The sequence below is a fragment of the Peromyscus leucopus genome, chromosome 5, assembly GCF_004664715.2.
Source record: "Peromyscus leucopus breed LL Stock chromosome 5, UCI_PerLeu_2.1, whole genome shotgun sequence".
In the NCBI taxonomy this organism is placed as follows: domain Eukaryota; kingdom Metazoa; phylum Chordata; class Mammalia; order Rodentia; family Cricetidae; genus Peromyscus; species Peromyscus leucopus.
In genome coordinates, this window is record NC_051067.1 from 56,154,269 (window position 1) to 56,268,114 (window position 113,846).

Sequence of the window (113,846 nt, forward strand, 5' to 3'; positions counted from 1 at the left end):
GAGAAAAGTGAATTTTTTAAGCACTTGTGTTGACCGTTTTCCTGACTCAACACCCTTTGCTGTGTCTCTCTAGACAGGGGGTTCACTTGATGGATGACCTTGTCGTTCAGAAGATTGCCAAGAAGCATCGGAAGTCTTGTGCTCAGGTACGTGGAAAGAGCTGTCATGTGCTGAGATCACAGGTCTCCATTACCTCCCTCACAGTCCTGGGCCTTGTCAGTTTCTAGAAAGGGCTCAGTTTACCCTGGATGAGTTGGCTCACCAGAACTTCCTGATTTGGAGCTGTACATTGGTTGCTTCCATGTTCCCATCCAGTCAAGCCATATGGCCCGCGTCCCTCAACAGTCAGCACTCAGGATGCCCTCCAGTGTCACTTCTGCCCCACCAACTGCGTGGACAACCAGTGTGAGAGAGAATAGTCATTAAAGTCAGCCTCATCCAAACATCCTGATCACTGGAGGAACTGGGCCCATGCTGAGGGATTCTAGTGAAGGTGTGGGTGGGTCCTCTGAACTTTTCCTTGGGCTGATGGCATTCACTACAGATATATTAATTAACAAAGCAATTCAGTTTGATTTCTAAAGGCCTTTGAGATGACCAAGACTTTTAAGCTCTTACTGTATGATGAAACTGAACTATCGTAATGCCTCAGCCTTGGTTCCATTTGTTTTATTTCTGTGTGAAACTTTCTTTCCTATAGATTTTGATCCGATTTCAGATCCAAAGGAACGTGATAGTGATTCCCAAATCTGTCACTCCAAGCCGGATTAGGGAGAATATCCAGGTGGGCATTTTCTGATTTTAGAATGCTTCATATCATGACTTAAGAGAGTGGAGTGCTGGCTAACTTCAAATAACAAATAAACAACTCTCTATGGCCTTCACCCGACAGAGGTGTATTCTTCTATGAGCTAACTGTGTTGATGGTCAGCCTTTCACATAGTGAGTCAGGACAGCTCTTATTATGCCCCACCCCACCTCTGCACCCGCCAAAGCTGGATATCTTCTCCATTCAACCCAAGATGGGGAAAGAGGTAAGAGGAGCTCATGGGGAAGCATATAAGAGACCACTTTTGAGAATGAGCACCTCCCTCCCATTCAATCATTCTGCCACACTGGCCCTCAGCAGAAGCTGGATATGCCCAGTGTGTGCTCAGGGGGAAGGAATACAGGGTTAGTGAGCATCTAGCCAGTCTGGACCAGATAGGCTCTGTCCACTAGTCCGATGCTGCTGGTGTTATGTTTTTCACTTTTGCCTAGTGACATTTAAGAGTCAGTGAAAACTAATCCACTAGACATTTTCATTATCTACAACATGTACAAAATTCTGATTGAGAGCAGACTTTTGAAGACAGTCTTTTAAAATTTAACGAGGAATCACAGCAGAAATGGGACCTGATGCTGAGGACAGAGAATGGTATCAGTTTATGAGAGGCTCAAGAGAAAGTGCCAGGAGTTGTGTACACTAGCTTAACTAGAAGAAGAAAATCAAGGACAGTAGACTGTGGGCTTGTCCTCTGAGCTAGCCAAAAGCTTTTAATACGCTCTGTATGACAGCTCAGAGTTCCCATTTACTATCTTTTCTGGTACTGTTTACATCTCTCCTTGGTCCCAATGACTCCAGCACTAAGGCTGCCTCCCTGCAATTCCCATATATACTGTGTGGCTGGTTTGGCCAAACCTGAGGACAGCCATCTTCCGAGGGTAGAGGCTGAGGTCCAACAGCTCCCCTCCCTTAGGGCAGGGTGAAGCCACTGGATGTCCTTCTGTTCATTCTTCTTGGATTCAGACCCTCAGCTGCAGTGAATTGTGGTCACCATGAGATACAGTTATTGCTGAATTTGATCATAGCCCTCAAGTGGGTTAGAGGGGGAAAGGCAGGAGAGGTAAGATTACTATTTGAAAATGAAGTCACTCAAAAAGTTCTTGTGTGATTTGATGCTAAAGTCAGTACCAACTGGCTTCCTAGTTGATGAGGTCAGAGGGAGCAATGGTTTTTCCTTTTGAAAGGAGGAGGTAGGTCGTTGACAAAATTACTTTGCTTTTTTAAAACTCTTCCTGTGTTCCTCACCCCCATAACGTAAAAACAATATATAGCTCATCTTTCCAAGGTTTCTTAAATGTAAGTGAGGCTAAGCCCGTGCCCATCAAGTGATGAAAATCCAAGTGTATTTTGGGAGGCTCAGCTGTATGTCAGGGGAAGTTCTAGATGTCTAAGGAATTTTTGTCCCATCTCCTGTTCATTGTAAGGAACACACATGACAGTTAAATGGGATTTAATATGAATCCGCTATGATCATCTGATTTTGGTTCCAGGTGTTTGATTTTAAATTAACAGAAAAAGAAATGGAGGAACTCCTCAGCCTGAACAAGAACCTCCGGTTGGCCACATTCCCCTCGTAAGTCCATCTCCTTTACTTCCTTTTAACGATAAAGGGAGCTACACATGAGCAGGGTGACTGGTTCTTGAATAAATACTTACTGTTATATTCAAGGTCAATTAAACCATACTGTAACTCTTCCCTGTTTAAGGTTGGGCCAGTGAATAAAGACAATGACTAATCTGTATACTAGAGAATTAGAAAAGAACAACTCTGTCACTTAAGACGCTGCCTTTAAGATTGCCTGTTCTTTATTTCTGTTTTGAATTTGTGATTCTGTGTTTCAGGACCGAAAATCACAAGGACTACCCTTTCCACATACAGTACTGAAGACAGCTGCACTCGCCCTCCTTTGTTCTCAGATCACCAGGGCTGGCAGCATGGATCCACCTCTGCAGAGGCTGTGTGGTCTCAGCCAGGAACGACACGGCAGAATTAGAAGCAAGGAAATCCTGCCTAGAGCAGAGGACCAGTTCTTAGAGCAACATAAAGATCTAGGGATGAGAAAGGAAGTACCGTGAGGGCTGTGGCTGTTACCAAGTTGTTAGGGATAGCCAAGCACACAGAGCAGTGTAATTTATGTAGGTTAGTCCTTGTGGCTTCTATCCTCTGAAATGAGATGTTGATGGCTCATGAATCAAAATTTCCTGCACATTTTAAGAAAACCTGATTGACAGAGGTGTTTGAATAACTTGTAATATTTGAGAAGTTAGTATAATAAATATCCACAAGTTGGCTTCAGTAGCCATCAGCCTGAGGCCAGTTGTGTTTTCCTTCACACTACTCTGTGCCCTCCTGGAGTTTTCTAGATTATTTTCAAGCAAAATCTACCTGCACTTAAGAAAAGGAAAGTCGTTAAACTGAGGCTCTATCTCAAACAAAATTTTATTTTTATTATTCTTATTTTAAAAATATATGTGTGTGTGCATCTTTGTAAATGTGTGCAGGTGCACATGAGTGCATGCATATGGAGTGCTCACTTCTCTCATAGTCCTAGAGCGAAGTGAAAGAATCTCCTTGGTCTGGGTCCCAAAGAGAGATTTGTTGCAGAAAGACGTTTGCTGCTGATGCAAGAACCTCATCTTTGGCTCTTCAGAGTGGTGTGAGTGGAAGTGAAGTCAGAGGTCCTATTAGAGTGTCTACAAAGGCCTCCAAAAACTCCTACCACCTGCATTTCATTAAGCCGACCCTGACTGACTCCTCCTCAGCCTCACTGCCATGGGCCTTCATTTTTTCCATACTCATAACTACCTACCACTTATTAATTTTATGACTCTATGCAAGTTTGTTAGCTCCTAAACTGAATTTTTTCTTAAGTATCAACCTAAGGGCATGATAATGAAATTGTACCATACACATAAAGCACTGGACGCAGTCATTAGCGAGTAAAATCCTCTTGTGTGGGCACACATGAGTGCACCAGGAGGTTATATATTGTCTTATCTTCAAGCCTCTAATCATGACAAATCTAACCATGATATTTTGCATATCTCAGAATGCTTATACATAAACCACTGCCAATTTGGAATTTTTTTCCTAAACATGATTCGTATCAAGGTGATTCTTGTGGGTTGTATGGATTTGATGAGGGTCAAAGATTATTACTTTCTACCCAGCTGCAATGGGATTGAGGAAGGAATTCCACATTAGCAGTGGTCCAGAACTTGTTCCTGTTTGTATAATGAGAATATAAGATCTCACCACTCTCCCCTAGCCAACCTCTGGTTGGATTAAAGAAGACATGGGAGCTCCAGACCCTCATTTAAGACTGATAATCCCTTGAGAACGTTTTTCAAACTAACTGGAATTTAACAAGAATAAATATTAAATTCAGGCCACAGCCATGTCTTCCCCAAGAATATCTAATCAGCCCCCTCTTTGCTAAGGAAGCATGTAGAGTCTCCTCTTACGTCAAAGATTTGGCATCCAGCTGTCTGCCAATACCTGGAGAACCTAAACTTTCTAACTGAGTTTCAAGAAGCAAATTTGAAAATCTCTTCTGTTCCTTGTGTGGGAGCAGAAATGGAGATCATTTTGCTTTGGGAGGGCAGTGTTCATTCTTAAGAGTGTCCCACACTATATGTACCTCAGCCTATCCTTATGAACCCTCAAGAAAGGTATGGTTTTTTCAAAACAGGCACTATTTTCTGTTTTTAACAGGAAAGACTGATGTTTGCCAGGCTGCCCAGCTGATCAATGGGGGAACTTGATTAGAGGCTCAAACTGGCAATGCTTCCCACCAGACTGGAATTGCTTTTGTATATAAAACTGAATTTTATCCAAGGCTTCAGAATGTCAGAAATGGATTCATGGGATATAATCCCTTCTAATTAGTTTTAATTTTTGTCAACTTGACACAACCTAGAATCACCTAAAGAGTCTTAACGAATTATATATGGCAGGAAGTATAGGCGGGACGAGGAGAGAGGAGAATTAGGGAAACAGGAAGTAATGGGGAGAGACACTGCAGCCACCGCCAGGACAAGCAGCATGTAAAGACGCCGGTAAGCTACCAGCCATGTGGCAAGGTATAGATTTATAGAAATGGGTTAATTTAAGATATAAGAACAGTTAACAAGAAGCCTGCCACAGCCATAGTTTGTAAGCAATATAAGTCTCTGTGTTTACTTGGTTGGGTCTGAGCGGCTGTGGGACTGGTGGGTGACAAAGATTTGTCCTGACTGTGAGCAAGGCAAGAAAACTCTAGCTACATAGGAAGACTCACCTCATTATGGACGGTACCATTCCCCAGTAGTAGATGTGAGTTATATTACACAGAGGAAACTAGATGAAAACTAGGAAGCCGCTATTAGTGTAGATGCACTTGTTTCTCTCTGCTCTTGACACGAAGTTATGTGAGAGCTATATGAGTTCCTGCATGGGGATCCCATGTCACAGTAACAGAATAAACTAGAACATAGCCAAAGAGCTGAAACAAGGAGTCATCTGGATGTGAAAAGCTAACTGCTCTGTGAAGGTTTTTTAATGGTCATGAAAGCACATGCATTTGGATTTCAGGGTTTTTCCAGTATGGAATCCCTGAAGGAGGAGTTTCAAGGGTTTCCTGAGCCTACATGAAAGGTGCTCAGTCTGCCACAAGGTGCTGCATGGAGAACAATTAGTTTTTGTTTTTTTCCCTGTTATGGAAAGTAGATTTTATTTTATTACATAATATATTCTGATTATGTTAATCGCCTCCCTATACTCCCCCTAGTTCTTCCCTACCTCCCCTCCAATCCAGATCTACTCCTTTTCTGTCTCATTAGAAAACAAATGGGCTTCCAAGGGATACTAATAAAATAAAATACAACAAAGCAAATCTAACACAGAATAGGACAAAAAAAAAAGGAAGGAAGGAAGAAAGCCCAAGAGAAGACATAGGAACACAGATCCATTCATTTGCACACTCAGGAATCCCATAAAAACACTAAACTGGGGCTGGAGAGATGGCTCAATGGTTAAGAGCACCGACTGCTCTTCCAGAGGTCCTGAGTTCAATTCCCAGCAATCGCATGGTGGCTCACAACCATCTGTAATGAGATCTGGTGCCCTCTTCTGGCCTGCAGGGACACATGCAGGCAGAATACTGTATACATAATAAATTTAAAAAAAAAAAAAAAAAACACTAAACTGAGAGCCATAATATATACACAAAGAGCCAATAGGGTAAAAAGAGAGAAAAAAGGTGTGTGTGTGTGTGTGTGTGTGTGTGTGTGTGTGTGTGTGTGTGTGTGGTAAATTATTTTAAAAAAAGAAAGTTAATGACCTGACACTATGAGACAAGGACCCTCCAAAGAAGCCCTTGAGTTTCTGTTGGCCATCTATTGCTGGACATGCATCCTACTCTTAAGAGTTGGCGCCAGTGAGACTCCTTTGGAGGAAATGATATTTTCATTAGCAAGTGCCTATCCATTGGAAATTGCTTGTGTGTTTGGAATGGTAGCATGTGTCCATTTCTCCTTTCAGCTCTGGGAACTCATCTGGTACAGAACTGTGAGGGGCCCCTGTACATTCTGCCTCAGTCTCTGTGACTTCATGTGTGTCAATCCTATTGATTTCGAGGGCCTTGTTTTCTTAGTGTCTTTCATCCCCTCTGGCTCTTACACTCTTTCTGCTTCTTCTTAGGTAAGGCACCCTGAGATTTACTGGAGACATCTCATTTAGGGCTGAGTGTTTCAAAGCCTCTGAGAGTCTGCATAATGTCTGGATTTGTTTGATCCCATCTGCTGCAGGATGAAGATTCTCTGATTGTGGTAAAATAAGGCACCGATCTATGAGTATATCAGAATATCATTAGAAGTCATTTTGCTGTAACTAATCTTTTTTTGTAGCAGGAATCTTAAAAGTTCTTATTAATAAAATCAAACCCGAGGTCAGTTATTGGGGTCCATGCTGGTAGATCAGAGAGACAGAACAAGCCACAGCTATCTCACCTTGCCAATTCCTCAGCTGGTCTTGTCTCCTCAGACTGGAGGCCTCTGAGTCCTCATCTGGAATGGGTCTCAGCTGAATTACTGCTCAAAAAGCCTGAATGCTTAACCAGCCAAAAGCCTCTAGTTTCTGGTCCTCACGCCTTATATATCTTTTTGCTTTCTACCACCACTCCCTGGGATTAAAGGCTGGCTTTCTGGGATTAAAGGCGTGTCACCATGCTTGGCTATTTCCAATGTGGCCTTGAACTCACAGAGATCCAGAGGGATTTCTATCTCTGGAATGCTAGGATTAAAGGTGTGAGTGCCACCATTTCTAGCCTTTGTATCTAGTGGCTGTCTGTTCTCTGACCCCAGATAAATTTATTAGAGTACACAATATTTTGGAGAACACAATACCACCACATTTTTTTTTTTGGAACATTAGTATTAAGTTTTACCTAGGTCCCTAGGCTACCTATTCTTAGGTTCTTGGTCACCCAAGCAGTGTTGAACATGGGTTCTATCTGGTGGAGCGGGTCTTAAGTCAAATCAAATATTGGTTGTTTACTCCAGTGAACTTTGTGCCACCATTGGACTAGCATATCTTGCAAGCAGGACATCATTGTAGGTGAAAGTGTTTGTAGCTCGTTTTTTGCTTACATTTCTCTTTTGGTAGCTGCAGAGTACCTTTTTTGTTTGTTTGTTTGTTTGTTTGTTGAGACAGGGTTTCTCTGTGTAGTTTTGGTGCCTGTTATGGATCTTGCTCTGTACATCAGGGTGGCCTCAAACTCACAGAGATCGGCCTGGCTCTGCCTCCCAAGTGCTGGGGTTAAAGACATGTACTGCCAGCACCCAGCTCAGAGTACCTTCTTGTATCAAAGGTGATAGCACATAGGGGTGAAGGCTCTATGTAGGCACCAACTTGACTTTTCCATGTTCAATGAGTTGTGTGGGTGTTGTCTTCAGCAATGAGATCTTACTATCAGTTTGTGGAGACCAACCCATAGTCTTGACAATAGCCTGAGTTGTTTAAGAGTTCCTATGGGACCCATTTGGACAATAATTTAATTAGATGCAACCCAATCTCAGCACTGGAAGCCTCATTTGGTGACAAGATATGGTAAGTTGGGGCTCTGTCTCCCTCATTACTTGGTGAGTTTATTTACATCACTTTCATATATGTACATATTTTAGGAAACTTCTACTGCATTAGATTTCTTTTCTACCCTTCAAATGGCCCTTAATTTTAGCTGTCTCTCCTCTAGTCCCTCTTCACTCTCTCCCTTCCAAGCCACCCATCCATCCATAGCTAGTTCCTTTTCCTAGGGAAATCAAATTGACCCCCTTACTCTATATCTAACCTCGATGGTTCTACAGATTATAGCTTACTTATCATTGACTTAATAGCTACTATCCACACTTAAAGAAAATACATACCATATTTGTCTGATTCTGGGTTACCTCACTCAGGATGAATTTTTCTACACTCATCCATTTACATGAAAATTTCATGACTTTATTTTTTGTAATTGCTGATTAATATTCCATTCTGTAAATATACCACATTTTATTCATTCATCTATTGAGGGGACATCTAGGTTTAATGTGATAAAATCACTACCAATCCACAGAAATAGCTTAATGATTATAGGAATTTATTGGGGAGTTAACTCACCGTATAGGAAACTCACAATACAGGAGATGGAGATTGTAGCAGGATCCTGGAAGGTGAGGCACGGTCCAACTCAGTTCTCTGGAGAGCTCTGTCTTTATCCAAAATCACCAGTATCCAAAACCACGAGGTAGCAAAGAGAGGAGAACACATATTAGTGCATCCCAGGTCTTAAAGGTTGCTGTCCAGACCATGCCCAAGGGGCAGGTACCTAGCAGCTATCTGCTGCCTCTCTAGGTGTGGTGCTTCAGGGCATGGCCCAGACAGCCACCCACTACATAGGTTGTCCTTTAATTTCTGGCTTTTATGAATAGAGCAGCAATGAACATGGTTGAGCAAATGTCTTTGTGGTAGATGAAACAACCTTTGGATATTCCCAAGAGCAATATACCTAGATCTGGAGGTAGATCAATTCCCATCTTCCCAAGGGACCACCATAGTAATTTTCATAGTGTGGCTGTACAAGTTTGCACTCCCACCAACAGAGAATGAGTGTTGGCCTTATTTCTACATCCTCATCAGCATGTCACTTGTTTTATTGATCTTAGCCATTCTGATGAATGTAAAATGAAATTTCAAAGTAGTATTGATATGCATTTCCCTGATAAAGGATATTGAACATTTCTTTAAGTGTTTCTTAGCCATTTGTGTTTCCTCTAAAGAGAATTCTCTGTTAAAATCTGCACCCCATTTTTTAATTGGATTGTTTTCTTGATATCTAGGGGTTTTTTTAGTTCTTTATATATTTTGAGTATTAGTTCTCTATTGGATATTTGGTTTGTAAAAATCTTCTCCCATTCTGTAGGCTGCTACTCTGTCCAAATGATGGTGTCCTTTGCTGTATAGAAATTTTCAGTTTCATGAGGTCCCATTTATTACTCATTGATCTTCCTACCTGTGCCAACAGTATTCTGTTCAGAAAGTCTTTTTCTGTGCCAATGGGGAAACAATTATTGCCTCTTCCTATTTGCAGTTCTGAGAGGAGGTAGCAATCCATGGTGCTGTTTGATTTTAAGGTTTTTTCTTTTATTAAATCTGTTTTTGACAGTTTTATTCATATGTACAGTGCTCAGCTATTGCTGCCATGTCGTCTTCTGTTACTTCCCTTCCATCCCATTACTTCCATCTTTTCCTACCCTCCCCAATACCCTACATGTCCCATCCATGTCTTCTTCTTTACAATTTCTTACACTATAAAATTGCCAGAGAAAAAAGCAAAGAACAAAAGAAAGTGAATGTTGGGGGAATCATCAGGTTTACATTTTGTGGAAAATAGAGTTTCACTCCTGATTATGTTTTAGGTTCACTTTATGATGGAAATTTAGTGCTCTGATCTTCGTTCTGATGTTGAATCACAAAACTGCCCTCTCCTTTGGTTTCTTCAAGTGCCATAATTTCTATATCATTTCCTTTTCCTTGCTATGGACTAGTAACATCTGCTTCCATGGAAGAAAGCTTCACACCATATTCTTTAAGGGACTTACTATGGCAACTGGCTTTTCTTCTGGACATGCTGGACCTGGGCAGCTCATGACCACCTGTGAGCACTACAGAAGGAGTCCTATGCATAATGAAAGACATTACCAAAAAGAATGCACTTCATGAGGAGAATAGATAAAATAGATCGAGGAAGGAATCTACCATGCTCAACACAGTAAACCAGCAAATACATGATATATTTGGGAGGAAGAATAAAGAATAAAAGTAATCCAACCAAGTAAAAATCAACAAATGACAGGAATTGGTAAACATCTTTCAACAACAACTTTAAGTGCAAATGGCCTTGGTTCTGTAATATAGAGATGCGACTAGCTAATTCAATCATCAAACTACCCATTGTTGCCAAAGGACACCTCACTGTCAAAGCTACCCAAACACAGAAAGAAAGGATGGAAGTCATATCATTTAAATCAAAACCATATACAAGTAAGTGTAACTACTCTTATATATAATAAAGTAGACTTCAAACACAAATTAATCAGAAAGAGAAAACAAGTCACCACATATCAATAACAAATTCATACTTTAACAGTTGTAAATATATTTGCATTGACTGTTGGCACTCCCAACCCGATTTCTTTGTATCTTGACTTTAATTTTTTTTTAAGGAAATAATAGAGAAAATAAAATGGATCAATGTTAAGTTGGGGGTGGGAAATTGGTCACAAGAAAGACCAGAGTTTAGCCGGGCGGTGGTGGCGCATGCCTTTAATCCCAGCACTCGGGAGGCAGAGGCAGGCGGATCTCTGTGAGTTCGAGGCCAGCCTGGGCTACCAAGTGAGTTCCAGGAAAGGCGCAAAGCTACACAGAAAACCCTGTCTCGAAAAACCAAAAAAAAAAAAAACCAGAGTTCAGAATGTAAACAAGATCAAGACTTTAGGCTCCTGACTACATCTTCCTATGAGCTGTATTGCTCCTAGGCAACACTCCTCACAGGTCAGAGTCTGGTGCCTGTTGGTCTCCCAGGCAAGGATTGCTTACTACAAGATCTATGGTTCTGGAAGTCCTGGTTAGGCCTGCCTACTGTAGCTCTAGTAGATATGTAGTAGTCTCCTGGGCAATTCTTATTCTTGGAGGTCAAACACAATATACCTAAATGGAAAGCTTTACATTTATGTGTCTATAACCCTAGTATCCAAACTATAAACATCAATTTCAGTCATTCTATACCTCTGCAACTCATGAACTATCCAGTCTCACAGATTTTATACCTTGTATATATTAATAGTTTTCTGCTTTCCTTTATTTCTGTCACAAATGCCACTTTCTTTATTCTGGTCTTGATTTGGACTTGTAGTATTTCAGAAAGAAAATAATGCTAATTTTTTGCATTTCTATTTGCTATTCTTGCATCACCCACACTAGAAGGAACTAGATAAGACTCACTCTTTCACATCTCAGCTTTTCTTTGCATTTCAACACTTCTTCTTCTTCTTCTTCTTCTTCTTCTTCTTCTTCTTCTTCTTCTTCTTCTTCTTCTCCTTCTTCCTCCTCCTCCTCCTTCTCTTCTACCTCTTTTCCTCCTCCTCCTCCTTTCTGATAAATAAATTAACAACAGAAGTTGCAGTTGAGTCAAACTTCTTTGAGTTTTGGTTGATGTATAGAGAATATGTCCAGAAGGAGAAGCTACCTATCTGGTTCATTTCATTTTTCTTAGCCAGAGTTCCTGCATTATGATAAAGCCCTCTTATACCAGTATTATTCTCCAAAATGGGAAGGGATATTCTAAACACATTAACCTTCAGACATTTTTGTATTTACTATGTTGTTGACTATTATTTTTATATTCTAAATAGTGGTCATAGAATGACCAATCAAAAGCCACATTATGGTTGTGACCATGTGTAAAATGAAGGTCTCTTGTATCAAGTTCAAAATTTTGAGAACCAGTTTACAAAAAGGTCATTGAATCCAACTTCTATGTCTCACAAGATGGAACAGCTTATGGCTACTTGTTTACTTGACTAATTGCTAAGTTTTTCTTGTCCTCATATTCTGTCCCCTAGAAGCTGCTGGTCAGATTTTTGGGCAGTGCAGTCTCCACATCATCTTGTTTTAAAGGAGCCTCTTTATCCCTTTGCTATCACTCTCTAATTCAAATGATTTGGGGCTCAGTTTCTTTGGGCGTTTGCATTTTATTTGTGACTTGCCAAATGATATTTTAAAAATTGTCCTACATAGCCCTGAATCTAATAATAAAATTATCATTCCCTAGTATGCTTGTTTTGTTTGCCTGAATAATCAGCATAGGTAGGAAATGGTTTTAGATACATTTTTTAAATTTTTTTATTAAGAAAAATTTTTTTATTAAGAAAAATTTTCCATTAATTTTACACACCAAAGATCCCCCTCTTCCCCCCCCCCCCCCCCCAGGCTCCCCATCCCAACCCACTCCCTACTCCCCATCCCACAAGAAGGCAAGGCCTCCCATGAGGAGGCACATTCAGTAAAGGCAAGTCCAAGCCCCTCCCACTGCCTCAAGGCTGCCAGAGGTGTTCCATCAGAGGTAGTGTTTTCCAAAAAGCCCTCTCATGCACCAGGCTAGATTCTCATCCTACCACCAGGGGACCCACAAAGCAGATCAAGCTACACAACTGTCTTGCCATGCAGAAGGCCCTGCCCAGTCCCATGCAGGCTCCACAGTTCTTGATCCAACTTATGTGAGTTCTCACTAGTTTGGTTTGGTCATCTCTGCAGGTTTCCCCATTATGATCGTGATACACTTGCTCATAGAATTCCTCTTCTCTCTCCCTGGCTGGACTCCTGGAGCTCTGCCTGGTACTTGGCTGTGGATCTATGTACCTGCTTCCATCAGTCGCTGGAGAAAAGCTCTGTGATGACAGTTAGGGTATTCACCGATCTGATCTCTGGGGCAAGCCTATTCAGTTCAGGCACTCTTTTTACTATTTCTAGTAGTCCAAGTTGGGGTCATCCCTGGGGATTCCTGGCAACTTCCCTAGCACTAAGTTTGTCTCTATCCCTATGATGTGTCCCTCTATTGTGTTACCTATTTCATTGCTTTCCCACTCCATCCTTGTTCCAGCTCAACCATCCCATTCCCTTATGGTCTCATCCTCCATTTCCTACCCTCCATCGCGCAACCCTCATCCACAATTTACTCATGGAGATCTCATCTATTTCCCCTTCCCAGGGTGGTCCATGCATCCCTCTTTGGGATTTCCTAGTTAGCTAACTTCTCTGGAGTTGTAGGTTGCAGCCTGATTATCCATTGCTTTACATCTAGTATCCACTTATGAATGAGTACATACCATGTTTGTCCTTCTGAGTCTGGGTTAGCACACTCAGGATGATATTTTCTAGTTCCATCCATTTGCCTGTAATTTCATGATTGTTTTTCACTGCTGAGTACTCCATTGTGTATATATACCACATTTTCTTCATCCATTCTTCAGTTGAGGGACATCTAGGTTGTTTCCAGGTTCTGGATATTACAAATATTGCTTCTTTGAACATAGTTGAGCATGTGTCCTTCTGGTATGATTGAGCACTCCTTGGGTATGTGCCCAAGAATGGTATAGCTGGGTCTTGAGAATAAAGACCATTTACAATTGGGCACCATCTAACAGTCTATTGAATATGGAAGCCAGAAAGTATTTACCATAAGATTTTATACAAGATGAGAGTGCCCATATTCATCATTTTAATCAACAGAGTAATGAAATACTAATGAGAACAACTAGGCAAGAGTAAGAAATATGGGACATGCAAATGAAAAAGAAACAAATATACCATGTTTTCAGAAGAGATGGCTTTATAGAAACTTCTAAAACTTCATCTAAAATTCTTAGAACTAAAAAATAAATGTAGTCAAGTTTCAGGATGCAAAAGCCAACAGAGAAAACTCAGTAGCAATGTCAAAAGACAATAGTGAATATATGAAATGGAAATCAAGAAATGAATACCATATAATAGTTGCAAAAATATAAAATACAAAGAAATAAGTATAACATATGATGTGAAACACCTTTAGAAATAACAATTAGGAATTATCTATACAAATTATCCTATTGAATGCACCGAACTATCTGTTCTTGAGAGAGTTCAATGTTTGTGTTTTTAACAAACATGTAAGGAAAAGGACCTGAGGAATTGGTACTATTAAAGACATTTAAATGGAAATTCATGTTATAGTCATACTCAGAAAACAAATAGCTGGACATATTTTTACTAAGATTGCTTTCATGACATTATTGCAGTATTGTAAATTTCTATTCAGGACAACAAGGATTTTCATGTCTTTTTTAGCCAGTTAGAACTCAAGATCCTGTTATCAAAATAGATTTTTTTTTATTATACTTGGATTAGATTTTTGCCATTTTGGAAATTTCAAATTAATAAAATCAGATGCTAAAACAGTAATATTAAAAGCATCTCAACTATGTCTAAAGGGTATTAATGCCACCAAGGAAAGCACTGAATTGAATAATGAATACCAGGTGAAAAATCAATAGAAATGTTCCCAAATGTAATACATTGCAGCTGATTAACAGGTAGAGAGGAGATTTCAAAGAAAACCAAATATCAGGCAATTCTGAAACTTTCCTGAGAATATCATGGAATTTGAAGAGCCAGAGAACTCTACAAATATTTTTTTAAAAAACATAATCCAATGAATTTCATAAACACAATTAATTTCTATATCCTATCAATGAATAATTATAACACGAGAAATGCCATTTTGGCAGAATCAGAAAGAGGAATTTCTAAATAGTGTTGATAGCATGTTCAAAGGAGGAAGGAATTGCTTTGAAGAGGATCTCACCAAACCAATTTTGGCCCATTTAGTCATTGGAAGAATGACGCTGTTAACTTATTGAAACAAGTGGTTCCAAAAGCCTTAACAGTAGAATGAAATATTGACAGAAATTAAGAAAAAAAGGAAAATATATTGATGATGTGACAACTACTATCTCTGTATAGGAAATATTCATAACACAATTCATGAAAGTGTCTTGCTCATTTGAAAATTCTCAATACCAAAAGAAAAGCATAAACAAAAACCTACCAATTTTATCATTTTTCTATAATATATAGTTTATTAATCAATTAAGATATTATAATTACTGATACAATAAAGGGATACCTAAATAACTAGACATTGATATTGTCTGTATTAGTTTGAGTTTCTATTGCTGTGAAGGGACACCATGACCACAGCAAGTCTTATAAAAGAAAACATTTAACTGGGACTGGCTAACATTTTCTGGAGTTTAGTCCTTTTTTATCATGGTAGGACAACATAGTGGCATTCAGGTAGATATAGTATCAGAGAAGTAGCTGAGAGTTCTACATCTTGATCCACAAGCAGCAGGGTGAGACTGTCACACTGGGCATGCTTTTAGCATATCTGAGACCTCAAAGCCCACCTGGACAGAGACACATTTCCTCCAAAAAGGCCACACCTCCCAATAGTACCAATTCCTATGGGCCAAGCATTCAAACTATGAGTCCATGGAGGGCCATAGCTATTCAAGCCACCACATTGTCTTAGTCACTGTTGGATTGCTGTGAAGAGACATCATGACCAAGGCAACTCTTACAACAGAAAGAATTAATTGGGGGTTTACCTGCAGATTCAGAAGTTTAGCCCATTATCTAAAGGGCTGGGAGCATGGCAGCAGGCAAGCAAGTGCTGGAACAATAGCTGAGAGCTCCTTCCTGACCCATAGGCAGAGAGAGAAGCTCTGGGTTTGTCATAGGTTTTGAAACCTCAAAGCCCACTCCCAGTGACACACTTCCTCCCATAAGGCCATACCTCCTAATCATTCTAATCCTTTCAACTAGTGCCATTCCTTGGTGACTAAGTATAAAAATACATGAATCTTCGGGGGCCTTTCTTATTCAAACCACTACAGATATCTCAAGACAATGTCTGGAAAAACTCCGTGTTGTCAAATCATAATCATGTCTAAACCTGAACCCTAACCTTTAATCCTAACCCTAAAATCAACCTAATCATAATACTAATTTATAATCCTAACCATACTACTTAACCTTAATCCTAACTGTTGGTTAAACGGTGCACTGCATGTGGCTGGCTGCTGCTGGCTTTTTTCCTCAGAGTGAGGATATCTCTACCTTTTGTGGGAAATGTTTTTTTTTTTTTTCCTTAATAGTGGGAATAACACATTATCAATGGTCCCTTCATGGGAGAAAGAGAAATTTTAAACAAGCCCAACTTCTAGTAAAAAACAATTGTGGTCAGGGCATAAAATACTATGTCAATGCTGTTTGAATTGCCAGAGATATTAGTCGTTCATTATATAAAAGATGTTCTCTTCTCCTGGTTGTCTAATTAAAGTTTAAATGAATGTTTAAATTTTATAGTAAATGAACTAAAAGAACAAAATTCATGATTTTAAACTATATATTGGGCATGGTCTTGTCTGTTTATCATTACTAAGAATTTGGCTCTGCTCTTTAAGTTGCTTTCTAAAAATTCTTTGTTAAATTCTTTAAAAATGTAATACCTGAAACAGAGTGGGTTGTAAACTTATTAGATAATGTGGCTACTAAGGGAAAAGCTCATAAAAATGATTTCTTACTGATAAAAAGCCTACACTAATTTTTTGCAATGATTAACTTTAGCAGTGCATAAAGCAGTAGCTGATCCTGATGTTGGAAAGATTTTAATTGAGTCCTTGGCTTTTGAGAATGCTAATACAGAATGCCAAAAGGTTATAAGGTCCTTGAAGGCTCAAGGAGCTCCTTTAGAGAAATGGATTAAAACTACTGCTGATATTGGATCCACAGAATACAATGCTAATATAATTGGGTGAGCTTTAGCTAAAGGTCTTAGATCTCAGAATACAAAATGTTTTAACTGTGGAAAATTGGGACTTTAAGGAAAGATTGTTACTGTAGGATGATGCTTTTGTACACTGGTTTAATAAAATGCTGATTGGTGAGTAGCCAGGCCGGAAGTATAGGTAGGATAAGCAGACAAGGAAAATTCTGGGAAGAGGAAGGCTGAATCAGGAGACACCAGCCTGCTGTCCAGGAAGCAGTATGTAATGACACACAGGTAAAGTCACAGACCATGTGGCAACACATAGATTAACAGAAATGGGCTGAGTTTAAGTGTAAGAGCAAGTCAGTAGTAAGCCTGAGCTAATGGCTGGGCAGTTTTAATTAATATAAGCCTCTGTGTGTTCACTTGGGTCTAAGTGGCTGTGGACCGGGTGGGATACAGGAAAACTTCAGCTACAGCTTGTTATTATTCTGTTACTAAAAGGGGATACTATATAATCCTACAGGACAAACAACTGTCAAAAGATCTAATCACACTCTAAAGGAGATGATTGTTAAACATAGGGGGATATAAGGATCCCCAGGGATAAATTGCATAATGCCTTACTCACTAAAATTTTTAAACACTAATGAAACAGAAACAACAGCTGCTGAAAGACATTGGATATGGAAAGAACTGCTTAATTGAGTCAGCCCAAGTATTATAGATGATTTAACACCAAAATAGTCCAGGGAAAGTGTTAAGTTAAGGTTGAGGATATGCTTATGTTTCTGCAGGAGACCAGAAGTTGTGGATACTATCAAAATTAATAAAACTTAGACATGAACAAGAAAAAATACCCCAGATGCTTTGGCTGCTAAGATGCCTATGTGAAGGAAAAACCACAAAAGGTCTTTGGAGCATACTGTTAATCTTCCCACCTGGGGACAGCTTAAGAATTTGTGTGACAAAAGGGAGGCAATAATTCGTATGACTCAGAAATCTCTGAATGATATACATTTATTTCTTGCCATGTTATCTATCTGTGGTAATTGTGCAGGTAAGAGGGTCTGCCCATAATTACTGGGCCTTTACTCCTAATCCCCCAATTAATTTAGCAGTAAAGTGGGGAGATACAGATATTCCTGTGGTGGTTAATGAATCTTCTTCATGACCTGACCTTATGACAACCAATGCTCAGCAAATCATGGAGAGTAAAAAGGAAAAAAATCATACTGTGGGAGTATAAGCAATTCCTATTTGTATGGGAAATGGAATTCAATATCTAAATATAACCTTTCAAGTATGGCTATCCATAGTCAATACTACCCAAGATTATTATAATAAATTTTATATGCTTCATGAATCTGGTTTTAAAGGACGAGAGATTAATGCTACTAGTTCCATAAACCTATCGTTCTGTGAGATGAGAGTTTCCAACAAGGAATCTGACTAGGTGCATTGGTAAAAATATGAGTGGAAACCTCGAGTATTAATTAGTATCTCCCATGGAGATTTCATTGATTGGAGCCCTTATGGCTCCCCTCAAGGAAAATATTCTTACTCAGAGTTAAGATGGAAGCGGTATAGTTTAAATGAAACTGTAGAAATAAGTTCTTCTGTTAATGAACCCATCCAATGGAATGGAGTTGAAATGTCAAGTCCTCTCCTGAAATTTGGCAATTCAATTCAGACTAATTTGTGGAAATTGGCAAGTGCCTTCCACCCTTTTAAATCATGAGAAGGAAAGTTAAACATTAAGGATGATAAATACATGTTGTCTTTTAGAAAAATCAAAGTCATCCTTTTATAGCATATGTACATTACCTTACTTGCTAGTAAAAGGGCCTGTATAATGGCACCCTAATAATTACAACATCATTTGTGCACACCGTACCCTTTTATACCTGTGTTAATTCTAGTGTGTCTTTAAACTTAATCTTTGAACGTTTATACATTTTTAGAGCAAGGCCAGCAATCTGGATACTGGTGAAGTTACTGAGGTCATGGCAAGACTCACCAGTGATGATTCTGATACAGAAGTTCACTGCAAGAATATTAAGAAGAACATGTTGAATGGTTGAACTGATTATTGCAGTTATTATGGGAATTACTGCATTGATTGCTACTGCTCCAACAGCCGAGTGGTGATTCATAAAAAAATTCAAATTGCTGAGTTTGTTAGAGACTGGCATAAGTATTCTACAGAACTTTGGACCGAACAAATAAAATAGATAATGAGATCGTTAATGAGTTAGCTGATTTGAGACAAGCTGTTATATTATTGGGAGATCAGTTAGAAATATTGAAGGAGCAAATAAAATTAAAATGTGATTGGAATGTTACATCTTATTGTATTACATCTTTAAAAGTTTCATAAAAGCAAGCATAATTGGGAAAAGGTTAAGATGCATTTGATGGGTTGTCCTAATTCTTCTCAAATGATTTATGATTTACAGCAAGAAATTAAGAACTATTCCACAAAAAAAGTTACCTGATACGATGGGAATGGATGTTATGGAATGCCTTGCAGATACGATAGTCTCATTCAACCTTGTGATTCACTTTAATAGATTTCCTGTTTTAGCAAGTGTTACTCTTGTTCTAGCAATAGTAACCTTATTGAATTTAATATGTGTTTTGGGTTACTTACATAAGATTGTAAGACAAAAAGATAGAGAAAAGGGTATATTTGCTGTAAAGCTACATAATCTCCAAAATGATTGTTGCATATGAAAAAGGGGGATATAGTGGGAGAATTCCTGCAAAGCTACCACTGGTTTGATTCCAGAGTATTATTACTTAGCTTTCATCTGCCTTTTGTGATTGCTACTGTGGTGGTATTGTGTTCCCCAAACTATTGTGCACTCTAATAAACTTATCTGGGGTCAGAGAACAGAACAGCCACAATATTAAACACAGAGGTTAGGCAGTGGTAGCCCATGCCTTTAATCCTAGCATTCCAGAGGCAGAGATCTGCCTGGATCTCTGTGAGTTCTGGAATGCTAAGATTAAAGGCGTGTGCTACACTGGAAACAGCCACACATGGTGACTCACACCTTTAATCCCAGGAAGTAATGGCAGGAGGCAGAAAGGTATTTAAGGCATGAGGACAGAGGAAGTATAGCTGATTAAGTTTTTAGGCCATTGAGCAGCAGTTCAGCTGAGATTTATTTGGATGAGAACTCGGAGGCTTCCAGTCTGAGGAAACAGGATCAGCTGAGGAATTGGTGAGGTGAGGAAGCTGTGGCTTATTCTGCTTCTCTGATCTTCCAGCATTCACCCCAATAACTGGCACTGTTTTTTTATTTATTTATCAATAAGACCATTACATCTAAAATAGTACTGTGGATATCACTCTGTATAAATAAAATGCTGATTGGCTAGTAGCCAGGCAGGAAGTATAGGCAGAACAAGCAGAGAAGAGAATTCTGGGAACAGGAAGGCTGAATCAGGAGACACTGCCAGCTGCCATCATGAGTACCAACATGTAAGATACTGGTAAGCTATGAACCATGTGGCAAGGTATAGATTCATAGAAATGTGTTAATTTAAGATATAAGAACAGATAGCAAGAAGCCTGAGTCATTAGGCCAAACAGTTTAAGTAATAAGTCTCTGTGTGTTTACTTGGTTGGGTCCAAGGGGCTGCAGGACTGGCAGGTAAGAGAGATTTGTCCTGACCGTGGGCCAGGCAGGACCAGGAAAACTCCAGCTACAGCTACCTCCTCTCTCCTGTACCTTCTGTTTGGAGTCTTATCTGTGTTTCCTAGGGGTTCAAAGCCTATGCAAACTTGGTTTAGGAACAACCCAGAAAACTGTTATTCATTTACTGAGAAGTTGCATTTGGCATTGTCTCTTTGGGGGGCTCAGATAAGAGGTTTGGGTATATGGAATTGACTTGCTAAATATGTGAATTATAATTATTGTTATATATTTTATAACAACAAAAGAGCCCTTTGCTAAGCTACAGTGATTCAGTCCAGAGAGATGAATCCCTCCTCCAGCACCTCCTTGAGGTGTCTCTGTGTCTTGATTCTGTGGACCCACCTGAACACTCATACCCAATATTCAACAGTTGAGTCTCCATTGTCACAGCACATCTTGTAGACAGGACGGGTCTGAGTCTAAGATTTTATATCTGGGTTAGTGTCCCAGTCTCACCACTGGAAACCTTGCCTGATTAAAGAAAATGGCCAAGTCAAGCTCCATATCCCTCATTACCAGGAGTCTTCACTAGGGTCACCCTCATAGATTCCAGGAGGTTTGTAGCAGGAATCTTAAAAGTTCTTATTAATAAAATCAAACCCGAGGCGAGTTATTGGGGTCCATGCTGGTAGATCAGAGAGACAGAACAAGTCACAGCTAACCTCACCTGGCCAACTTCTCAGCTGGTCTTGTTTCCTCAGACTGGAAGCTTCTGTGTCCTCATCCCAATGGCTCTCAGCTGAACTGCTGCTGGAAAGCCTGAAGCTTAACCAGCCACATGCTTAACCAGCCAAATGCCTCTAGTTTCTGATCCTCACGCCTTATATACCTTTCTGCTTTCTACCATCACTCCCTGGGATTAAAATCTGGCTTTCTGGGATTAAAGGTGTGTGTCACCATACTTGGCTTTTTCCAATGTGGCCTTGAACTCACAGAGATCCTGAGGGATTTCTATCTCTGGAATGCTAGGATTAAAGGTGTGTGCTATCACTGCCTAACTAGTGGCTTTTCTATTCTCTGACCCCAGATAAGTTTATTAAGGTACACGATATTTTGGGGAATACAATACCACTACAGAGGTTACAGCACTAGGTTTCCACATTGCCCCATAAATGGCCCCCCAATTCCAGTTGACCATCCCTGTACACTCTGCATCCATCCCTCCATACTCTACCTGATTTCTCCTGTTCCCACTTCCACCTGTCCCCAGTTCACCTGCAAAATCTGTTTTCTTTCACCTTCCAAGGGTAATCCATGTGTCTCTCCTAGAGCCCTCCTTGTTACCTAGCCTTCCTGTGTCTGTGATTGTAGCATGATTATCCTACACTTAATAGCTAATATCCACTTATAAGTGAGTACATATCGTGTTTGTCTTTCTGGGTCTGCCTTGCCTGGCTCAGGATGATTTTTTTCTAGTTCTATCAATTTGCCTGCAAGTTCCATGAAGTCATTTTTTTCTAACAGATAAGTAATACTCCATTGTGTAAATATACCACATTTTCTTTATCTATTATTTGGGTGAGGGACATTGAGCTGGCTTCCATTGTCTGGCTATTATGAATAAAGCCACTATGAACATATTTGAGCAAGTGTCCTTGTGGTAAGATGAAGATCTTTTAGGTATATGCCTAAGAATGGTATAGCTGGGTCTTGAAGTATATCAGTTCCCAATTTTCTGAGGAACTGCCATATTGATTTCCAAAGTGATTGTGTAAGTTTGTACTATCATCAGAATGGAGGAGTGTTCCCCTTGATCCACATTTTTGCCATCATGAGCAGTCACTATGTTGTTTATCTTAGTCATTCTGACAAATGTAAGATGGAATCTCAGTTATTTTGATTTTCATTTCCCTGATGGCTAAGGATATTGAACAATTGCATTGATTAACATGTTTGTTTTGATGCCAGTATCATGATGTTTTATTACTATATTCTGTTGTACAGATTGAAATCAGGGACAGTGATACCTCTAGAAGTTCTTTTATTGTTCAGGATTGGTTTAGCTATCCTGTGTTTTCAAGGTCTGTAAAGAATGGTGTTGGAATTTTGATGAGGATTTTGTTGAATCTGTAGATAGCTTTAGTGAGATGGACATGTTTACTATGTTACCCTGCTGATCCATGAGCACAGGAGATCTTGCCATCTTCTGATGTCTTCAATTTCTCTCTTCAAAGACTTGAAATTTTTGTCATACAAGTCTTTCACTTGCTTGGTTAGGGTTAATGAAAGATATTTTATGCTATTTGAGGCTATTGTAAAAGGTGTTGATTCCCTAATTTCTTTCTCAGTCTATCCGACATTTATTTATAGAAGGGCTTATTGTGATATTTTACTTGTACTGAAATGTGATTTTATTTGTATGTTAATAAATAAGTTACCCGGGGGTCGGAGCTATTAGCAAGCCATAGCAAAAGCTGGGTGGTGGTGGTGCATGCCTTTAATCCCAGCACTTGGTAGGCAGAGCTAGGTAGATCTCTGAATGTTCAAGGATACAGCCAGCATTGGAGACGCATACCTTTAATCTCAATACCAACCATAGAAGACCTGGAGGTCTGTACAGACAGGCAGTGACTAGGAGGCCATGTGGTTGGGTTTACAACCAATGAGAAGGCAGAACAGAAACTCTATAAAAAAAGACAGACACAGGAAGTAGGTCTCTTTCAGAGAGGTACAGCGACAGTGAAGGGTAAGGTTTTTAGCTCTTAGCTATTGCTCTGACCTCTTGGCTTTCATCTCTGTATTGGCTCGGTGTTTCTTATTTAATAAGATGGTTGGTTATATCTACAAGGGCTACTGATTTTTCTGAGTTAATATTGTAACCAGCCAAATCCCTGAAGGTATTTACCAACTATAGGAATTCCCTGGTAGAATTTTTTGGGTCCTTTATGTACACTATCATCTCATCTGCAAATAATGATACTTGGACTTTTTGCTTTCAAATTTGTATCCTGTTGATCTGCTTCAGTTGTCTTATTGGTTTGGCTAAGATGTAAAGTACTATATTGAATAGATATGGAGAGAGTGTACACCCTACTCTTGTTACAGATTTTAGTGGAATTGCTTAGAGTTTCTCCCCCATTTAAATGTGATGTTGGCTGGCTATATGCTTGCTGTAATTGTCTTTGTTATATTTAGGTATGTACCTTGTATTCCTAATTTCTCCATGACTTTTATCACAAAGGTTGTTGGATTTTTCAAATACTTTTTCTGCATCTAATGTGATGATCATGTGGGGTTTTTTTCAGTTTATTTATATGACAGATTACATTAACTGAGTTTCATATATTAAACCATCCCTGCATCTCTGGAATGAAGGCTACTTGATCATGGTGGATGGTATTTTTGATATGTTCCTGGATGTGGTTTGTGAGTATTTTATTGAGTATTTTTGCATCAATGGTCATGAGGGAAATTGGTCTGTAATTTTCCTCTTTGTGTGGTTTAGATTATCAGAGTGACTGTGGACTCATAAAAATGAATAGGTCAATGTTCTCCCTGTTTCTGTTTCATGGAATAATTTGAGAAGTATTAGTGTTCACTCTTCTTTGAAAGTCTGTTAGAATTCTGAACTAAAGCTATCTGGCCCTGGGCTTTTTTTGGTTGAGAGGCTTTTATTGACAGCTTCTATTTCCTTAGGGGTTATAGGTCTATTTAAGCTGCTTATCTGATCTTGATTTAACAATAGTAAATGGTATCTCTGGAGAAAATTCTCCATTTCTTTTAGGTTTTTCAGTTTTATAAAAGATGGGATTTTTAAATCTGACCTAATGATTCTTTGGATTTCCTTGGTGTGCTTTTATATTCACCTTTTCATTTCTGATTTTGATAGTTTGGATATTCTCTCTGTCTTTTACTGAGTTTGGATAAAGTTTAATATATCTTGTTGATTTTTCTCAAATATACAACTCTGTTTCATTAATTTTCAGCTTCTATTTTATTAATTTCAGCCCTCAGTTTATTTCATGCCATATCTTCCTCTTGTGTGTGTTTGCTTCATTTTGATCTAGGGCCTTCAGATGTGCTATTAAACTGTTAGTATGAAATTTCTCCAGCTTTTTTATTTAGGCATTTGGTGCTATGAATTTTTCTCTTAGCACTGTTTTCATTGTGCCCCATAAATTTAAGTATATTGTGTATTCATTTTCATTGAATTCTAAGAAGTGTTTAATTTTTTCCTTATTTCTGTCTTGACCCAGTAGTCCCTCAGTGGAAAGTTGTTCAATTTCCATTAGTTTGTAGGCTTTCTGTTAGTTTTGTTGTTGTTGAAATCAGCTACAATCTATGCTGGTCTGATAGGATGCAAGGAGTCATTTCAATCTTTTTGTATCTTTTGAGACTTGGTTTATGACTATGTAGTCAATTATGGAGAATGCTGCATGAGGTGCTGAGGTATATTCCTTTGTGTTTGGGTAAAATGTTCTGTAGATACCTGTTAGTCCACTTTGTTTATAATGTCTGTTAGCTCAGTATTTCTCTGTTTAGTTTTTTTCTGAATGACCTGTCTGTTGATGAGAGTGGTGTATTTGAGTCGGTCACTATCAATGTGTGAGGGTTGATGTGTAATTTAAGCTTTAGTAGTATTTCTTTTACAAAAATAGGTGTCCTTGTGTTGGAGGCATAGCTCCTAAGAATTGAAATGTCATCTTGGTGGAATTTTCATTTGATAAGTATGCAGTGTCCTTCCCCATCTCTATTGATCAATTTTGGTTTGAAATCTATTAGGTTTGATGTTAGAATAGCTACACCAACTTGCTTCTTAGGTCCATTTTCTTTGAAAATATTTTTCTAACATTTTACTCTGAGGCATTACTTATCTTGGATGATTTTTGTGTGTTTCTTGTAGGCAACAGAAGATTGGGTATTGTTTTTGCATCCATTTTGTAAGCCTATGTCTTTTTATTAGAAAATTGAGTCTATAGATGTTCAGAGATATCAATGACCAATGTTGTTTAATTCCTGTTGGTGGTAGTGTGTGTGTGTGTGTGTGTGTGTGTGTGTGTGTGTGTGTGTGTGTTTGCTTCCCTTTTTTGTTTTGCTGGTATAAGATTATTAATTTCCAGTATTTTCTTGGGCATAGTTAATCTCCTTGGGTTGCAGTTTTCCTTCTAATTCTGTCTATAGAGTTAGATTTGTAGATAGACACTGTGTAGCTGGAGAATTTCTCTCCAGCTCCCACCAAGTCCCACCAGTCCTGGAGCCCACTTATAAAATAAACACACAGACTCTTATATTATTTAAACTGCTCAGCCATTAGCTCAGGCCTACTAACATTGTCTAGCTCTTACTCTTAAATTAACCCATTTCTATAAATCTATTCCTTGCCACGTGGCTTGTGGCTTACCGGCATCTTTACATGCTGCTTGTCATGGCGGGGCTGGCAGTGTCTCCCTCTCTGCCTTCCTGTTCCCTCAATTCTCCTCTCTGTTAGTCCCGCCTATACTTCCTGTCTGGCTACTGGCGAATCAGTGTTTTATTTATACAGAGCAATATCCACAGCAACAGTGTTCAGGTTTGATTTTATTATGGAATACCTTGTTTTCTTCTTCTGTGATGATTGAGAGTTTTTCTGAGTATAGTAGTCAGGGCTGGCATCTGTGGTATCTTATAGTCTGCAAGAAATCTGTCCAGGCCCCTCTAGTTTTTAGAGTCTCCATTGAGAAATCATGTGTAATTATAATAAGTTTGTCTTTATATGTTACTTGGCCTTTTTCCCTTGCAGTTTTTATGTATTATTTCTTGGTTCTATATGTTTAATGGTTTGATTAATATGTGGCAAGGGGACTTTCTTTTCTGTTCCAGTCGATTTGGTATTCTATAAGGTTCTTATACATTTATAGGCAAGTCCTTCTTCAGGTTAGGAAAATTTTCTTCTGTGATTTTGTTGAAAATATTTTCTGGGTTTTTGAACTGGGATTCTTCTCCTTCATCTATTCTTATTATTGTTAGTTTCTGTCTTTATGTAATGCTTCAGATTTCCAGGATGTTTTGTGGTTTTTAGATTTTAGAAATTTTTGATTTTCAATATTTTCTTTGACTAATGTATCTACTTCTTCTATCACATCTTCAACACCTGAGATTTGCTTCTTCTCCTCTTATATTCTGTTGGTGATGCTTGATTCTATAGTTCCTGGTCACTTACCTAGATTTTTCATTTCCACTGTTCCTTCAGTGTTTCTTTTTTTTTTTTTTTTTTTTTTTGGCTTCTATTTCCATTTATAGGTCTTGAACAGTTTTATTTATTTCCTTCAACTGTTTGCTTGTTGTTTTTTTTTTTTTCTGGCTTTCATTAAGAGATTTATTTATTTCCTCTTTTTTGTTTGTCTTTCCCTCTAATTCTTAAGGGACTTACTTATTTCCTTTTTAAAGACCTCTATCATCTCCATAATGTTGGTATTAAGGTCATTTACTTGCGCTTCAGCTGTCTTGAAATATTCAGGGCTTGCTGTAATAAGAGAGCTAGGCTCTGGTGATGACTTATTGCTCTGGCTGTTGTTGACTGGATTTTTACACTGGCATCTGGGTTTGGAGTGATTATAGGCCTAGGTGCTGAATCCTGAGTTTGTCTTTGTTCAATGAGTGTTTTGTTCCCTGGTTTCTGTTGTTTTTCAGTGGGCTTTGTGACTGAACCTGAATCTACTGATATGTTAACTACTGTTTGGGGCCCCAATGTCTCTACTCAGACCACAGCCTGATGGGATTTTCAGGCAACCCTTCTCCCTGGCTCTGCTGCCACCACCAAATATAGCTTTTAACTAAGTCTCTATCATTTTATTTACCAATAATAACCTGCGAGTCAGATGTTGGGATGAAAACCTGTTAGCTCAGAGAGGCAGAAGAACAACCAGCTGACCTTTCTTTTTGGTCAGAGACCCAGCAAGAGAGTGTTTCTCCAGCCATCCCTAACCAAAAAGACCATGAAACTCCAAGTCCCTCCCTACTTCTTCCAGTGAGTCTCTCTTTGTGGCATGAAACTTAAAGAGTCTTTATTAATAAAACTAACCTGGAGCCAAGTATTGGGGTGAACACTGGAAGATCAGAGAGACAGAATAAGCCACAGCTAACCTCACCTGACCAACTTCTCAGCTGATCTTGTTTCCTCAGACTGGAAGCCTCTGTGTCCTCATATCTGAATGGCTCTCAGCTGAACTGTGCTGCTCAAAACCTAAAAGCTTAACCAGCCAAATGCTTTTAGTTCCTGATCTTTACGCCTTATATACCTTTCTGCTTTCTGCCTCACTCCCTGGGATTAAAGGCTCACTTTCTGGGATTAAAGGCATGTGTCACCATGCCTGGCTGTTCCCAGTGTGGCCATGAACTCACAGAGATACAGAGGGATTTCTGCCTCTGGCATGCTAGCATTAAAGGTGTGAGTGCCACCATTTTCTAGCCTTTGTATCTAGTGGCTGTTCTGTCTCTGACCCCAGATAAGTTTATTAGGGTGCACAATATTTTGGGGAACACAATACCACCACACTCTGTCTTCCTGGCTCCTCCACACGTTTTATAGCTAATTCCTGTCAACCAGTTGCTGGATCTGTCCCCTGATTCAAGGCTGATCTTTATTAACACAGAGATTTCACAGTGCAAACAAATATCTCACAACCGTTTTCTGTTCCCTCTCTGGTCTTCTGGCTAGAGTGGCCTGTAGTTTAGCAGAGAGTCTCTCTACTCAAGTTGAGGACTGGGCTTCTTATGGCTGTTGTGGCTTCTGGTTAAGCCAAGGTCTCTACCCTCAGGACTTGGGACACAGTGATGAGGAGGGGTGGGGGAATTGGAGTGGGGGAGTTGAGAGGGTGAGGGGAGTCCCTGGGCATTCAGTTTCCCGGGAGTTTTGGCAGATGGCATGGTCACTGATCAAGCAGGGAGCATGTTTGTCTTTCTTGATGAATACTAGTTTGACATGTTAAGTCCTGGTTCTATCATTTTTCAAATTATGTGTACATCTGTGTATCCATGTTTAAAGATGTGCATGAATGTTTGTGAGTACCCACAGCATTCTGAAAAGAGTATCCTGGATATTGGGCTCTGAAAATTATTGTCATTTTCATGCTCAACTAGAAGTGAAATTGCCACCCACCCACCAAAAAAAGAAGTAAATAGTTTTCTAAATGGGTTTATAAACACTTATTGTAATAGTAATTAAATCTACAGGGGCTGGAGAGATGACTCAATGGTTAAGAGCACCGGCTGCTCCTCCAGAGGAACCAGGTTCAATTCTCAGCACCCATATGACAGGTCACAAGTGTCTGCAACTCAGTTCCAGAAAATGCAACACAACCACTCAGGCATACATGCAGCCAAAACACAAATGCACATAAAATGAAAATAAATTAAATCTATAACAAATTTAAATTTCATAGTTAAAAAAATTATCCCCAGGAATGTTTTGTTTGTAATTGGAGGCTGATTCATTTCTCACCCCACTCTGACAGCCCTCATGTCATAAATCCCATTCTGAAAGCCTTGGCATTTCTAATCCCATAGTGCTTCATGTAGCTCTGGGTTTATTGTTCACCCTTCTCAATTATGTCTCCCTTCCTAGCCACATGACATACATTTTCCATCTGGGAGCTAGACAAACATAGATTAATAAATGCCTGCTAACTGTTACTCCTCAAAGGATGAAAACACTACCTATTCTCATGGAAGAACTGTCTATAAAACGACTGTTTTCATCTACCACACACTGTACACAGACCTGTAGGCAGCATAATTTGGGGACATCATGAATCATAGGAAAGTAAAGCTTTAAAGTAATACAATGACCCTGAAAATTGGTGGAGAATGTGTCTTTTACTTGGTTTAAGAATGGGGCAATTTTTTATTTTTATTTTTTCTGTCTTAGCTGAAATGCAGCTCCAGGAGATTCTGAATTGCTATAGAGTAGAAGTTACAAGATAAGACATTAGCACCTGAGCAGTCTCCTGCCAGTAAACCTTCTGTCAGACATCCTTACATGTTAGTATTCATCAGAAAATGGATAATTAGGGTGGCCAGCAAACCTGCAGAGACAAAGAAAATGTGTAATGAATTTGATCATTCTGTTTCTACAAGGAATTATTTCTATAAAGCTGATTTTAGCTTGGAAGTATAAAATTTTCTTTTCTTAATGCATATAATCTTCTTTTCTTACTTTCAAAACTATTGCTTTCTGCTTGTAAAGAAAATAATAGATGAATGATTCAGATTATCCTGCTTTCCCTAGTACTCAACATATAAAAATGAAGAATCAAATGTTCAAACATGTATCTATCAACAAAAGCAAAGAAGCACTGGAGAGATGACTCAGCCACTGAAAACATTGCCTGCTCTTCCAAAGGACCTAGGTTCTATTTACAACACCTACATGGTAGCTCACAACCACCTGTAACTCCAATTCCAGAAATCCTGTGCCTTCCTCTGGTTTATATGGCTCTAGGAAAGCATGTGGTGCACAGTTATACATGTAGTCAAAATGCATACGTTTAAGAAAAATTAGATAACAAATAAGAAAGAATATATTTTTTAAGTAAGAAGGTACCTAGCCATTTATATTAAAAACTCTCAAGGATATGCTGCAGGTATCATTCCACAGGACCAATCCCTTCATTAGTTCCAGCAGGTCCTAGAGGGGATAGATGTTAGGGTGGGCCAACCCAAGGTCCAGCTGTGTGGATCTGGATGGTAGCTGAGCTAGTCAGTTCAGGTCACTGGGGCCATGCAGGATCTCCATGACTCAGGGTGGCCACAGGATATCCCAGAGGAGTTTTGGTGAGGATTGTGTGCCAGAAACCAAAGGCCTTGAACCAAACCAATGACTCATTGCAGTAAACATTTCCTAGTAAAGCTGATTAGACAAAAGGGTATACTATGTGACACACTGCTCTCCATGCCACCAGGACAAATGAAAGGGTGTTGGAGAGTGTGGTAGTTTGAATGTAACTGGCCCCTATAATCTCAAAGGGAGTGGCACTACTAGGAGGTATGGCATTGTTGGGATGGGTAAGGCCTCGTTGGAAGATATGTGTCACTGTGGGGTCAGGCTTTGAGGTTTTCTATGCTCTGGATATTGCACGGTGTCACAGTTGACTTCCTTTTGCCTGCAAGATGTAGCACTATCAGCTACTTCTGTTTCATTTCAGCTTAGTATTTTTATGGAATTTCAGATTATGTGAATGAATGGGTCTCTGATTCTTGTGCCTGCACTTGGACTCTTTTCCTTCTGTTGGATTGCCTTGTCCAGCCTTGATGTAATGTTTTTTTGCTTTATCTTGTCATATTTTATTTTGTCGTATTTGGTTGTTATCTCTTAAAATTGTGTTCTTTTCTAATGAAAGACAGAAATGGAGTACATGCAGAGGGCAGGGGAGGTGAGGAGGAACTTGGAGGAATAGAGGGAGGGGAAATTATAATCAGGATATAGTGTATGAGAAAAGACTCTATTTTCAATAACAGGAAAACAAATGAGAATAACTTTTTTTAATTAAATAAAAATATGAAGTCCATTTTCATTGGAATACCGTATGATCAAACATTCCCAATATAAAATTTTCTAAATAATTATGATATAGGAAAATTAGATGCAAAAATAGCATATATATATATATGTATATTATGCCAGTATTTTGGGATATGCATTATCCAATTTAAATGTATTGAGTGGATTTGTAACAATATTTCATTTTCAGAAATATTGGCTTAAATGTAATGTTTAGTACACTGACATTTAATTTTGATTTAAAAATTGATCAAGCATTCATTAACTGCCTTCCAAATAAATTATAGTGTTTTTTATTTGGTAATAAGAACAATATTTGTCCAAGACAAAAACCTCATATCCAAGAAGATAACCATAGATTACCATAACAAAATAGGCACACAAGTCATAAAGAGTTAAAAGATTACTCATTGAAGATAATAATATGAATAATAGTTCTCTCTCTATGTAATATGTACTACTTTATTAATTTTCAGGATATTATTAATATTAAATTGTATCTAGAAATTTTTATTACAAGCAATTTTGCATTATGTTTGTAATTTTCACACAATATCATATTTTTTATTTTGAAGTAATTTTCCCATGAGGAATGAGAATACATTTTCCTTACTTTCCTTCATTTGTAATGCATCTTGTCTCAAACTCAAATTCTCTAGCCTTATATATAGAAAGAAAAATATGACATCTTGGGGCTATAAATTCTCTACAGCAATGGAAATGTTTCTATATACTATTTAATGTTGTTTAATGCATATGTGTATCCATGTATATGTGTGTGCAGCTTCATTTGTGATTGTAGATGCACATGTGTGTATACAAGTATGCACATGAATGTAGGAGACATAGGAAACCCTTAGATGTAATCCTCAAGAATGCATTCACCTCTTTTGAGGCAGGGTCTCTCATTGACCTTATACTCACTAGTTAGCATAGGATGGCTGGCTTGCAAACCCCAGGGATTTTTTGTTTTTTCCTCCAGATCACTTGAATTACAAGAGCACACTACTGCTCTCAGATTTTAATCATGGTTTCTGATGTCAAACTCAGGTCTTCACACTTTCAAGGAAGTGCTTTACTCACTAAGCCATCTTTCAGTATTCCCTTCGGCCTTAAATGTTTTCTCTATAATTTCTACATTTCTCTATAAGTTCTCTACATTGACCTCTGTACATTTCAGAATTCAAACCAACTGTGCTATTACATCAAGAAAGCAGTTCTCAAACTAGAACACTGAGGTCCTAAACAAAAGTACATTAGAAAAAAAGTAAAGGTTTTCCCACTATTAAAAATCAGTTAATTTCCTGAATATAGTAAACAATTGCACATAAAGGTGATGATATAAAATACATTTAGTAAGATCTGGAATTAAGCAAGTGCTGGAGAAAATGACATGATGGCATGATATTGATATTAGAAATGATTCAATGGGCTCCTTGAAATGTTCTCAGTGCATATCTACAGGGCATACAGATTTTTATCACCACAGGGAAGATGGAGATTCAGCAGTGATTCAGGCTGACATGCATACTCCTTGAAACAGTGCAGACTTTCAGGTACAACAGATTAAGGTGACTTTGGGTCTGCTTACACTGCTGCTGTGAAAAAGGTCAGAACTCTGAATAGACTAGAAAGAATTCTAGAAGTTCTTTTTCTGAATTCTAGGCTCCAATTGCCTCTGCCTTCTTTATATTTATTGAGATAACTTTAAAAGCATTCACCCTGAAAATAAATGGAGTAAAGTATGTCGCCAAAGTTACTTACATTGGTGTCTTCACGTATCGCAAATTTCTGTTCAGTCCATCGAGGACTTTCATATCCTCTGAACTCAACTGGAATTCAAAAACCTACTAGGCAGATAAGAACTATTTTTAGAAATTTAGATTGCATGTTTGCCAATGGCACATTATAAATACAACAGACTGAACTGTGATGACAAAAATGTTGAACAATCTCAGATCTTACAAAATACAAGGGTATTCAGCAAAACACCCAAGTGAGAAACACATATCAGGGACAGCATGATTCAAATCCATCTACATATTGAATTCATCCATAGCACAGGCAAGAGAGATTTGAATGGAATGTGAGAAGGAAAGAAACCTGATGTGATTCAAGGAAGAAAACATCATTGCTTAGATGATATAAATTAGGAGTGCAATTTTCTTAATGTGAAACACAATTTAGAAATCATTTATATAGTTTTATTTCCACATCTGAAAGGAAAACAATCAAATATAAGCATATTGTTTTAAACATAACTTAAATAGGCATTCTACTAATAATAATGGTGTTTTATAAATGATTAAGAACTTGCTTCTCACAAATAATATAAAATATCTTAGGGCAACTCTAACTAAGCAAGTAAAAGACCTGTATAATAAAAACTTTAAGTCTCTGAAGGAAGAAATAGAAGAAGATATCAGAAAATGGAAAGATCTCCCATGATCATGAATAGGTAGAATTAACATAGTAAAAATAGCAATCTTACCAAAAGCAGTCTATAGATTCAATGCAATCCCCATAAAAATCCCAACACAATTCTTCCCATACCTGGCAAGAACAATACTCAACTTATATGGGAAAAAAAAAAACAGGATAGCTAAAAGAATCCTGTACAATAAAACAACCTCTAGAGGCATCACCATCCCTGATTTCAAGCTTTACTATGGAGCTACAGTAATAAAAACAGCTTAGTATTGACATAAAAACCCAAATGTGGACCAATGGAATCAAATTGAAGATGCTGACATTAATCTGCACAACTATGAACATATGATTTTCAACAAAGAAGGCAAAATTGTACATTGGAAAAAAGAAAGCATCTTAAACAAATGGTGCTGGCATAACTAGATGTTAAATTGCAGAAGATTGCAAATAGATCCATATCTGTCACCATGCCAAAAACTCAAGTCCAAGTGGATCAAAGACCTAAACATAAATCCAGTTACATTGAACTTGCTAGGAGAGAAAGTAGGGAGTAGTCTTGAATGCATAGGCTCAAGAGAACACTTCCTAAATATATCACTAGTTGCATAGACACTGAGAGCAACAAATAATAAATGGGACCTCCTGAAACTGAGAAGCCTTTGTAGAGCAAAGGACATGGTCAATAAGACAAAAGAGCCTACAGAATGGGAAAAGATCTTCACCAACCCCACATCTGACAGAAGGCTGATCTCCAAAATATGTAAAGAACTCCAAAATCCAGACTTCAAAATACTGAACAATCCAATTGAAAAATGGGCTACACAAATTAAAAGTGAATTCTCAACAGCAGAATCTCAGATGGCTGAAAGACATTTAAGGAACTGCTCAACATCCTTAGTCATCAGGCAAATGCAAATCAAAACAACTCTGAGATACCATCTTACATCTGTCTGAATGGCTAAGATCAAAAACACAGAAGACAGATTATGTTGGAGAGGATGTGGATAAAGGGGAACACTCCTCCACTGTTGGTGGGAATGCAAACTTGTATAGCCACTCTGGAAATCAGTATGGCGGTTTCTCAGAAAATTGGGAATATGTCTTCCTCAAGATCCAGCTATATCACTCCTGGGCATATATTCAAGGAATGCTCAATCTTACCACAAGGACACTTGCTCAACTATGTTCATATCAGCATTATTTGTAATAGCAAGAACCTGGAAACAACCTAAATGACCTTCAACTGAAGAATGGATTAAGAAAATGTGGCACATATACACAATGGAGTACTACTCAGCAGTAAAAAACAATGATATCATGAAATTTTCAGGCAAATGGACGGAACTAGAAAATATCATCCTGAGTAAGGTAACCCAGATGCAGAGGGACAAACATGATATGTACTCACCCATAAGTGGATACTAGATGTAGGGCAAGAGATGGCCAGATTGCAGCCCATGGCATCTTAGAGGCTATCTGACAGGGAGGGACCCTGGGCAGGACACACAGATAGTCCAGTGAAGTAGAAGTGGATGGGATCTGCATGAGCAAGCTGGGAGTAGGGGGTGGTGAAAGACAAGGAATGGGGGGTGAGAACATAGGTAAATGGGAGGGGTGAGCTGGAACGGGGACGGAGTGGGAGAGCAGGGAAGGACATACTATGATAGATGAAGACATCATGGGAGTGGGAACAGGCAGGGTGCTGGGAAGCTCTCAGAAATCCACAAGGATTCCCTCACCCTGGACTGCTGGCAGTGATTGAGGGGTTGCCTGGACTGGTCTACTCTGGTGACTGGTCTAGTGAGTACCCTAACTGTCATCATAGAGCCTTCATCCAGTGACTGATGGAGGTGGATGCAGGGATCCACAGCTGGGTGCCAGGCTGAGCTCCAGGAATCCAATTGATTGGAGAGAGGAGGGATTCTGTGGGTGGAGGATGTCAGACCGTGATAGGAAGACATGCAGAGATGACCAGCCACACTGGTGGAGACCCATGAACTGTGGACTAATGGCTGTGGAACCCCCATGGGACTAGACTAGGCCCTCTGAATACCAGACACAGCTGTTTAGCTTGAACTGTTTGGAGGATAGGGATCCATTCCTGGTACATGCGCAGGCTTTTGGAAGCATGGTGCCTGTGGTGTGGCACCTTGTGCAGTCTTGGTGCAGTGGGAAGGGGCTTGGACCAGCCTCAGCTTGGTGTGCCAGGCTCTGCCGACTCCCCATGGAAGAACCTTGAATGGGAGGATGTGGGGATCAGGGTTGCCCTTGATTTGGAGGATGTGGGGATCAGGGGTGGCTTGGAAGGGAAGACTGGAGGGTGGGAGGAAGGAGGAGGGAGGATCTGTGGGTGAGCAGAAATTTCTTAATAATAAATAAAAAAGCTGGCTTCCAAGAGGTCATATTTAATACAGTTTGGGCAGTTTAATTAACAAGATCATCTATAATTATTAACATTGAAACAAATCACTGGTCTTAATCTGAAAATAAATACCAAAAAAGAATGACAGAATAAGAATATAGATTATACAACCACTTACTCATTTAAATGACAGATGCAAAATCACCTGAATATTTAAAAGTTATTAAAACAAAAAAAGGATATTAAGAAAAAATCACAAAATTAAGTGGTTTCTATGAATAAATGAGACAGAATAGAATCAGATTATTTATTATGAAAATTATGAAAGTTTAGGTAGTATGTAAAATATTATCTACATAACAGAAAATTCCAATAAAATGATCATGGGTTGGACATCACAGTACTGTCAAAAACCCACAGTCTTCAAAATAATGAACAGACATGATATCAAAGGCAGACTTAAACACTTTTGTTGGAAGTTAGCAAGTGGATTCCAAACCTTTTGTTTCAGAAAAAAAAGTGTAAATAACCAAAGCAAGCCAGGTGTGATGACACACATCTATAATCCCACCACTTAGTTTGTGAAAGGCAGAACTAAGTTTAGAAGTTCCTGGTCATCTTCACCTACATTGCCAGCTTAAGGCCAGCCCACTTTAAAATTGACAACCTCAAAGTAAACCACCATCAGAAAATACAAAACCATCCACAAAAACAAACTCAACCCAAAACTCCAGAAAAATCCCTGGACCTAAAAAGCACAAGAAACTTAACTGCTCAAGATATTTCAAGTTCCCGTTTTTTTTCTCTCACTTCTTGGTAACACCTCAGCAATGGAACAGCACTAGCCTGTGAAAAAGTGGTTGCATAGCTGGACTCTCTTGTGCATGATGTATGCAGGCATTTATTGCAATTTTTTAAAAAATTTCCACAGAAAATATGAAAATGTAAAATAACAGACACCAAATATCATCAAGCTATGTTTAAATAAGAGCAAAAGTGAGAAGCATCGTCATTTGGGAGAGCCAACCTCGTTTCCAGATAATTAATGCATTAGGTAAAATATGTTGACTGACCACAAGAGTGAGGAGAGATGCATAATCATGGAATGGTGAATTTTGTTAGCCATTATCAAATTGAAAGTATGCTTTGACTGACACTTGAAATCATAAACGAGTAATTCTGGCAGAACAAAAAAAATGAGGTGGAAAGAACAGAGGATAACATTTTCAAAATAAGAGAGAAGAATATGGGTGTGTTGCACACAGGAATGCTTAATGCCAGTCAACCACAAAAGAAAGTCATGAAGAATATGAGTCTACAAAGAAGGAATTCCTGTTCATGTTAATACATAACAAAAATTAGAAAAGTAGAGCTTTTTTTAGAAAAAGCTTCAAAATTCACTTAAGAAGATGAAACCAATGAATTTCCAGAGTACAACAGCATAGTTAATGGATTGACAATAAGCATATAGTAATTCCAGAGGAAGAGTTAGTCTCTCCCAAGGATCATTCTCTTAATTGGTTGCCCAATACAAAGGGGTCAGCCTTGAAGCCATATAAGCACCATTAACAAAAATGGACTCAGCATGTTTAATTTATGCAATGTTAAATACTATCACTTATATACAGATATTTGTAACAAAAATAATTGAGAAATAAGGGCCTATCAATTTGACAGTGGAGGGGTATGGGAGAAGTTAGAGGTAGGGAACTGGAAAGGGGATGGAGAAAGGAAAAAGGAGGAGGAATGTAGTGTAATTATATTTTAATAAAATATATAAAAATTGTAAAAGATTATAAGAATGTCTACTACATGTCTTGCAGTGTCCACTCTATTTTGTGAATATGTAGCCATTTGAATTAGAATACTTGATACTTCCCTGGTTGTAGTACACTGTGCCAGTAGAATATGCCAGAAGTAATGGTATTCCTGATCTAGATTAGAACATAATCATACATGAAAGCCCTTTCCAAGAACTCAGAAACTAATTTGAAATTGTGCAAAGTAGTGAAGTAAAGCCAAAGCTGCTTGGAAGAAGCATTGAGAACTATGAAGACAAGAGCTGGAGAGGCCAAGGAACTACATGGAGATGAAGCAGGCTCTACTGCAAACAGTGCTCTACTATGTCCTGGAGCAGACATGACAGAACCCATCCAAGAGGAGAAAACCTCTCTGAGGTCAGATGAGACAGGAAAAATTCTAACCACAGAACAAATAGTAGCACAAACGTTTTTATATATGGAATCCCTACAAAGAACAATTGCATAAATGTTTTTTATAGAGAGCCCATGCACGGAATTGGGTAGTACCTTGAACTCATACAACTATTCATGATAAAAATAAATGACCTCCTCTTTGAAAAGAAAGTTACTTTCTACCAGATTTGAAGATACTTGACAGAAAATTAAATTTAAAGACGTTAAATACCTGGGTGTTAAAATAAATGTATATGCAGGAAAATATGAACCAGAACACAAATAATTTGCAGACCTAAGATTATCTAGTTTGGGTGCCTCATTTCAGCTGACAAAGGGTCATTTCATTCACTTAAGGTTACTAGGTGCATTGCCAATGTGATGCTGAGACAAGAAATCTATCTTCAACCTAATTCTAGTTCTATATTACAACAAAAGCTATGATGCTATTACAGAACAGGATAAAACCCTTCAAATGTATATAAAGGACAAAAGCCTGGGAAAGCAAGGTAGAAGGACAAGGCTAACATAGGTTCCTGAGTTTCTAAAGAAGTACAAATAATGAATCAGTATGAACAATTTTGAAGCCCACAGCCTCATTATCACCTTTGTGTTCTCTTTGACCCGCTTTTCATTGAGAGTGCTGTTGAGGGCCACAATCCCACGCTGCAACTGGTAGCGCAGGGCAATCAAGGCTGGAGTTTGATTGTATTTTTTTGCCATGGAACAAAGAACTGGTTCATCCAAGAGTACAGGGGAGTTCTGGTCCACCCTGGAATGAGATACAAGGGGGCTAAATTCCAAATATATAGCATGTAAAGAATTAGAAATACAAATGAAGATGGCCATAGACAATGGGTTTTCCCAAGTGTGTTCCTGGACTGGTGCCACCAATATCATCTTTCATTCTCTCCTATCTGTGCTTCCAGATTACAGAGTATGAACTTAGAACTGCAGGACTATAGGTATGTCAACAGCAGTTGTTAACTTATGTTTAATTTTATTTATTTATTTTTTTTGGTTTATTGCTTTTTTGAGACAGGGTTTCTCCGTGTAGTTTTGGTGCCTTTCCTGGATCTGGCTCTGTAGACCAGGCTGGCCTCTCATCTCACAGAGATCTGCCTGGTTCTGCCTCCCCAGTGCTGGGATTAAAGGTGTGCTCCACCTCTGCCTGGCTTTTATGTTTAATTTTTAATAACCTCATTACCATCCTGTATATCGTTGTGTTCCCAGGACACCATAGGCAACCAGTACAATGTCATTTGACTTGCAGAAATCTAGAAGTTTCATTTGGTTGAGATAAGGATGACATTCTACCTGCAGAGGAATGAATAAACATTACATGATTATTCACATTGATTTAAAGAAAAATGTTAAAAAACAATAAGCTGAATTAGGACAACTGTGTAACAAAGTGTGCATGACTATAACAACATCAAGACTTAAGCAAATAACCCCCAACTCATTCTTTATTCAAGAAACTTTGATTAATTACAGTGGGTCATTTTTAAAAAGTTATAAATAGAGGTTTCTTGGAAGTAGAAGGGTTTTGTGTGTGGGTAGAGAAGGGAAAAATAAAGGATAATTGGGGGATTTAAACAAGGAACATATATAAATTTTTAAAAGAACACATACATTTTTAAAAAATATTTGAAAGAAAATACTGGGTTTGTTCATAGCTCTAACTCCAGAATTTAGGAGACGTGTGTGTGTGTGTGTGTGTGTGTGTGTGTGTGTGTGTGTGTGTGTGTACATATGCGTGCACATGTACCACAGACTTGTGTGAGTCAGTTCTTTCCTTCCATCATGGGAAGGATCACACACAGGTTTTCTATCTTGGCAGTAAATGGATTTACTCACTCTTCTGTCTCACTGGCCCCATGCTATATATGTTTTATCGATACATTTATTGTACTGATGGGCTTCATAAAGACATGTTTATATAATTACATTTTGTACTTTGATCCTATTCACTCTCACCCCCCCATTACTACCCACAATTTCCATTCAATTCTCCATATTTTAATTTAAAAAATTATAATGTCTAATGTATCTAGGAACAGTTAAAAAACAACCATTTTGAGTTCAATCAAACTTTGCACAAAATTCTAGGTGTAAATATTCATTTTATCTAGGCAGAATCATGACAGAGCCTAGATGCAGAAATGGGAACAGAATTACTAACTTTTGACTATTAAAAAGTATGACAAAGCATGAACTATAAAGTCTATAGGTTGAAAAAGCCAGTTGGGTAGAAACCTCAAATATGGCAGATTCTAGCAAGAACTGAAAACTAAAAGTTAATCCAAATTAGTGATGTAATTCAAAATCAATACTTTCATAAGAATCTGCACACAAAAAGGAGGTAATTAGACATAGAAAAAAAGACTCCAGGTCATTATCAATTGTACTTACTAAAGCAACTCCTTTTTCAGAACATTGATAACTAAAGGTATAAATTTTACCAATAGCTATAGTGGAACCAAACTTGCTATATGAATTTTCTTTCATATACAATAAAACAACAAGTAACGATAAACCTGAAAGGAAGAATTAGTATTGTCAAACTGAAGCAAAATAATTGACGCAGGCAAATATCTTTGATGGATTCACAAATATTATGTGACAGTTCATCATAAAGTATGAATTCCTTCTTCTAAATCATCGTGCACATGTCACAGTATCTACAATGGAGGAAAAAATGTTGAAAAAGAAGAGATCTGCCTGAGACTATTAGCATTACCACACTGTCAATGGAACATCATGAACAGCAAGACATTGTATCAGTACATGATACTTTATCGACTCCCGTGTGAACATCAGAACATTGGGAGGATGTTTCCTTGGCAAAAAAAAATTAACATTATGTGTAATAGGCCATTCATACTCAATCCCTTATTATACAAGCATGCAGGGACAGAAAAATTATCTTTCATTAAAAAATATATATCTGAATCAATCCAGTATTTTAAGTATTCTTCCTATATGTCATTTGGAAAAACACTGGTCTACATGAAAGTATAAAAAACTGGGAAAATATTTGGGAAAGATGTATGAATACCAATTTTACTTTGATGAGAGTAAAACTACCTAAGGTAATTTGGGGAACAGGGAAATTTTACTGTGAACTGATAATTCATAACAGCATGAGAGCTAGAGAGATGGCTCCGTAGTTAAAGCAATTGCTACACAAGGAAGGGGGCCTGGAATTCAGACTCCAAGAACCTACATTTATTTGAGATGGGCAGACTACTCTGCCCATATTTCTCTAGTTTGAGGGTATAGACAAATGATCCAAGAAGAATCTCAGTTAGCAAGACTAGACTTATTCAAAATGGGTTTGAATGAGAAAGCATGTTTCAAAGAATGAGCTGTAGAGAAAGACTTCTAACATCAGCCTTAGGCCTCCACTTATATATTTGCACACACTGTATGTACACCATAAGCACATATACAAGAGAAGAAAACATATAGAAAGAAATGTTATAAACTCAGTTCGCATAATATAAATCTAATAATAAAATAATATGTCTTCATTCCTAGAAAAAGTTTTATAAGATAATTAGAGGTTGATAGTGATATGTGAATCTAACTTTGAAAGATTTGGCAACATATTACACACATATATTAATGTTTAATCATATATATGTTACTATAATTTGCAGACTTTCAAAATGTCAACAATTTTGGACATAGACAAAGAAATATAAAAGATTTGTACCATCCATCCAAATTTCTAAAGTGCTTTAAAGTTATCATAAAATTACATAAAAACTATTGTCACATTATTTTTCTTATTTTAATATTTGAATATCTAGTGATTTGATTCTTATATGCCAAGAACATAAATAGCATACACCCTCATTTCTTATATGTGACCTTATCTTGTCTCCTGCAAGTTGTTATAAATACAAGAGAGAATGGAGCCACAGATACAAGGAAGTTATTTCACACTTTATTTGATGCCACAAACCAGGAGAAGAAATTGAAATATGCTCAGAAACCAAGTCAGCTGAAGTATTGTTCAAAGTTCTGAGTATTAATTTTACAAACCCAATTAATATCGCCAAACAATAAAGTTCTTCCCTCTAACCTAGATGAGAATTGTAGTCTACTGTAATTCTTAATGTAGCTAAGTCTTGGTTCATAATCAACAAAGTATTTGAACCCTACAGAAACCCAGACCAGCATCATTTGTTAATTTCACAGCATCCTTGTTTTCTGGACATCTCAAGCTTTCTCAGTCTTATCTAAGCACAGTTCCTTACAGCTTTTCCCTGTTAATAATCGTTCATTCTTAACATATCAGGTATAAGTTCACCTTTCCTTAGGAGTGTGATGAATGACTGTAGTCTACATTGATCATCCATACCTCTCTAAAATACAAGAAAAGGATCTGCCAATGTTTTCGACTAAGAATTCACAGAGTGAAACACAATCTACTATTGTAAATATCCTATACATAAATACTGTGCTGTTAGCTTGTCTGTTCCCCATCTAAGATGAATGCTAAAAGAGTACCTATCGACCAGTGGCAAGAAGGGAAACAAAGGAATGAACAACAAGGAGAAGAGGCTGAGGATCCCCACCTGATTGCACACAGGCTTGTACTTGAGCCCTGGCTTGTTCAGGATTGTCTCCAGCTGCCTGCGGTTAAAGTTGGACACCCCGATGGACTTGGTCAGTCCTGCCTCCTTACACCTCTCCATTACCTAAAGAAGAAACGATGGTCACAAAATATTTTATGTGGTTGCATAACTCCTTTGTTTCTATTACATTAAAGTCATGCATGCTACCCCAGCTCTTAAACAAAACAGCCCTTGAAAATAACCTCCAATACAGAAGATGCACCCCATTTTCATGTATGAAATTGTGGTCTGACTTTTTCTCTCCCTGCACATCCCCCCAGTGCTCCTTAATCCCAGTACTCACTTCCCAGGTTACATGGAGATCCACTGTGTCAAATATTAGTTTTCCATGTTCATCTACTGGGTACTCATCTTCTCCTGGCTGGAATAGAAGCAAATGTTAAAGTAACCTCTCAACAAACACATTTTTCCAAAACCAGTAGTAATGATTCTAGGGAAAGGGATTGCTGAGAACTAAACCTCCATAAGATAGATGGGTCATATTTAATATAATTATATTTGTCATGTAGTTTGAATTTTGAGTTATATGAAATTCTCTTGCATGGTAGGATTCTATTTCTCTTATACCTATTATATGTATTCATAAATATTGCATCTCTGGGTCATTATGGAGTATCCCAGTTGATTTTTATCATTCTTTAGGGCTTTCCAGTAGGTGGATAACCAATTTGGCATCTCTTCCCTGGAGAATATTATTTCTCTTGCTCCAATTTCTTATTGCCTCTAGTTCTTTTTGGGGTGTTGAGGCCTCATGTGACTTTCCTCTTCCATATTAACATGACTACTGGTCCTTCCTCAGGTTTTCTTTAGTCAGCATGTTTGTGAGACTTCATGAGTATAGCTTCTCTGATATCTCTAGAAGATGCCATCTCACAGAAAACTCTCTACTCCTCTGAATCTTACAAGCATTCTGTCCTTTTCTCTACTGTGAACGCTGTGCCTTAGCAGGAGTTGTATTTTAGATGCATCGAACCTATGGTTGCTGCATTACTAAACCATCATAAATACAAACTACTCTAAATGAAATACTTCTGGAGATTCAAACAACATACTTTCAGGGCCACTGGGTAATGTATGAGATACAGGTCCACATAATCCAGCTGAACTTTCTTCAGTGACTGCTCCAAAGAAGACCTCACTAGTTCTGGGCGAAGACAATTACACCAAACCTATAGTAGAGGGTGGAATTCAGGTTGAATTAATAAATTGTGATAATTTGTTCATTTACTTTACCTGATACAGAGACATTTTTCTACTGATTTGAAATTGATGTGCACATGAGGAATATTCCACTTCTTCCCAAATGTCCTTTAATCTGATTTAGCCATACACATCTTTATGTTTATTATAAATTAATCTTGGAAATTACTCAATACTCAAAGTTTTAATCAAGCAATAATAATTCTCATCATCCATTTAACTGAATTTAAAATGCACAGTAGGAGTCTAATACTCTTACCCAGGCAACTTAATATGAAATAGTTAGTGGTGGGGGTATCTGCATATGTGTGTGCTGTTTTGCTTATTTAGTATGCACATATGGACGGATGTCAATCTTGGGTGCCTATCTCTGTCACTCTCTATGTAATTTTTAATATATGTAATTGTAGGGAAAAATAGTTACAACATTTTATTTAATGCTATATTAGTTACATCTTGCTTAACATCCAAAATCTAATCTTATTTTCTCTCATTGAAAAAAGTATCTAAAATTTTGAGAGTAATGATAACTGTTAGAAAGATATCCAGGAGATCAGCAAGGCTACCGACTCTCTTCCATAGTCCAGTTTACATCATATTCCTATGTACTTAGATGTCGGAATCAGAGGCATCAAATCAAATTAAATTCATGAATCTAAATACAGCAATAATGAAAAAAACTATTCTCTGTCAATCAACACTGTATCCAATATGCAAATTTATGCAAGTAAAATATAAACCAGTAAGTACTGTTCACTATCAATTACTGATCTAATCCTATGAACATCAGATATCATGGTTCATTCACAGGTACATTATGTAAACAGTACCTTTGTTGTGTAAAATACATCTTCTCTCCTCACAGTGCCATCAGCAATCTTGCTTCGGATGACCTCTCCCACATAACCTTCAGTTTTATAAACAGAAGCAGAATCAAAATGACGGAAGCCAGCATCTATAGCTATTTTGGTGAGCTCCTTAATCTTACTCCTGGGAACCTGAGGAGAAACAAAAGGTTTATAGACAGATATTCATGATTCAGAATGTATTCCGGCACAAAACATGACCTGATCTGGTATTAATTTTCCCCCACATCTTTTGAGGCAAAGGCTACATGTATGTTTACTGTGACATTTGTCGATGTGGTATCAAGAGTGAGGCAATCTGGGAACCTCATCTGTTCTTGCCAAGCACAGGTTGAACATTGCCAAATGAGGGCTCAGCTAGCACCTAGGATCCAGGATTTGCTACAGAGAATTGTAAGATTGGGATTGCCCAGTAGACATTCCCTGTGTGGCCAAGTCGCAGATCATCTGCCATCCTGCCAAACTAGAGACAAAACCATTAAATTGTAATATCAAAATGTAAAAAAAAAAAACAGTAAACAAAATTTGCACTGGAAAATATCCTCCAAATAACATAAAAATTAAATGCTGTGTAAGGGAATTCCACCCACCCCAAAGCCAAGGCCATAAAATTGTGTCAAAGTTCCAGGAAGTCAGCTATTTGGTGATTTCAGAAGAAAAACAGCTGACTTTTCCCTTATATAACTGATGATTGCAAAAAGATAACAGACCCTGTAGTTTCAAGAAAAACAGCTAATTTAAGAAAAAAAAGACTAACTTCTCTAATCTGTTGCTAATGATCCTTCCTTTCCTCTTTCATATCCTTAGCTACAAAAATGCAGCTTAGGCCGGGCGTTGGTGGCGCACGCCTTTAATCCCAGCACTCGGGAGGCAGAGACAGGCGGATCTCTGTGAGTTCGAGGCCAGCCTGGGCTACCAAGTGAGTTCCAGGAAAGGCGCAAAGCTACACAGAGGAAACCCTGTCTCGAAAAACAAAAAACAAAACAAAAAAAAAATGCAGCTTAAAAGACAGCATCTGTGTTTCCCTCGTACTCTGGTCATTGAGTGACTAGGTCCTGTGCTATGATCACAGTGTAGCCAGAACTTGATAGTCCCTTCCCTGGCATAAAGTAAATCTTTCTCTAGCTGTTTGAGATAGTTTAAATGTTCATTTGGTTTCTTCCTATAAACTTAATTTTTACATATTCTTGTACTGTAGATCTTCCATGAGGTTTATTCCAGGAAAAGAAGTCAGAACTCATCAAATTCCCTAAACACTGACTTCACAAAGGGTGTTCTGGTGTTTAAATGGATACTGTTTAGAGCATCCATTCAAAGATCTTCATTTTCATTTTGTTACATAAACACTTGACTTACCACATCCCCAAGTCTGTCTCCAAATCAAAGTTTGTTTATGAGAGCCCCAGTGCTTGTCCAGGCAGTAAATTGCCACACATATTATGAAATCAGTGTTCTTAGTTCTATCAATAAAATTACAACACACAATAATACACCTGCTTTCTTCTCTAGATACCACCTTTTGCTTCTTTTGATTCCTTAAGTGCTCCCAATCTTCTCCTACCCTTTATTCTACTTTCCTCCACAAATTTAAGCAATTCATGTCATTGTTGATCATTGTCCTTTGGACACTTTAAAAAAAAAACATCTTAGTCCATTGAGATGACTCAACAGGTTAAGAACTTATCAACAGTCCTGATGACTCTTTTTTCAATCCCTAGACCCAAATGGTGGAAGAGAAATGACCTAAGACTGTTGTTCTCTGTCCTGCACACAATGGTACCACAGCAAGTACACACACACCTACATACATACAGAGAGCAGGGCTGGGAGGGGGAACAATGCGAGAAAAGAAGAGAAGAGGAGATATGAAAGGGAACAAACAAAATTAAAAGGAATAAATTTATAGAACAAAAAAAAGTGAATTCAAAGTTCTAGATCTCTTCCATAGACACACTTTTGTGGTCAGAATAATCACTTTACTGGAAAAGAGCTTTCATTACAGGCAAGTAAACTCTCCAGGTCTACACTTTCATTTCAAAGAATTGTTTGTACTGTTGTGCATTAAGTCCAACACATTGAACACAGATCAATTATGTCTAAATTCCATTACTAATTCCCTGTTTCTGCTAAGTTATTGTCCCATTTTTATTTCTAGTTGTTTCTTTTGCACCAAGAACAGTTAATGGAGTTAGTTCTGCAACCAAAGTCTGTAATAACAGCACTGGAAAGGTCCAGGGGACTAAAGCTTCAAGACCAGCCTGTTTGCAGAATGATACTTCTGGGAAACATCAACAGCCACAAAAATAAGACATGGGGACATCTAATTGGCCTATATCATATACAGAAAATGAGATAATAAGCCAAACTCGAAGCAGAGCACCAAAGTTAAATGACTCACATATCTTATCTTGAAACATTATTGTACTAATATCTTTGACTTTATAAAAGTGTAAAATATCTTCAACAAAAAAATAAGTATAAAAACCTCTCTGGTTACAATAAACTTGCAATTGAGGAAATTGACAGCTAGTTTTCTTTTTTACTCCTTTTGTATATAATTTAAGTAGACAGATTTGCAACTTAATAACAAAAGAGTATGAGAATGTATGAAACATTGGACATCAACATGCTTCTGATCTTTGAAACTAGAATCTTCTCAAAATTCTGTTTCAGTTAATATGTATTAATTTCATATACTAATCATGTTCAGTGACCATGTACACTGAATATATAGGGACAGTCCACATTTGACATGACTTATAATTTCCTTACATTTTCCTTCCTTATTTTCTTCCAATCTAGATACTGAGAAATACATGTTAAGTTATTGCAAACCACAGTCTTCCTCCAAACTGGGAGACACAAAAACTTACTATTTCTAGTCAACTGCTTTTTCATACCTGGTACATAAACTCTCTTGATCATTGTTCATCTCGTATCATTTCCAGCCTCAGCATCTAGTAATGTTTATTATTCAAGTTAACTTGTTATAGTGTCCTATTCTGAGACAGAGTAAGTAACTCTTTGTTTCCCTTTGGCAGGCAATCATAGGAATGTATACAACAGTTGGATCTATGTCACTACAAATGAAAGAATACCATTTTCTTTTATAAATGAAAAATTCACAATGAATAGATAAAATGTTTTATCTATGCTTTAAAATATTTTATTGTGTATATCTACTGCATATGGTACCACGTTACATAGTAACATTTTCATGCAAGCATATAATGTTGAGCGAATGCCCCATTCAACACTGTGTTCCTTCCCTTCCCCCTTTTCTTTTCCTCCACATTAATCTCCTTCATTAACTTAAACAATTTCACTTTATGACAGACATATCTACACACATGATCTTGTAACCTATATAAAATCAAGGAACTGTAAATTAGAGGAAACATGATATTTGTTCTTTTGAGACTGGATTTCTTTGCTTTATATGATTACTTTCACTTTTATTCATTTTCTTAAAAACAACAGAACCTTGGTCATCTTTGTGCTTAAATGAATATATATATATATGCATATATGCATATATGTATGTATACATATATTTTATATTTGTTCTGTTGTTGGAGACCTAGGTTGGATTCATAACTTATCTGTGAATTGTGCTACAATAAAGACTAATGAGCAAATATTTCCATAATATGTTCACCTGATGTCCTTGGATATTTAGCCAGGAGTGACATAGTACATTTTCTTTATCTATTTACTGAATGATGGGCACATAAACTGGTTCCATGTATCACTTATAATAAAAAGTGCTACAACAGACAAAGATAATTAGATAACAGCTTCTATGTGGGCAATACCTTTTAAAATATGTCTCTCAAAGCATATGAAGCAACAGAAGAAATATAAAAATACAATCATAATAAATTTTGAGATTTTTACACCACAAACCCCTACCCTGAAATTAAAAAGTATCAGTCACTCAAGAATAGTTAAAATCTATAGAACATGAAGAACCATTCTTCTTACAAAACACTAGTCTAGAATACAAAACTAACAAAAAACACATAATCCATTTTTTGAATCGGTAGCCTATCTGAACAGACTTTTCTCAAAAGGAAAATTACACTGTAAGCAAACATTTAAAGCCTCTGTAATATTCATTTTCAGGAAGTTAAGCAAAAGGAAATGGATTTAAACAAAAGAAAACATGGCTCCAAGATAATTAACAGGAAGCTAATGACCATACTCTATCTCTAAACAGTCTCTGTTACAGGACCTAGCCCGAGGAAAGAGAGAATCCAGGAAGCCCAGAGTCACCAGGAAGTGAGTGACTTTGCAAGTCATATAGATTTACATTTATTCTGGTTCTATTTCTTCAGAATTTTCAAACCACTCATCACGGTTTTTACCTCTGAACTTAGAGCAGTACCAAAGCCCAGCACAGGAATGAAGTGCCCATCATTCAGTTCCACACGTTGACACTTGGAGTTCATCTTCTGTTGCTCTTCAGGATAAGTTGTCTCTGCTTGATGTTCTCCTTCATAGGTCATTTAAATAATGGTCGCTCTTCCTCTGCTTTCTAAGCTAAAGAATAGTTCATGACATGTAGGAGGAGTTAAGCTGCTTTCCACAAGTGAGGATAAAATGAGAGCCAGTTAACTTATTTATAAAAGAGAGAATTCTTTCCTCCCTTTCATTGAAAAAAATATTTCTATACAATTAATCCTGATAATCCCTTCCCCTCCCTCTGCCCCTTCCTAACTCCTTTCCCATCCAGATCCACCCCTTCTGTCTCTCATTAGAAAACAAACAGGCTCCTAAAGGAATATGGTTGATATGATATGATATGATAAGTAACATCACATAATATAAAACAAAAACTAATACACTGGAATAGGTCAAAAGAAAGAAACATAAAGGAGAAGAGCCCCAAAAGGCACAAAAAAGATATAGATTCAGAATCCCACTCACTTGCACATTCAGGAATCCCATAAAAACTTTAAACTGGAAGCCATAATATATATGCAAAGGAACTGTAGGGTAAAAAGGTGTGTGTGTGTGTGTGTGTGTGTGTGTGTGTGTGTGTGTGTGTGTATGTGTTTGTGTGTATGTGTGTGTGTGTTAAAAAAAATCTAAAATTAAAAAAAAAGAAAAGCCCTGACATGACATTATGAAACAAGGAACCACAAAGTTGCCAATGGAAGATGGCCTTTTAGCCATCTACTGTTGGGCAAAATGTCTAACATGGTGGGTCCAGGAATACAGAAATATAAAATTATAAGCTTAAGAGATGGAAACTGGTGGTGGCGCACGCCTTTAATCCCAGCACTCGGGAGGTAGAGGCAAGCGAATCTCTGTGAGTTCAAGGCCAGCCTGGACTACCAAGTGAGTTCCAGGAAAGGCGCAAAGCTACACAGAGAAACCCTGTCTCGAAAAACCAAAAAAAAAAAAAAAAAAAGAGATGGAAACTGACAGTCATCAGCTCTAAAGGTTAAGTTCTAACAAGACTCTCTGCTTACAGTCAGCTCCTCTGTAAACAGCCAGGGACTAAACATTAATGCCCTGACCCCTTATAGTCAACAACTGCCTGGACCAAAGTTAATTTTTAACAGTTGTTTCAGTGTGACTCCTAGCATGAACTCCATGCGTGATACTCTCCCCCTTACTATAAAAAGGGGACCAGAATCTGCCTGCATTGCCACAGCCTCAGAATCCCGAACACTGGCTGTGGTCTCGGCCAGCTTTTGTGCCCTGTAGTGCTTTGAGGTTTTTTTTTTTTTTTTGCTCATATAATCCCTCTTCCCTCTCTTTAACTGGACTCCCAGAGTTCTGCCTGGTGCTTGGCTGTGGATCTCTGCACCTGCTTCCATCAGTTCCTGGATGACGTCTCTATGATGATACTTAGGGTATTCACCATACTGATTACCAGGGTAGGCCTGTCCAGAAACCCTCTTCACTATTGCTAGTAGTCTAATCTGGGGTCATCCTTGCTGTGGGATGTCTTTCTGTACACTGTGAATATATATTGCTCTGATTGGTTGATAAATAAAGCTGTTTGGCCAATGGTGAGACAGAATGAGGTTAGGCATACAAACTGAAGATAGGAAGAAAGGTGGGGTCAGAGATGCCAGCCCACCACCCAAGGAGCAACAAGATGCCAGCAGACTGGTAAAACCACAGCCATGTGGCAACATATAGATTAGTAGAAATGGGTTGAGTTAAGTTATACGAACTAGCTAACAAGGCCATACAGTTTGTAAATAATATAAGCCTCTGTGTATTTTCTTGGAACCAAGCAGCTGTATGGGAGAGATTCTTCCTGACTGCTGGGCCAGACAGGATCAGAGAAACTTCCGGCTATATGTCATTGTGGATTCCTGGGAATTTCCATAGCACCAGGTTTCTCCCTTACCCCATAATGTCTCCCTCTATGAAGATATGTCTTTCATTGTTCTCCTACTCCATCCCTCCCCCAGCTTGACCATCCTATTCCCTCATGTTCTCATCCCCCATCTCCTCCTCTCTCACGCCCACTCCCTTAGTTTACACATGCCAATTTTCTCTGTTTCCCCTTCTTTACAATAAAGCAACTTCTGGAGGCATCACCACCCCTGACTTCAAGCCCTACTATAGAGCTATAGTAATAAAAACAGCTTAGTATTGACATCGAAACCAACATGTGGAGCAATGGAATCTAACAGAGGAGCCTGACATTAATCCACATACATTTGAACACCGGATTTTTGACAAAAGAGCCAAAACTGTAAAATGGGGGAAAAAGCATCTTCAACTAATGGTGCTGGCATAACTGGATGTCAACATGTAGAAGATTGTAAATTGATCCATATCTATCACCATTCACAAAACTCGAATCTAAGTGGATCAAACATCTCAACATAAATCCAGCTATACTAAACCTGATAGAGGAGAAAGTAGGAAGTATCCTAGAATGCACATGAGACCACTTCCTAAATATAACACCAGTAGCACAGACACTAAGAACAGCAATTAATGAATGGTACCTCCTGAAACTGAGAAGCTTCTGTAAGGCAAAGGACAAACTAAATAAGACAAAATGACAGCCTTCAGAATGGGAAAAGATCTTCACCAACCCCATATCTGACAGAGAGCTGATCTCCAAAATATATAAAAACTCAACAAACCAGACATCAAAATACCAAACAATTCAATTAAAAAATGGGCTACAGAGCTTAACAGAGAATTCTCAACAGCAGAATATCAAATGGCAGAAAGACATTTAACGAACTTCTCAACATCCTTAGTCATCAGGGAAATGCAAATCAAAATGACTTTAGATACCACCTAAACTTGTCAGAATGACTAAGGTCAAAAACACTGATAACAGCTTGTGTTGGAGAGGATGTCAAGCAAAGGGAACACTCAAAGCTTAAAAGCCTCTAGTTCCTGGCCCTCACAACTTACATACTTTTCTGCTTCCTGCCATCACTTTTTAGTATTAAAGGCATGTGTCTTTCCCAAGCAAGACATGAGATCTTAAGTCTTGGGATTAAAGGTGTGTGCCAGAATGCCTGGCTCTGTTTTCAGTGTGGTCTTGAAGTCACAGAGATCCAGATGAATCTCTGCCTCCAGAGTGATAGGAATAAAGGTGTGTGTCACCATTTTCTGGTTTCTATGTATATCTCGTGGCTGTTCTGTTCTCTGACCCCAGATAAGTTTATTAGGGTACACAATATATTGGGGAACACAATATCACCATAATAAGCAGATACATACCTTATTTGTCTTTTAGGACTTGGTTACCTCAATCATGATGGTTTTTTCTAGTTCCATCCTTCACCTGCTAATTTCATGATTGAATTTTCAACAGCTGAGTAATATTTCATTGTGTACCTATACCACATTTTCTTTATACATTCATCTGCTGAAGGACATTAGGTTGTTTCCAATTTCTAGCTAATATGAATAAAGCATCAAAGAACACATTTGAGCAAGTGTCTCTGTGGTAGGATGAAGTATCCTTTTGGTACATTCTAAGACTGGTGAATTAGTCAGTGTTCTCTAGAGAAACAGACATTCCAGAATGTGTGTGTGTGTGTGTGTGTGTGTGTGTGTGTGTGTGTGTGTGTGTGTATGGGACGATGGTTCACCTAATCCAAATATGGCTGTCTACCAATGTGAGAGATCCAAGAATCAAGTAGTTATTCATTCCACGAGGCTGGATATCTCAGTCAGAATCCCAAAGAAGTGGGTATTGATGCCAGTGAAAGAATGGACTTGCCAATGAGAGCAAGCAAGCAAAGAGAATAAAATTCTTTCTTCCGTGTTCTTTATATAGACTGGCAGAAGAAGGTGTGGCTCAGACTAAAGTGGATCTTCCTACTTCAAAAGATCTGTTTTAGAGGTGTATCTTTCTACCTCAAAAGATCCATATTGAAAGTGAGTGTTCCCACTTCAAAAGACTTAATTAGGAAAAAAATCTCTCAAATGTATACCCAGACACTAGTTATACATTAATTAATTCCAGATATATTCAAGCTGAAAACTGAGAACATCCATCACAGATGGTGTAGCTGGATCCTGAAGTAGATCAATTCCCATCTTCCAGAGTAACTGCCACACTGATTTCCATAGTGGCTGATCAAATTTGCACTCCCACCAGTAGTGGATGAGTTTTCCCCTTAATCCACACCCTCAGTTTCATGAAGTCTCATTTATTAATTGTCAGTCTTAGTGCCTGTGCTAATGGTGTTCTGTTCAGAAATTCTTCTCCTGTGTCAATGGGTTCAAGGCTATTCTCCACTTTCTTCTCTAGCATGTTCAGTGTATTTGGTTTTGTTTGTTGTATTTGATCCATTTTCAGTTTGACTTGGGGCAGGGTGAGAAGTATGAATCTATTCAGGCTCTTCTACACTCACCCTCCAGTTTGACCAGCACCATTTTTTGAGGAAGCTGTCTTTATTCCATTTCTGGCTTCTTGATCAAAAACTCAGCTGTCCATAGTTGTATGGATTTATATCTGGATTGTCAATTTGGTACCCTTGATCTATGCGCCTGTTTTTGTGCCAATATCATGCTGTTTTTATTATTATCGCTCTGTGATATAACTTGAAATCAGGAATGTAGATACCTCTAGAATTTTTTTATTATTCAGCATTGTTTTAGCTATCCTGGTTTTTTGTGTTTCCATATGAAGCCAAAAATGTTCTTTAAAGATCTGTGAATAATTGTGTCAAAATTTTGATGTGGATTGCATTGAATCTGTAGATTTCTTTTTGTAGGATGGCCATTTTTACTATATTAATTCTACAGATCCAAGAACATGGGAAATTAGAAAGATAGTTCTTAAGAAAATCAGAAGCTAAAGTTTTTTCTTAAAAACATCCTTTAGAGTTATTCACATATTATTTTGAATTACTAGAGACATTGATTAATAATTGATCATTTTATAATAATAAAAAATATATTTCACTATTTTTATGGTGAAGTCAATCAGTATATAGTATTGGAATTCATAAATTATCATATTAGAATGTTAAGTGGAAAACAAAGAAAAAAGACTATACAGCATTTTCAAATTTTGACTTTCAATAAAGAGCCAAACTTCTTTAATTAAAGAAAACTTAGTGTTTTAAATTTATTAATTAAAGAAAACTTGGCATTTTACATTTTTCTATTGACAAAATATACTTGTTAAACTGTCTTCTTTATTCCTGAAATTTTATACCATGTATACAATAAAATAAGTTTATATGTGCCACCAATTTCTCCCATATATCCCCCAATATTCTCCCTCTTGAATTTCATGTCTTTATTTTTTAAATCTTATTACCTACAAGATTGTGAAGGATAGTATCAAGTGCATTAAAAGTTAGTGTTTGTTCTGGTTGGGTTTTTTTTAAATTTTGTTTTTTGTTTTTGTTTTTGTTTTTCAGTTTGACACAAACCAGAATCACCAAGAAAGAGGGAAACTCAATTAAGGGATTGCCTCTATTAGATTTGCTTGTGGACATACCTGAATATTATTTACATGATTACTGAAATATATTAAAGATCTCAGCCCATGGTAGACAGTGCCATCCCTTGGCAAGTGGCCATAGGTTGTTTAAAGAAGGTAGCTGAGCAATCCATGGAAGCCAGTCAGTAAGCAACAATCCACCATGGGTGACCCCTGCTTCAGTAGCCTCTAGGAGAGACTATATCTCATAAGCAAAATAAGTCCTTTTTCCCCCTAAATTGCAACAGTAAAATAAACTACGACAGTGCTATTTATTTTATCTCATTCCAAGTTTTTGAAGATGCTCCATAAAAACTCTAGCCAACTGAATAGGAATACCAAGGAGAGTGGCAAAGATTGTAATAGAAACCTTTCCAATACAGAGAATTACTTGGCCAATTTATTTTCTGGTGGATTTTAACAAACATTTACATCAGAGTAAGCACGATACTTTCCATGTTCATCTAAAACCCCAGAGTTATTAAAGTCCTCAATACATTCCCCCAAAGTGGAATCTTATGTAACTTCTGGATTGTAAAGAATAAAGCTCAACAAGCCAACAAATTAGCTACCTTTGCTGGCTTCTCCCATACAAAATATATTATAAAAGTGGCAGTTGACAATAGACAGAGTAGGCCCTCAGGCAAGATTGACATTGCTGTGACAAGAGAAAACAGTCTGTGATTCAGAGGTCCTTTATACATCATGAGCTTTTGCAGTTGTTAGAAATTTATTCAGAAAACTTAATTACATAAAAACATTGTGTGAAGTGTAGGAGGTAGAAAGACACTGATGCTAAATAGGTAGTACCATGAGGGAAAAAATGATAAATGTGCAATACAGCACATTGTCTCTTTGGCTTTTGTACAATGAGATGACCAGACCAACGTTAGTGATAAGTTTTCTTTAAATTGTACAAAACAAAATGAGCTACCAATGAACATGATTTGGAATGAGCTTATTTATGTTGCAAGGTAGAAGACACAGGGGTAGATTGATTGTGCATATTGACAGAGCTTTTGTTTTTACATAGTCATATATTAAAACTAGAATAAAAACAAATGGTCTTTTCACCATGAAAGAGTTCCAGTTTATGACTTTAAACTCACCCATTTATCTTAAATGACTCCCTTAACAGTATGATTAACCACAAACTGCAGATTGTCCTACACTAGACAAAATGTCATAATGCATTTAGCCAGAATGGACAACAGAAGCCTGTTTGCTAGTTTCTATGCGCCTGGATGCTCACTTGTGTGAAAATGTACACATGTATAGGTGTGTGTGTATGTGTGTGTGTGTGTGTGTGTGTGTGTGTGTGTGTGTGTGCATGTATACACCTGCAACTGCAAGAGCACGCATTGGAAGCTAGAGTACAATCTTTTGTGTTCCTACTTAGTTGTCATCCATCTTTCTCTTTGCATGAGACAGTCTCTCATTGGCTTGGACTGTTCCATGTAGCCTAGGAAAGATGACCAATGGACTCCAAGGAGCTACCCTTTTTGCTGCCAGCACTAAGATTGCAAGTGTGAGCCACCATATCCAGCATTTTAGAATATGTGTTTGGGGATAGAATTCATGTCTTCATGTTCTAAGGCAGATACTCTACCAAATAAGATCTCCCAGCTCCCATGTTAACATTTGAAATGGTAAACTATGGAATCTGCCCTTAACGTCTTAACTCTGTCATCAACTTTTCTGTTAATCTTACACATGTATATTAATATTGTGTTCTTCTGACATTTTTACCTATTCCAGTCATTTGTTTATTAGATACTTTGGTGTTTGGGTGTTTAAGTTTTGTAGTCCTTGAGCTGGAGAGATTAATGATGTGCTTGCTTCCAGTCTGATCACCTGAGTTTCATCCTTGGACATGTTGGGAGCATAGAGGTCCTTGTACTCCCAGAGAAACACTAAAAGAATCAGGAATGTTAATCATGCAGAGGTATCTCCACAATAAAGAGACAAAAATCAAATACCTTCATTGCATCCAGAAAGCTGAGAATGGAGGTTCTTAACAAGCTGGTGACCTTTTTGCTATCTGAAGGGACAGACCTCACCCTAATTCCCCAGAATGATTATCTCAGACTCTTCTCTCTCTAGACCAATACTTACCTTTAGGGTAGATGTCACAAGTACTTCATGGCCTGCTGACCTCTATGCCATCAGCCATAGACCACACTAGGTTCTAGGCCTTTTAGCTATAGAACCCACCCTTATGGTCATGTATACTTTGTAAAAGAGTCTCTATGTATTCACATCTTAAGCTTTATTGCACATCTGGAATTGGACTGATTGCGTTGATTGCTGCCTAGAAACCTTTTCCCAAAATGTACTGTGTTTCAAATATACTGACAATGAACCATCTGGTATTAGACTCCCTGAAGTCTGATCCAGGTTGATAAAGTCAATCTGCAGCACCTCCCCCCGCCCACACACACAGAACACATGTGATGGAAGGAGAAAAGGGACTCTCCCAAGTTGTCTACTGATTTTCACAGGACAGCCATGGCAGATAAGTGCATACAGATACTCTGTGTTAGTAAGTGTTTTCTCAGTTTGATGCAACCTTGGGTCATCTGGGAAGAGGGAATCTTAATTGAGAAAATGCTTCCATTGGATTGGCCTGTAGGCAAGTCTGTGTACATTTTCTTGATTAGTGATTGATACAGGGAAGTGCAGTCCACTTTGGGTAGAACCATCCATGGGCAGTTAGTCCGGAATTCTATAAGAAAGCAGACCAAGCAAACAATGGGAAGCAGGCTAGTAAGCAACCTTTCTTGCCTGTGGCCATTTCAGAGGAGCAGCAGGTGGCAGTTAACTTCAGGGTGTAGGTCCACCAGGAGTAGAATCCCTGATGGGTGACTCTTGAGTAGGCAAGGATCAAGACCACATACTCTAGAATGTCTTTTCCTTCTGCTGAACCTTTACATATTTGCTACTGCCATCTATCTCTAGTATTTGCCATGGTGTGAATGGGAGTAGGGAGATCCCCACTGCCTGTATTTCTGTGTGTTTATGTCATGGACACATCGCATTCTACTAGGCATTATTACCTATGGATTATGATGAAGATGATTTCTTCCTAAGCCATACTGTCTAGTTGATGATGATAATGTTAGTTTAAGTTTTAATGATCAAAACTAAAACAAGGAAGTGTCACACAGCTAGAGCACATTAGTTTCTATTGAGAAGCCATATATACTGTGGCTTAGGTTAATGATTAAGGAAAACAATTGAGTTCCAGTAGTCCAACTCATTTAAATTTTTTAAATCTTAATGTTAGAAGATGTGTTTACAGGTTTCAGAATGCATCATAGGTGAAACAAAGCTTTAAAAATAACTTAAATTTAGACTAAGATGTTTTTGTCAAATAGGTTTGAAGAGAAAAGCCCAAGAAGACAATCTAAAGTTTTAGAATGGCATAGTTGAATGAGGACTCATTAAGATCAGGGAACAAGAACAAAGCAGCCCAATTATTACTAGCTGATGTGACTTACTTACTAGGATTGGTTGATGACCAAAGATGATGATAAATTCCTTTTACCCATTTCTGCCCTCAGTCTCCTGGTATAAAAACTAATGATGAGTGGGTCCGCACCCTAAAGACTTAAAGTAGAGCTGACTGATTGTTTTTCATGTATAAAAGTTTAGGTTTGCGATTCCTTTGAGATTCCTTATAAGACTACTTTTCAAGATAAACAATAAAATAATTGGTCCTTTTTTGTAACCATAAAACACAGCCTGCCAGTAAAAGAACTGACTAAGAAGAATATCTTGCTTTCTGATACTCTTTTAATCCATAACAAGTTGCTTGGGTATAAATGTACATGGGTTCCTGGGGATAATTTTTTTCACCAGTAATATGCAAAATGTTTAACCATGTAAGAGATAAGGAGAACATGCTGTTTCTTACTTGTGTTTATTGTAATCATTCACTTGAAAAAAGAGTGTAAGCATATCATAATTCCTATATTGCTTGACTTTGTTGGGATATATAAACTGTAGAGAGAGAATACAGAAGGAGAAAATTACAGAGAGAACGAATACAGAAAAAAATTAGGAAGGAAACCATCAAGAGACAGTGTGAGTGTCTTTTTCTGTTATACCCCAACTTCCAGATAAAAAATTCTAGTAGACCAACTCTGTGAAATCCTTTGGAACCCTACATTGCTGCAGACTGGCTCCATAGGCTGCAAAACTTTCTCCACCATCTCTGCTTGTCCAGTTTGCTGCCTGCAGGTTCCTGTTCAGACTTTCCTTCATGGTACACTATAAGCTGAAAGTTGAAATAAAACCATTCTTTGCAAGTTGCATTTGGTCATGGTGCTTATCACAGCAATAGAAAGCAAAGACACACACACACACACACACACACACATCACTTAAAATCATTAGTTGGTTGTTTAATTTTACTGTTCTTCATATATGCTAGGTACGAATCCTCTATAATAAAGAGCCTATATGGTATGTATTTTGCATTTTTCCTATTCTATTGACTATCTCTTCAACCTAAAGCTTATTTTCTGTGCTGTGCAGAATTTTTTAAATTCATGTAGTCCCCTATGTCAATTCTTGGGATTCTCTCTCTTTTTTTCTTTTCTGTCTTTTTTTCCCCTTTCGTTTTTTTCTAGACAGGTTTCTCCATGTAGCCCTGACTGTCCTGGAACTTCCTCTGTAGACAAGGCTGACCTACCTCAGACTCACAAAGATTCACCTACCATTGCCTCCTAGTACTGGAATTAAAGGCATGTGTCACTACAGCCCTGCAAGGATTATTTCTTATGTTATTGGATTAGTTTTCAGATCCTTATCTATGCTGATACCCCTACTGATATTTTGACATATTTTCCCAATGATTTCTTTCCAGCAGTATTGGAGAAATTATTTTGGCCACTCCACGAAGTTAAAAGGATATTTATTTAATGGCGTAACTCACAAATTAAGTGAAAGGTAGGTCGCAGGGTCTGGGGAAGGTGTATCGAAGTCCAGCAGTGTTTTCCGGAGCTCTGCACAGTTCAGCGTCCCAGCACAGAGAGAGCACACAGAGAGAGCACTGGCCCATCCAGCTCTCGGGTCTCCAGGCGCCTCCCCTCGCCCCGCCTCATAGGCGTGACAGTTGCCAGAGTCTCAATGGGGGTTGGAACTTCGAGATCCAAGCTGGAATGGCTACCCATTACACAGCAGTTCCAAAAATTTTGCCTCATATTAAAGTTGATGAATCATTTTGAAATGATATCTTTGTATTGAGACATAGGAATTCAGTTTGATTCTTTTACATACAAAAATACAGTTTTCTTAGAAACATTTGTTAAACTATCTTTTCTGCAATGTTTGTTTTTGATATATTTATAATAATCAGGTGGTGATGAATGTATGGGTATAAGTTTTGAGTCCCCTCAAAGATTCCACTTGTCTAGCTGCCTGATTTATTGAGTTACTATCATGCAGTATATATAACTATAACTCTGCAATGTATTTTGATACCAAGTCTTATGATATTGTCAGCATAGTTCTTTGTGTGAGGATTTGCTTTATCATTGAGAGTTGTTTGTGGTTCCATATGAATTTAAAGATTATTTTTTTCTAATTCTGAGAACAACACCATTAAAATTTTGATGGAGATTGTATTGAATATGTACATTTCCTTCTGTACAACAAATATTTCCCAATGTTAATTCTGACAAACCATGGGCACAGGATGTCTTCCTATCTTCTATAATTCAGGATTTTGCTGCATTTTTTGTGTGTGTATCCTGAAGCTTATTATGGTAGTTTTTGTTTGTTTGATTGTTTGTTTTAAATGATTATAAATTGATTTTTTCCAACATAATCCTCTTTAATTTCTCTATTTGTATATATAAAAGCTACTAGTTTTTGCATGTTCGTTTTATATAGGGCACTCTGCTAAAACTGAATGAAGTCTAAGAGTTTTCTGATAGAGGCCTTAAAGACTTTGACACATGCAATCATATAATCTCCAAATGGCTATTGTTTTTTCCTTTTAAATTTTACTCCTTTAATATTTGACTTGTCTTGTTATTCGAGGTAAAATGTTGAACACTATATTGATAACGAGTTGAAAGATTATACACCTTTACCCTATTCTATATTTTAAAGGAAATGCTCTCAAACTTTTCTACTTATTATGTTGGCTATGAGTTGTTGTATGTGGCTTTTATTATTCTGAAGCATATTCTTTCTATTCTTGTTTTCTTTGGTGCTTTTATAACTAAGACATGTTGGTTTTATCTAAAGATGTCGTTATCGGTTGATATGTAATTTCTCTTCTTAAGTGTATTTATGTACTAAATTACACTTATTTATTTGCATATGATGAACCAATCAATCATTTCTAGAAATAAACCAGCTCCTTCAAAGTGTATATTCTTTGTAATGTGCATTAAGGTTTTGTTACCAAGAATTTTTGAGGTACTTAGCATAGATGTTCATCAGGAAAATAGGTCTCTAGATCTATTTTTTTGTTGTATCTTCATTTAGTTTTGGCATCAGGGTAATACTGGAATCATAGAATGAGTCTTATCATCTTCATTCTATGTCTATTTTATAGAACAGTTTGAGGGATATAGATATTACTTCTTCATTAAATGTTTAGTAGATCTGCCCTTTGATCTGTGGTGTAGAATCTCTTAGGTTTCTTTGGTAACTTTTAGTTTAGTTGATTTGTATAGAGATGACCATGGTACACAGAAATCATCAGCATTACTGAATCAGGACCTATCTAATATATCACCTGTCAGTGTTTGTTTTGTGAAATTGGATGTCACAATATTTGACACATTATAATTTACATTTATATATGGGAATGTGCCATGCATGGCACAGTGTAGAGGTCAGAGAACAACTTGCAGGATTCAATTCTTCCCTTTTACCATGTGCATTCCAGGGAAGGAGCATAGCTCTTCAGGTTTGGCTGTTGGTATCTTTGCCCAATGAGCCATCTCATCTTCCCGTGTTCAATCTTCTTGATGATTTGTTCTCTCTACTGTTATGAAATAACATGTTATTTCATGTTATTCTGACTATGTTGAATTTGAGATATATTTTATCAGCCATCTGAATAGCTGTGCTAGCTTGTTTTTTACTTCTGTTTACTTGGGGATTTTCTTTTTAATGCTTTGTCTCTTAATAAGAATCTGATCAAGAAATTGTATTCCTTATGACAAAAATCAAAGCCAAGCAGGCAGTCTTTGTATCTTCATTGATTAGTTAAAGTCATTTACATTTAAGAATATTATTGATGATTTTAATAATTATTGTATATTTCTTGGTTGTTTCTTTTATTTGTTCTTTTCTTTCTCTCTTGTTCATATCATGAGTTTGGTAGCTTACTCCATTGGACATGATAAATTCCTCCCTAGCTGTCCTCTATTTAGCCATTTGCTTCATAAACGCATTCTTTCCTCTTCTGTTGTGGTTGAGAATGTCTTTCTTCCTCATCCTTGTATTCCATCCACTTAAGTACACTATGCATCAGCATCTTCCTTCCTCAGTCACATATAGTATCTACTTAGGTATCATATGCTGCATTAGCTTGGTGCAATGAACTGCTTGTCTTAGAAACACCTTACTTTTATTTTAATCTTAAAAAAACAACTTTTGCTGAAAATAGTAATGTTAGCTTGTGAATATTTATTTATTTATTTATTTATTTATTTATTTATTTATTTATTTATTTATAAGGCTTGAAGAAAGTCTCTCCACACTTTCTTGGTGTGGTGGTTTGAAAGAAAATGCTCCCAACAGACAGTGCATTTCCTGTTGCCTTCTGATCAAGATGTAGCCAGCACAATGTATGTGTGTACACTGCCATGCTCCCTGCCATGATGATAATGGACTGAACCTTTCAACTGTAAGCTGACACATTAATTAAATGTTTTCCTTTACAAGAGTTGCCATAGTCATGGTGTCTCTTCACAATAGAAACCCTAACTAAGAAACTGGGCATTGATCTCAGAACTGATGTTATTCTAATGGTTCTTTGTACATAGCTGAGTTGGTGGTTTTCCTTACATTAGCTCATTAGTGATGTGCTTTTATTTTGTGTTGTGGCACCTTGACGATGCAATGTCACTGAGAGTTTTCTCTTTAAAAGTCTATTAGGTATTTAAAACAATTCATCAGTTTAAATGTCTAATTGTTTCTATAGGTCTGGAGAATTTCCTACTACTCTTTCTTTGATTCATCTTTCCATGCATTGTTGTTTATCTTAACTCTTTTTTTTGTCCTGTGATTTGGCTTTGTCATCAAAGAGAGTGTGACTATGTTTATTTTTTCCTTCACCAGTGTTACAAAATAATATTTCTTTAATTTTGTCCTCTGTTGTAGAATATTAGTTTAAGATGTGTCATATTCATTTATGCTATGGGGTATTTGTTTAATGATGCCAAGATATGTTGCATTCTTTTATGCTGCATTTGCTTAACTCTGTAAAATTGTGTTACTTTGTCTGCCTAAACCACCTGATTGGTCTAATAAAGAGATGAGTGGCCAATAGCTAGGCAGGAGAAAGGATAGACATGGCTGTCAGACAGAAAGAATAAATGGGAGAAATCTAGGCACAACTGAAAAAAAGGAGAGTGAAGAGTGAGAAAAGGAAAAGAGGAGGCTGCCAGGGTAAGTCACCCAACCACACAGCCAGCCACAGAGTAAGAAGGAAAGAAGGACATATAGAATAAAAAAAGTTAAAAGACCAAGAGGCAAGATGTAAAAGAAGAGAAACAAGATATTTTTTCTTTCTTTTATTCAGAATTTTTTCATTCATTTTACATACCAATTAAAGATCCCCCTGTTCTCTTCCCCTGCTCCCCACAGCCTTCCCCTCCCAAAGCACCCCCTAATCTCCCCCACAAGAAAGCAAGGCTTCCCATGGGGAGGCACATCCAGTAGAGGCAAGTCCAAGCCCTTCCCCTTGCCTCAATGTTGCATGAGGTGTTACATCATAGGTAATAGGCTCCAAAAAGCCCACTCATGCTCCAGGGATGGATTCTGATTCTACTGCCAGGTGGCCCCCCTATATCTTGCCATGCAGAGGGCCTAGTCCAGTCCCATGCAGGCTTCACAGCCATTGATCCAATTTTCATGAGTTCCCTCTAGTTTGGTTTGGTCATCTCTGCAAGTTTCCCCATCATGATCCTGATGCAATTACTCATAGTCTCTTTTCTCCCTCTTTGATTGAACTCCTGGAACTCTGCCTGGTGTTTGGTTGTGGATCTCTGTATCTGTTTTCATCAGTCATTGGAGAAAAGCTCTGTGATGACAGACAGTTAGGGTATTCACAGATCTTATCATTGGAGTAAGCCAGTTCAGTTCAGGCACCCTCTCCACTATTTCTAGTAGTCCACGCTGGGGTCATCCTTGGGGATTCCTGGCAACTTCCCTAGCACCGGGTTTCTCTCTAGCCCCATGATATCTCCCTCTATTATGGTATCTCTTTCACTGTTTTCCCACTCCATTCCTATTCCAGCTTGACCATCCCATTCCCTTATGTTCTTATCTCCTATACCCTACCCTCCATTGCCCACCCCTCACACCCTGTTTACTCATGGGGATGTCATCTATTTTCCCTTCCCAGGGTGATCTACATCACTCTTTGGCTCTTCCTCATTAGCTAGCTTCTCTGGAGTTGTGGATTATTGTAGAGGATGTGGAGCAAGGGGAACACTCCTCCACTGTTGGTGGGAGTGTAAACTTGTACAGCCACTTTGGAGATCAGTGTGGCAGTGTCTCAGAAAACTGCGAATCAATCTTCCTCAAGACCGAGCTATAGCACTCTTGGGCATATACCCAAGGAATGCTCAATCATACCACAAGGACACTTGTTCAACTATGTTCATAGCAGCATTTTCATAATAGGCAGAATCTGGAAACAACCTAGATGCCCCTCAACTGAAGAATGGGTTAAGAAAATGTGTTACACATACACAATGGATTATTGCTCAGCAGAGAAAAACAATGACATCATGAAATTTGCAGGCAAATGGATGGTAATAGAAATATCATCCTGAGTGAGGTAACTCAGACTCAGAAGGACAAACATGTTATGTACCTACTCATAAGTGGATGCTATATGTAAAGCAAAGATAACCAAACAACAACCCACAACTCCAGAGAGACTAGCTAACAAGATAATTAATGTTAGAAAAGATGGCTAGAAATAAGCCAGGCTAAGGCTGGGCATTCATAAGCAAGAACAAAACTCTGCATATTATTTGGGAGCGGGTGGCAGGCCCCCAAAAGTGTCAAGGTAGAACAACCAACTATTTTGCTGTTGCAATTAGGGCCTGAATTTCCACGTAGGGCCTGAGAAACTTTAAAATAAAAAGAAAAGAAAATAATATGGCTCCTTTAAGAAATTGTGCTATTCAGCAGAGCACTTAAACAGCCTTTTGCATGCTAAATAGAAACAAAAAATCAAAGTGAAAAGCACCTGCCACAGTGAAGGGCACTATCATTCCAGATATGTGGACTTCAATGCAGTTCTTGGTCACCTACCTCTGACCAGGCCCATTGAGCTGTAGGCTGGGCTTTCAGAGACCCGAGAATTGGGCAGAGCTAGCCACCCAAACCATAGCAAAGGCTTTGTAGCAGTTTCTAGCCATGCTATGTAGCAGTTTAAAAACTCATGCAGTAAAAAATACTAAAGATATGTAGTAAAAGAGGTACAGATGGGGGAAAAAACCCTCTAAACAGGTACCAGTGTGTTTTAAAAATGTGCATAGGCTTAAGAAAGAAAACAGAAGGAGTATAGACAGTCACAGAAAGAAATAAATAGTTTTAAAATAATCAAGTAAAGTCTTTAAAAAGAGAGTAAAAGTAATGTAAAAGAAAACAGCCATGTATTGATGGAAAATACACAGGAAGTCTGGATCCTATATAGTATTGTACTGATTTTGAATTTTTTTATTGCTAATAAATAAACATTAGGAATGCTTTAAGTTTAAATTGGAAGTAAAAATATATTAGTCAAATGGAAGTCAAAAAATGGTTTGGAGAAGAGGTTATGCTTTTGTTTATATAGGAAATGAGAGGCTGTGGATTCCTTCAGGATTAATATGGATCAGATTTGATTGTGGGAGACCTCCTGAATCTTTTTTTTGTTTTGTTTTTGTTTTTTGTTTTGTTTTGTTTTGTTTTGATTTAAATAGAACATTTCCTCATTTTATTAAATTTGCATTACCCATACCAAAACATTTTGAGGATAGAGGTCTAGAAACAAAATTAATACTTTAATACTTACATGAATACAAACTACTTGTATCAGAACAGTATTAAATCACACATTATTAGACAAACCAATTCCATAAAATAAAGAGGGAGCGGGTGAGGTGAAGTAACATATGTCATCATATTCTTTTTTTTTATGGCCTGTTTTTAATTAAACACACACAAACACAACTTTAAAGTATTTATAATTACAATGTTGATGTTAATATTAGGCACATAAATACATTTCAATGTACCAAAATTTTGCTTTTCTAGGCATCAAGTAAGCCAATAAGCAGTTATGGCTAAACATTTATGAGAACTTAAAAATGAAATTGCTTTATCCGAGGTACTTAGGTAAAAGGACTAAGGCTAGAAATGTGTAATATTAATCTAGTGTTAATACATAAAATTGTATGATATAATTTTTTTTGGTTTTTTTTATTGTGTTTTTTTTTTTTTTTTTTTTTTTGGTTTTTCGAGACAGGGTTTCTCTGTGTAGTTTTGTGCCTTTCCTGGGACTCACTTGGTAGCCCAGGCTGGCCTCGAACTCACAGAGATCTGCCTGGCTCTGCCTCCCGAGTGCTGGGATTAAAGGCGTGAGCCACCACCGCCCGGCTGTGACTTTTTTTTTATCCTGTTTATTTTTTTTTCTTTTATTTTACAATACTATTCAGCTCTACATAACAGCCACAGACTCCCTTGTTCTCCTACCTCCCGCCCCCCTCCCCTTCCCCCCAGTCCAGCCCCCACTCCCACCACCTCCAGATCAAGGCCACCCCCAGGACTGAGATCAACCCGACAGACTCAGTCAGGGCAGGTCCAGTCCCCTCCCCCCAGACTGAGCCAAGCATCCCTGCACAAGTCCCAGGCTCCAAACAGCCATCTCATGCAGCAAGCCCAGGACCTGGCACCACTGCCCAGATGCCTCCCAAACAGATCAAGCCAATCAACCATCTCACCCATTCAGAGGGCCTGATCCAGTTGGGGGCCCCTCAGCCTTTAGATGTGGAACAGGGATGACTGGACTGCTACTCACATCACCAGTGAGGCTGCCTGGAAAACAGAACCCCAAGAAAGACACGGGTGTAGCATGAATCTTAAAAGTTCTTATTAATAAAATCAAACCTGAGGCCAGTTATTGGGGTCCATGCTGGTTGATCAGAGAGACAGAACAAGCCACAGCTATCTCACCTTGCCAGTTCCTCAGCTGGTCCTGTTTCCTCAGACTGGAAGCCTCTGAGTCCTCATCCAGAATGAATCTCAGCTGAACTGCTGCTCCAAAGCCTGAAGCTTAACCAGCCACATGCTTAACCAGCCAAATGCTGCTAGTTTCTGGTCCTCACGCCTTATATATCTTTCTGCTTTCTACCACCACTCCCTGGGATTAAAGGCTGGCTTTCTGGGATTAAAGGCGTGTGTCACCATGCTTGGCTATTTCCAATGTGGCCTTGAACTCACAGAGATCCAGAGGGATTTCTATCTCTGGAATGCTAGGATTAAAGGTGTGAGTGCCACCATTTTCTAGCCTTTGTATCTAGTGACTGTCTGTTCTCTGACCCCAGATAAATTTATTAGAGTACACAATATTTTGGGGAACACAATGCCACCACACACGGGGATCGCCCAATGACGGAGAAATGGCTGAGACCTACATGAACAGCCTGGACATGAGTAGGAGCAATGAACGGCGAGGGTCGAGGGAAAGAGAGCAGGAGATCCCACCTGGATCAAGAACAGAGAGGGAGAACAAGGAATAGGAGACCATGGTAAATGAAGACCACATGAGAAAAGGAAGAAACAAAGTGCTAAAGAGGCCCACAGAAATCCACAAAGATACCCCCACAAAAGACTGCTGGCAATGACCAAGAGACAGCCGGGACTGACCTACTCTGGTGATGGGATGGCCAAACACCCTAATGGTTGTGCCATAAACCCCATCCAAGGACTGAGGAATCTGGATACAAACATCTACGGCCTGACCCCAGGTGGAGCGCTTAGGAGTCTGGTTAGCGAGAAAGAGGAGGGTTTATATGAGCGAGAATTGTTGAAACCAGGGTTGGATAAGGCACAGGGACAAATAGCCAAACGAATGGAAACACATGAATTATGGACCTCCTGAATCTTGACAGGTGATATATATCAACAAAGGTTAGAGCTGGTCTTCCGAGGATTTGACTATTTTCAATTTTTTCAGGGACCCATAATGATGTCTTAAACCACAGACAACAGTAACCAGTCTAGAGAAAAATGACACCCACATTTTCAAGAGTTGGGATGTGGTACCAATTGTCCCAGTAAAACAAATGTTTCAGTTCCACAGATTCTTAATCCAAAGTATAACACAAATGACCCCCAAGAGAGTCTGTGCTTTCATCTGAAACTCTGTAGGCCACGTTATGCATCTTTCTTAGAACCCTGGGGGCACATGCTGCCATGCTGAGAAAAGAGGGGGCACCTACTGCCAAGCTGAGGCTGCAGTTAGAGGGAGATTCTGGTCCTCTGCATCTGTATCTTTCACAGTTGATGTGAGATGAGGAAACCATCCTTCCTAGCTGCAAGGATCATCAAATTTTTGGCAGGACCTTTGAGCACACAGGGAGATAGTAAAGAACCAGACACCCCTATCCCACCCCACCCCCCCAAAAAATTTCCTTCTTCTGTGTCCTTTAGCCTGGGATGCCACCAGGAGGTGCCACCCATTTTTATGGAGGGTCTTTCTGTTTCAAATATTCTAACCAAGAAAGTTCCTGGCAATAGTGCCCAACAGGTTGTGTTTTAGTTGATTACACATGCAGTCAAGAATAGGCTAAAAAATTACTCCTGGCCTGTCTAGCCCGCACTCAAGTGGAATAAGCTTATCTATTGTGAATCAGGAGAGAATCTAACCTTAGCTCATTAGCCACACCACTGGAAGACTTAATATTATCAGCCTTAGAAACAAGCTCACTCAATCCTGCAATTTTTCCAATCTAGTACTCTTTTCTTCCTCTCTTTTTTCTTTTCTTTGTTTTTTTTCTGTTTTACTTTTTCTTCTGACTATATTTTGTACTTATTTTACTTTTAAAATATTTCAGTCAGTACAGGAGCAATGGTTGAGCAGTTAAGAGCATTTGTTGCAGATCAAAGATGAGGTGTGCCAACTCATAGCCCTGATCCAAAGCTGCAGGATCACCATGGCATAAGGCCACAGCAAGATACCTAAAATGAGTCCCAGGGAGGACCCAGTATTGACAATGTAGCAGAAACAGAGGCCTCAAACCAGATCAATGACTTTGCAATGAACACTTGCCAGTAAAGATATGTGGACTAAAGGGTATACTGTGTGGCTCACTGTGTCACACTACAGCTTCCATGATGAGATTTTCCTCACCCTCCCCTTTCTTTTCTCTTAAATTTTACTTTATTTTATTTTGGGGGAGATGTCGCAAGGGCAGAGGGTAGATACAAAGAGACAGAGAGATGACTGGAATCGAGATACATGTTATGAAAGCCACAAAGAATAAAAGAAAAAATTAAAAACAGCTCTTGTGTGTTCCAGGGAACATTATGCCCTCCTTGGGCTTCTGCGGGCACTGTATGCTTGCAGTGCACATATTTGAAGGAAAAACTCTCATACACATCATTTAAAATAAATTTTTAAAAAATTAGAGGAAAACTGCAGTCAGGATGTAAAGTCAATAAATAAATAAAAATTTAAAACTATCTTGTAGTTTTGTTTATTCATCTCTATCTAATTTTGTTTCCATATTTTAATTTTCTTGGCTACCCAATATTCATAATACTGGAAATGAGTATAACTTGTTATATTAATACTACTATAAATAATAATAATTTTATTATTTTAAGAGAAAGTGTCAAAATGGCCTTTTATCCTCAAAACACACATAAGAAAATACCCAAAAAGAGTATGGTAAGTCCTTTGCCCTCTACATTCTACTGTGGTTTGAGATCTCATGATCTCAGGCTGGTTCATTTCTCACGTCCCTGAACCCTCACATACTAGACATTGTATCTCCAAATCTTGGAGCTTTGATTCCCAAATGGCTGGACAGGAGCCGTGGGCTTATTGGTCCATCTTCTCATTATGTAAACCTCATCTCTCAGATGACATTAAGTGTGTTTCTTCATCCTTAAGTTGGAGAAACAGATTAAGAAACACCTGCTTACTGCAACTCCTCAAAGGATAAAAACTCTACCAACTCTGTTCATTAAGAACTGCCTGTGAAATGATTGTTACCTTCTTTGGATATAAACTTCTTAGCAAATCAGTGTATGGTCATAATGGATCAGAAGAAGATAAAATATTTGATTAATATACCGACATTGACAAAAGCTGAAGAAAGTGATTTTTATTTATTTTCAGAATGGGACACATTTTTCTTTGTTTCCTTTTTATTTCTTTCAAGCTCTGGATAATTCCAGGCTGAATTGCTACTGAGAAGAAGTGACAAATTCCAATCATTGGCATGTGAGTGGTCTACTACAGCACTGTCCACAGACCATCCCACGAGGTATACAGCAGAAGTCCTCACACATTAATATTCATCAGAAAATGGAAAGTTAGGGTGGCCAGAAAAACTGCAAAGACAAAAATTTTTACATACTGCATTTGATTATTCTGTTTCTGGAGGAATAATTTCTATGATGCTGATATTAGTTTGGCAGTAAATATTTTTTATTTCTTGTAAGGTGTAGAGTTTATCTTTATTACTTTCATAAATACTGTTTTCTAATTGCAAATAAAACAAGAGATAAAGTATTCATTCTCCTTTCCATGAAACTCAACAGAAAATGCAGAATCAGATAATAAAACATGCATCTACCAAAGAAGCAAAGATAACGTGTTCTTTCTAGTATAGTTTCTCAATAAAACAAAGAACTGGTCTATTTGTCTTGAAATGAAGAAGTCAAGCTACATACTCTGTGTGAACATATGGCTTGAGTAGGTAAAATTACTATTAGCAGTCTCATTTTGATTTTTAAATTGATCATTTATTAGCTGCCTGTCACACATAACATAAGGCCTTTGACTCAGAAATACAAACAAAATGTCATACAAGATAAAATTCCATATCTAAGGAGATGCATGTAAAGGATCTCCATACAGTAACAGTCATAAAAGGGAGAAAAGGGCGATTCAAAAAAAAATAGTAAAATGTGTGTTCTGGTATAATATTGGTATATACTAGTACAATATTAATATGATATTAGTTCTGGAGATCAAACTAAGATCTACAATCTGCAATTCAAATGACTCCATTTTCTGAGTCTTAAACATCTTTTTTATAATTTCCTAATCCTCTGAAGTGACTATCTCTGTTTCAGGAAATCAGTACCAACTGTGCTGCTGAACACATCAAGCTAGTGGGTCTCAAAATGAGAGTGTTTAGGTTCTGATTGAATGCACAGCAAGAAACAAGGGAAGTTTTTCAAACTATTAAAAACCATTAGAATTCCTGAATCTAGTGAATAGTTTCATATGCAGGCTATAACATGGACTACAGGGTTGATGGGCATGCATTTAATTATGATGCCCAGTACATATGCACAGGACATGCAGATTCAGATGACTGAAGGGAAAATGGAGATTCAGCAGTGATGCTGGCTGATCCAGCATACTCCATGAAATAATACAGATCTTCAGGTACAGCAGATCATGGTGACCCTGGGTCTTCTCACTCTGCTGGTATAAGGTCAGAACTCTGAACAGACTATAAAAAATTCCAGAAAATCTTTTTCCTAGTCTTGGGCTCTGATTGCCTCTGCATTCTTTATATTTATTGAGATAACTTTAAAAGCATTCCACCTGAAAATAAATGCAGTAAAGAATGTTACCAAAGGGACTTACACCACTCCAGCTACATATCGCAGATTTCTGTTCAGGCCATCAAGGACTTTCATATCCTCTGGACACAACTGGAATTCAAAAACCTACCACACAGATAGGGAACATTTTACATATTTAGACTGTATGTTTGCCAACCCGCACATTATAAATGCAACAGACTGAACCAACTGTGCAGACAAAATGCTTGAAAAATTTCAGCTCCCACAAAATACAAAGATATTTAACAAAACACTCAAGTGAGAAGTGAATACCAGGGACAGCATCACTCAAAACCCCTCCAGATATCGAATCCATCCACAATTTATGAGCAAAGAAGGTTTGAATGGAAGGAGAGGAGGAAAGAAATCCGATGTCATTCAAAGAAGAAAACATCATTGCTTAGATGATCTAAACAAGGAGTGCAATTTACTGAATGTGAAACACAATTCAGTAATCATTATTTATATAGTTTTATTTCCATTTATGAACAAATATTCAAAATATGAAAATGTTATTTTGAACACAATTTAAATGGCCATTCTTCTAATATTAACAATGTCTTATACAAAGGAACTAAGGACTTGTTTCCAGAAGGTCATCTTTAATACAGTTTGGGCAGTTTAATCAACAGGATTTTTTATATTTGTTAATATATTGAAAAAAATGGGTCTATAAATCACTAGAACTGATCTAAAAATTAATACCAAGATATAATGAAAAAGAAAATATGTCAATCAAATACCAATTGATGAGTTTAAATGATAGACATGGATTGTAAAACTCCTTAAATTTTCCTTTATATTTGAAACACATAAAAAAATTAAGCTAGGTTGTGGTGCATGCCTTTAACCCCAGCACTCAGAAGGCAGAGGCAGATGGATCTCTGTGAGCTCGAGACCAGCCTGGTCTATAAAGCAAATTCCAAGATAGCCAGGGCTGTTACACAGAAAAACTATGTCTCAAAAAAACAAAACAAAAAAACCCCTGAAATTATTACAAAAAACTATAAGCATGTTTTATGAACAAATAAAATATTAGACATACAAAACCCCCAGAGTGAAAATTATAAAAGTTAGTATATGTAAAAACTCTTCTAAATATCAGGGAGTTCCTATCACAATCAACAATTAGACACCACAATATTGTCAAAAGTCCATGATCTCGAAAATAACAAAGAGTTCCAAGCAATATTAAACAAATATGTAAACACTCTGAGTGAAATCTGGCAAATTGATGCTATTAAGGAAAGTCCACACATATCAAAATGAGTCATGTTTGGAGGCATATGCCAGTAGTCCCAGACTTGGAAGGTAGAATTAGGAAAATTAGAAATTCAAGATTATCTTCAGCTGCATATAAACCTGGATGCTAGACTGTCACAGAAAACCCACTTTAGCCACAAAATATACCACACACCCCAAATACAATAGCAACCACAGAAACAAACTCCAGAAAACACCTGTGATCTACAGAGTACATGAAACTGAAATTAGCCAAGATTTATGTCATTCACTTTTCTCACTCCTACCATGAGGTAGCAGAAGTAGTTTATTAATGCCACCTTCATGGCTGAACTTCCTGACATAAAAATATGTATATCTATTTATTAGAAAACCAGTCATAAGGCCTCTTGTAAAAATATAAAATTCAAACAATGGCGATTCCACACAGGATAAAATGTTTTAAATGGATATAAAGTACACTTGCTTGGAAATATAAGATAGAAGGACTAAGTTCAAACAAGTCTTTTGAGCTGGAGAAGTACTACATATGGTGATTTTGTTAGGGCTAGAGAAACCCAATGCCTCACTCATCACCTGCATGTTCTCCTTGATCCTGGCCTCATTGAGACTTTTTGCAAGGACCACAACCCCACGCTGGATCTGGTAGCGAAGGGCAATCAAGGCTGGAGTTTGCTTGTATTTTTTTGCCATGGAAGCAAGAACTGGGTCATCCAAGAGAACAGGAGTGCTCTGGTCTACCCTAGAATAACAGGGGGAGAGAACAAATTCTTCAATGTATTTGTCATGTTAAGCAGTTCTGAGACTATGGTTTCTCAAATGCAGACCCTCAGTCTGTAACACTATTACCATCTTTCATTCTCTCCAAAGTGAAAATTCTCTCTGCCCATAGTTCATCTGAATATGAACTCCAGAAACATAGAATTGCAAGACTGAAAAAATTCTGTCAATTATTTCCAGAAGCTTAATTCCTAATGTCCACATTACCAATGTTTATCTCGATGGGTGCCCAGAGCACTGTAGGCAACCAGAACAATGTCTTTTGACTTGCAGAAATCCAACAGTTTGTTCTGATTGAGATAAGGATGACATTCCACCTGCAGAAGGATGATGGAGAGATGCCATATTATATAAAACTCCAATACTATTACAAAGAAGATTGTTTTAAATAAATAAGCTAAATTAGGAAAACCTGTGTATCATAACATATGAATTTGAATATGTTAAGGCTAATGTGATGGTTCATGCATGTTATCCCAGAACATAGGTCACTGAGGCATCAAGTGTCACTAATTCAAGGCCAGCCTATGCTGCAGTCAGAGATTACTTTTCAGAAAACAAAAGGAAAGACAAAAGAGAGAAATGAATAGAGAATCTAAAATATAGAGCTGTGATCATATAGTTTTAATTGACACATGTTGACTTTATATATTAATGGTTTTCATAAAGATATGTTTATGCAGTAATATCCAATACTTTGACCCTATTCATACCATCATTTTATTTTTCCCTTTTCTATAATTTCCATTCAATCCCCCAGATTTTTGTTTTTTAAAGTTTTAATGGTAAGAGTAGGAGAGCCAAGACCCTATTAGTGCAGGTGTAGGTGAGCCAGTCCTGAAGTTGTAAACATGGGAGAGCTGGCTCCATTTCTCATCTGCCCAGGCCGAGACTCAGGGTTATGATTTGGCCTGTCCCAACATCCACCCCATCTATGACCTGCTGCAGCATGTGAAGGAATCTGACCTGCAGACCCAAAGCTGCAGGATCTCCAAAGCACAGGGCAACAACAGGATACCCAGGAAGGGTCCTAGTGAGGACCCAGCATCAATAGTGTAGTAGAAAACAGAGGCTTCAAACCAGAGCAATGACTTTTTGCAATGAACACTTGCAAGTAAAGTATATTGACTAAAGAGTCTATGGCGTGACTCACTATGTCACACTGCAGCTTCCGTGCCGAGATTTTTTTTTTAATTTTTAAATTTTTTCCCTTTATATTTTTCCTTTTGTCTCTTAAATTTTGTTTTATTGGGAGGGTGCAGGGGCAAAGGGCAGATGCAAAGGGATGGGGAAATGAATGGGATCATGATATGTAATGTAAAAGACACATAGAATAAATAAAAAGTTTTAATGGTTGTAGGTCCTCCTCTATTGACTATGATCTTACCTACTAAATAATTTACCTACTAAATTAAACAACCCCTAAGTACTTATCTTTATACCACAGAGTAGTGCATCTCTCATCCTCATCAGAGAATATTCTTTTGCAGTAGATAGTAACTAATGCAGAGACACACAACTAGTCAATGGGCAAAGAATAAGAGACTATGTGGAGTGTTCAGCCTTAAATGAGGCATCTGAATTACAGCCCCTCCTAAGGTTTAGGGATTATTGCAGAAGAATGGGCAAAAAGATTGCAGACCAGAGGTAGTGAATGACTAAAGAAAAACAGTGGTTTTGAGCTGTGGCAGGGCCATTGCACACCTGATGTCATGGCAGTTGTGACAGCATGTATAAGACCTACACATACTAAAGCCAGCCAATGTCCCAGCAAGGCTGTAAAAGATGCCCATGAAGTCCCATTCCCAGCTGATGAGCTATTGTCAATTGATGACTGCTGGGAGAGAAAGAATGAGTTTTTTTCATGGATAGGGCACTCAAGCAGCAATCTATGATCCAGTATGTACCTATGCACTTACTGACAAAACTAAGTAGAACTGGTGAGCGTTCAGGCTTGAAATCATATACATACCACCAACAAAAGTAGACTCAACAGGCTGTAAACATGTGTGTATATACATACATGCATGCATATACATATATGTATGTAATAATAGTAATCAATAAAATGGGGGCTATCAATTTAAGGAGGACATGGGGTTCAAAGGAGAGTCACTAGAGGAGAAGTGATTCAATTCTATTTCAATTAAAACATATTGAAAATAAAATAAAATAATTAAAAAGGGCAAGCAACAACGACAAAAATAAAAACAGAACAGCACAAGAAGTTGGGAGAGAAAAGTGGAGGAAATAAGGGAGAAATTAGAGGGGAGGAAGTTGTGAGCATGTTTAAACAAAACATTTTATGTATATATGAAATTATCAAACAATAAAAATACTTTTGATGTCTATGTTCCTTGGAAAAGTAAAAAAGTAATAAATATTAGATGAACTAATCCTAGTTACAAAATTTTATATGTCAATACTGTTTTCTCTATGAGGAATCATGACTGATTCTAAATGTAGGACAGGGAATGGGCTTTCAAGATTTTGACTATTAAACAGCACAATAAAACAAGAACTTGATCAAATACTCTTGTGGGAAAGCCTAGAGGCTGAAACAACTAATTTGGTAGAGGTCTCAAAAGTGTATTTTGGCAGATATCAGCATTAACAAAAAAAATCAATTCAGATATATGCAGTAAATAAAAATAAATGATTTCATGGTATGTGCACATGAGAAAGACACACATGACACATAAATATGAGAGAGGGAAAGAGATGGAGAGATGGGAGAGAGAGAGAGAGAGATAGAGAGAGGGGGGAGAATGTAAAACTATGTATGTACTGGTGGTAATTACAATAGTAACTCCTTCTGAAACATTTGTAACTAAAAGTATTAACTTTATCTAATAGGTAAAATTTCGTAATGTGTCTATCTCTACCTCGCAAATGAATTTTTAAGTAGACAATCAGTAAGGAATATGAGCAGAGTGGGTAAAAGTGACAGTTGGTATTTCCAAACCCCAACATAATAACCATCTCTGGCAAAAATCACTTAGGAGTTATCTAATATTTTGTTGGACTATGAAATGTTAATTCCTTTCATGCATCTATGTCACAGTGACTACAATGGAAGAAAAATATTTTTAACAGAAGAGATCTGCCTAACATTAGCATTACCACATAGTCAAATGGACTTAAGAGGGAGGGCAGCTTATCAATACATGCTACTTAGTTGAGTCCAATTTGGGGTCATAGCACAATAATGACATTTTGTAGGCAAAAAAAAAAATTGTTTAAAATTAGTGCAATAAATCTTCCAGACATAAATGTAATTGCACAAGCTTGCAATAAAACAAGGATCTTTCATTGAAGTACACATATCTGATCAACCCACACTACTTAAAAAGTAGAGGTTGATAGTCATACTTGCAACAAGCTTTGAAAAACTAAGCAACAGAGTTCATGTATATATGTACCTGTAATTTGCAACCTGGTGAAATGTGAATGTTTTAAGTGGGGGTAAAGAATTGTGAATGATCTATAGCAGAAATTCAAATTTTACAGTGCTTTAAATAGGTCCTTATAAAATTGAAGAAATATAATTATTGATAGAGAGAACATTAATTTTTAAAATGTAATATGACAAATGGTGCTTAGTCATGATATACCAAATACGGACATAAGTTCACATTTCCTATATAGAACTCTTACTTGTCCAATAAATGCTGTTAAAAAAAGATCTTAGAGGATGGAACCATAGACATAAAGAATTTATTTCTCAATTTATTTGATGCCACAAACCAGGAGAAGAAATTGAAATATGCTCAAGAACAAAGCCAGCTGAAGTATTCTTCAAAGGTCCTGGGTGTTAATTTCATATACCCAAACAGTATCATCACAAGCAGGAAGCTCCCTGCCTCTAACCCTGGTGAGCTTCAAAGTCTGCAGTAATTTTTAATGTAGCTGAAACCTGACCCACAAGCCAGAAACCAGGCAAGAAAAATCAGTCAGGCATCTAAACTCCACAGGAACCCAGAACAGCATCACATCATGTTACTTTCACAGCATCCTTGTTCACTAGCCATATAGGCTTTCTCAGTCTTATCTAAGCCCAGTTCCTTAGAGCACCTGCCCATTGATCATTGCTCATTTTCATAGGCCAGAGATGTTCATCCTTCCTTTGGAGTGTGATTAATGACTACAGTTTACCTTGATCATCTGTATCTCTCTAAAATCATAGATACAACTAAGGAAAGAACCTGTCAATACATTCCACCGAGACCTCATAGTGCAAAACACATTCCAGTGTTGTGTATGTCCTATGCATAAACACTCTGCTGTCAGCTTCTGGTGTTCCACAAAACGAAGATGAACAATACAAACGTACCTATCAACTACTGACAAGAAGGAGGAGTGCAAAGAGAAGGAAGAAGAAGATGAGGAGAATAAGGAGGAGGAAGAGGGGGGAATGAAGAGCAAAGAGAATGAGTATTCTCACCTGGTTGCACACAGGCTTGTACTTGAGCCCTGGCTTGTTCAGGATCATTTCCAGCTGCCTGCGGTTAAAGTTGGACACCCCGATGGACTTGGCCAGTCCTGCATCCTTACATTTCTCCATGGCCTAGGGAGGAAATGTGTAGTGATAGAATAGGTAGAATAGTCTGTTGGAGACAGACTTCTATAAATTTTACTGTTAGAAATCACACTGTGAAGAAATAAAAATGAACTTAACTGGAATTGAGTCTTAAGAATAATAAAAGTTGTAAGAAAATGATAACATTAACCAAAGGGTCCTGTGCTCTCCTCAGGAAACCAGAATCTTTACTGCATAATCATTTCCCCAAGCTACTTCTTTCATTTCTATTACATCGCAAAAATGCGTGCTCCTCCAGTTCTTAAGGAAACTATCCTTCATGTCGATGATTTGTTTTACAACACAGAAGACACATGCCACCCTCACAGGTGGAGTTGTGACAAGTGTCTCCATTTGTGCATTATTTTTTGTTGTTGTCTAATCCTAGTACTCACCTCCCAGGTATCACAGAGATCCACTGTGTCAGATACAGCTTTTCCATGTTCATCTATTGGAAAATACTCTTCTCCTGGCTGGAAAAGAAATAAATACTAAAGTAATCTCTTAAAAAATGCATTTCCTCAACAATAACAATGATCCCAGGAAGAAATGTGGCTGAAACAGTCTTCCATCAGATGGATCATAGTTTCTGAAATTATACTTGATATGAGTTGTAAATGTAGAACTGCAAGAAATGTCCTTATGTGGTAAGGTTCTATTTTCATACATATAGTTGTTCATAAACACTACATCTCTGGGTCTTTATTGTGGTATCCTAGTTGACCTGTGTGCTTGTTTACTGTCTCTCACTTTGAAACTTGGCAACATTGCCATAAATACCAGCGAGAAGGAATGTCACCATTAACTCAAGATAAACAATCATGTTCTTCACATTGTATTGTTCATGAATAATTACCATAAATCAATGAAAAAAGAAATGATAAAACAAGGTTATTTTTGTTATTTTCAATATATATGTGCATATGTGCAACTATATATGTTTGTGCAGGTATTTGTGTATGTGTGTGCACATGAATGGGAAGGCCAGAGTTCAATGTCTGATATTGTTCCTCAAGATATTATCCACCTTGATTTTTTTGAGACATGATATCTCATTGGATGAATTCATGTTTTTAATGAAGCTGTCTGATCTGTGAAAAACACAGAGACTCCCCTTCCTCTACATCTCCAGCACTAGGATTACTTCATATGGACATCCTCACATAGATTCTGGGCATCAAATTGATATCCTCATGCTTGCAGGCAAGTACTTTACCAAGAGAATGATCTACTCAAGTCTGATCAGGACTCTTTTAAAAATTAATTCTGGTGCTTTAAAATACAGAGAGGTAGAGATAGATTGATTACCTATATCTGTAACCTGCAGTACGGACATAACCAACACCAGTAGAAATTGTCTCCACAAACCAAAATGAACATGTAGTAATATATAGATAAGAAACAACAAACACAGACATTTCTCAAGTATACTTAAAAGCCTGAAAATAGTCATAGCTTGGATTCTTTCTTAATATAATTAATTTCTAAAATAAAGAAAACTGTGTTTGTATAGCTTTATAGATTCTTACTTCAACCAGCCTAGAGCACAGTCATGCTGACATAGAGGAAGTTTTTTTAATGATGCAAATCACCCACCTTCAGGGCCATTGGGAAATTAATGAGGTAGAGATCCACATAGTCCAACTGAAGTTTCTTCAGTGATTGCTCCAAGCAAGACTTAACCAGCTCTGGACGATGGAAAGTACACCAAAGCTACAGAAGTTAAGTAATTAAAATTGGATTGAATTTCCAGATTGTAACAATTCATTAATTTTTTTACTTCACCTGATATTAAGATTTTTTTCTATTTATTTGAAACTTGTTCATATGGGGAAACATTCCACTTCTCAAATTTCTTTTAACCTGATTAGCTATGTAAGCTTATATGTGTGTATTATGAATTAACTAGGACTTTGCTCAAAACCCAAAATTTTTATCACTGACTAATAATATTTATCATTAAAATTATGTTTCACTGAATTAATAAATTCATGATGATAAACTACTCTCTGTGTGTGTGTGTGCGCGCGTGCGTGCGTGTGTGCGTGTGTGCGTGTGTGTGTGTGTGTGTGTGTGTGTGTGTGTGTGTGTGTGTTAGCTATTGGCCACTCCTATTCATGTTGCTATATAGCATGTGGAGGCCAGATATTGATCCTGGGTGTCAGCCTCTATCTCTCTCTTTCTTATGTAGCTTTAATTTATGCAACTACAGGGAAATATTTTGAATATTTTGTTATATTTTATATAATTTAAACAGTATTAGTTTTATCTTGCTAAGCACTAAATGTTTTGTCTTATACAAATTCTCCCTTATTGATAAAAATGACTAAATATTTTCATAGTGATGAGAATGTTTTGAAAGTTGTTCTGGACATAAACAAAGTCACTGTCTTCCACAGTCCATGTTATATCACATTCCTGTGACCTGAGACAAAAACTATGAAGTGAGACATAAAAAAGGAGAGGCATCAAAAGTAAGTTCTTAAATCTAAACACAGTAATGATGAGAAAGCCATCATCTTACTCTGTGTTCACCACTGCATACAATATGCAAACACACGAATAAAACAGGTTTAGTTCACTAAAAAAAATCATATAAACCCCCCTTCAGATATCATAGTTCATTTATTTGGATACCATACGCACAATACCTTTGAGGTGTAAAATATATCTTCCCTCTTCACAGTGCCGTCTTCAATCTTGCTTCGGATGGCTAGTCCTACCTCCTCTTCATTCTGGTACATATGGGCAGAATCTATATGGCGAAACCCAGCATCTATAGCTATTCTTGTGGCTTCTGTAGCCTTACTCTTGGATACCTAAAAGAGCAACCCAAAGCAGCATTTAGAGATAGACATGATCAGCACCTAATCTTGAGTCCAGTCCTTCTCTGTTTTAATACATGGAATAGTTCTAGCCTGGTGGAACAAAAAAAACAAGCTAGACCTACAAAGTCACCTGGGGATTCATTGACCCAATACCTCATGCTGGCTCCATCCATCCTGATCTATATCCATTTTAACTCTCACTCCCAATGCCATTGTTTTTATTTCCCATTTTTTATTGTTTATACACAACATGCTGCTTTTCATATATTTTCTACTTCAATCTTTAGAATTTTACTAGCTATAAGTTTGCTTGAAAAATGGACAGAGTATTCTACATATGAAAGCAGGGTGACTTTCATAAAATATAATTTGAATTTCATTTTTAGATAATAATCATTTGAAAGAAGAGAAAAATCTACAGCATAGGAAGAAAAATTTTCCAGCTACTGACTTCATACATGACAAGTAACTGAAACATACTATGTAAGGAATTTGAAAAACTGGCAAAAATCATGTAGTTCATTTTAAAAAAAAATGAGTAAATGATCAAAACAGACATTTCCCAAAAGGAGAAATAACATTGTAAGCAAATATTTAAAGTCTCTATAACATTCATTTTCAGGCATTGAAGCAGAAAAAAAAAATGTACTTAAACAAAAGAAAAACACAGCTCCAGGATAAGCAGCAGCCAGAGATCACACCTTGTTTCTAAAAAGTCTTTCTCTCACACAATGCATAGCCCTAGCCTTGGAGAAACTGAGAACCCCAGGGACCCCAGTGTCACCAGGAAGTGGATGACTTTACAAGTCAGGTGGACATCCATTCATTCCTGTTCTATTTCTTTTGAATTTTCAAACCAAGCATCACTGTTTTTACCTCTGAAGGTATAGCAGTACCAAAACCCAAGACTGGAATGAAGTGACCATCATTCAGTTCCACACGGTGACACTTGGAGTTCATCGCCTGTCACGCTTCAGGATAAGTTGGCTCTGGTTGATGTTCCCCTTCATAGGGCATTTAAGTTATGGGAGTTCCTGCCCCACCTGCCTAGTTAAAGATTAGCCTATGCCACACAGAAGAAGCTAAGACAAGTTCTACATGTGATAAGAGAATGAAAGCCACTTCACTTCCTTATATGGAAGAAACTACCCACAAAAATTACCATATTATGATTCAGAGTTTATTGAGTTCATTGTATTTGCCCATTACTATCTTCCATAAAGCATTTTGAATTAATAGGAGACATTGAATGAGAAATTATTTATTGCTTCAGACTAAAATAAAATTCAAGATTCTTGTTTTCTTGTTACAGTAAAGCCAGATCCTATAGAAAATGTACACAAAAGAAACAAAATGGTTATGGATTTGTTGCTGTTCAAATTTTAAGCCTCAAAACTAAATTTGAAGAAAAATTACAGTTTTTCATTTTCCCATTGAGAGATTATAAAATAAAGGGAGGCATCTAGGTTGTTTCCAGGTTCTTGCTATTATGAATAATGCTGATATGAACATAGTGGAGCATGTGTCCTTGTGGTAAGATTGAGTATTCCTTGGGTATATGCCCAAGAGTGGTATAGCTGGGTCTTGAGGAAGACTTATTCCCAATATTCTGAGAAACCACCATACTGATTTCCAGAGTGGTTGTACAAATTTGCATTCCCACCAACAGTGGATGAGTGTTCCCCTTGCTCCACATCCTCTCCAACATAAGCTGTCTTCAGTATTTTTAATCTTAGCCATTCTGACAGGTATAAGATAGTATCTTAGAGTCATTTTGATTTGCATTTCCCTGATGACTAAGGATGTTGAGCAATTCTTTAAATGTCTTTCAGCCATTTGAGATTCTTCTGTTGAGAATCCTCTATTAAGTTCTATAGCCCATTTTTTTTTTTAAATTGGATTGTTCAGTATTTTGATGTCTAGCTTTTTGAGTTCTTTATATATTTTGGAGATCAACCCTCTGTCAGATGTGGGGTTGGTGAAGATCTTTTCTCATTTGTAGGCTGTCATTTTGTCTTATTGACTGTGTCCTTTGCTCTACAAAAGCTTGTCAGTTTCAGGGAGTCCCATTTATTAATTTTTGCTCTCAGTGTCTGTGCTACTGGTGTTATATTTAGGAAGTGGTCTCCAGTGCCAAGAACCTGGAAACAACCTAGATGCTCCTCAACTGAAAAATGGATAAAGAAAATGTGGCACATGTACACAATGGAGTACAACAGCAGTAAAAAAAAAAAAAAAAAAAAAAAAAAACAATGATATCATGAAATTTGCAGGTAAATGGATGGGACTAGAAAATATCATCCTGAGTGAGGTAACCCAGACTCAGAAGGACAAAGATAGTATGTACTCACTCGTAAGTGGATACTAGATGTAAGGCAAAGTATAACCAGATAGCTCCAGAGAATCTAGCTAACAAGGAGAGACCCTAAGAAAGACACATAGCCCAGAGAAGGAGAAATAGATGAGATCTACATGAGCAAATTGGGAGTGGTGGGGTAATGGAGGGTAAAGAATGGGGACTGAGAACATAAGGAAATTGGAGGGTCGAGCTAGAACAAGGACAGAGTGGGAGAGCAAGGAAAAAGATACCATGATAAATAAATGAAGACACCATGGGAATAGGAAGAAGCAGGGTTCTGGGGAAGCTCTCGGGGATCCACAAGGATGATCCCACCTTGGACTACTGGCAATGATCCAGAGGATACCAGGACTGGTCTACTCTGGTGACCAGTCTAGTGAATACTCTAACTGTCATCATAGAGCCTTTGTCCAGTGACTGATGGAAGCAGATGCAGAGATACACAGCCAGGAACCAGGCTGAGCTCTGGGAATCCAATCAATGAGAGAGAGGAGGGATTCTGTGGACAGGGGACGTCTAGGTCATGAAGGGAAAATGTGCAGAGATGACCAGCCACACTAGTGGAAACCCATGAACTGTGGACTAATAACTATGGAGCACCCATAGGACTAGACTAGGCCCTCTGGATATGGGAGACAGTTATTTAGCTCAAACTGTTTAGGGAGCACCCAGGCAGGGGGATTGTGATCCATCCCTGGTGCATGGGCAGGCTTTTTGGAGCCCAGTGCCTACTGTGTGACACCTTGCACAGCCTTGGTGCAGTGGGGCTTAGACCTGCCTCAGTTGAGTGTGCCAGGCTCTGCTGACTCTCCATGGGAGACCTTGATTTGAAAAATGTGGGGATTAGGAGGTGGGTTAAGGGTGTAGGCTGGGGGTGGGAAGAGGGAAGAGGTGGGATCTGTGGTTGGTATGTAAAGTGAATAGAAAATTCTTAATAAAAATGAAAAAAACATAAATAAAGAGAGCAAGAAGGGATATATGGGAGGGATGGAGAAAGGAAAGGGAAGGGAAAATTATGTAAGTACTTTATAACCTCAAAAATAAATACATTCAAAAAATCTCTGGGCAACTTATTGGAAAAGGAAAAGTTACCAAAGTTTATAGAACCATGAATCTACTAAAGATGGCTATACATCATCAGTATGTGCAAATATATTTTATTTACAGTACAAGGTCCAGAGGTTTTCAGAAATTAAAATGGGAGGTGAGAGTTCACTCTACTCATTGAATTATACTTTTAGAATCCATTTATGGTCAAAGACTACTTAATTGTGTGATAAGGGACCTATTTCCTGAACTTCAAGTTCACACTTATCTTCTGTGCAAGAGTTTGATAATTTTTATATAGGGAGATATTGTGAAGACTATAAATGGAGGTGGTTACATTTTAGAGTGAATATCATGCCAAATATGGAAAGACTGATGATAATACCCCAGCTTCCTCATTGGTAAGTCTGTGAGTGACCTTACACCTGAAAGAGAAGTGATATCCAGAAGGAGGATAATTACTTCTTTTTGCTACTCCTACCTAATGCAGTTTTTCAAATTTGATACATAACAACACAATTAAACTTTAACGTATCAGAGTTTCCATAAAAGACAAACTTTTGCTTAAAGGCTGACTCCCACATGACTATTTCCTTGTAGGAGGGATATAACTTCTTATATATGGATCACTGCCTTAGAGTACACATCTTACAGCTAATGTTAATAACATGTTATATAGATCAAATGGTGTCATTGGAAAGTTGATATCACATGCTGCTCTCTACGGTAGTTCATAAGTAACATGCTGAACCTTAGATGGTACCTGGGAACATTGAGTTCTCCCCAATCCATAGCATAAGAATTACAGTTCTCTATGGACTTGACATACAGTGAGGATCATTTGATTTGGAAAGCTTTCTTTTGGGAAACAGGAACTTGGGGATGTGTTATATCAGGTGTATTATTATTTTATATTATCATTATATACGGTTTTGTGTAATAAACTGTGAGTTAAAGACAGGTGTAGAGGTTCTAAATGGCTTCAATTTAAAACAACTTCGGTAACCTCAGTGTTTGGAGAATTTAGTGCATTTTGCATAGATTCATTGGGAGAAGACTCATTCATAGAAGATTGAACATTAATTCTTCTCTTGGATATCTCTTGAACAGTTTTCTGTTTAAATTTCATGCTTTCATATTGCTGTATAAAACAACTAGTGCGTAATTATTTGAGGAGCCCTGTGAGGCTTCTAGAAAATAATGATTATGGGTATTATAGGGAATCTACAATGCCAATGGCTAAGCCATGATTGTCTGGGACTGAAAAGGTCCTTGGGTTGTTCAATTCCTATTACTAAATAAGAAGAATCCAGGCAAACAAGAATGGACTCTGCACTGCAAGTGGACAACCCACTAAATTTGTAGGGAAAAGTTGGCATTTGGGAAGTTTATGTAATACTTTCTCAACATTTGAATGTTTAAATGTCGAGTATGGCTACAGAGGACTAGATGTTGGAGTCTGCCGTGTTGATGGTGTTCAACTGTACTGAGATGAAGAGAAGATAGGACTGGAGGAAGTCTTCTGAAGGAAGACTGAAGGTGACACTGTCAAGAAAGGAGCCGGTCCTATACTTCAAAGATAGTGCATTTTATGTGTGATGACTAATGATGTGTTGAAATTATATTTATGAATTTAGATAAGTAATTATTGGTGAATTGTATATTACATGATGTGTTAGAGAGAAAGATGATGGCTTTCTCATCCATACATTTAAAACATATGCTATGCACAGTTACTGCTTTCTGCGTCTGATTTCACATGGACTATGGAAGATATCAACTTCTTTTGTGTCTGGATTGTTTTACAAAACCATTCTTTGATCTTAAATCACATGTCACCCTTATCAAGGAACTATGTGAGAGAGAACATTGTAAACAAACACTTTTGGTGTTAAATACAACAGAACTAACTTGCCTCCTATGGTGTACAGAAGCTAATATAATACTCAAAATATCCATCCAGTTATATAAGAAAGGGACACTAGTTCTTTTCCCCTTGAATTGATTGACTATGTTGAACCCTTCAGCTGTTTTACCAGTAAAATGAACTATAACTCATATAATGGACATTATTATTACATGAACACTTGTGTCTCCCGAGTAATCTCTTTGATTGTTCACAACATTTACTTATAACAACCAAATGTATAAGAAAGTTTACTTTTTTAAACTAAATGAAAAGAATTATGTTGTTTTGACAAAGATTCAAGTTGTCCCTTAACCTGCGCATATGGGCAATGAGTTACATGTTCTTCACAATATATATACACAAGTATATGAGTAAATAAGTAAATAAATGGAAAACATTTAAGAATAATTCCAGAGGAGCTCTAGCCACTGAGCTTTATCCCTAGCAATGAAGCTTTTTCCCTCTTAATATATGAAGATTAACTCACTCAATACAGTGAGCTTTTATGTTGGATAGTTTTCGAACATTTTAATATTTTCCTCCACTGTCTTCTTGCCTTCCTGGTTTCAAAGTGGCCTCATGATATTCTTATCTTGCTGCTCTAAAGCTATTGTGTCATCCTTCCTCTGGTTGTTTTCAGATATTCTTTGGCTTTGATTTTATGAACTTAGATACAAATTGTCATAAATTAATTTTCTTCTTTTGTTTTGTCATATATCTCCCTTCACATTCTTCAAGTCTCCCCAATATGTCATTTTTCTCATTGTTTCAGAAATGGTTTCTACCATTTCAAAAGTTCCTGGCATGTTTGCTCTTTCTTCTTTTGCTGTTCTAATTACAACAACGACACACTTTTTGCAATGTCCCGTAGTTTTCAATGTTTTTGATTTGCAACATTTTCTCATTTTTCTTTATACATACGAGTTTCAGGATTCCCTACTGATATTTACCAAAGGTTCTTAGAATTCTTGTATGTGTCAGGGTATATGGACGAACTATCTTGGAATCAGAGCACATGTGTCTCCCCATCAGAGACCCTCACAAATCCAGGCTGATTAACTTTCCCTTGTTGAAGAAGTAAGGCATTTGATCCTCACCCAAGATTCCAGCCACTCCCTTCTTCCTGTATCCCCACCATGATGTGTGTAATTCTACCCCAGCATTGCCTGGCCTTGGGAGTTGCTCTGTAGGAAATAGAAGGTTAACTGAAGAGGACATTCCAGTTATGGTAAAACAAATTTCTTATTAAAAACATGAAAAAAAACCTGCATGTTGTCTATGTATGTTGTGATGGTAATTTTCTCATCTTGATTTCAGGTAAGGACTTTGGCCTGTGGTTTTGGCTTTCTTATGGTAGCATGAGTTCATCAATTTCTTCTTTATTGTGAGGCAATAAATGGCAGTTTCCAAGTTCTTGACTTAACAGACTTAAAACTGGAAACCTAACTTTTGGTCAGTAATCATATTTGGTCATATTTTGTGAACAACTCTGAGTGAGTTAGATCACACAACTCCTGAATTGTTGCATATTTTCCTTATTATCTTATTGCCTTAGTTATCCTCTAAAATTTAGAAGGTAACCTTTGTTCATGAAAGCTAGTTTAACTCAAATGGAGGGGGGGAAATGCTTGAAATGGGTTTCAATAAATTGACAAAGTTAAAACTTTTTTTTAAAGACATAGAAGTTTAAATAAAGGTCCCTACACATGAGGAAGAACATTGCTTTTTCCTGGAATACCTGGACTCCAGTTTGACACACATCACTAGATTGAGGGTGCACTGCAAACATAATACACTTTTCTTAGATATATTTTCCAAAGGATATTGATTCACATTTTCCAAGAAAAGACTGGTTCAGCTTGTCTCTGCTAAATCTCCCTTCATTAGAGTATTCATGATCCTTTAAGGCTGGTTTCCCCTCAGCTCCTCTCAACCCCCATCCCACCCACCCCCAGCAAAGATACTTCAGTGTCTAGGTTTCTGGAGAAACATTGGGACTCAAGGTCACCCTTCCTATGAATGGTTCACTTTCTACACCACAAGTGATATGCTTTTTTTGTTCTTGAAATACCAGAGAAAAACATTAATAAACACTTGATAACTCCTACTTCCCAGATATTTCTGTTGATGACATTAGATATGTTTGTAAAATGTCTTTTATCATTATATCCCATGTACACACATTCCAAGGAAATCCTTTTGGGATCCAAATGAGTCAGGAGAAGTTAAAATATGTGAATAATATAAACTGGCATATATAAATGCTGCAGAAAATCATTCCTTTATTTCTATTCAGAAAGGGGCAAATATATACTGTGTTTGCTTCCTTGCATATGGCTGAGAATTCAGCAGATCCAGGGTTGCTCAGAAGCATGGATTAGGGTGACTTATGGAATCATCACCACTGTGCACTCTTCCTCTATACTATCCACATGCAGGGACTTCCAGCACAAGGCATGACACAGGCCTCCATGTTAATATTCATCTGAAAATGGAAACTCAGGGTGGCCCTTAAAGCTAGAAAGACAAATAAATCATATTAGTTTTGAGTGACTTCTATGAAGTTGTTATGTGAAAATACAAAATTTTATTTTTTGGTAGTTCATACAGTCTACCTTGAACATTATTTTACAAATCGTTAAACAAAGCTAAATAAGTAATTCATATCATGCTCCTTTCCCTAAGTCTTATACAGAAAATAGAAAGTCAAAGTGTCAAATATACATCTATCAAAAAAGATATTTGGTTCTTTCAATTACAAATTCTTAACGAAAATAGAAACTGATCCCCTTGTTTTGAAAAGAACAAGCCAAGCTACACTCTCTGCACTAAGAAGTACTTCAGGAAGATACAAATGGATGGTGTCAATTTCATTTCAATTTTCCTAATTGATAAATTACTTGCTAGCTGCCTTCTACATGCACTATACTAGTCTTGATTCAAAAGTAGAAAGAATGGACTGGAAACGGCTGAGTAGAGAAAATGCTTTTGGTGCAAACAGGTGGCATGAGGTTTGATCCCCAGTACCCACATAAAGCTGGGCATGGTAGCATGCATCTGTAATAGTTCTCCATGGTGAGATGGAAAGTGGAGACAGGAAACTTCCTACAAACCCACAGGTAGCCTAGCATACACAGTAGAAATAAAGTACTCTGTCTCAAACAAGGTGGAAGGCAAGGACCACAGTCAAGATTGTCCACTGACCACCAGATGCATGCAATGGTACACTCACATGCACTTACCCACTTATACAAACAGGCACATACATGCACATGTCATACAAAGCAATACACAAAGATAAGCGGAAGACTGTTGCACATATGTATCCTAGAAGATAGCTATAGAAGATCACGAGAAAGTAATAGTAACAGAAGCTGTAATGGAGATAAAAAGAATTACTTATTAATTTTTCACATGAATAATATAAGTGATTGCTTGGTGCTTGGTCTTTTTGTAATATTTATCTGTTTTTCTTCACTTTTCTTCATACTAATAAAAGCATTAATAAAGATAAAATATATTAGCAATTTTTATATATGTTAGTGTACACTATGCTCATCAATTCTCATATTTATGTTCTTTTAGAGTAATTTCCCAGTATTAGAAGAAATACATATTCCATTTCTTCCCTCATTGATGTAATAAATATATCTTTTCCTGCCTTCTGATATATATGATATATTGATATATGTTTGTATATACATATATATAGATAATATATATTCATATATACATACATATGTGGTGATATTGTATTCCCCAAAATATTGTGCACCCTAATAAACTTATCTGGGGTCAGAGAACAGAACAGCCACTAGACATAGAGACCAGAAAATGGTGGCACACACGCCTTTAATCCTATTACTTGGGAGGCAGAAATCCATCCAGAACTCTGTGAGTTCAAGGACACACTGTAAACAGTCAGGCATGGTGACTCATGCCTTTAATCCCAGGAAGTGATGGCAGAAAGCAGAAAGGTATATAAGGCATGAGGACCAGGAACTAGAGCTGGTTAAGCTTTTAGGCTTTTGAGCAACAGTTCCACTGAGACCCATTCAGATGAGGACACAGATGCTTCCAGTTTGAGGAAAGAGGATCAGTTGAGGAACTGGCAAGGTGAGGAAGCTGTGGCTTGTTCTGTTTCTCTGATCATTAAGCGTTGACCCCCAATACGTGGCTCTGGGTTTGTTTTTATTAATAAGAACTTTTAAGGTTCATGCTACATACATATGTGTATATATGTATGTATATATGATGTATATATATATGAGGTATATATCAGATATATGCATATATATACATACATACTTTCTACTTCAAATGTATAAGATATATATAGCATGAAGGAAGAGTAAGGTTTCTTATTGACTAGAAGTCCCCCATCAGGTGGGACTGTTTTCTGGGACTATTTTCTACATGCTATAGTGTTGATTATAACTCTATTACCTATAACTTCTTGACCTTCAACATTGAGATCTCAATAGGCTAGAAAACCAATACCAAGTGAGCTATAGAATTCATTAAGCCAGTCATTATTAACACAAACACAGTGATTAGAATCTGAGGGGGGAACGTGCAATATGAAAGAAGTGGAGTTTTTAAAACCATTGAAAACATTAAATTGCCTGAAAACAATGAACAGTTTCACCTGGAGGAAATATCACAGACCATAGGATCGGTGGTCATGCATTTAATATAATTAGAGGTTAAGTAGGTGATATGTAAAATGATGTTGAACTGAAAAGGCTTCAAGAGGCTTGTTTAAACGCCTCAAGGGTAAATCACAGGACAGATGAATTGAGAAGCACACATGAAGCGCACAGACCCAGCACTGAAGACAGAATGTTCCCTGAAACCGGAGGAGAGAAGTAAGTGCAGTAGGTGCACCTGAGCCAGGGTCCACTCCTCCTGCTCCTGTCACAATGGACAGAATCCACAGGAGGCTAGAAACAGTTACTAAAGCATTTGTCTCCTTCCTGATTTAACGTGGCCTCTGTATTCCTTGTGTAAATTAAGGCAAATGATAACAATTATGTTATATTCACTTCAGAAAAAAAAAGTTGAGTAAAATAGGTTTATTGAAATTACTTACATGGAACCGGATATGTATCGGATATTTTTATTTAGGCCATCAAGGACTTTCATGTCCTCTGAAGTCAACTGAAATTCAAAAACCTAAAAAACAATTAGGAACTACGTTATTATTTTATACTGCATATTTGCCCATCTGCCCATTTCAAATGTACCAGACTGAATGGTTCAGATAAAATATTAATATATTAAAGAAATCTAGAAACTAAACACATGTTCATCAAAACATTTAAGTACATGATAAATACCAGGTGTGGAAATTAATTTCTGAATTGAAATGTACAGTCTCACAGACAAAGGTATTAACAAATAATCTGAAGAAGAAATATAAAAAAAATTTAAAAATCTGATAAAAATTTTATTACCCATTTTTCAATTGTAAGTATGTTTTAGTCAACATTTGAAATGATGACAGAATAATTCTGATGAAATTTAATAATAAGCTGGAAAGAACAGAGAATGACATTTTCAAAGATAATGGAGAAGAATTTCAGTGTGTTTCACACAGGAAAGCTTAACATCAGGTAACCACAAAGAAAGCCATGAATAATCTAAATAATGTAGAGAGAAAATCTCTTTTATAATAGTATTTAATTTAAGTAATGGGGGAAATGAGATTTAGGAATGAGTTGTTTAACAAAGGCAGAATGTAAGATCAATGAATTTAGAGAATACAAAAATGAAATAGACTACAAGAACATCTCCTCTTCTTTGTATCTTCCAGATTCCACTCCATACTAAATGAATTTAGAGCTGTTCACATTAGGATGTGGAAGAAATTGTTGCCACATGTCTTAGGGCATCAGTTGTATTTACAAGAAGGAATAGTGTACCTTATAGAAGATTAAACATGAAAACACATTATAGAATTCAGAAACTATTGTGGATTGTACAATACGAGGAACACTGGCTGGCGGGAGGATAAACACTACTGAGGGGAGAAACCAACTCCACTTAGGACAATGAAATATGTACCGTGGAGCAGACACCTCACTGCTCCCCACAAGCATGAGCAACTTCACTACGCAACAAGAGAGAGCCCGACTAAAATTACAATAACCTGAGATCAGGTCAGCCCACACAAATCTCTCACCATGAACTAAGGAGATGCATAAGCGACTTTTCAAAAAGAGCCTGTAGTAGGTGTGGATTGATTCTAGCACTACTAGTGTTAAGGGTATAAATGTTCTGTATTTGAAATGAGCAGAAAACCACTCTCAAAGGAGCCAAGATGTGAAAAGATAGTTGACATGAAGTGCATTCAAAGTGATTAGAGACCTGATCATTAAAATATAAATATGTATAGGGAAACACACATAATTTGAAGAATGAAAGTCACCTAGTCTCACCTGCCTCATTCAGAAAATGAAGAAAAGAGCATACCACTCACTTAAGGTTAAATTACCAATGTCATTCTGATATAAAAATCTAACTATGCTTCTAAGAAATAGGATTGAAAAACCCCTGGAGATGCCCTTAAAACACAAATGCGTTGTGATTCTGACTAGTGTTATAGTACTAAAAACCAAGTCCATTAGGACAATTCTGTGTAGGTGCCTAACAGCTGCAACATCTCATTACCTGTATGTTCTCTTTTATCCTCTTCTCTGTGAAACTCTTGGCTAGGACCACAACCCCACGCTGCAGCTGATAGCGAAGAGCAATCAGGGCTGGAGTTCGCTTGTATTTTTTTGCCATGGAACCAAGAACTGGATCATCCAAAAGAATGGGGGTATTGTGGTCTACCCTGGAGGGAAGGTAGAAATGTTAAATTCCTTCTCCTTAATCTTTCATTTGTTAGAAGACTTCTAATACATAGGAAGATCGATATATAGACCAGGGTTTTAACAAATTTAATGCATGGAACTATAAAACCATTATGGTCTTTTATTCTCCCAAAAATGAAAATTCTCCCTGCTTACAATTCATTACATAATGAACTCCAAAAAAAGTGTTGTAAGATTAAAAAAATATTTAATCAACCATGTTTTCCTTTGGTTTTATTCTCATTGTCCATATTACCATTTTTTTTCTCGGTGGCTTCCCAGAGCACTGTAAGCAACCAGAACTATGTCTTTTGACTTGCAGAAATCCAGAAGTTTTCCCTGGTTGAGATAAAGATGACATTCTACCTACAAATGAATAAAATAGAAACATACTAATTTACATAAAATTCCATATTTTATGTTACAAAGAAATGTTAAAAAATACTTAAAATGTGTGTTAGTTTAACCCATGTAATGAAATTTGAATTGAATGTATCACTATCAGGCCTGTTGTGGTGACTCATGCCCATAACCCAACACTTTAGGAAGCTGAGACAGGAAGATTGCAATGAACTTGTGGTCATTCTAGTCTATAATAGGTTTCAGACCAACCTGGGCTACAGTTAGAGAGTATGTCTATAAAACAAGCAAAACAAACAAACACACAGAATCAAAAGATGAAGAAGGAAGAGGTCAAAAAGGAAAAAATAGAAAATATAAACATCTTTGTAGTAAGATTTTTTTTTTTTTTACATTTATTTATGTATTTGGGGTTTGGTAGGTATTTGTGTGTATGTCACAGTGAACATGTAGTGGTTAAAAGATTTTTGTGTGGAGCCGGGCAGTGGTGGTGCATGCCTTTAATCCCAGCACTCGGGAGGCAGAGGCAGGCAGATCTTTATGAGTTCGACGCCAGTCTTGTCTACAGAGCGAGATCCAGGAAAAGCACAAAGCTACACAGAGAAACCCTGTCTCATAAAAAAAAAAAAAAAAAAAAAAAAAAAAAAAAAAAAAAAAAAAAATTGTATCACGGGGTCCCAAAAATCAAAGGGATTGGAGATAAGACCTTTTAACTACTGAACTATCTTGCTAGGTCCATGATTAGATAAAGTAATTGATTTATATTCATTGCACTTAGTGAGGAATTTCAGATACATCTTCATAAATATGTCATACATTTTGAGCCTATTCACCTTCTTACACTTCCTCCTCTACCTATGTATTACTCCCATTAATTGTTCCAGATTTACATGGTTAAATTTAGAATTTAGGATGAAGGGAAGTAACAGTTGGGGAAGTAACATGTCTGAGGGGAGTGAGCTCTATATCCTACTTGATGGATGTAAATACTAGTTTTTGCTATAGTGAATCATCACTGGTTCCAGATGTGGAGCAGGAAATGGACACGCTGAATTTTGATTACTAAATAGAAAACTAAAACAAAAATTCATAAGAATCCATAAGGGGAAGAAAAGAAACAGGTATGTGGACATGACAATAGTGTCATTTATGTATTTATTTATTTATTTATTTTGGTTTTTTGAGACAGGGTTTCTCTGTGTAGCTTTGCGCCTTTCCTGGAACTCGCTTTGGAGACCAGGCTGGCCTCGAACTCACAGAGATCCGCCTGGCTCTGCCTCCCGAGTGCTGGGATTAAAGGTGTGCACCACCACTGCCTGGCCTATGTATTTCTTGATATTAAGATGAAAAATAAGAAAACTCAGGGCAAATATTTACAGAAAATGAAAATGAATGATGTCTTACTAATGTGCAAAAAGAACTACAAGCAACTAAGGAATTCTGAGAGTAGGAGAAACAGTTTTCCCCAGGTAGGGGCATGCCAATCGATTATGTGGTACCAACTGATCAGTCCTAAAAACATATGCATATACAAGTAACATTATACAGACTGAGAAGCCTATATTCATAAATTTGTAAATATGTATGTGCAAACACACATACATATCTTTTTATAACAACAATGAATCAAAATAAAGGTTATGAACTGAATTTGAAAGAGGAAAAGGGGTACATGGGAGTGTAGCTAGAAGTTTTCCTGTGTCCCACCTGGCCCGTGGTCAGGACAAATCTCTCTCATCTACCAGTCCTGCAGCTGCTTGGACCCAAGTAAACACACAGAGGCTTACATTAATTAAAACTTCTCGGCCATTGGCTCAGGCTATTGACTAGCTCTTACACTTAAATAAACCCATAATTCTTATTTATGTTTAGCCACGTGGCTTGGTACCTTTTCTCAGTTCTGCCTTCACATGGGAGGGTTTGTGGATAGAAAAGGAAGGGAATAAATGAGAAGATAAACATGTAAAGAGGAAAGTCAGAATACCCCGTCAATGGTAATCATTATAGTAGCTTTCTTTCTCAAAACACTGATAATGAAAATTATAAAAGATTAGTTTCTCTTCTAGAAATAATTTTACTAGTTTGAATTTTTCAAAGGATGCCTCAGGTAAGAAATGTTACAGAGTAGCTAAAAATGAAATAATGATTTCCAAACCACAAAAATTGATGACTTACACAAAAATCATTGATGGATTCTCAAATATGACATGAAAATTGGTAATGAAACATGTACCAAATATGTATATGATTTAGGTCACTATTTATAATAAAGAAACTTTACCAATTACCTTAATGTTGCTAAAAATAACTCAGGAGACAAGGCATGGCACACTGAACTTGCTATTACGCTTTATTTAATGGCAGAAATCAGAAAAATTGAAAGATGTTAGGGAATAAGATCATCTTAAAGCTTCATTCTAAGTTTCTAAAGTTATTTCTTCCCTCCAATTGGCACCTGGCAGTAGTAGAGAAAGAAAGGAGTAAATGGGAAAGAATGGGGACTGAGGATCCCCACCTGATTGCACACAGGCTTGTACTTGAGCCCTGGCTTGTTCAGGATCATCTCCAGCTGCCTCCGGTTAAAGTTGGACACCCCGATGGACTTGGTCAGTCCTGCATCCTTACACCTCTCCATGGCCTAGACAGAAAGAATATGCCAAAATATAAACTAATATAAATGGAAGACTATAACATTAGAAACAACACTGTAAGAAAATGAAAATGAAACTTCTTGGCATTACTCCTTAGGAAAAACAAGAGTAAGGAAAATCATAGTATCATCCATGATGAGAACCCTGAGCTATCCTTGGTCAATTAGACTCTTTGTTGTCATTTTAGTCAAACCTTCCCTTCATTACTATTATATCACTGTCATGAATGGTCCCCAATCTTAAGAAACAAGCCCTTATAAAACCATTAGTTTTTACAACACAGAATGCACACCTCACACTCACAGTGGAGTTCTGCCCTTTCTGTACTTCCCATTGTGCTCTCTAATCCAAATACTCACCTCCCAGGTGGCACAGAGATCCACTGTGTCAAATATGGTTTTTCCATTCTCATCTGTTGGAAGATAATTCTCTCCTGGCTGGAATAGAGACAAATGTTAAACTAATCTCTCAACAGCTAGTTGAGAGCTATTCCTCACAATAGCAAAACTCGCTGATAGAGGGTTGTGAATAGGACTTCCAGCAGATGGGTGGATCACACTTCATGTAATACTTATATTATGAATGTAGAGTTGTAAAGAATGTCCTTGAACACCATAATTCTTTAAAAAAATACATAATTAAATTTTAATAAAGAACTAATTTCTGGGTCCTTACACTATCTTGTTTGTCTTGTGTTTCTATTCAATGCCACCTTCACTTAGGAATTGGACAAGAATATGATGGTGATCTCCACCAACAATAAACTCCATTTTTGGCCCATGGTAAACAAGAAATCTTCCCCATGTTTCCTTGCTTGTGAGTGTTTCAAGCCTGGCAAGTAAACAAAAGATGAAGAGACAAGGTTGTTACATTTTGTTGTGTTGCTTTCTTTTGTGTTTGTTTCTTTGTTTGGTGTGTGTGTGTTTCACAACTGTGAAGGTGCTGATTAAGGTTAGAAAATGTGTCAGGTCCACTAAAGCTGGAGTTATAGACAATTATGAACTGCCTAAGTGGGAACTGGAAACTAAACTCAGGTCTTCTGTAAGATCAGAAAGTGCTCTTAACCACTGAACCATCTCTCCAGTCCTAGATTGGTATACTTTCAAGATTATTTTGATGATGTAAAATACAGAGAAGCCAACACCTGTCAATGAACTAGAACTTCAAACTTCCTCAAGGCTAAATTTGTCACCAGTGGAAATTGCTGGGAAAAAAAAACTAATCAAATTTGGAACTGAATAGATTGCTCAATGGTTAAGAGCACTTGCTGCTTTCCAGAGGACACAGATTCAATTCCTGGTACCCACATGTCAGCTCTTAACTGTTTATAACTCCTATCCTAAGGGATTCAATGCCATCTTCTGAACTCACTGGGTACTACACACAGACATAGTGCAAAACACTCACACACATAAAGTAAAATTAAAATAACTTTTTAAAAAAAGTATACAAATTTAAAGTAATACACAGGTCAGGAATTGAAAAGCAGAGACACTTTTTAAGACTACTTATAATACCAAATCTATTTATTATGGCTTAAGGTCTTTGTTTACTTAATCCTAGCAACTCCTTTGCATAAAACACTTGGAGTATTTTCTAAAATTAACTGAATTATGTTTTAAAACTTTATAGAAGTTGAATTCAACCAACTAGGAATATGTTAACATTAAAGATAAAAAAATTTTGGTAATCCAAACTGCATACCTTCAGAGATATTGGGAAATGAATAAGGTACAGGTCCACATAGTGCAATTGGAGTTTCTTCAGTGACTGTTCCAAGCAAAATTGCACCAGTTCTGGACGATGAAAAGTACACCAAAGCTATGAAAGGTAAAGAATGGAACTAACATTCAATTATTAAATTTCAAGAGTTTGTTGTGTTACTTTACCTAATATAGAAACATTTTTCTACTGGTGTGACATTGATGACCATAGGAGAAACTATTCCTCTTCCTCTTGAATTTTTTTCATTTGATATAACCATAGACCTCCTTTAAATGTTTATTCATTGTAAGTTAACCTAGAAAATTACTCAAGTTCCAAAACTTTCATTAAGTAATAATAATGTTCAATAATAATCATCAAAATTACATTTTGCTAAATCAATAAAACATTTTAAGCATCTAATACACTATAACTGTTCTTGCATATAATTCATTGTGGTGTGCTGTGTTAGGTTAACATATGTGAAGTAACTCTGACTTCACCCATAACTATTGCTTGTAATGTAAATAACCTCATTAACCTTATGTAAAGTTCCTCAGGATGTACCAGGATTCCCAAGAACACTAAGAGAACAGCTACTTTATTTAAAAAAAAAAAAAAAACAGCAGCAATGAAGGAATTATTCTCTAGAACATCTTATTTAGTGTTTCCCTAGGTCTAAATAGCCATTTAAAATTGTTCCAGAAAGATAGATTGTGTTAACAACCACATAATTGGGTGGTCTACATTTGCTCACTCTGCATTGTTAGTTGGGGTCTCAGGTCTTTTTAGTAAAATGGTTGATGAAGGAATAATTGTTGCCATGTGCACTTTCAATCTTCACTAGTCATCACAGGAACAAGGCACAATGCTGCTGTGCCTGCCTGAAGAGAAGCTGAATAAAAGTGTACAAACTCAAAATAACCCATAGAGGGTTAGAGAGATGTGTTAGCAAGAGTGTACTTGTAGATAGTCCTGAATTGGTTCCCAGCACCCATTTGGCAGCTACACAATGTTCTTTAAGTCTAATTCTAGGGGATCTGATGCCCCCTTCTGGTCTCTGTGGGTACACATGGGTGAAGACAATATAACCTATAAATTGAGTTGCTGGACAATTTTGCTAAATGGGGAATATGCATTAAGAGTATTGTAAAATATTATTGTAAGTTAATACTGAGATGTAGATATTTCCAGTCTCTTTATTTCAATATCCTCTTTGTAAAGTTACATAACAAACAGTATCATCTCTAAGATATTTTTAACTGAGTCAGCGTAAGAAAAAAATCAAAATATTTACATGGCCTGGCCACTCACACTGAAATCATTGCCTTCAGCAACAACAAAGCCCTCAATATCTTCATTTGGAAATGTGAAGCTTTTAAAAATGTAGTTTGGTTTTTATGGGAAACCACTTAGGAAAGAAAGACCAAAATACAAATATAGAACACATAGCCATGTGCTACATAACAAAGTTTTGTTTAGCAGTGAACCAAATATGCAATGGTATTCCATAGACTATTATTGAGCTGAACTACTCCAATTGCCTAATGACTTCAGAGACATCATAATGGCATAGCATAATGAACTACTGAGGTCTGTGGTGATGGTAGCAGTTTCAGAAAAGTATAGCATACACAATTATATATAGCCCATAATAATAAATGATTATAGCTGCTAATAACTTATAAATGTAATTTCATATACTTCTTACTGTGCATAGTATTTCTGTTCTTATAGAAACAAAATCTTTACTGAAGAAAATGAAAATCTAATGTGATTATCCCATCAACTCAAAGGGGATGAACTCATGTCTATTTTTTTATATATCTGAATGGAAAATATTTTGAATATCCAATTATATCCTAGTTATGGGAGAAGGAACACATTATAGAATTATATACATATTAGGTTATGGCTACATACTAAATATTCATATTTATATAATATGTTTGATTATTGTATAATTTTACTTATATAATTATATCATATATTATAGAATTAATTATATCTTGTTTAACACCAAAAGTGTTTTCTTATAATAGTGCATCTTATTGTTGAAAAAGAGTAGTTTTCAAAACATTGAGAAGTTTTATAGCTATTCACGCAATCCCCCCAAAAAGCCAGTTTTTCAGTCCATTCTAAATCATGCTCTCACACTCAGAAAAAGAAGATAGTTAACATTCCACTGATGAATTTAAAGACATTGATGAAAAAGCTAAAGCTTTCTCTATGTTTAGCATTGTATGCAATAATAAGGGTCAATTTGTACATTTTACCAACCTTTGTTGTATAAAATATATCTTCCCTTTTCACAGTGCCTTCTGCAATCTTGCTTCGGATGGCCAGTCCCACCTCCTCTTCATTTTGATACATAGAAGCAGAATCAATATGGCGGAAACCAGCATCTATAGCTATTTTGGTGGCTTCTGTAGCCTTAGTCTTGGGTACCTAAAAGAGCAACCCAAAGCAGCATTTAGAGATAGATGTGACTTAGAATTTTTAAGGTACAAGAATAAAGGAAACATCTTGTTCCACATCAAGTTTCCCTGTGTCTTCAGTGAGGTGTCTTTTTGCAGAGAAGAATCCAACCAAGTTTATCTGGACCTCTCCCACTGAGTCACACGAGTGGGTACCCCAGGAACCAGGCAATCTGTCCAGTCAATTACAGGTCAGTCATTGGCATTAGGGTCTGCACTGATACCTCAGGAACTGTTATGTGCTAGAAGGATGCCTAGGTATATGAAACCATAAAATTTATACAGGAAAAAGGGCATGAGATCACATAAAGAAGAAACACTATAGAATCTCTGATGAGCCTTCTCCCGGCGAAGTCACAGAGAATACATCAAAGTCCCTAACACTGAATTTGCAAAATACAAGAGTTTAAACAGAAACTTTTTAGAGTCTCCATTCCTAAGCTGTTCATTTGTAGCTTGTTAAACAACCCCTAGTGCATCCCAGATGAAAGCAAATACACGTGAGTCCTACTGTTTGCATAGGCAGTTCATGGAAAGCTTTCATCCTTGTTATGAAATGGGAAGATGTCAACATTCCCAGGGATCATCTAAGGTTGAGTTTGTCAACAGGAATTGAGTAGACAGTAGTATGATGTAAATTATTTTCACACAGCCATTTTATCTGCACAAAAATAAAAACTATCAGCAAGATGTGTACTCAAAGATTCATACCTAGGAAATTAAGGATATCACATAGAAAAATATTCGGGTACATGCCCTCCTTTAAGTTACAATTTTGTATTTTGTTGGAAGTTGTGATATAACTAAAAATAAGTTTTCCTTTTGCATGGCTAAATTTTAATTAAAAATATAGAAGTGCATTAAAGGATGAAAATGAAATGGTGATGAAGTAAACGTATAGGAAAATTGAAGGAAATTCAGGAAAAAGTAAATATTTTCCCCAATGTTCATTGTCTTAGTTAAAGTTTCTGTTCCTGTGGTAAAACACTCTGACCAAAAGCAACTTGTGGAGGAAAGGATTTATTTCACCTTACAACTTTTAGGTCACACTCTATCACTCAAGGATGTCAGGGCAGAAAGTCAAGGCAGGTAACTGGAGGCAGGAGCTGATGCAGAGGCCAGAGAGAATTGATGCCTAATGGCTTACTCCTTTTGGCTTGCTCAATCTATTTCTTATGGAACCCAGGACCGCAAACCCAGGATTATACCACCCACAGTAGACTGGGCTCTCTTATACCAATCACTAATTTAGAAAATTCCCTACAGCCAAATCTTATGGAAGCATTTTATTAACTGACATTCTCTCCTCTCAAATGACTTCAGTTTATTTCAAGTTGACATGAAACTATCCAGCACATGAAAAGAACAGTACAGTTTTAAAATGAGTAAATATGTAAACACACTTGTTGATAGAAGAACTGGAGGAGACCAACAAGCATTTTTTAAAAGCCCAATTGTCATCAGAGACGTTTCATCCTGCAACTGGTGGAAACAGATGCAGAGACCAATTGCCCCAGCTCAGAGAATCCTGCTGAAGAGAGACAGGAAGATTGTAGGAGCCAGGGGGATCAAGGACATAACAAGAAACCCCACAGAATCAAATAACCTTGGTTCACAGGAACTCACAGAGTCTGAACTGAACCAGGGAGCCTGCATTGGACTGACCTAGGCCTTCTGCATATATGTGACAGTTGTGTAGCTTGATCTTCTTAGGGAATTTCTAACAGTGGGAGCAGGGGCTGTCTCTAACACTTTAGACATTCTCTCCCCTCAAATGACTTTAACTTATGTCAACTTGGCAAAAAACTATCCAGCACACGAAAAAGAATAGTACAGTTTTAAAATGAGTAAATATATAAACACACATGTCAATATAAGAATTGGAGGTGGCTAACAAACACTTTTTAAAAGCCCAATTGTTATCAGAGAGGCTTCATCCTGTAGCTGGTAGAAACAGATGCAGAGATCAATAGCCCCAGCTCTATTCCTCATACTGTGTCACTTTGCTGAGCCCCAATACATGGAGAGGTGCTTAGTCTTACTGCAATTTGATACGCCGTGTTTTATTGATATCCATGAGAGGCCTGCCCTTTTCTGAACAGAAATGAAGAAGCAGTGAATTGGGAGGTGGGGGGCAGGAGGTTGTTGGTGGGGAGGGAATGGGATGAGAAGAGAGAGGCGAAACTGCAGTCGGGATGTAAAATAAACAAATAAATTTAAAATGAAATAAAAAATTAAAGAAAAAACATAGTCAGTACTCAGTATCATTGGTCATCATGCAGTGCTCTTGATGGCTTCTTTTTATTCTTTCTGCCTATTTGCGATAGAGAGAAATGAAAAGAAAAACTAGTGCTCTCAATAATCTGGAGCTAGTTTGTGGATCAGTCCTGATGATGAGTGCAATCTGCCTTGTCCTCCCACAAAGAATAGCTCTAGCCTGGTGAAATGGAGAAGCAGATTAGCCCCACAGTATCACATCAGAACTAAATGACTGCATATATCATATCAGCCCCACTTACCCAAGCCAAGCTCTCTATTTTGTTGAACCCTCAGCCCTTTCTGCTACCATTACCTCTTGAGGTGCATAGGTACCAAAACCCAGTACAGGGATGAAGTGACCATCACTTAGTTTCACTGTCTGCTGTTTAGAATTCATGGCTTCTTGGTCCTCCAACGGAGAAGTTACTATTTCTTCTTTCTTCACAGAACACCAAATACAGGCTTGGCCCAGCCCCAGATCACTTGTAATGAGTAACCAGTAGGAGGGGAAAATAAATTTCGCAGGTGGACTGTGGATTGGGGAGGATGGGAACAGGAGAGATCAGGTGAGGGGGAGGGAGGAAGAGAGAGTACTGGAAGAGATGACTGAAACGGGGGGAGGGGGCATTTCAGGGGTGAGGTAAAAACCTAGTGTAATGGAAACTTCCTGAAATCTACAAGGGTGATCCTAACTAAGACTCCTAGTAATGGGAGATACGGAGCCTGAACTGGCCGTCTTCTGTAAACAGGCAAGTCTTCCAGTAGAGGGACTGGAACACCAACCCAGCCACAAAACCTATAACCCACAATCTGTTGTACCTGCAAGATGTGCTGGGGCAATCGTAGCTTGGAGCTTGTGGGAGTGGCCAACCAATGACTGGTCAAACTTTAGGCAAAAGCCGCAAGAGGCATCCCATGCTTGACATTGTCTGGATATCCAGGATCTGGAAGCTGGATGGCTCAGAGACCTACGGTAGAACCAAACAGCATTGAAGAACAAAAAATTCAGTACAATGATTCCTAGTAATTTTCTGCTATACTCATAGATTAGGAAGCCAATCATCATCAGAGAGGCTGCCTCAGCAGCTGATAGCAGCAGATACAGAGAGCCACAGCCAAACATTAAGCAGAGCTAGGACACACAGCCGAAAACAGGGAGGAAGAATTGGACCCAGAGGGTCCAAGCATACTAGAAGAACACAGCCCACACAGAACCAACTAAGCAGAGCTCACAGGGCCTCACAGAGAATGAAGCAGCAACCACGATGTCTGCATGAGTCTGCACTTGGCCCTCTGCATACATGCCAGGGTTGTTTAGCTTGGAGTTTTTGTTGGACTCCTAACAATGAGAGTTGGGGTGTCTCTGATTCATTTGCCTGCTTGTGGAACCCTTCTCCTCCTATCTACTGAGTTGCCTCAGCCAGCCTTGATATGAGAGTGTATCCATAGTCTTATTGCATCTTGTTATGCCATGTTCAGTTGATAACCCTGGGATGCCTGCTCTTTTATAAAGGAAGACAGAGGAGCAGTGAATCTGGGAGAGAGGGGAGGAGGAGGTGCTGGCTACATCCTCAAAGAAAAGTGTCTGGCCTTCACAGCACAGACATCAGCTAACAATAGCTCTTATCTTGGGTGGAATCTCAAAAGTCCTTTGTCCCTCAATTGTGGAATTATTAACTGGCTTGATCTTGTGCAGCTAACTGTAACTACTCCTGGTTCATGTATGCAACCATGTCCTATCCAGAGGACAGCATTTCCCTGAAATTCTCCTTATCCTCCAGCTCACAATTTATTTTTAATCCCTTTCTGATGGTGTTCCCTGAGCCTGAGGAAAGGGGAGGTGTTTATTCTCAGCATTTGAATAGTTATGAATCTCTGTATTAAACCTCTACTCACTACAATAAAAAGCTTCTCAGACCAAGGTAGGAAGTAGCACAAATATATAAACATAAGCATAAATATTCAGAAGGTAGCGTCACATCATAACCACTAAGAAAAACAAAATCAGTAGATGTTTATCTAGGGCCTATAACTTCCTTAGCCACAGGCTTTGATTAGGTTTATTGTACCAGGTGTGAATTCCCTCCTATGCGGCAGCTTCAAAGACAATCAAGAAAGAGCCTGATTACCCCCCATAAACAGTTTGACCACTTTTGCACCAGTGGACATATCTTGCCTGGCAGGTCAGTATTGCAACCTTCAGCATCCAGTACTTAATAACATTGTTTTTTTTCCCCAGCTTCCTACATAGCACCTTCCAGCACTGTTAAAACTAGCTAGCTAGCAGAGAAAGAGTTCTGTGGACAGTTCAAAACTAATTTCTCTATGTCCTGTACCCGAAGCATATGGTATATTCATTAATAGGGTCTTACCATCTAGTTAAAGAAGACAATGAGGAGAATTGGCAATGGCTTGTATTGTTCCAGGGTACTTCTGAGAACTTCCTGAACAACCCATAAGGAAGTCAATGTGCTAAGCACTGGGATTTTTCTTTAATGACCTGTGTCTTCATAGTTCACTACTCTGTTCAAATGCCTTTCTACTTTTTAATTATACCTCTAATTAGCTTAAAAACTAGTGGGTCTCTTACTACACACTTGATGTTGGTTATTATGCTTCCTTACTTTCCTTTTCCTTAGCTGTCTTCTCCCTTGCCCAGTTAAATATTGAACTTCCTGTATTCACTTTCCATTCTTTCATATGACACATGTTCCACTATTCTATTAGTATATTTTTATTTGTGCTGCAGAATTGAAAGTCCAAAGTAACCTCTTTGTGCATAGTTCATTTGGCTAACTCTTCCCTTGGTCCCTCTTTCCCCTTCCGCATCACTGTACTACATGCTCATATCTTTATTCCCAAGTATTTCCTCTCTCTAATTTCACCTACATTCTGTCATTCTCCCTCCCTAAATACATACTTTTGATAGTGAACTTTCTAGTGTTTTAGTTTTCACATGAACTCTAGGTTAAACACACAAAATGAAAGATTTTAAGCTAGGGCCCACCAGAGAGACATATCAGCAGCATTGTCTTTTGTGGCCTGGGTGACTTCATTTAGTACAATTTTCTCCAGTTTTATCCATTTACCTGAAATTTTTATAATTTCATTATATTGTATCAGAAAAACCCTTAGAACTGATGATATACATTCAGCAAGGTGATAGGATATAAAGTAACATTCAAAAAAATCAGTAATCTTCCCATGACAAAACTACTGGAAAAGAATTCAGGGAACAGTTCCATTGACAACACACACACACACACACACGCACACACACGCACACGCACATACACACACACACACACACACACACACATTCATGCACATATGTGCAAACATCTATGAATAAACCTAACCAAGGAGAAGGTTTCTGCAATGTGGGAGCCTGTTTTCAGATTCCTCATGGCTTTACCCAGCAGGTCCGCATAGAGAGGATGATTAGGACCACGGGCCTGAGTGCAGATGTCTGAGATGGTCTGCACTTGGCTGTGCTAATGGGGAGGTCTTTTGCTCCACCCCTTGGCGTCTCTATAAATACCCTGTGGCAGAGACTTTCGGGGCCCGTTGGAATAGGTTCCAGGCCCTCTGGAGGCTATCCTTTATTTTCTTTCTGTTTATCTCTGCAATATAAATCCTTCTATCTAATATTTCCTGCTGCTCACACTCAAGAAAACTCTGGGGGAGCTGTGGGATTGGTGGGTAAACGCCCCACACTGCAATGAACACATTAAGACATTGAAAAAACTGAGACACCAAAATATGGAAAGACCTCCCATGTTCATGAATTGGAGGAATTAATATTATGAAATGGCTATTCTACTAAAAGCAGTCAACAGATGCAATGCAAACCTCATTAAAATATCAGGACATTTTTTTCATGTTCACTGAAAAATAACAATTTCCAAATTTTTATAGTAGCGCAAGTGCCAACCATAGACAAGGCTATCTTAAACAGAAAGAATACTATTGGACATTTCACCATACCTGATTTGGTTTCAAATTGTGCTACAGATTCATACTAACAAAACGTCATGACACTAACACAAAACTACACACATAGAATAGAGGGCCCAGATATAATTCCATGCAACTGCAGCTACCATTCTTTTTGTAAAGATGCCAAAAACATATATTGGAGAAAAGACAGCCTCTTCAACAAGTACTGCTTAGAAAACAGGATTTCAACTTCTAAAACATGAAACTACATCCTTACCTCTCACCTTGGACAAAATCAATTACAAATTGGCCAGAGACCCCAGTATAGGACCTGATACCCTGAAACTGCAAGAGAAAAAAAGTAGGGGATAAATTTTAACTTATAGTCAAGATAACAATTTTTCAAATAGGACTTCAATTAGCTTGAGGGAAAACTAAAACTAAACTAACCAACAACGAACTGACAAATGAAATCTCATAAAACTAAAAGGCCTCTCTATACAGCAAACAATACTATCAAATGAAGCAACAGTCCATAGAATTGAAGAAAATCTATAGTAATTAGACATATGACTAAGAATTGGTATCTAGAAATAACAAAACAAAAACAAACAAGAAAACAAACTGCCCAAATGGAACTGAACAGAAAGTTCTCAAAAGAAGAACTATAATTGGCAGTAAATGTTTTTAAAATGTTCAGCTTTAAAACTACTTAAAGGTTCCCTCTTACCCCACTCCGAATGGCCATCATGAATAACAGAAGGAGCAGTAAATGCTGACTTGGATGTGGCAAAAAGAGAACCCTTATATATTGTTGGTTGGAGTGAATAAGTGTATTAGACCTGGGCATGACAAGATCAATGCCCCTGAAGACAGCAACTGTGATCAACTGCAAAAGACCTGACTGAACAATACTGAGTCTTTTAACATCCAGTTAGAGAGGTGAGGAGGGGCTTAGGAGGCTCCACTCTCCCCAGGGATATAAGAGCGGTTACCAGTCTCCAGAGGGAGAAGAGGTTTTTAATTAAAAATATTTCCTACAATGTATTTTAATCATATTATTTCTTCTCTTTCAATTACGCCCAGATCCTCTTCACCTACCTATCCATCCAACTTCATGATCTCTCTCTTTCTCTCTCTCTTTCACACACTCTTTCTCTCTGAAAAGAGAAGTCAAAAACACAAAACAAAAAAAGCAAACCAAAACAAAACCAAAATAAAAGAAAGAACACACACACATAAATGTAATGTGTTTGGGGTTGACTAACTACATCTGGGCATAGGGTCTGATGGCCTGGAGTGTGATTGATGTACCCAGTGACACTCCATAGGAGAAAAATGATTTGCCCTTTCCCAACAGATAACAACTGCAAACAGCTTCTTGGTTAGGTATAGAAATTATTCCATGCTGTGAGATGTCATTCTGCGTGGTGTGAATATGTATTTCTCTGATTGGTTGATAAATAAAGCGCTGATTGGCCAGCAGCCAGGCAGGAAGTATAGGCAGGGCAAGCAGATGAGGAGAATTCTGGGGAGAGGAAGGCTGAGTCAGGAGTTGCCAGCCAGATATAGAGGAAGCAAGATGACAAGGCAGAATGGAGAAAAGGTACCAAGCCATGTGGCTAAACATAGATAAGAATTATGGGTTAATTTAAGTGTAAGAGCTAACCAGTAATAAGTCTGAGCTAATCAGTAATAAGCCTGAGCTAATGGCCAAACAGTTATAAGCCTCTGTGTGCTTACTTGGGGGACACCAGTGGGAGAGATTTGTCCTTACCGCCAACCAGCCAGGACACAGAAAAATTTCCAACTACAATTCCACTTCCTCTTTTCAGCACTAGAAGCTTTTCTGGTTTGAACCTGTGTAGATCTTGTACATGCTATCATGGTCTCTGTAAGTTTATATGTGCATCATCTCTGTTGTGTGAGGAAAACACTGCTTTCTTGGAGTCACCTATCACCAATGGATGTTGTAATCTTTCTTCCTCATCTTTCACACAGATCTGGATCTTTGTGTTAATTACCATGTACTAAAAAATAAATAAGCTTCTCTGATGAAAATTCAGTGATACACTGATCTATAAATATAGTAATATGCCATTAGAAGTCATTATATTGCTGTCTTCCTTTAGCAGAATAATAGTAGATTCTACCTCCCCAGGACCTAGCACCTATCTAGTTGCAGATTCTTGTCCACTTTCACAGTGTCAAGCATGGGCTCTATCTCATAGAGTGGACCTTAAATTCAATTATTAAAAAGCAATTGATTATTTCCATAACATTTGTGCCATCATTGCACCAATATATCTTGCAGTCAGGTCACTGATTTGTAGCTGGGTGATATTGATACTTTTCCTCTCTGGTAGCACACAAAGTACTTTCCAGTACCCTAAAGGCTAGTCTTTAAGGGTGAAGTTTCTGGTTGGGCACACGTTTGATTTATCCATGTGTAATGACATGAATAATTTATGTCTTCAGCAAAAGGGATATTCTTTTAATAGTAAAAAATTATTAAATTTTTGTGTATCTGTCTTTGATCCCTCCTCAAAGAAAATTCTCTTTGCAACAGATAGAGATCACTATAGAAAACTACAACCAAAACTAAGAATTATGGATACCAGTAACAATGGACACATCTACAAAACACACCTGCACCTAAAGCTCAGGAACATTGAAGAAGATGAGGCAGAGACTTCAAAAGCCAGAGGATCATGGAGTTTACTATGAGATTGTATCTCTTAGTAATGTCACAGACTAAACCCATAGAGTCTCACCAACATGACTGCCTAAACATGAGCTGAACAAGAATGACACCAACAGACATGCTGAAGTGGACAGAGAAAAGCTCATGGGGCCTCACCCCTATACCAAGATCTATAGGTAACTTAGGAAAGCTGGGAAAGTAAAAGTTGGTCTTCTCCAGGGAAAGTCACACAATTGTTTATTCAGTGACAACTTGTATATATATATATATATATATATATATATATATATATATATATATACAAGCAGCATTATATGGACAGAGAAGGTTTTATTTAAGAATATATATGTATGCAATAACAACTAATAAAAATAGGACATGAATTTAAAGGAGAGTGCAGAAATATATTGGAGGGTTCAGAGTAGCAGTTCTCAATCTGTGGGTCATGACACCTAGGTGGTCGAATGATCCTTTCACAGGGATTACCTAAGACCCTCAGAAAACACAGATATTTCAGTTACAGTTCATAACAGTAGCAACATTAAAATTATGAAATAGCAACAAAAATGATTTTATGGTTGGGGACAACATGAGCAACTGTTTTAAAGGGTCACAGCATTAGAAGGGTTAAGAACCACTTGTTAGAGAGGAAAAGGGAGAAGTGTTATAATTCTAATCTCAAAAAGTAAAAGAAAATAGAAAAGAAAAAGTAAAAGAGAATGATTCTGTAAATATTCTCTAGGAAAGACACACAGACACACTAACATATGCCTGCATTTGATTTTTAAAACATATGGAAATTGTTTTCTACAAGAAAAGCTATTGAAATAATTTTCTAAGATTTTCACTGGAGCATGCAAGGACACTCTTGCAATAGAAAGCAAGTATACACAAATTACCCTGCTTATGCAAACAGTTCAGGGGCAGCCTCTGACCTTATCTGGTTAAGGCTGAAAGTCCCTAGATTCTAAAGCAGTAAGATTACTGACAGGCCCGTGGACAGACAGGTGACTGTAAGCTCAATTAACTCTCTCCTCAACAATCATTAACTCTGCATGAAAGAACTAAGTCAGACCTTTCTTTTAATGCAAATACAGTTATATAACTACAGTAATTTATTAAGACTTCTGTATTCTTGAGAAGTTTATACATATATACAATGAAATATAAGAAAATCTGTCTACCATTTAACCCTAAAACTTCCCTCTATATCTCCCTCAACATGTCACCAATCCATCTTCATGTCCTTTCTTCTTATATACAACCCACTACGTCCAATTAGTGCTGCCAATACAGGCCATCCGCTTGAGCCTGGGAATCAACAAGTAAGTGGTCACATCCATTTTTTAAAAAGTGTTTTCCCTTTCCCCCAGCAACCTTCAACTTCAAACAGCCCCTCAGTAAGGGGAGGGACTGGATATCTGTCCTATGTCCACCAGAATGTCAGTTGATTGGTCTGAGGTAGATGTTATGTGAGAGGATTCCAAGACAGTTAGTTTCTGTGATTTTTTTTCTAAATGGACTCAAATGTTTCAGCACATAGATACAGTCTACTATTAAGTCACAGCTATTGGAATCATGAACTAATTACAGTCAAATCTAAACCTCTGAGATCTAAATTAGGATCATGTTTTGAAATTCTGTTGGTTCGCTAAGGAACAAAAATGTAAAATGAACTTACACTTTTCAATTATTTTAAGAAGGTTAGAATCTTTCTTTTTAGCATGAAATTACAATAATAACCCTGAATCCCATCTTCCTTTCCTGACCTTCCTAGGTGAAAGCCCCTTGGTGGTTCACCAAGGCTGAGGCTGTATTGCTGAACTAAATCGTAACATGACTTTACACTATTTTGCCCAATATTGAAGTTCTGTCACATATCTTTTGCTAATGTCCTTTGGATATTTCCTTATGTCTTAATGAAGTGAAGAACAGAAACTAGTCCCTTGACATAGCTTGGTGGCTGCAGATAATATAGGAAGAAATTTACTTCAGGTGTAGTGAATTCTTCACTTTACCCACTTCATTTCAGAGGACCAATAATAACTTTATTCTTTAAGTCCACCACATATTTAGAAGGAACAAGAATTCACATATACATTTATCAAGTTCCATTTCCCTATCATGAAGTTATTGTGTATAGTCACACAAATTCCCCACAGATGAAAGAGGCAACACCCTTAAAAGCTTCTAAATAGCCCACATTGAGTATTTGCAATGAGATGCAAAGAGTCACCTCAGAGCAGAACAGCAACACCCTAGCTGTCGTTAGTTAACACTTATTTCTGGTAAATTTGGTCACAATGATAGCTGTGCATCTTGTGTTTTTGTAAGTTAGAAAGAGGCCAGACAGTGGTGGCACACACCTTTAATCCCAGCACGTGGGAGGCTGAGGCAGGTGGATCTCTGTGAGCTTGAGGCCAGACTGGTCTACAAAGCAAGTTCTAGGACAGCCAAGGCTACACAAAGAAACCCGTCTCAAACAAAAAATGAAAAATAAAAAATAAATAAATTAGAAAGTATTCTTGAATTTCAAAAGCAGAAAAGACATCCCTACTACAAGTAAAATCCATACAAGGTTAGCAATGTTCTTGACTGCCCAGACCACTTTCATTTCTAACACTATCATTGTTAGCAGTCTCGAATAGAGGAAGTGCCATGCCCAAAATAATCAACAAGTGATGGTATAATCAGATACTTATGCCAAGCAAAGGATAGACTATCTTACCTCTTAATATGGAATATCTTTAGCCTGCAGAAACTGAAAACCAGATGAGGCCTCCAGAATTACACGGGTAGGTGATGGACATAGCATATTGACTACAAACATCTTCAATTTATTTTTTTATATCCTCATTCCTATCACCTCTGTCATTCCCTCTCCAGGTTCTTAGGTGCTGAAGACAGAAATGAATATAGTGGCTAGCGTTGGGTTCCATATACTAATATGTGAAATTCACTGCTTGTCACTCATCTGGCTTAATACAGCCTGCTCCTCTCTTGCCTTCATGGAGCCCAAAAATAAGAGAAAATTGAGATTCTTATTAATTGTATGATATTCAACTTGTGGAAAGAGAGACTTTAAATAGTATGCCACATTGTGAACAAATTAAAATAAATGTTATTTTATATGAATGACGACTTGTAAAAAGTATTGTATGATGGCACAGAAAATATTAGCTAAACTAAATCTGCTCTTTAATTTTTCAAGCAATGTCACAAAATTTCTGGAGATTAATTATTAAAATTATGTTAAATTAAAACCACCCGGGCTTCCATTTTCTTGATTCTTTTTTAACTTTTTACATTAGAAAGCTTTTAAATCTTACATTATTTGAATCCATGAATATCCTGTAGTATACACAGTAATAAATACTGATTATTGGGTATTTCTCAAAATTTTATCATCCAATAGAAGTCAAGAGCAAATATTTTTAAGAGAAAAATGTTTTTTTTTTTTTTTTTTTGGTTTTTTTTTTTTTTTTTTTGGTTTTTCGAGACAGAGTTTCTCTGTGTAGCTTTGCGCCTTTCCTGGAACTCGCTTTGTAGACCAGGCTGGCCTCGAACTCACAGAGATCCACCTGCCTCTGCCTCTCGAGTGCTGGGATTAAAGGCATGCGCCACCACCGCCCGGCTGAGAAAAATGTTTTATCTTTCATATTGGAAAACAATGGACTTCCTCTTTTGGCTTTGTAATTGTCACATTTGGATGAAGGTACAATAATAATAACTGTGCAATCCAAACACAATACAGCAAACTGCAGAGCACAAATGATTTTGAAAGTACAGTCAGAATGCTGGAGTTTATTACACCCTTCAACTGTTATAATATGCATACTTTCAATAACTAATGAGCCACAATGCAGATGAATATTTAATATGATCCACCCACTTCCTAATGTTACTAAGAGGAAAACCTAGATACCTTTTTTTTTACCTTAAATGTTAAAATAGTTGGACAATCTTGGAGGAAAGAAAACAGAGAGGAAGGAAACCTTTCAATCCCATCTGTGGGAAGTGTATTTCTCTAGTTCCAACTTCATCCAAATGGCAAAATGATGGAACTCATTCCTCCAAGTTCAAGAACAATGTGTGTCTCTTTTTACAAATATTCTAAATCTTGTCAGGAAACAGAAAGAAATGAAATTATAAATGGAGAGGGAAGGAAAATAGTCCAACCTTTTCTATTTGTTAATACAATTTAATACAAAGAAAATCCAAGAGTTTCTATCAAGAATTCTACTAGAAGTCATAAATTCAGTGATAGCACAGGATGAAATATTAACATAAACCGGTTACTTTTCTATACTCTCTATTCTCATTAATAAATATGATGGGCTCTGGAGAGATAGCTGAAAGGATAAGACCACACCTTTATGCAAAGCACTCAGGTATAGTTCCTAGCAACCACAATTGAGGGCTCACAAACACAATTAACTCTAGTTACAAGGGGATCCGACACCCTCTTCTGGCTTCATGGGTTCCCACTAGTTTGGTTGTCTTTTTAGGTTTCCCTATCATGATCTTGATGTCTCTTGCTCATGCTCATTGCATGAGTTG

General features: G+C 37.5%; 4 protein-coding genes across 7 annotated transcripts in view; 1 reads left to right on the forward strand and 3 right to left on the reverse strand.

Moving 5' to 3' along the window:
- The window catches only part of Akr1e2 (aldo-keto reductase family 1 member E2), a 14,160-nt gene extending 11,022 nt beyond the window's left edge, over nt 1-3,138 (forward strand). Inside the window, exons 7-10 of one of the 2 annotated variants that reach the window (XM_028890950.2) lie at nt 74-146; nt 701-784; nt 2,339-2,399; nt 2,669-3,138. In XM_028890950.2, the coding sequence (XP_028746783.1) occupies nt 74-146; nt 701-784; nt 2,339-2,368 (187 nt within the window). In that variant the 3' untranslated portion in view covers nt 2,369-2,399; nt 2,669-3,138. Of the gene's footprint in view, nt 1-73; nt 147-700; nt 785-2,316; nt 2,400-2,668 lie in introns of both variants that reach the window. The other variant, XM_028890941.2, reaches the window with a different exon arrangement.
- A 26,056-nt stretch (nt 3,139-29,194) lies between these two features.
- LOC114708002 (aldo-keto reductase family 1 member C21-like) lies at nt 29,195-49,571 on the reverse strand. Its single transcript, XM_028890960.2, has 10 exons — nt 49,532-49,571; nt 48,970-49,144; nt 44,567-44,734; nt 43,589-43,705; nt 42,820-42,897; nt 42,477-42,599; nt 39,095-39,204; nt 38,494-38,659; nt 32,665-32,747; nt 29,195-29,425 (listed from the first exon to the last, which is right to left on the reverse strand). The coding sequence occupies exons 2-10, from the start codon at nt 49,108-49,110 to the stop codon at nt 29,383-29,385; spliced, it is 1,029 nt and encodes a 342-aa protein (XP_028746793.2). The 5' UTR covers nt 49,111-49,144; nt 49,532-49,571; the 3' UTR covers nt 29,195-29,382.
- Nucleotides 49,572-70,300: 20,729 nt separating this feature from the next.
- Nucleotides 70,301-81,980, reverse strand: LOC114708009 (estradiol 17 beta-dehydrogenase 5-like). 3 transcript variants are annotated; one of them, XM_028890980.1, is made up of 9 exons: nt 81,897-81,980; nt 80,844-81,011; nt 79,789-79,905; nt 78,588-78,665; nt 78,058-78,180; nt 73,821-73,930; nt 73,410-73,575; nt 71,614-71,681; nt 70,301-70,343 (listed from the first exon to the last, which is right to left on the reverse strand). In XM_028890980.1, exons 1-9 carry the CDS (start codon nt 81,978-81,980, stop codon nt 70,301-70,303), a joined length of 957 nt encoding a protein of 318 aa, XP_028746813.1. The 3 variants fall into 3 exon arrangements, with proteins under 3 accessions (XP_028746813.1, XP_028746807.1, XP_028746818.1); XM_028890974.1 differs by having other exon boundaries at nt 71,614-71,696; XM_028890985.1 differs by lacking the exon at nt 78,588-78,665 and having other exon boundaries at nt 71,614-71,696.
- A 6,613-nt stretch (nt 81,981-88,593) lies between these two features.
- On the reverse strand, nt 88,594-103,113 carry LOC114708030 (estradiol 17 beta-dehydrogenase 5). The gene is made up of 9 exons (XM_028890994.2): nt 102,957-103,113; nt 100,188-100,355; nt 97,908-98,024; nt 96,563-96,640; nt 96,068-96,190; nt 93,449-93,558; nt 93,008-93,173; nt 91,428-91,510; nt 88,594-88,852 (listed from the first exon to the last, which is right to left on the reverse strand). Exons 1-9 carry the CDS (start codon nt 103,038-103,040, stop codon nt 88,810-88,812), a joined length of 972 nt encoding a protein of 323 aa, XP_028746827.1. The 5' UTR covers nt 103,041-103,113; the 3' UTR covers nt 88,594-88,809.
- Nucleotides 103,114-113,846: the final 10,733 nt, after the last annotated feature.

Excerpts from the sequence above, each read along its gene's own strand:
- LOC114708002 (XM_028890960.2), bottom strand. The coding sequence starts at position 49,110 with ATGACCTATGAAGGAGAACATCAAGCAGAGACAACTTATCCTGAAGAG. Across the intron at positions 32,748-38,493 it reads GGGTCAAAGAGAACACAAAG|GTTTTTGAATTCCAGTTGAG; the intron begins GTGATAATGAGG and ends TCTGCCTAGTAG. Across the intron at positions 29,426-32,664 it reads CGATACGTGAAGACACCAAT|GTTTGCTGGCCACCCTAATT; the intron begins GTAAGTAACTTT and ends TTGTCTCTGCAG.
- LOC114708009 (XM_028890974.1), bottom strand. The coding sequence starts at position 81,980 with ATGAACTCCAAGTGTCACCGTGTGGAACTGAATGATGGTCACTTCATT. Across the intron at positions 73,931-78,057 it reads ACAAGCCTGTGTGCAACCAG|GTGGAATGTCATCCTTATCT; the intron begins GTGAGAATACTC and ends ATCCTTCTGCAG. Across the intron at positions 71,697-73,409 it reads GGATCAAGGAGAACATGCAG|GTTTTTGAATTCCAGTTGTG; the intron begins GTGATGAGTGAG and ends TCTGTGTGGTAG.
- LOC114708030 (XM_028890994.2), bottom strand. The coding sequence starts at position 103,040 with ATGAATTCTAAACAGCAGACAGTGAAACTAAGTGATGGTCACTTCATC. Across the intron at positions 96,191-96,562 it reads ATCTCTGTGCCACCTGGGAG|GCCATGGAGAGGTGTAAGGA; the intron begins GTGAGTATTTGG and ends CTTTCTGTCTAG. Across the intron at positions 93,559-96,067 it reads ACAAGCCTGTGTGCAATCAG|GTAGAATGTCATCTTTATCT; the intron begins GTGGGGATCCTC and ends ATTCATTTGTAG.